The following is a 118,371-nucleotide window of genomic DNA, read 5'->3' as shown; positions in this document are numbered from 1 at the left end:
CGAAACCGAACAAATGCCTAGATGTCGTATGGTACTCTACAGGCCAAAAACAAAATTTGCTAAAGGTAAAGGTTTGGAATAAAAAAATGTACTCCGTTTGAATTTGGATTAAATCCTTCAGACATATTTATTAGAAACAAAATTTCCTATAATCAGAAATTACTTGCTCTTATTTAAAAATAATAATAATAATAATAACTGAGCAAAATGGAAGTCATTAATAGAGATGCATAATCCACGATTTTTTTAATAACAACGAATTTTGCTATTGTTATTTTTAAATATTTGTTCCAAATATTTGTTATTTTAATCATATTATTAATTAAAAATTAATTAGTATTAACTAGAAAATTAATTGTAATTAATACTTAATTTAAGTAACGTGTGTTTGAATTAATTTATCTATTTCAGCTTACTTCTTAAATTTGATTTTTTTCAAAACTATTTATTCAATTTCTTTATTAGAGTAAACCATTTTCTGAAAAATTTGAATTAAATATATATATGTCATTTCTTTAAAATGTTTACTTTAGTTCTCTATTCTACCAATAGATGGCACCAGCAAGAAATAGAATATATGCAATCGCAGTCGTGTCACAAGTGCACGAATTCGTAAAAAGAAATTAAAACTTTTGTGTACTGTAAAGTATACTAGTACAATTATTTGGTAGCACCATTTTGTACTTAATTATGTTACCTCATACTTGTTTTCGAATCATATAAACAAAATATTTTCTGATTTGGGAACTATTTGTTAAACACAAAGTTTGAGCCATTTTAGAGTAGATCACTTATATTTAAATGAATTTGCATTTAGTTCTTGGTAACAAGAGTTAAATGAAAATTCAGGGCAAGATTCTTTTGAATAAACAAAAATCTTTTACGAAAATTCTGTTTCTGTACGGAAAAAATACAGGCGGATGCCTAGTTTTCTTTTGAACATATTTAATTAAAAATTAGAAACAGATCTATAATTCTAGTAATAAATCTTAACGTTTAGTTTTGATTATTTGCCTTTTATTACCAGATTTATTTGAAATAACGAAAAGACAGACTTTTTATTGGAAAATTATGAGTAAAATATGATGAAAGCTAACAGAATTAGTAAAAATTCTCCATACCAAATTTCATATCTATAGCTCATTGAGGTTTTGAGCTATCTCCGCTTTCACAAACAGCGAAACAGATATAATTTTAAAAAATTCGCACAAAAGAGGATTTGAAATAGGGAGATTCATCTAAAACTAGAGATCGAATATTTGATTCACAGAGAAACAAAAATTATTTTTCTCTGACTTGACTGTTGCAAGTTTTTTTTTTTTTTTTTGTACACTTCGCACACTAGAAAGTACTTTCTTTAAAAAGGAGGAGGGGGAAGGGAATTAATAAATGATGCACTGGGTAATGTTGAAAAGAAAATAGAACAGCAAAGTGTCTAAAGTAATTTAATGCAGGTGGGATAGGGTTTAGTTGTAAAGGGATAAGTTGCACACGTTAAGAGGTAATTTTTAAAATTTTTGATCAGAAATTTTATTAAACATGATTCTTGTAATTGGATTTATAAAATCAAAGCAGTTAGGGCCCTGACAAGACGGCTAGTGACAAATTGTGCGTATAACCTCCATTGTAGCACGTTAAGAAAAATTTTTGGTAATTTTTTATGTAAGACTAGCCGCTTTTGGCGACCAGCCGGTTCGCCAATCTTAATGCTCGTTAAAATTTTAATAATTAACTATTTTATGTAATTCTTACATTAATAGCTTTTTCATTAAAATATTTTAAAACTTCAAATTTCAATTCACTCAGAATATTATAAAGGCCTTCAGTCATAACGTAATCTGTATCTCTCCAATTTTCTGTTAGATCCCGTAGAATTTATGCTTTAAATTAAAAAGTGGAAATGATTAATCTGCAATTAATATAATAATATTTTTTACTGAAACAAAGCATTTTTTTTAATATGATTACTGACAACAGAGCCACTGAGCATTTAAACCTTATGGGCACTAAAGAATATCTTTCTTAATTTATGTATTATCTCAAGAATTTGTCAACAAAATTTTTTCAGATTCATCTGGAGCAGGTATATTAATTAACAATGTTTAATTTTAAATGCCTCAAACACTAAGAAAATAAACAGAATCGTTTAAAATAATCGATGGAAAACAGGTTAAAAAATTACTTAAAAAACGATGAACTTAAACTAACAAAACTACAATTTAATTACAAAAGCATACAACTAACCTAAAATAATTTAAATCGAGTCCGCTTCCGTTGAAATGTAAATAATCAGAATACAATGCACATGCGTGAATTCTCAACGCCAGTTACGGTAACGCAAATGCGTGAATTTTTCTACGCCAGTTGGGGTAACGCTATGTAGATTAGAAATTTTTAATTTCCTTTAATCTGCTTTATTTTAATTCAAAAGTAATTCAGAATGAATCTGAAAGATCGATTAATTAACAATGTTTAATTTTAAATGCATAAAACATTAAGAAAATAAACAGAATCGTTTGAAATAATCGGTTGAAAAATATTAGCCCTAGCCTCATTACTGTTGGGAAAAAAAACTGAAGCCTTACTCATTTGGCGGTGGGGAAAATGAAAGGATTTTTTTGGCGGGAAAGTTAGTTTTTAATTAATAATTAAAATTCTAATTAAAATTTCAAAAAAAGGGATCCCAGGTGCACATTCCCGACCTCCAAGGTATACACGTACCAAATTTGGTAGCTGTAGGTCAAATGGTCTTTTCTGTAGAGCGCCAACATACACACACACATTGAGCTTTATATATAAGTATAGATATAGATAAAGTAATTATTATATGGGGTAGGTAAATGCCTTTATTTATTTTGTCTATGTATTAGACTATAAAATACAGCTTAAAAATTTTTAATAATGGCAAAATTTTTTATAAATCAATAAAAATATCAGAAATCATGCACTATGGAGTAAATTGTAACTCGTATTTCGATTTGTATAGTTAGACTTCGCTTTATATCACTGTGCCCATTATTTTATTCTTACTATAGTAATTCATGAAATAAAGAAAAAATTTATTTACCAAAAGATGATAAATTGGAAAGGAAACACACATATACATACGCGTCAAGCAAATATTATCCAATCATATTAAAACTCGAAACGAATTTATTTTGATATGAATGACCCATTTGAAATCAATAGTAAAGCTATTTTGTGGACGGACCTACTAATTTTCAAAGCTAGTCAAATGACGAGAGCGACTCCTGAGCTGGCACATCCTCTGTAAACTTCCGCACCACATCAACGTGTGAACGTTTGTCCATGACTTCAGGTCAAACGTGAATCGAGCAGGCATGCACGACAGATCTTTATTGTAATCGGATTTCAATTCTATAGCTCTCAGATTTCGAAACCAATACCTTACTAATAGGTCACAGAAGACCAAAATCCGAAACGAAATTAAATAATTACATCATATATCAAAGAAGCCAATAGAGGAAAGGAAGTTGATTATAGAACAATTTATAAATGTATTACAAGAACTGTTACAATTGTTCAAAATCCGGAAAGAATCATGGTTTCACGAGGCCAAAAATAAATTGGAGTTATTATATCCGCCGAAAGAGAAACCCTCTTGACTTTCACTTGCTCGGTAAATGCCGTGATCTACAACATTTCAACACTGCTCGTTTCCCAACATTCGATATACGGATATACATATATATACACGGATATATGTATTTGTTCGAACTGGCCCGACTGAGCTCATTGAAACAGGCAATTTTTCTGTTTGGATACCTGATAAATAATTATAATATTTATGAATCATTTTAACCAATATGTGCACACTACATTGAAACAGCCCATCTTTCTGCTGCTTGATAATCCAACTCACATATAAATATTAGAATTGCAAATAATGACAGGGATAATCACTTAATCATGTTTTCCTTTCCTTCTCATTGCTACCTACTTGCAGCCTTTAGATGGTGACTTGACACTTCCCAGTGAAGTCACCGCTCCGATAGATTTCAGTGATGTACGATGCAATGATACGATAATTCCAAGAATAACCTGTCCGTCCACTTTTCAACCCATTCACAGATTTCTCCTTTTCCTTTCATTCCCGTTAAGAGGATGGGACACAAAAGAAGAATGTTTGGTGTTTCTGGGATTTTCCTTTCTCTCCCTGGAAGGTCAAGGATCAGTCGATACCCCCTTCTTTATTTTCAGAAATGTCGGCTCATACCACTTAAATTTTGATAGCTTAATGCCAAAATGAGGAGTTGTTCCTTTGCGGTTTTAGGTTGAAGGGAAGCCGCGACTCTTTTTATTCCTTTTCCACTTACAAAATTTTTGCTTATTGCCGACTTTAAGATTTTATATTAATATCGTTCATAAAATTGAACTAGACTGATTTCTCCGATGTCTTTTTGGTACATTCATCTAATAATGACCGATCCTGTATTAATTTTTAAGCATTATGAATAAAATATTTTTTCAATACATTTTTTAGTATTTGAAAGTAAAAATACCAATACTGAGGAAACTTGAGAATCGTTTTACTTCAATTTTAATTGCAGTTTTTGATCATTCTATCTCATTTCTGCTGCTTTTGATAACGAAGCATTGTCTAGTGTTTATTATGAAGTTTGTTACATTACCTGAGAATTATTAATTTTGTATTAATAAAATGAAAAAAAAAATTCTTTTTTAAAAAAAGTTGATTATTTTCCACGTATTATACAAGAAAGAGGCCTTATATTCTTTTTTGTTAAATATATTTTGAAAAAAATGTTATCGTGTAAATATTTCTCATACAAAATACATACTTTTATGGATGTATTTTCATAGATCGTTATAAAAGAAACCCTTCATTTCTTCTATACAATTAGAAAGAATCATTAGATGAAAGGAATTATTCTAAGCATAACTAATTTTATATTCCTTTTATAGGCTTTTTGTATTCTTAAAAAAGTATTTTGGAAAAATATAAACTTTTTTTCTAAAATGTCAGTTTTAAATCTAATTTTTCAGGATGGATGACGTAATATATTTATGAAATTGCTCTGAAATGCGATTCTTTTAAAATTGAATTGTTCCGTTCCCTACACTGTTTAATATTTGCTACTTTGTCTACTACTTTTAAGTGTCAGAAATTGGGCAAAGATATTGCTTTCCCCTTCTGCAGATTTTCCGCTGAGTAGGAATGCTAATTAATTCCCAGCCACTCAAAAGCAGTGTCAAGTGTTGCTTATCGCGTCGGATTTTCGCTTTGTGAGAAGAATAGATCCTTTTTTTTTTTTAATTTCTGTGAAAATTAAAATTGCCTTGCAGTTTCAAAACGCACCAAATATGGGTGAGAATTGGTAATCGTTTTTCAATTGTTTCATATAAAACTGTGTAAAACTTACGTAAAAAACAAATATTTATAATTTTTGCTTTGATAAGGTTCAAGTTGTTATAAATTAAATGTGTCCGATCTCTTGAATTTTTTTAATGTTTAAATTTATTAAAACATTTTTATTACATTGAATTGTAAAATTATTTCTCGAAATTAGGGAAAAAGATTTAATTCCTGAAAAAAACAAAAAAAAAATGTATGCATTTGTATAATTTTTATATGGGGTGAATTTATTTCTTGTTCTGCTATTAAAATATTTGTATCTTTTGTGTGTGTGTGTGTGTGTGTGTGTGTGTGTGTGTGTATGTGTGCATTTTTTAAGAATAAGTAGAACTCATTTGATTTCATAGCATCGAAAAAATAGTATTGTTAGAATATTTTATAACCATTAATGAATTAAAATCTTAATTATTTACTCTGCATTTTTATTAATCTTTATTATACCACATTTGTTCATATTATTCACTAAAATGTTGTGAATACTATGTTTGCTTCTTGTAACCTCCAGAAAAATAAAATTTTTAATGTATTAAAATTTTTCAATTTCTTCATTAATAGTCTTATGCTACTACACTATTCTGTAAATCTACCGTAGAAGGATTTAGGCTTTGAACTTCTTTCACAATTTTTCTATGGGTTAATTTCCAGTTGCATTGCCAATAATATGAATGCATATATTCTTTTGTGTTCATAAAAATAAAGAAGGGACTAATTTGATTTTGCAATAAAATAATAATTAAATAAAAATCTTATACGACGTACAACTGTATTAAAATTAAAATTACATCAAATGCTATAATACAATAAGCGACAAATTTAATTAGCACTACTTAGGATGAAGTTTTCAAGCAAATAAAAAATTCCTAGTGTTCCATCGGAATGTCATTTAAACACATTTTTTCAGAATGCTTTATTAACTTTCTGTTTTGCATAAAATGGTGTAGTCTTCAGCGATCTTGCATTTTAGCTTTTTAAATTTTTTTTAACATTAAGTCAGCTAAATTATATTTTATGAACATTTTGAATTGAAATCTACAATAATGACAATCAAGATTAGTGAATCAAATATTAAGCGGTTTCCAAAAGAGATTCATAAACAATTATCAATTTAAAATTTGGTGAAAAATAAAATAAAATTATTCTGATTATAATTTTTTTTTATTTAAAACTAAAGCTTTTAAGCAAGAAGCCGAAAACAAAATAAAACTGCAAATATCAGAAAGAATGATGTAGAAAAAACATATTCAGGTCTCCACATGTGTTCAGTAATTGCCTATTTATATGAAAGATATTGATCATCTTTTTCAGATAGAGTTTTTTTCCCAGAATAAATATTTTTCTGTGGAGATTTGAGTGCGAAAGAAAACTTGTTTTCGTGCAATGAAACAAGCCACGTATAGCTTCCAGCGATAGTCATTATCAAGCGATGGGATAAGAAGAGCTTGGATCTGACTCTTTGTAAAATAGGAAGCTCTCTGCTTGTGATCAATAGGTCCCACCACCCGCCACAACTGTTTGTGGGAGATCTGTTCCTGGAAAGTGCATCAGTGGACAAGGGACTTTCCCTTTGCATGATTGAACTCTTGTTCCAGAGCTTCCATTCCAGAGTTACTTTCTATCGTGGTCCAAGACCTGTAATTGAAATATCACCAGTAAGATCGAATCAAGAATTTGAATCACACCTTACTTTGAAAAGTATTGATCACTGGTATTTATGACGTTTTGATATTGGTTGCGTAATAAACGCCCTTAAAATATTCGTCATCTCTAACATATGCAAGAATTTAGAGAAATATTAATAGTGCAATGATCTAATCGGCTTGGAGCTTTAGCAGCGAGTTAGAAATATTTTTCTAGAATTTAAGTTGATCTTTAGTAAATTCAAAACTGAGAGGAGTGTTATTATCTTTGCATATTTTTCAACTGCAATTTCGGAAAACGTATACATTTTTGCAGGAAAAATAGTTTTTCCGTCTAACATTTCAGAAAACTTCTCATTTCATGCTACACCTTTCATTAGCGCGCACCGCATACTGATAGCTGCCTTCTTATAAAGATCATATGACATTTTTATCTTATTATTTACTATATGAATTTTCAAAAATAAGATATTATTAACCACTTGTAGCGGTAATTTCGTTCAACAGAAAAACAGTTTAAAACAGCTGTGTTTCATTAAAATTAAATATCTTATGTATAACTTGATGTTCATGATTCCGTAGACAAAGAAGGAACTTGTTTAAGAAAGTCAATGGCATCAAAATGTCATTAAAACCTATAGTTAATCTATTTCAAATTGACATTGTGTTAAAGTAATTTCACTTCCTCATTCCTCTTATAAACTGCAAAGATAAATGGTGCAACATTTTTCCTTAGCTTTTAACAATAGGAAGAAAATAGCTGTGAAATATTTACGGAATGGTTTAAATTTTATGGCAGTAAGGCTATTGTTGAAAATCATGGTGAATTGAAAATTTCATTACAATGATTCAGTTGTTAAAAATCATACCAGATTTTTAAAAAGTATATCAAAATTCAAGAAAAAAAAATTGCCCAATAAACAAATATAAAAATAAAATTAGTTTCAATGAAAAAAAAAACATTTTTTTTTTTAAATTTTAAAATAATGCCAAAATAAAACACTTTTTTTTTTGCTGTAATATTTTGAATTATGGTGGGAAAACGTTAATATTTTGCTTAATTTTTAATTAACACATTTTTTTTTTAAATTTTCGACGTGCACATTTTTAACTATATTTGTGCAGGATTTGGTAAATTTAGCTTAAGAATATCGACACATACTTAATACCACATATATCTTTTCTGTGGGAGATATATTCTTTTTTCAAGTATGCATTTTATATCCCCGAACATTTAAAGGTGCAAGTAATAATACAAAAAAGGGCTAACATATTACGTTATAGTTGGTGTCGAGTAGAAAGCAGTTAATATTTGTAGGAAATTTTAAAGAAGAAGTAATAATAATAATTTATTTCTGAAGAAGTAATACGTTAGAAAAAATTACTAGACACAACAACACACGTCCGAAATTTTTGTGCTTTCGAATGGGTTTGATGGGTTTTAAATTTTGAAATTTTTATTTGAAAAATTTAAAAAAATGTGTTTTAATTTGTGCTGTTAGCAAAATGATAATTAGAAAAATGTCATTTAAATTCAATTTAGATTTTTTTAAAAATTGTATTATAGCTTAAATTCTGCTCAGTGCAGTAAAAAAATATCGTATGATACTTTATATTGACAATAGAAATAGATAGAGTTATGGAAATGTGATGTTTGATGATATACAGTGGCTCAAAAAATTGAGAGTGCACCTTACTTTTACTTGATAAATCCGACTTTCAATATAAATAACACATTACCGGGAAGTGCAAACATGTTTTCATTTTTACACATAATAAATGGTTTAATTTAGAGTAAAAATAAATTGAAATTGAAAAATTGAAATTTTTTTAAAGCAATTTAAATAAAATACGCAGAATTTGGCCTCAAAAAATTGAGAATACACCAATGAAATTCTTGTAATATCTCGCATAGAAAGAACGTGTCTATTTAGTTGCATCTCTTTTGGCTTTTATAATGGCCTCTAAACGTCGTGGTACCGATTCGACCAATTTTTCGTGGTATCTGAAGATCTTTTAATCCATTCTTCTTGCTTCACTTGTTTTAAATGGGTTTTATTTCTAATTTTATGTTTTTGGACCACTACTTCGAGTGTTGCCCACAGATATTCAATGGTATTGATGTCGGGGTACTGTGGTGGTGTGTGTAACTGCTGTTTACGATGAAAAAGACACTACATTTTGACGTTACGTGCATTCTGTTTGGAGTCATTGTCCTACTGGAAAAAGAAATTTCCATCCAAAACGAAATTTTTAGCACTTTTCTTTAGATTGCTGGGAAGTATATCCAAGTAAATCATATAGTTCATAATACCACGTATAAAAATTAAATTTCCTACCCCGGATGAAGCCATGCAACCTCAAATCATGACGGAGTCACCATCATGTTTAACTGTAGGACATAATTTTAATTTTTTTTTATCCAAAGCAGTATTAGGCTTTCTCCATACAGTACGAATGCTGTCACTGCCAAAATTGTTGAATTTTCTTTCTTTACTAAATACAGCTTTCTAATTCAAAGGTTATTGGTCTTGAATAGATGAGTTTTTGAAAACTTCAGATTCCTTTTATGAATTTACAAGCTGATGAACGGTTTCTCTCTAACAATGCTACTTTTATATCCAGGTTGTCTAATGGCATTTCGTACAGTTTCAGCACTTACACTTCTGCCGATGATTTGAAAAGTTTCTGCAACAAGTTGGATGAACAAAATGGTCGCAACAATCTAAAGGAAAATGTTAAAAATGTGGTTTTAGATGGAAATTCCATTTTTTAGCAGGACAACGACCCCAAACAGAATGCACGTAACGTCAAAATATGGTGCATTTTTCATTGTAAAGAGCAGTTACACACACCACCACAGTACCCCGACATCAATGTCAATTAATATTCCTGGGCCATACTCGAAAAAATGGTTCAAAAACACAAAATTAGAAACAAAACCCATTTATAACAAGTGGTGGAAAAAGAATTGGGTAAAATATATCAGATACCATCAAAAATTGGTCGAATCGGTACCGTGACGTTTAGAGGCCATTATAAGAGTCAAAAGAAATGCAACTTAATAATGACGCTTTTTTTCTATGCGTGATATTGCAAAAATTTCATTGGTGTATTCTCAATTTTTTGAGACAAAATACTGCGTATGTTTATTTAAAATGCTTCTGAAACTTTTCAATTTAGAAGTTTTTCGTTGATTTTTCTTTATTTTTACTCTAAATTAAACCATTTGTTATATGTAAAAATAAAAACATGTTTGCACTTTCCAGTAATGTTTATTTATATTGAAAGTCGGATTTATCAAGTAAAAGTAAGGTGTACTCTCAATTTTTTGAGCCACTGTACATGAAATGATCATCCGAAAATTCAGATGCGTTAGTTTAGAAAGAGTAGTACAAAAGGATAAAACTTTGGATTCATGAATCAAAGCATGAAAAGCATTCATCTTACAAAGAATAACTCATTAATTTCATACTTTATCGTTCACAATTAAAATGCAATCGAATCATTATATTTATTTGAGAAATAATCTATTAAAATTATCTTTTGTCAAAACAGTGTCACATATGTATTAAAAAAAAAATTTCTATTCCGAAGAGGAATTTTTTTAATAATATGGATAGAAGAGCAATTTTGCCATAACAAATTATTTGTTATTCGTTAGATTTTTAAGTGAAAATGATGATAGTAAGTTTATTAATAGTAATATGATAGTTTTATGAAAGTAAAAAATAAAATTTAAAAAAAAAGATATTTTCTTTTGATGTGATATGTTCAAGCTCTTGATTACGATAAAATGAAAATTGCAACAGTTTTTATTCAAAATTTTTGCAGATTAATATATTATTAAAAAACAAAAATTATCCTTGGTTTCACTTTCGCTGACCTCTGTGCTATCTCAGTGTTTGAAAAATAGTCTTTTACCTCTTCTCATTTAAGTTTCTGATATTTGAACATTTTATATTTCAAAACTAACTAAAAAAAATATTTTGATGCATTGTAATTGATTAACTTTTCAGATTTCAAACAGAAATTGAGATATCAAGACAATGAGAGAAATTAATTTTACTTATTTTCTTTCATTTTAAATTCGTTTCTTAATTTTTTTAAAAAAAATATTTTAAGAAACTGTTAGGTATTTTTAAGATTACTGCCTTAAATAATCAAAATAACAACCAGTTAATAATACAAAAAGAATGGCTGCTACAATAGTTTTTGTTTGTTTTTTCCAGACTATTCTGCCATTCTGAGCTTTGTAATTTGTAGCGCGTTTCCTCCAGTTCCATAGTAGCGTTAGAGCGGTTTGCATTTGTGGTCTAGAAAGTTCTTCGAGTTGCGATAATAGCATTAATTTTCCCGCAATTTTCTTGAGCATCTAAAACTAGATCGTAAGTGTATTTCTTTACTAATTTTTGATAAAAAAAACTTTTTTAAATATCTGATATGATTAATATTTTATATATTCTTTAATAATATTCGATGTCCATTAGTTTCTTTTATCGGCTTTGTTTCAATTTTGAATATGCCGGCATGATAGTTTTTACCCATTTGTAATGCATTCGCTACACATCGGGAAACATAAACAGTTTTAAAATTTATATGTTGATGAGAAGTTTGCATAATTGTTTTCTAAGAATTCTTTTAATATCGTTTTTTAAACTGGTAGTTATTATTTAAATCTCATGTCTTTGATATGTGTTTCCATGGCTCCAGTTGATTCCAGACATTTGTACGATGGTTATTTGGGAAAATATTTTTTCTCTCTCTTGCATTAAAAAAAATTGTCTGAAATCAAATTATTATTAGTAAAAATGATACAATTTTCGGCAAATGTAATGTCCAAATGCAAGAGAAGGTTTCAATTTGAAAATAAACTTATTTAATTCAAAATAATCAAAAATTAGAATTTTTTCTTATGTAAAATTTTCTAAATTGCAATGAAGAATATTTATTGTTTGTGTGGAACAAAAAAAAAACTTGTAAAAGCCATAAATTTTTCCCTCATATTAAAAATTGAAGACTGTTTTTTTTTAGATGTCTTTAAGCAAGATTCTTATTTCAGTATTGCTTTGATAAAACCTCTTAAACGTTTTAATCGGAAAATAATCGGCAGTCATTTTTTTCCCACTCTTGGATAACAGAATGAGTCTTAATTTATGAAATTTAAATTAAGTTTTGAATTAAATATATTTATTTTAAAAAAATTTGATTCCTCACCATTTTTGGATAAATTGTTTTACTTCAACCAATATTTTTTAAGAAAACATCCAAGATTTGTGATTTTTGTATCAGATTCTTTAGTTTTACTATCTAAATCAATACGAGTTTCTTGGGTTTTAATTTCTATGGATTTGTTTTGGATTTCTTTTATCATTTCCAATCACTTATTTTAAAGATATTTCCTTATTGAATTATTCACTTTCTCCTGGAGTATAAGCCTTAATTTGTTAATAGGATATTATAATCTTTCATTAAAGCAAAAAAAATTGAATTATTTAAAATTTATATGATATGCAATTTTTGTTTCTTGATTGATGCTTAAATTGTTTTCAAAGATTCTTCAAGGATTGAGTTGAATGAAAGACTACATTACATTTTCATTAAGATAAATTACTCCTTTAATGTTCAACAGCTTTTAAAGAATTTTTTTATATAAAGACTTGTTTAGTTGCTTAAATTTATTACATATAAAAAAAATTTTATTCACTTTTTATTTTATAGGTATATTTTACCATGAGTGCTGAAGTTGAAAAAATGGAAAGTCAGGAAACGTATACGCCTGGTCCAAATGCTGTAGATATCTCTCCTAATCAAGATAAAGGCGTACTGAAAGAAATAATTACTCCTGGAGAAGGTGATGAAACACCTTGCAAAGGAAACAAAGTCTCTGTACATTACACTGGAAGATTACTGGATGGAACTAAATTTGATTCTAGTGTTGATAGGGGAGAACAATTTGAATTTACTCTTGGAAAAGGTATCTGCATTTTATTTTCACTATTTTACCATAAAGAGATTTATAATCAGGCCAATATGATTTTAAAAAAAATATAATTTGGCACTGTAGAATTATTTCAGTTGTGATTGTTTGGAAAGCGGTTGGTGTGATGGTAAGTCTCAGTTTCAAGGCTAGAAAATTCTAGTTTTGAAATCAGATTTTATTTATGAACCACTATGGAGGGCTTATTAAATCCATTGGGGCCGAATGTCTTCCTGCAAATGTGTAGTGAAAGTTTGGAGAAAGGTTGCTTATTCATTTATCATCTGACATCAGTTCAAAACTAAGAAATCTATCCAAAAGTAACCTTACTGTTGCTTCCAAACAAGATAATATATTAATTGATTATTATATGTATCTGAGAGAAATAGTATAAAGGTTTGTGAATTAACTTATATCATCACATTAAATTTTTAGGTGTAAATGTCAGCAAAGGAAGGAACAATTGCAACCCTCTCTAATCAAAGTCAAAATTGAAAGAAGGCTATAGCTTTGTTGATTCTTTTGTTTATTTGGAAGCAAGATAGCTTATGAGTTTCAAAATGAGAATAGCTTATGAATATTCAGAATATAGGATGAAAATGCCTTTCACAAAAAAGATTTTAAAAGTTGGGTATGATGAGAAAATAAAAGGATTCATCACAATTACATACAGAATTTTTCCAAATATTATGCTTAGGTATCAAATGTGACTATTTGGATATAGCATGTTTTTTAATTATAAAATAGCAGAAAATTATTAATGAAGGTCGTACTGCAAAATTTTTTAAATGCCAAAGCTCTGCTCCTAATTTTTTTTTTATCATTGATTAAATATTCCATGACTGTTAGTTAATTTTTCATAAAAGGCAAAAGTTGTTTTTAAGATTACCCAAAATCAGAATTGATAATTTTTCCTTGATAAATATCCAAGTATTGTTATGAAACAATTAACTTGTTCTGAAGACTAAACATAAGTAGTATTAAAATTTTGAAGAATTGTTAGTCATCCAATAAGTAGTAGAACAAATAATGCAGTTGTAGACCTTGTTTTGACATTCAGATTCCGTAAACAAGGTGTCTTATGTCTGTTAGATTTACTATTGATTTTGAGATTATCTGCTGAATGAATGAAGTTAACAACTAGTTAGATTGTATTTGCCTTTTTGATGAATCTGTCTTGTGCATCTAAAGATTAATAAGCATGATATCCATTTCTGTTGATAAGACAATCTAAATATTGCTTTGGTGGCATAGATAGAATTCGTTATGTTCTTGGAACTTAAATGGGGCACTTGTTAAGACAATTTCTAAGCATGAAAATTATGAATTAATAAAATCAACACTATTAGAATTATAGGAAATGAATTACACTTCAGAACAGACTAATTCAAGTTTAAGACTAATTCTATTATTAAATTATTTCTAATTATTGTTTACACTGAAGTAGGTTTTTCGTTTTTGTAAAAGATTATATCAAAATATCTGTCTTAAAATTACAATTCTTGCCAGAGTATAATTTTTTACTTTATTGAATGTGATTTATCATATTTTTTAATATAATTTTTAGGAGAAGTTATCAAAGCATGGGATATAGGTGTTGCCACTATGAAGAAAGGAGAAAAGTGTATCTTATATTGTCATCCTGATTATGCCTACGGTAGTAAAGGAAGTCCTCCAAAAATTCCTGAAAATGCAACTTTAGTATTTGAAGTTGAGTTATTCAAATGGCAGATGGAAGATATCAGTTCTGATAAAGACAATGGAATTTTAAGATCCATTATTACTAATGGAGAAGGCGTTCTTACTCCTGGAGAAGGGTCGAATGTTGAAGGTAATTATTTAATCTTAAATAATATCAAACTTTCAGATTTGTTGAATTTAAAAAATATTTTTAATGAAATGTGTTTTCAGAGAAGATAAACTCTTAATAAAATAGATAGTATTATTTAAATTTTAATATATATATATTTAAATTTATATTGATTCTTAACTCTATTCAGTTCAGCTATATTTAATATTTTAATGCTATTGAATATAGTTACTGGTTAGTAAAAATGCGTGTATATATTTCAATCTTTATAATGGAAATTTGTTTCGCATAGCTTATTTTTAAATTTGATTGCACATATTAGAAAGTAAAAATTGATTTGATAAGTTGAGTTGAAAATTGAGATAAAGGTATATTATTACTTTTCAACTATTTTTAACACTTTAGTAAGGTTAAATATACTTTTTTTCTTTGTATAAAAAAAAATTCATTTAGGAAAATCTATATATTAAATTACTAAGGAAAGGTGGATAAATTAATAATTCAGATTTTATTTTTTATTAGGATAATTTATTCTAATAAAAAATATAATATTTATTTTAATAAACATTGAAAATTGCAGTATTGTAATTAGCTCAAATAATTTTTTTAAAAAATAGTCAATTTGAATTACATTTTGGAAGAAAGTACAATTATACTGTCAAAATTATAAAATTATTGTAATATACAAATATAATTAATTTTTTTTTCTATTTTTAATTGTGTAATTTTCTAATAAGTTAATATATTTTCCAGTTCATCTTGTTGGAAATTATAATGGTAAACAATTTGAAGAACGAGATATTAAGTTTGAATTGGGTGAAGGATGTGAAGTTGGCATTGTTGAAGGAATTGAAATAGCTTTAAAGAAATTCAAAAAAGGTGAAAAATCAAAAATTATTTTGGCTCCCAAATATGCTTGGGGCTCTACTGGGAATTCAGACTTTGATATACCACCTAATGCTACAGTAGAATATGAAGTCACTCTGAAATCATTTGAAAAGGTAATATAAATATCAAGATTATTTTAGTAAATTACTCCAGTTTGTTGAAGAAACTCATTATAGCTCTTTGAACTGTGTTACACCATCATATTCTGAAAATCAGTATGATTACTTGTTAATGGTTCTTTTTAAATTTTAATTTAAAGTTTTAAACTAAATTTTATTCAAGATGCTTTCAGATGTACTGTATTTAATAAAAATATATTAATTTGCCATTTTAATAATTACAAGTGAAAATTGCAACAAATCTTCATGTGGAGTATATATTTTTCTTCATAACATTATTTTTACCTTAATCATTCATGGTGCCAAGAAATTCACAGGTGCAAATGCCAAAATGGTTTTTGTAACTCGCAGTGATACCACACAAACTATCTGATAAGTTAAAAATGTTGGTAAAATGATTTATGTCTTGGAAATGGATGAAATTTTTTACCTAAGACTATGCTCCAGCGAACAGTCTATCAACTAGTTGTGAATGTCATACTAATTTCTGAGACAATGCTAGTGTAGGTAGCTCATTTTGGCGATTCTGTGACAAAGGTGAACATGCTAGGTACCTTTTTGTGTCGCAACTTGTTAAATATATTAATTTCATTAAAAATTTTATTTCGATAATTGGACTTTTAATTGGATGGTTTTAAAATGCTGAATTTCGGCAGGTATTTTATATAGTTTATGGTTCTTTAATGTGCATCAAGAATTTTTCCTCAGGAGTTTTCACATTGTATTTGTGTTTTAACTGCTTGGCATTGGAAAACGAATTCAATACATGATATCATTAGTAATTAATTGCTAGTTGCAATAAACATGATATTTTTGGTGATTAATTGTTGGCATGTAACTAATATACAAGTGCCATTCAAATATTTTTGTGAGCAATTTTTGGCAACTTGATTGTTGTAATAAAATATTTTTTTTTAATTTTCAAATTCACTTTTAAAAGTTTACAAATTTAAAAAATATTTATAATTTTCTAATTTTATTTGTTCTGAGAAATCTTAATTCTTTTATAGTGATGCCATGGCATCAAGAAAAATAGGGAAAGGCGCAAGGAATTTAAAAATGCTCTATCAAACAGGAAAAATGTAGTAAATTTTGAAATTATTACTTACAAACCAAAAAGGTACATAAAATTTTAGATCTTAGGTTTTTTTTTTTTTTTTCCCCTTCATCTTAAAGATGCTAATCCTTTTAAACATTGCAAAAATGAAAGATTTCCCCATTAAAAAACTCTATTCTTGGAATCTTGCCTCTTTTCTTCTGCCTAGATCATTCTTGTGGAAAAAATACCAATGTTAAAATAATAATTACAGCTATTTAAATACTGGTGGAGCTACTGAAATGGGCAAAGACACTTTTTAGCAGAATACAATGTATTTGTGATGAATACTATAAAAACATTATTCAGTGTGTGTCTAAAAATTTTGTTATTTTAAATGCCTACATCTTTATTTAAATCCACATTTATTAAAAACATTACAGTGTTATGTGAAAAATGAGTGGTTGATTTGCTTCTTTATTCCAAAGCACAAATTTTTGACATTTTCAAAAAGTACAAAATTCAAATTTGAAATTTTCCAGAAAAAAAACTAAAAAGAGAATAAAGAACAGTTTAATTCATTTAATGGAAAAGTTTGTTTACATGATTTTTTAATTTTTTTAAGACCAAAGAATTTTCTAATTTTTAGGAAGTTGTAAAAATGATTGTACTGCAACATGGCAATGTGATTGTGGAAAGTTTATTTAGTATTAACAAGGAAATATTTGTTGAAACTATGGAAAAAATTATTTAATTTATCCAAGAAATGTGTATGATACCATCAATATGGAGGTATCTTAAATATTCTGATCTTGTGAGATTTTTTATTGTATATAAAATTGGTGCATATGAGGTATTAAGAAATTTTAGAAAAGCAGAAAAAAAAAAATGTTTGGGGCGGAGGATGGAAAATTCAACATTAGAAAAAAAAAAAAATGCAAATTAAATAGTCACAAATGAAAATACAAGTGAAATCATTGATTGAAAAATCTACAGAATCTACAAAAATTAATGCTTAGATGTATTTATTCACATGAGTTTTTTCCTTGAATTTAAATTGGCGAGTATGAGCAAAATCTTTCTTTTCCATGAGGGAATTTCTCTTGCAAAATTTTAAGCAATAATAAAGAAATTATTTTTCTATTTAAGTATAAATATTCATTTAATGTACTATTATTTAGGGTAATGATGAATTGTTGCTTACTTCTCTTTTTTTCTCAGTGATAAAACTAAGACGATATTGTTATTCTATTGTAACTAGAACATAATTGCTATTCATGTGCTTCTTCTTTTATCACATATATACAGGGGACATGCAAGGATATTTTTTTTTTCCTTCCAGATTTGAGTGCCAACCCTTTTTATTTGATTTTCTTATTTATTTTCTTTAAACTATTTATTCCAATACTACGATTACAGTTTGAAAAGTGTTATTTAAAAGCCCATTCTCTAAAATGGAAGAAATTGAATGAATTCAATTGGTTGCTAGTTCTGTTACTTTTTTGAATTGATTAAATTAAAGGACATTGAAAGCTTATACTTCTGTAAACAGAGATTCTGTTTACCTAAACAAGTTTTACACATGTATTATATATAAGGATTATTATTTGGTATGCAATAATAAGTAATGATAATCAAATAATGCTTTTTTTTAAAGCATGATTGATAAACTGATAATGATTTAATTTTTAGGAAAAGGAAAGTTGGAATATGACAATAGAAGAAAGGCTTGAACACGCTTTAATATCCAAAAATAAAGGAACAAAGTATTTCCATGTAAGTAATTTTTTCTGATGTGGTATCCTTTGTTAATGAAAGTGATCTTGAAGACACTTCAAGATCACTTTCATTATCAAACTGGATAGCACCTGATGTAGAAATATAATTTTGCATAAATCTTTGAAGAGTATCTTCCTGGAATATTTGTAAGGCAAACTTGCCCACATTAGTTTTGTTTATACTCATTGCATTTGGAAAGGGGGGGGGGGGTATAATTAAAATGATTGTGACAAATAGTAGTTGTTAAAGTATATATGTCAGTATACCTTCTACTATATTTAATCCATCATTGGATTTTAACTATCCTATTATATAACTGTTCTTGCAGATATTGAAGGTCTTGAATTCAATGAATTTTCTTTTTATATAATAATATGGGATCTTTTAGTCAGCACTTTTGTAAAATTTAACTATCATATTGCTGAATTATTATTTTTTTCTCTCATTATTTATATTTGACATAAATTATTATTTTATGGAGTTCAGCTTTTTCTGTTCCAAGTCTGTCATGTCTTTTTCTAATATTTGAACTGTTTATTCCCTATTTAATTTATCAGTCATTTTATTTTGGTGTAGAAAATGTTCTTTGCGCATAATGTGCTATTTTAGTGTTTATTTATTTAAATAATTGGCTAATGTTAAATTAATTTTTATTATGAATGCAATAAATTTAACATTTGACACTGAATTTAAGAATTTAATTTTTAAAGTTATTTTAATATCTAAATTATTACTATTATTTGACCAAAAAATTTCTTATAAAAGGAAGCATACATTTTGTGATTTTGCTCCTGTTACATCACTGATGTGTTTGCTGTAACAATGCATATAAGAAACTGAATTATTAAAAAGTATATGCAAATTTTTGCAGCAAAGCATATCAAGCTACTGTTTATTAATATATCATTGGCCAATATAAATCTCTTGATAAATTAGGAACTTCATGCAAAATGTTTGGAAATAGTAGATCAAGTATTTATTTCTTATTCCAGAGCAACAAATTTGAAATGGCATTGAAACAATATCAAAAAATTCTTTCCTACCTCCAATATGACTCTGAAGCTGAAGGAGAAAATAAAGCAAAGAAAGATGCTCTTCTATGTGCAGGACATTTAAATATTGCTGCCTGTTACTTAAATTTAGAAAAATTTGGAGATGTTATTGAACATGCTGAAAAGGCAATAGAAATAGAGCCTAAGAATCCGAAAGGTCATTTCAGAAGAGGAAAGGTATTGTAATGCATTTGTTTTATTTTCCAGATAAAACAAATTATAAGTCCTATTTTACTTATTCATTTTCTTACCCCTTACCAGGCTTATATAGCTTTACAAGAATTTGAGAAAGCTAAAGAGAACTTCATGCGTGTTTTGGAATATGATCCATCTAATACTGCAGCCAAGAAAATTATTGCTGTGTGCAATGCAAATCTAAAGAAGCAACTTGAAAAGGAAAAGAAGATGTACCAAAATATATTTAAAAAGATGGCAGAAGAAAGGGAAAAGGTATGGTCGTGAATTTTCTGTTATTGGTATTTTTATTTAATGATTTTTAATTTATAATTAATAGATAAATAAATGAATAATATTTTGTATGTATTTATTCAGAAAATATTTGAAACAAATTTAAATGTTGTTTCAATTTACATTAGTGTGCATAAATTACATTATAGAAAATCTTATCAAACTATTGATTAGTATGCAAAGTAATTAAATGTATGTTAGATTATCAAGTAATTTAGTGTATTTTGCGGTTCAAAGCTGCCTATAAAGTAACATATATCTTTTTTTTTTTTAGACATTAATATTGAAGGTAATTAATGACTTCTGTGTGGATTTGTGTAATTAAAATAGTTTTGACAAAAAAAATTAATTTAGCTAGCATCGTTATTTTAATATTAAAAAAAGTGAAATTTTTAAATTATTACAAAATATTTAATTTCTAATATTTTAATTATTTGTTGAATTTTTGGCTACAAAAATTTGTTTGTTTTTTCTCCCTTAGAAAAGCATTTAAAAGAAAATCTAAATTACAAAAATATCAACTTTGTATATTCCTTAAAAAAATAACCAAAGTTGTCAGATCTAAATCTCTAATATAGAGACATATGTATGAAAATGTCTACAAAAAATTTTTAATATCTATCTTGTGCAGAAAAAAAAGCCTATGGAAAAAGGAAATACTTGCACCAACAAAAATAAGTTTGAAAAAAATGTATTTAAGGTTTAAAGAAAGTAACAAAAGTAATAAATTTTCTTTTAAAACCCAAAATTTTTAATGTTATTTTTTCTTACTTAAGGAATACATTTAAAACTACTTATGTTATTTAAACTCAGTCTGATTGAATATATTTTTTTTAATTCAAATTGTTGTGTTTTTACACAATACTAATCACATCGATAACAAAACATATTATTTAATTTAATTTTATAAAATTTCTGTAAACCAGTACTTTACTGATTTTATTTTCAATATCTACAATAATATAGTTTAATGCAACTGGGTTATCTTTCAATTTTTATCTGTAGCACTTATATTAACTTAAATTGTGAAATCTGACATTTGTGTCTGCCTAAGGTGGATTTTTATGAATATTGTTTTCTTTGTTAGTCTGCCATCTCATCAAAACATTGTTTCTTTTTAACTTGAGAATGATCAGCAGACGTGTGAATAAGAAACTACAAAACGTTCAAGTGAAAAAAAAAAGAAAAAAAAAAACTTTGTATAAGAATTAATATTGATCTTAAAAAAATATGCAAGTCGTAAAAAATTATGAATATTAGGTAGAATCAGAAGAATATAAAAAATAAATGATTTAAACAGTGAAAAATAATGTTCATTTCACCTAAAAAATTAGATTTAATTATACTAATATTAATATTTTATGGGGGTTGCTTTTTGTTACGTATATAATATTAAATGTCTCCAATTTAAAATTGATAACTTTATGAAACTTCATATATTTTTAAAACTATACAGATATGAAATTTAAAATTTGGAGTCTAGATTCCAAACGATATCTGCTTTGAAAAATGAAATACAACCCCCCCCCCCCTCCATTTTTAAGTTACCTTGTAACTTTAATAGTAATAAATCTTTTTTGTAAGATTTATTTCTATTATAACTTTATTGGAATAACTGACTTATCTTGCTGGAAAAAATTGCTTTTTCATATTTGGAAAAGTAAACTTTTTGTTATAGCTCTGGTGTTTGAAACCCAATTCTACTTGAAAATTTACTGAGTATAGGGGTATGATGTACATTAAATCTACAAATGACTGCATGTATAACAATATAGAAACTTAATGTTTTATGTGTTCATTTTATTTTTTGCTTTGTATAATAAATTTATTAATAGGTTAATTTATAATAAAAGTTATTTTATATGAAATCTAACTATACATATATTAAATAATTTAGTGTCGGTAATGTTTTAAAGTAACATTACTTCAAATATAGTATGCGATATAAAGTCATGTTAAAAAGTTAATATCTTGTGAATATGGTCAATCAGTTTATTCACATTAGGTATATATTTCATTAAATCATCAGTTCTAAATATGTATATAATTTGATGCAGCATAGTCAACACCATGGTTCTTGTGCCAATAATATCCAAATATATAAACTAATTATGTATAATGTTACAATGTATAAATGACTGTTTACATTACAATAATATACATGTTATAATATATAAATTGACTAGATCAATATCTAATTATGATTGAGTGATTATGTTCTATTTTAAGTTTTTATTCAGAATCTATTCATATCTTATTAAATATTTCTTTTTACAGGAAACTGCAGCTCCTTCATCATCAGAAAATCAAAATAATGATGTGAATGAAAAAATGGAGACAGATGATGAAAAGCAAGCTGCACAAGAAACTGTCTCAGTTTGAAATTTTCTAGCTAAATCAACTATGTGTTTCAGCATCTATCATACTAACCATTTCCATGTTATATGTATATTTGTCGTAAAGCTGGCTTTATTACATTAAACATAGAATAAAGTTTTGTGTACTCATAAATGACCACAAAAAAGAAAAATATGTTTTCAGTTGCTTTATTATGTTTTCAGCTGCTCTTTTCATTATTGTTTCATTATTCTTGATTACATCATCATATACCATTATGTGCTGCTGGTCCAGCTGTAAAATAAAAAGGGAGTTGTATATGAATTTTTACAATATATAGATTTTAAGGAAATCTACAAAGCATTCAAAATTCTACTTGGAAATAGGTTCTATTTTGAATCATTGCAATGGCCTTTTGTTACCAATGCACATGAATAATGTAGCAATCAATCAGTTCTAAATTTTCTTAAATTACATATTTGAAAATTAATAAATTGTTGACTTTTAAGAGATTTATGTGTGCATTATTCAAAAAGCCCAATTGATTAAATGAACTGTAATAATAAATACAAATTAAGATTAGTTTTGAACATTGAATTCAATAGATATTAGGCATAGTGAAAGAGCAAATAGAAAGGATATGAAAAATTTGTATGAATTGTATTCCAAGTTTATATTATAAAGTAAGCATTCTACTGTGTGTATGCAGTTAAATAGTTCTGAATATATTTAAATATATTTTCTCTGAATATATTTAAATATATTCTCTCTGAATATATTCTAATATATTATTAAATATATTCTCTAATATATTTAAAGAAAATTAAATCTTAATTACCAGGAATTAGAGTTCAGTAAGATCTCCCCCCCCCCCCCTCTAAATCTAGTTTATAGTTGAAACTTTATATATTGAACATGAAAAAAAAATATGTATGTGGAAGTACATATTATACATATTTCTTATTGAATGCAATTTTGCATAGTTAAGGTTTATTTTTAAAATTATTGGTATTGTTGTAGCTAGAAAACTTAGATGTACACCTTAAATTATCATTACGAGTGCCACTTATTTTATTAATTGACTTCTCTTTTACACTACAAGATCTCCACGAAGGTCCTTTTAAGTAATATAAAGCTAACGTAAATATCTCATTATTAATTAGGAAAGGGATTTGAAGAACAGAAAGTAATGACACACAACTCACGGGCAAGTGGTACTTTTTCATTATCTTATAGTTTTCTAAGTATTTCAGCTGAGTAACAATCAGTGAAACAGTTTTAAAAGCAAAGATTGTAACTATAACAACTATACAAGGTCTTTTTTTATAATACATTGATATACAGAAGTTTTCTATATAAAGTTAAATGCATAAAGAATTTTTAAAAAGTATGGAGGAGGGGTTCATTGTAGTTTAATTTTATGAAATTATTTATATATTTAAAATAATAAAAACCAGTTGCCTAGCTCCAACTATTAGATCAATTTCGAAAATTTTTGTTGCATATAAATTTAAATTTGCCCATTTTTGAGGGAAAAAATTGACAAATCTTTCCTTTAAAGTGCATTTTCTGTAGAGAATGATCATGACTAAATGCATTCATTTAAAAAAAAATTTGTTTTATTTGAATGCTCGACCTCCAGATTTGTCATGGTAGTTTTTTGCCTCACTATTTCTAGAAATGCTCCAAAGTAAAACTGATAGACCCCTCTATAAATCAACTTGACACTTATACTTTAAATTGGTAAAAGCTGTCAATCAGTATCTATCGTCAATATTATAAAAGTATTAACTAAAAATCTTTAAGTTTTATAATACAAACATAATTACAATAATATAATTTGCTATAATAAAATGTATGTAATGTATGAAAATTGATTGACATTTAGCGACTACATTAATGGTAATTGCAGTAATGCCAATCAATATAGTCATGTGAACCAACTTTAATTGAATAAAACCTTGTCAAAATAAAAGAATGCCATTTTAAATTATGATTGTAAAAAGATGGATTATTCTTTTTTTTACAGTAGTTGTTAATGTTGGTAATTCTATTTTATTTTGCAATATCCCTAAAATATAATGGCGGATGGGGTAGCCAGCCCTTATGACATATCTAGAGGTCAAGTGTTTTCATATGAAATCCATTTATTAGTTCATTTAATGGTTTTGATTTAAAAACTGTCAAGTTTTCCTCACAGAGAATATATAATAAAATAATACTTTTAAAATATTCGTCCAATGATGACACATATAGGTATTATTAATTTTTGTATAAAGTAAAATTTGGCAAAATGAGTACGGATATTAGGACCAGGGGATTGGTTTTACCAATTATTTTAAACATATAGATAATGGGTGAATAGCTGATTGCCAAAGGCAACTAGTAAAGCTTTAAGATATGAATAAATACATAACATTCACTATTGAAGTAGGAGCTTAATTTCAATTTTCTTTGTAATATAGGAAAAGCAGTTTTTTTTTTATTTATGAATATTATAAAAATAACAATTACTCTTGCCTATCACTGAATTTAAAATAAAAAAACTGACTTTTTAAAAAAATAGTTTACAATTAAAAGTACACTTTGATTATTTTGCAAATATTCAACTCTGAGGTTTTCTTTAATTTTCTAATTTACTTGAAATTGTGAAAATTTCTGCCAATCTTTAAATTTGAATGAATATATGAATACTATGAAAGCTACTTTTAGTGCCATTATAAAAACTGATTTAAGATGCAATAATATTTTTTTTTAATTGAGAAAGCACAATCATTAATTCATGAGATCTTGTGCTATATTGTCCTAAAAGAATACAGAGAAATCTATGTTTTATTTATAATATATATAATTAAATATATTCTCCATTATAACATATACTAAAAACTAACCAGCCTTATTTCGTAGAAATTAATTTTCTGTTGTTAAATTTTTGAGGTTATAAAAAAGATTAGCTGATGACCTACCTCAGGTCCATAAGTAATTAAAATACTGATAAGTAGTTTAGTAAATTTGACATTTTTCCTGCAATTTAAAGCCCAAAACTCAATTTTCAGTGTAAGATTCTCTAACAAGTTGCTTTCATGGTTAATCTGAAAAACAAAAATACAAGCAATTAACTTTAAAATGTTTAGTTGAATTCTCTTATTTTATTTCTAACCAAATTAATTTCAAAATTTCCTAAATAGTTTTTGTCACATACTAATGCTGCAATATTTATAATAATTTTTTCCAATAATTCAATTTTCATTTCTAAAATAAAGTTATAAATCAGGATTAAATACTTTTCAAAAATAAATGGTAGAATTTTTAATCAGGAAAGTAAGTAATTGCTGCAAATGATTATTTAATCACTTATATACTTTCTTTTGTTTTTCCATAAAAAGATTAATCCTGTTTGTGAAATAATGTAAAAGATAAATACAAAGTTTTTTTTAAAAATATATTTCTTAAGTTTATAAAGTCTTCTTCTTTTTAAGTATGTGGTGTTTGTAAATAATTTTTATATTACCATGGCCAGAAAGTATTAGCTTTTGCATCTATGAGTTAAAAATTGCTTCTTTTGTATTTCTGATATTCATTTTAAAAACAAACTGTATAGTTAGTATTTAAAAATAAAGATAATACAATACAGAGTCAAACAGTATACTCAATAGTGCTTTTTGCAATTAGAAGAGAGAAAAATGTAATTGGGGTGAAAGTACATTTGTAACTGATTAGGGAAAAAAGTGTCAATTCAACACTGAAATAAAAATAAATTGAAAATATATTTCATTTTTGCCCTTTTATTACATGAATAACATTTATAGTAAATTTGCTGTAGTAACAAGCAGATCAGTTGAAAAATTTTTATTAGTCTACTTTCCAAATAAGTAAATTAAGATTCTATGAATTATAAGATATTAGAATTAAAATATATGCTAATAATGAATTATTAAAATTATTTATAGGCAAATTAAACTATACTTACTTACTTTTTAACATATTTGAATGCTTACTATTCATTTAACTATTATATTCCATTTGACAGATTCTCTAAAATAATTTTTGAAATTGCATTTGAAGTTCATTTTTTTCTTTAAATTTATTGCAAAAACGAAATATTCTGATTTGTAAGTAAGGTACTTATTAATAATAAAAGTTAATTTGTTAAAAAATTTTATCATTTTAAACTTTTTCTGTATTTCAACATATTAAAAATACATAAAAACATATACATAAATTTACTAAATGAAATCAATAACATAATGATTTGTTAAAAATTTGTTGGAATGCAGAATTAAATTGAAAAGTTACTAATAGGTTGCCTCATAATATGCACTGCCAGGGGCAAATCTACCGCTAGCAGATCAGCAATCCACATAATGATGCTTTTATGTATATCAAGGTTCATTTTATTCAGAGTTTTTTAAAGCAGCATGCAATAAAACTCCAAAAGCAGTTATTTCCCTCAATTAATTAATTGTTTTAAGGAAATATATTTCATATGAAATCTAATATTTAAAAATATTTTCATAATCCTTATAATGAAAAACAAAATGCAGCTCTCAGTTTAAAGATTTCATGAAACTAAGAAGAAATTTCTTATTGTTATATTTGAAAGGAAAAAATTTAAATGTGTTTTAAAACTTGTGTCTTCAATTTTGACAATAATAATGTAAGTAATTCTGCAAAAATCTGCTGTCTCTGTTGTCATGAAACTAAAATAGACATCTTTCTTTTATCAATTTTTCAGTTAGAAGGAATTAAAAACAGCCTCTGTCCCACTTTTTAAAAGATTTTTAACTTATTAAACTTATAAAAAACTTTTTTTTTTCTCTCCACAAAAAGTGTTTTAACATATTTTTGAATGCTTCTTGTATTATCTTAAAAGATTCAATAATATTTCAAATTATCTGGAATGTTTAAAAAATAATTTTAAATTGATGCCTTTTCTGACCATAAAATTATTTATTTATAGTGAAAGAAAGCAGAAGCTTTAAGATTCAAGGAATATATTTAAAATAATATATTATTCTTCAAAAATGTAATTTTCTTATTAATTACTGAAATTGAAAAAAGTAGGATAAAATTGTTTCACTGCCACTCAGAGGTTTGTTGACCTGTAGCGGTAGAATATAAATTTGTGTATTAACTGTCTTTAGTTTCCATTGAATGTTATTATTCATTTATATTAATGTATTCATATAACTTTTTTAAAGGATTTTCTAAAAATTGCTATAAAAATATTTAATTAAAATTCTTAGTAAAAATTAACCATGACAAAACAACTTGTCACAAAAAGGTGCTAGTTTTAAATTAAAAGCTTCATGCAAAATACAAACACACAATAGTTTAATATTAATTAAAACATTATCAAAATTAGAAAAGTAAATAATAGAGATATTTTTCAAAATATAGACAAAAAAATTAATTTATATTCTCCATATATCCATTTATATTATCCATTATTCATTTATATTCTCCAAAGCATATTAATCTGTTCCATATCAGCAGGAATCAAACAGTTATATATTCATAAAAGTCACTAAATTTAGACCGTCATATTTGTATGTAATTATCATTGATTACATTTTAGAAATGAAAATAAGTTCAGTATGACATTTTTTACTTTTTTGAATGCAAAATATGGGTAAACTATTGTAATTGTACAAAGAATTTTAACTCTAGATTTTCAACGAATTCAATTTTCTACGAATTTGAAAAACACAACTTCGGTATTGTGTGTCTGTTTGTAAACACAATAAATCAAAAATGCTTTGAACAAGATGGATGAAATTTAGCACATGGACTAGAAAAAAATTGTACATTTCTATCAAGATTTTAAAGAAATCTATTTGGAAATTCGGTTTGTTCTAGTACCAATTAAATGAATAACTTTAAAACTTAAATAGCTAGATAGATCAAATTTGATATACAAATTTAGCATCTAAAATGTATATTCTTGTCAAATTTAAATCAAAACTATCAAAACAATGGGCATCTTTTGATCAGCACTTTTGTAATGCAATAACTCATAAATGTAGTGATTAAACTCAACAAAACTCTGTATGTGAACTTGTGATTCCAGGTGTACTTCCAGATCAAATTTTAGTAACAATTGGATAAAAAAAACATCCAAAACACAGATTCATTAAAATTGATAAATAACTCCAATGTTTTATTTAATTTTTATAGAGGTATGAGAGGTATTTTTTAACTATTGTTAGCCAATGCCATACAAGACATTTGCAACCTTACCCAAGATCCACAATTTTATGCAAGAGGAGAGAAATGAGATCTTTATGTGAGAATATGCAAGAAACTTTTTGTGGAAACTAGTCCCACTGGTTAATTAAGGAAATCATGTTTTATATGACTTTGTTTCTATTGATTGATAATTAAAGTGTTGTTAAAGCACAGGTATTGAATTACACATTTTTTTTACAAATATTTTACATTGAAGGATATTATCTTTCTTACATTATTCTTTATTTAGTTCTTTTTAACAATATATTGGCAATATGGTCATTATTAAAACAAGGGGAAAAAATGAAATTATTTTATATCAAATTTTATTTTTAGAAAAACTTGATCTTTTATAACCAAACTGTTTCATTCAGAAGCACCATTTAACGTATTATTCATAAAAAATTACTTTAAAGTATGTTGGCAAATAATGTTTATTGATGCAAGAAAATTAGATATATAATATGTAAAATAGCAAAGTGCAAAATAATAAAATTTGTTGCCATATCTAAGGTGGAATATTTTTAATGATTATTAACAAAAAAAGCACATAATTACCTTTCTTTCAATAAGATTCTGTAGAATAGAAAAAGTATTGTCGATTTGCATTGCATGCTCTAAAATATTCCTGAAACAAAATTATAATTATTACCAGAAGAAGAATGCACACAAATAAAATTAATCATTTAATTTATTACCAGTGAAAATTGTTGACAGCCTTTTAAGTATCTTTAAATTTAGTTGAAAACATTTAAATTCTAGCAATTATTTATTGATATCTCATGATGAATTACATATTATGTTTAATGTAGTTATGCATCTGATGTGCACATACATATGCAGTTTAAATCATTACAGCAGAATGTAGAAGAATTCTACAATTACATTAAAAAAATGTAATTCATGATGTAAATCATAAAACATATAGCAAATTTTTGTCATACATTAAAATTAATCCATTCATACATCTCAAATAAATAACTGAGAAGATTAATCTACCATTCAAAATGATTTAAACTTATACTAAAGTTATGTTTTCCTCAACTTTCTGTCAAGAATTCTAATCAAAGTGAAAGAGATGAACAGTTTTAGATGTTTGAAACTAAGAACAACCTATTAATTATAAATGTAAAAATGTATGCAATTTATTAATGAAATTCTTAATTGAATAAATGTTTATTAAAACAATGTATTGAACAGTTCATTTAATTAAAATTTAAATAATGCCTTCATTTTACTCTTCTTACTTTTGTGAATTTAAGTATTTTCAACAATGCATTAAAATAAATACTTAAAAACTGATCTCACTTAAATAAATTACAAGGAAAATATAAAATACTTCCCATTTGGACAAGTGTTAAAATAAAAAATGAACAGTAGACTTAATTTAAGAATTCTATAATTAATGCATGGAAGTATCCACATATAAGAAAACATGTTATGTTATTAAAAATATTTGTATACACACAGAAGAGGGATTACAGCTTATTTTTAAACCACTGTTTAAAAATTTAGTAAAATACATACTTTATACAGTAACTGACATATTCATTAGGAAGATTACTTTTCACCATTTTCAGCAATGTTTCCAATTGTAACGTTTCTAAATGGGGAGTAAAAAAAAAAAAAAAAAAAAAAATCATATTTTACGTAAAAAAATTTATAATTAATAAAATTTAATTAAAATAAAATTTAAACATAAACATGCTGTAATTTAACCACAGGAAAAAATACTTGTGTAGTAGAAAAAAACACAGCTGAGTTCATAAATTGCATATTTATAAACACAGTTGTTTCAATCATATTTTGTCAAATTCTTCATCAGAAAAAAGATTATAACAAAATACAAACAAAAATTATTACAAAAAATCTGAAATATATAAATCAAAGATTCAAAAGAAATTTTAAAAGAGGAAAATAAAAATATTTAAAGCATACCTTTCTAAAATATGAAAAATATAGCATCACTAATGATTGTTATTCATTTACACAAGTTTTGCAATTATTATTTGCTGCAGATATTTAAGATTGAAACATCTTTCACTGTATTTATTATGCATTTTTTAAAAATTATCTCAACAAATGTCATAGTAAAACTTTATGAAAATCTTTACTTTTAATATGTTCTACCATCTGCTTAAAATTATGAACATCTTTTCTGCTAACCACTGTATAATATGATGCAATGACCAAATTGCAAGATTTAAATAAAAAGAATTTATTCAAATTTTAAGGCAAAGAAAAATATTCTGAAAGTTTTTCTTTACCTAAAGAAGGCTTATTTAAACAAGGTAGTATTATTTCATCAATAACAGGTTTTGGATATGTTTCTGAAAATCGCAATACAGCAGCCCAGAGAGTTCGTGAGCTGTTTCGCATTACTTGGAAAACCTAAAATAAATTTTTCTGGAATTAAGAAAACAAAAAATACTTATATAAAAATAAAAGTACTCATAAACATGTATGTAATTTTGATGGATTTTTTTAATGCTAATCGAGCTAAACATATTGTTTTAAGGAACATTTTTTTTCCTAATGTAATGGGGTTTTTTTTGGTACTTTAAAAAATGGATTTTGGGTTAATATATTCTCTTCTCTCATTTCTGTTTAAAAAGAATTATCAAGTCTTTGATCATTCATGATACATAGTCAAATTTTACTTTAAAAAAGTAAATATTTTTCAGCACATTTTATGCATCTTTAGAGAAAAATAAGAATCAACATTAAGACAAGATTTTCATTAAAGAAACCACTTTAGAAAATGAAATAAGTGCCTAACAGTTATTAACTAAGTATGCAGAATATGTTTCAATAAAACTAAATTATTTAAAATGCCTTTTATGCAAGTTTTGTTTCAAGAATGTTATTAAAATACTTTTATTAAATATTTAAAATTATTTCATTATACTACAATCAATAGTGCAAGTAAAGTAATCACACCACTACTTCATTAACATTTCAATACTTTAAAAAAAGGTACACATTTATTAAAGGCACTTTAAATAAATAAACACAGCTTAAACACAAAAATCATGCAAATTTTATTAAATAGGTACATAAAAATTTGTTTCTTTTTAGAAATTCAATTATTCATTCAAAACTGCTTTAGTTTTCCCCAACTCATTAGACTCTGATAGGAATGAAAAGTTCCTGACTAGGGCATTTAATTAAGGTAAAAATATTTAATTAAGGTAATGCATTACTTTATATTTAATTTCAGCAATTTCCTATCCTAAATGAAATTTCATTTTCTGTAAGAGCACCAAGAAATAAAATTATTACTTTATTTATGTTATTGGCGATTATTTCTTTAGCCATCTGTACTTCAAAAAAATATGTGATATTTTGAATAGTATGAAGTTTATGGCGCTCTCAATTCTTTAGTAATATTTATTAAGAATGTGCACTGAGTATAAGTTACTAAAGACTGTTTTACATGGTCACACAATATACAATATGAATTAAGATTTTAAATTAAATTTCCCTTATCAATAATTTTATCAATGGCAAGTCCTCTTTTACCAGAAGTCTGTTCATAAAAAATAATGAAAATAATTTTCAAATCTTTCCACACATTTGTAAATTTATTGTCTTCAAATTAAAAAAAAAATATATATATACTTATTTAATTTCATTTTTCCGTCATAAAAATTCTTGAAATCAAGTAAAGATTATTCCAGTATCATCTATATACTCCATGAGAAAAGCATCAACTCATTTTATCATGAGTTGTAGAATGCATTAAGGCATTTCTTCAAATGTGTAAAAATGATGAACCACTTTGGCCTTTTTATGCATCTGATATTCTTGAGTTAGAAAACAATAACTGTATTTTTTAAATGTTTCAAAAGAACAATTTCTTAAAGCCGATTATTTCTTCACTAAATAGCAAATGTCAGTTTAATTTTTCTAATAATTAAATGCATCATTAATTTTTCTAATGTATCATATTCTGAAATTTATAAAGTGAATGCAGATGTTAGACAGAACAAATTATTGAAAGCTTTATATTTCAGAAAAGAAATATCTGATAAAATGATATGCTTTTCAAAAAAGATTGTCTGCAAAGAAAAATATCAAGTGAGCAATGTATAGATTTCCATTAAATTATGAATCATTAGAAAAATGTTGTTTCAGCAGAGAAAACTATTAAGCATGAAAAAATGAAACATGTTCTGTATTGCTGTTACATCAGAAATATGAAAATAAGTGTGTTGGGTTGCTTCTCCAAAACTTTCTTACATAATGCCTTATAAAACTATTATCACCCCTCCCTTATACATAAAAATTTAGGGAACAAGCAAAACCATGAAAGAAACAAGCATTCAAATTTTTATTTCCATAGTCTGCACATGATCTTTTTGTGCTTCACAGTACAGTAAAAGAAACCAAGTATACATTTTGTAAGCTTTCTGATCAAATAATGCAGAGAAACAATTTTAGTAACATCGATTATTTAACAAATTTCATTTTTTCTGTTGCATTTTTGTGCATGCATTGTACTCACCAACCAATAGGCAACTCGATGACTGATTTGGTTTAAAAGTTGATGTTGATATATATTTTATATTATAAAACTGTACACTAAATTTTATTGATACAGCTCTTGGCCTTTTGAACTTAACTCATTCTCTTGGATGAGGACAGACAAAAAAAAATCCTGTAAATGGATTTTTTTTCAAAATTTGACAGAAATTTAGAAATTTTGTTAAGCTACCAAATGCCATCCATTTAACTCAAGAAGTTTTTGAGTTACTACATTCATATACAGATACAGATTTTAAAACTTTGTCTTTTGGAGATTTAAATTGTGGAGATAGAACAAAATTTTGAGCACAAATTTTTTGATGTTTATTATTATTTCTCTTTCAATACTTTGTATACAAGAAAGTAAAAAAAGGAATTTTATTGCATTAATCTATTTTTGGTATCTTGGAAAAGAGTAACAAGTAACAGCCTACAAGTAATTTTGGAACACCATAAAACATTTGGTTAACTGTCATTTTTGGAACCCTGAAGCCATTCAGAACTTTGAAAGTCCACAATGAATTAAATACACATTTTCCCTACATATTATTAAAAAGTTCTAGAACTTTCTATGCACAACAATTTCTTGCAGTAAAAATATTTAAATAAAAGCAAGTGGTGATTTACAAATGATGCTGAAAAATAACTAACAAATGCTCAACACCAAAATAACTAGCATAGAAAAACACACAATGACTTGCTGAAGTCATTGCTATTATGTTTACTCCACATGTTAACTCGCGTAGTCTTACATGAATGCATAAAATTCTCACTAAAAATAAAATTTTGTCCCTATCTAAACAAGAAAAAAGTGAAACACAGTTAAGTAAATAAATGAAACAAATATATTTTCTTCTTATCATCAGTATTTCCCTAAAAAAAGCACATTAAGAGACTTCCAGATTTGTTGAGACACTTTCAGAAATGGAAGATCAGATATTACAAAAAATTGCAATTTTCTTTCAATTTTATGTTAAATTTTAGGATTTCATTGCAATGCATCATAAATTGATTCAGCCAATGCAAAAGATATCAATTCATACTAATAAGGTTAAACAGATTGTATTGTTATACATTAACCCTTTATACCACTGTGCATCATTCTGATGTTTTAGCTATTTATTTTTCAATTTTGATTGTTAAAAGTACCTACAGAGTGGTACAAAGATCTAAATTAATTTTTCACAGAAATTTATCTTTAAATAATTATACATATTTATTTTTCAGATAAATAAACAAGGTGACTAATTATGCATAAAATTATTTTTCTGAGTGGAAAGGTAGTTAATATGTTATAGTAGATTGTTAGTATATTCGCAAGAATATATACTTTTTACTAAGTTCTTGTTGAAGTATTAATTAAGTATATTTGTAAATGAATCTAAAAGTCAACATGGCTTGTAAAAAAGAGCAGAACACAACTGTATACATTCTAGCAGGAGCGAGGGAAGAGTAAAATCCTCCTGCAATACAATATTTATAAATAATAAAATTTTTCACTTTAATATATAAAAGCACACATTTTGCTAAAATAAAAATTTTGAAATATATTTCATTTATATTTCAAATTTTATATTTGTAAATTTTCATCCAATTCTAAACATTTGAACAGACAACAAAAATTTTAAAAAGCTCACAGTGAAATAATTTTAAAGAATTATTCGAATAATCTCAGGAACAAAATATACTACTATAAAGATATATTTTTACATGAATTAATTGGAATATTTTTAAAAGATTCTATTCATTTTTGGATTATGTAGAGTCATGTTAGTTAATATGATTTAAGTTAAAAGTAAATTTACAACAAAAATTTCTGAGTATATTCTGTATGTGGAAGGTTTAGACAGCTTTTGTGATGCTTATCTAATAATAACTTTCATGTTAATTGTTCTTGTTATTTGAATACTACATGGACAATAAAAGAATTACAATGCAATAAAAAAATCAACATGTTAATCATTCAGTCATATATTTTTCTTTAATACTCCATAAAAATAATTTTGAATTAAAACGATGAGAAATTACCTGTGGGTAGATAATATATTTAACTAAAGCACTTGCAATAGATAAGCTTAAGGATTTTTTGAGGTTCAAAATTGCATTCAAGAATGCTAGTACAATTGTTTCATTTGAAAATGCAGTTTGAATTGCACAGCAAAATTCAGGCATCTAAAAGAAATTCAAACATTTAATGCAACAATTTTTCAAGTACATTGTAAATATGTAAATTAATATTAAATATGCTTTACAGATTAAGGCAAGATCAAAGTAAAAATTTGCAAAATGCAAAATTCTATTTAAAATTAAACATCAAGAATTTATAAAGTAAATGGGCTTGGCATTTCCATTGATTAAATTAACTGCACATGCATCCATATTTATTTCTTTTCTGTCAGTGAAATAGATTGGATTATTCATGATTGAAGTATTTTCAGAATTGTCAAATACTATGATAAATGTTCAGACAAACAAACAATTAATACACTTAAGACTTGAAATTGTAAATTTAGAATATTAAAATTACTTAAGAAAGTATAGTAATTGCACAGAAACGGATAAATTGAATTTGTATTCATTTTGATGAAGTTTCTTTTTTTTCAGAAATTGTTTTGAACTAATTAAAATCGAATGAAAATCACTCATGAAAAATCTTATTTTTTAAAATCTTGCTTTCAAAATTGTCTTATCCTTAAAAATCTGCTTATAAAATAAAGATAATTATGTTACCTGAGATAAGCATATACTATTCAATAACTCGATTCCATTTAAATGCTCACTTGCTGGAGTTTTCTGAATATTCATTAATGATTCTTTAAGAAGTGACAACTGTATCTAAATATAAATACATCAAAACATAATAAATAACATTACAGAAACATAAATTTATATAATAATAAAAATTAGAAAATATCAAATAATACTTTAAATTATTCATGCATTGGTGCAAAAAAATGTATGTCTAATTTATATTTAATGGACACGACAACTTTTCATTAAATTCCCAATTATTCTTAAAATATCTTATAAAAGATAGCAAATGAATGGGAAAAAAGTGCTGATTTCATATGAGAAATAAAACTGTTAGTATTAATTTATAGTAGTTTATTTTTATGTGACTTAATGGGAAAATATTTTATCAGTTTTACAATATATTTGCAGCAAGCTTGAAAGTCGCAGCATTTGTTAAAAAATTTGTTTTTAGTTTATATATGGGTTTTCAATTTTGGATAAATTTTTGAAGAAACATTGCACCTTCAATTTGTGTTTGGGAATATTGATCAGATTTATTTCCGAAGATAAGAGGTAAGAATAGGAAATTCATGAGTGATAAATAGGGAAGATGGAAGAGATCTTTTCTTTATACAGTGTTTCAGTGAGAATTTCCAATTTAAAAGAGCATTTTCAGATTTCATCTAGATATAAATTAAAGGTTAATGAACTTATTTCATTATTTTAATCCACTATGTATGATTCAAAAGTATCATCTGTAGAAAAAATTATAGCATCCTGAGATAGAATAATTTAGAACACTATTAGAATTTTGCTAGAAATTTGATGGACCAAAGAAAAATATCTATCTAATCAAATAGAACACTAAAAAAATTATCTGATTTTTTATTAATGTCCCATGATTTTTAAACTATTGCTTTTCAAAATAAGATTTCTCAAATTATATTCTATTACTTCAAATTGCATACATGATTAATACTAATGATTGCACTGTAACATTAAAAAAATTTTTTAAAAATATTTTATTTAATAAGACAATATACTTAATATTAAAACTAATATAATAAAACAATTATTTGTAAATATATTTTTATATATTTAAAATAGTAATTAAATAAATTCATCAAAAAATCAATTAAGAAATTTTAGACATTCTTGAATTAACAGTACCTCTGGGCTACAATGCAATGTATAAGATAATCTTAATTAAATATAAATTTGGCTACAAAGCAGTAATCTCCAAATCTGAAAAATCGTCCATCTTTATAAATATTAAATCATTCAAATAAATGCCTTCTTTAAACAATGAACTTGAACAATGAAGCAACATTGTTATATATTTAATTTACATAAATAAATAAAAACTGGAAAAATAGAAAATATTTATTTTTAAAGATATCTTTTTTTAAAAATTGCTTGAAATTAAAAAAAAATCATTCATAAGTTATGTAAACAAAAGGTAACTAAAGAATTTAAATGACTAATTCACTTTGCTATAGTAAAAATTTTAAAACATTATTGATGATATGTGCTTCAGTTGAATCATATATGAGATAAATCTTTATTCACTTGCATTCGTGCAATTTATACAAAAATTTTGTATAAGCATATATAGTTGTGTTTATCATAGTGGAAAAAAAAAAAAATAGATTAGATTTTTTTTAATGGCTGATGCATGGATACAATTTTTATGTAAACAATCCTCAAAGAAATAAATACATCATTAAATTTCAGATAACTTATAATAAAAAATATTATTTCCTCTTAAAAATAATATATGGTCAGGTAAATTAAACAATAAAAATTTTTTCAATTAAAATTTAGAAATGAACATTAAAAAATAATTGCAAAATTAGCAAGCATTCATTTTGACTGCAACTTAGCTGATAGAAAAATGCCATTACATGGATGAACAAAATTGCATTATGAAATGGTCATTGTTACTTAAGAGTATTTCAAAGTATTCTAGAACTTTTTTAATGCATAAATTTCAGCTGAAAGAATTACTTCAAATTCTTTGGAAAAATTGTCTTTGCAATGAGTATCGTTATGAGGTTTATTTTCTGAGTATTCTTGGTTAGAATTACTGAATTCATTTATTTCCAAAAAATGCAGATCATGCACACCAAGGACGAATTCTGGAATTGTTTCTTCAAATTTTGGAAAACAATGTTTCCATGGTGACTCAAATGGATGCTTTTTCAATTTTTCACATATTTCCTGAAATTGTAGCTCATTGTCTTCACTCTCAAATGTCCCTTCGCAATTATCCATATTAAAAAAGAATAGGAATATTAATTTTCTAACATAAAACTATACATTTATTACATGCTTCTGATCGACTCTGAGTATGAGATTTTTCATCAACATAAAAATTAATTTCTAAAATTAATAGTTGCTAAAGAAAAAGAAGGGGATAAGTAAAGAAAAAATATTCATGTGAAGATTGTGAAGAGACTGTAATTCCCGCTTGAAGAATTGTAAGTTCCGATTTAAAAAAATGTTGAAGTAGTAGTGTTTTGAACTAAGGCGGAAATGAAGAAAGGTATAGCTGTGTCGTATTTGACAGTATTGTCGGAAAACCAAAACCAAATTTGTTTTGATGTTTCATTTGGTTTCTTTACACAGATTTCATGTTTTTCCCGTGTCTCAAGATGCGCACGTTCAGATATCAAAACTCATAGCTTGAAAAAAAAAAGTTGATATAAAAGTAAAATTTTGATAAGAAAGAAAAAAGCACTCATTACTGTTATGATTTTTTTTTCTTCTTTTTTTTCCTATCTCAAATACTAGAATCGTAAGATTTACTGTAAACAAGGTCACCTTAGCTTTCATTCAAGGTTTCAGAGCACGTGGTGTTTGAGTTTGCGTAGTAGCGAGAAAAAGTTTTATTTTTTTTTTTATCTACTGGATTGTATAGATGCTACTTGGTAAATTCGACGCTGAACCGAAATAAGTTGGTATCAAGATGACTTCGCGACTGTCCAAACGGTTTTATCGTCCTGAAGGCACAGAAGATTCTGTTTTAGACAGAGGAGCTACAGCAGAAGCCGAAAATCGTTGGGTTTTCGAAATTTCTTGGGAAGTTGTTAATAAAGGTAAAATTACTTTTTGTACAAAGTGAAGGTCAGTCTGATGATTTCCGTAATTTGTATATTTATTTATAGTTATCTGATAAACCGTTATATTTAAGTTTTATACACTAATTGAATAAGTTCCCGTTTTAGTAGTTTTGCGTAATTTATTATTACCGGCGTATGAATAGTTATAAGATCATTGTGATTACCTTGATCTGCTCATCTCTCTTAGATTATGATCTTCAGATAACTCAGACCTTGGCCCATGAAATGTAACAATGTACTAGCATTGAGCTTGCATGTTATTAATTCTATTTAGTAAGGATATTACTTCTTATAGTAATTGTAACTATACTTTTTCAAATTTTAATTAACGATGTCAAACCTAACAATAAGAAACCACCATAAAATGACATTTTTAATATGCACAATATTTCCCTTTAAATCTGTAATAATAAGTAGATACTTGTTCCTTAAAAGTATCATTTCTCATTTGCATACAATGCATTTTATCCTCCTTATCTGGTAACTTTTCTTTAAAGGAAATTGTGAACAATTTTCAACACATCTTGTAGATCTGATTTAAAATAGTGATTATGTTATTTGAAACTTTATAATTCAAATGAAAACTTTGAAATATTGTACTTTATAATTCAGATGAATGGTGGTCTTATGTTCCTACTTTATTTTTCCATTTCAATTTATTTATGATTGTCTATTCTATAATTCTATCATGGGCTATATTTTCAAATCCTTAAACAAAATGCATACTTAATCATAGCCACACCCCTTTGCATACATTTCAGAAGGCTGGCGAAGCAGATTAATTTAAGTACTAAAAAGCTTTTTGTATTTGTACTTTGTTTATCACTTAGTATATGGCGTTTCTTGCAATTTATTAATTTTTACTGCTTTTTCATTGAATTTATAGCATTAACAGAGGTATATCCTTATTTATAGTTCATAACATTTAAAAGAAAAATGGCTTACAAGATACTAATATTAGCTAGCATTGAAATTGTAAGCTTTTAAAAGATAACGTTATAAATTACTTTATCCTATATACTGAAACTTCTACATTAGCAATTTAAGTGCATACCATATTTCTTTCTATTATATTGATCTATAATAATGCAATAATTAAGAGAGAAGTTTAATTATACAATTTTCTAAAGCTGTTTCATGCAAAAAAAAAAAAAAAATCGCCTTAATCACTGAGAAAGATATTTAATATTAAAAGTAATGCTAAATGTATTTGAAAAAGACAGCAAAAGTATATTTAAGCAAAATTCTATGTTGGAACATTGGTGTATTATCTGAGAAAAATCTTTTACCCAGAGAAATGACCTACAAAGAGTAATGCAGCATTGTCTATGGGAATGGGTTTGTTACTTTTCAGTTTCATTTTTATGCAAAACTAGCTACATTTACTGCAGATACATTGAATGGATGTACAAAATGTAAGAAATTTTTATTTAACACATTTTATATCTGTAGGAAAATTGTTTCTTGTATGCATGATATCAATAATTTTTGCTGAAAATTTTCTTTCCGTCTTTTTTTGTGTTCATGAAAATAACTATATTTGTATGAAATGTTTTTCCTCAAAATTGTTTCTTGGACTTTATTTGTAATCTTCAGAAACCTTCTTTCTGTGGACTGCAAAATGTCATATTCTGATAAGATTAAATTTTAATTTATATTTTTCTTCCCCTAAATTCAAAAGTGATTCTGTTGTAGCTAGAAATTAACTCCATCTATTAAATGTCATCTTAAAAACTGTTGTGGATTTAACTCTATGAACCTGGCTAGCGTGAAAATTCCAGTGCCTCAAATTCCTGAAGTTTTTTTTCGTGAACGAAAACAAAATTGAATCATCTTTTCCTTCACAGAGATTACAGGAGGGGAGCACCTATTGAGCTATAAATGAAATGCATGGTCAGTTATTACCCCTATGTGATTGTCGTTTGTGGTTTGAAGGAAGGGTTTGTTTAATTTGTTGTTGCTGAATTTGCACTCGCACATATTTTGATTTTAGGTGCATTTTTTATGTTTCCATTTTATCATTGCTATAGAATTAAGAGGGAATTTAAAAAATAAAATAAGGATAAATTAAACATGAAACATTATTATTTTCAAATATCCTTTGGATATTTTTATTTCAAAAGTGTATTTTCTTACTTATGAAGTTGAGATTCTAAATTCGTATTTTATAATTAATGTTTTAAAGAAAAAAAATGTTTAAACCTTTACAGTAAGCATATGAAAATTATCATGAAGTCTTCAAAGAATTGGAAACTATTCTAGCAAAAAAAATCTTGAAAATTTAAGCTTGTTTTTATTTTATAATTATTAATAAAATAATTTAAATTTATTTACTAAAGTAAAGGACATGCTTTTATTTGCTTTTTAATTTACCCAAAATATTTTTACAAACTTTGTAGATATAGCACAATATTAAATAATGTGGTGGTGGCTTTAAAAACTGAAAGGAATTTAATGTAAAGGTTTAAAAAATGTATCGTTAAAATTTATTATTTTTCAAATATAAAATTTAAGACATCTCTAATTACCAAATATCTGCAATAATATAGAATACAGTTTGTAAAAATCTCTTCCTTTCTGCATTGTATATTTAATTCCCTGGAAAACTAATTCAGTAAAGATGATCGGGAAATATATATTAATACAATTCTGCCTTCTTTTACTTCAAAAAAAATCTATTTTCATATTAGTAGATAAAGTACATAATTGGGGAGGGGGGAGTGCTCTGGAGATATTTCAGAAAAAAATGTAACATTATCGATTCCTCATATGATCATTTATTCTCATGAAAAATTTCTATTACATAATCTTGTAGAATTTTTACAGCAATTCAAATTTGTCTCTGAATTAAAATGAATATTTTTTTATTTAATTTCATGATTAAAATATAATAAATTTTATTCCAAAAAGCAAGATTTTTGTATTTGTATAAAACTGAGAAGTTTTTAACAAATAAGGTAATAAATATGTTAAAATTATTTGTATTTTTCACATGCATGTAGGCAATTATCAACAGGTTCATAATTTTTCAATTATTTTCTCAAAAGTTGCTTCAAAATTGAAACTGAATGCATCAAATTTTACTTTATTTCTAAATTTTATACAGAAATTGATTTTAATTAACAGTCATCATATTTTTCTAAATATAATGTAAATTAATTATTAATTGTAAATAGGTGAGGAAAGAAACAGTAATTGCAAAATTTTTATTTGATATCTAATTGAGATTTTTTGGTAATGCATTAAATTTAGAAAAATCGATTTGTAATTAAATAAGATATCAAAAAAGTAGACACAAGGAAACAGATTTCGAAAAAATACTTGAATAATCAGTGTCCATAAAAATAAATAAAGGGGGAAGAAATAGATTTTTTTAGTTAATAAAAAATATTAAAAATTATGATATCTTATGCATAAAAAAAAACTGAAATCGTAATGAATCATATGGCAATCGTAATAAAATGTTTTTAAAAAATCCAATCATTGAATTTTGACTTCTTAACTGATGAATAATTTTCATCCCCTTAGTTACTATTGGACGTGTCCTTTTTCTTCACAAGCATAGCAGACTTAAAAAGCCACTCGTCAATCAAGGTTAGCGGACCCCACATAGCAAGCATATGGTTTGCTCTTCGCAAAATATCTTTCACCCCTTGAATTCACCTAAACGTCTCAAAGCACCCGAGTCAGACCCCTGTTGGATGGGACGATCTAAGGCGAGTGAGGGCTCATAGGGTTAATTCATTTCATTCCAAGGATGTCAGTTTTTTTTTACATGACTTAAGGTGTTTACACTGCCTTACATATTCTGATGGATTAAAATTTTGATTTTACAAAAATTGAGTGGAAAATAATATTTTTAATTGCATTATCTGTTCAAAATGTATGTGATGAATTTGATCATCTAAAGACCAATGCTGTCTATTATAATTGATAACAGAAAAACACATATATTCTTTTGTTGAAATCTTGAAATATATTTAAAAAATATGAAAATTATGTACCTGTTTTGATTATAAAAGAATTGTTTATGAATTGTTAAAAAAAGCTGATAAGTAATGTTAGATTAGTCAAATGTAGAAAGCACTGTATTTTACCAGTGCTTAACAATTCATTTGTAGAGCAACAAAATATTTTTAATTTTTAAATCACACTTAAATATTATACTCATCTCTCACTTAAATGTTAAACTTGCATAATTTAATCTTTTCTTATTGCTTAATTATTTTTTATTTGAAATGTACAAACAATTATTATAGTTTGTACATTTAAAAAAATCATTTCTGTAATAGAATGCATTACAAAGGTAGAGTTTTAGATAATAATAATAATAAAAAAATATTCAAAGAAATTATTCAGTATATTGCATTTTTGCTTTTAACCAAAATAATGTACTGCTATTAGAGCATCTGTTGGAAGTATAAAGTAATTATTGTATCATATTGATGGACAATAGGTTATTGGAATGTCTTATGGAATCCCAGTTGGAACTTCAATACCTGTAGTCATTCATTATTTGCACATATATATCTTTCTTATCCTAGAAATGCCTGCAAGCATATTGATTGTCATCTAATATTGTTATATATTTGATTTATTTGTGTAAATCAATAATTCAGTCAGTTTAATAGTCATTATTTGTTTATTGCTTTAGTCTTATGAATATCTCTTTTAATTTATTGCTTTAAATTAAAAATTGTGGCGTGCTTTTTGTCTCCATAGCTATTTAAATTTATCAGCTGTGTTATGCTTGAAAACATTTTTAAAATAATTCTCCTTCATATGCACTTGTAAGGATAGAAAGCTAAATTGTTAAGTATTTTAATTTGGTTTTATTTAGTATCATGATGAAAATTGGTCTTTCAAAAATAAAAATTGACACACTTTTATGACGGCCATTTAATACTACTATTTGGTAAAACTATTTTAAATGCAAAAATAAAGGATAATCCTATGTGCTGGGTAATGTTAAATTAAAAATTTGAGTTTTAAAGTAAACTTGTTAAGAAATAATATTTTTTATTGTGTTCTGAAATTATAATCTGATGAGATAGTAAAGCAAAAGTTGTCAGGAAAACCAAGATCTTGTAAATTAATAAATTTGATGTGTTAAAACTTCTGAAATTGCCAATAGCAAACTTATTTAAAAAATTTAAATTGCCAATGAAGATTTTAGCTGAAAGGAAAAGGAAAGTACACTGTGATTTTTTGAAATAAATATTTTATTCCAGTAAATAAATATTTTATTATTATTTTATAGTATAATTCATAAAAAAATAGAGGAGTATAGCAAAGGGTTTCTCTAAAAGTACTCTATGAAATTTGAACAAAAATGTGTGAAGGGGACAGATGAGAATAAAATGTAATTAATTTCTCTTGGCTGACAAGAAATTATTCAAAATTGCTAATCAAGATGCAATTGTGTGACTGCAAATTTAGATTATTCTTATCTACTGAATTGATACATCATAACTACTAACTAGCAAATTATGAGATAATTATCAAGAAAGATAGCTTGAATTTCTCTTGGATCATTTAAATGATATTTCACAATATATATATATTAGTCTAAACGTCAAAGAATGTTTATTTATGATTTTCTAGAATTTCCTTAAATGTGTCAATCAGAACTAAGCTTTTCTTCGGATTAGCTAAAATTATATTTGAAGCGTTTAAAAAATATCTCAGTCTATTATAGTTTTAAAAAAAAGATTTATTTTTAGTACTTGCTTTTTGTCTGTATTATAACTTTTTAAACTTAACTTTTGTTTTTATTATAACTTATCAAAAAGTATTTAGGTAAACTATACCATGTTGTATTATTCAAACATATTATTATCATCTTTCCTTCTCATTTCTTATAAATATTATTTTTCCTACCCATAGTTGGCGGAATTTATACTGTCATTCGTTCTAAAGCTGGTGTGAGTGTTGAAGAACTTGGAGATCAGTATTGTCTATTGGGACCATTCAATGATGCTCTTGTTAAAACAGAAGTGGAGGTTATGGAACCTCCTGAATCATTTTATAAAAATGCCATTCAATCAATGAAAAATTCTGGAATCAAGGTAAATATTTTCAGTATTTACATTTATAGCAACCTTAGAATTATGCTAGGATCAACAACCTCTATGATATATAATATAACTCTTTTGACAATATATCAAGACTATTGAATCTAGGGAATGGGGAGATCACTATAATATACAAGTACCATATTTTCATATATGAAATCTTTGTATAAATATGTGATTAAAAAAAATAATATAGCGAATTCAGTGAATTAATAGTGCATAAAAAAAAAAAAAATAATAAACTTTTTTTTTATTTGTAATGTTGTAACTTCCAATGAATGAGGTTTTTTTTTTTTTTTACCACCATTATTTTATCTCTGGTTTAGTATTTAAAAAATAGCCTAGAAATGAGATGAAAGAATTTTACATTGTTTTTTGTATAGTATTTATGGTGTTGTTACTTTTTCATTTTGGAGGGAGGGCTCTAAATGTTTAAGAGGGTGTTGTTTTATATTTCACTATTGCTATCTGCCTAGTTACAAGTAATTGACTATTCAGATAATATTTCTATTCAAATTAAAATTATTGATATAATTTTTGTACTTGAAGGAATTATATTTCCTATCAATATCCATCCATGTTTGAACACTTTTGCTCTTAATTGAATCATATTTCCTATTTAAATATTTCATATGAATAATTTCTTTTTTGAGTGAATATTTGAATATGAAGTTCAAATTAAATTTTAACTTCATATTCCAGGTCTATAACTAAATTTGTAATATCACTAGATTAAGTATTAATTTACTGTTAGATTTTTTTTTTAATGACAAAGAAAAAAATAAAAGAACTTTTGTGATTTTTTTTTTTTTGAAAAAAAAGAATTATTTTATTATATAATTGGATTGGAAATTTAATATTTAGTATTTGATTTTTAAATGCATGTAACTGACTAAAAAAATAGTATTTATTTTAAAGTATTCTGGAATAATGTTGTGATTTAAATGAAATCAGTAATTTGCTTAAGTAATTGCAACTATCATTGCTTGGATTTTTCCTATCTTAAAATTGTGATGAACATAAAATGGAACATTGTTAAATAAATAACAATGTTTAACACATCTGTCTTACTTACGTAATTTGTTAATAATCTGTCTATCTAATTTCTCATTTTTCTTTCCTTAAAATTAATAGTTTGATTTCATTGGATCAAGGGATCCATTATTCCTATTTCAGAATGTATTGTATAAAAATCCTATTTAGAAATAGTTGGGTGCATGTAAAACTAAGCCTGTTATTCTTTTATTGAGTATTAAATGTAATAATTAAATATGATGCTAATACATTATGTCTTTGATGCTAAATTTAAATTACAAAATATTACTGAAGAGAGGGGATTTTTTCATTCTAAAGGGTCTTTTGCCATGTGAGACAAATAATTATCAGTCTCCATTGCATTGTTTATGTCATAATGTCTAATTAATTATATAAGTGATATGACAAAATATTTTTTATATTGTTGTATAAACTTGATCATGAAATAAGGGAACAAAATCCAAAAATGCTCATCTAATTTTCTGTTTTTAATGAGCAGACATAGAGACTTATTTATCTTAATTTGCAAGAAGAAGTAAAAAAGAGAACTGCAATTGGGCAGAGAGAAATATTATTTTGTTTATGAAATTTTGAGAGTATGATTTTAAAATTAAACGCATAATATTTTTCTTCCTTTTGATCTTACAGCATTCTGCATTTTGTATTTTATAAAAATATTTTTGATAGGAAACGAATTAGCTTAAAAATTTCACACTAATTGACTCGTTTATTAAGTGCCTTTGTTTGATTCATCTAAGTTCAGCCTGACATATAAGAGTTCATATTATTTAATTATTTTATTTAAACATTTCAAAACATACTATGTGTCATCCTAATTAGTTCTTTAAAGAAGGTTTTATCTTTCCATAATATTAACTTAATAGATGGAAATATGTGAATGTGTGTATTTGCACAACTAAAGTCACCTTTTTCAGAAAGGGATCTTTAGGGTTGATAACTTTTTAATATTTTTATGCGTCCAGTTTTAATATTTTTAGAAGCTACTATATCAAGATCCTCAAAAATGTCTGGAAGAGAATTAGGGCAGCTTAAATATACATGTTGAATTTTGTATATTCATATTATTCTATTAACTTAAAGTCACAAAGCAAATAATTGGATATTTTATTTATTCCCAAAAATTTTTATGAAATATATATATATATATTATACATATGTGTAAACAAAAGATTCAATGATAAGTTCTTTAAATGAGCTTTTTTTTCTTCTTTTCATGATTATTAGTGACAGAGTTCAATTTTCAATAAAGATTAAGATTTCATTATTAGATCCATGATCAAGCAGTGATAATTTCTGACTAAGAAAACAGGAAAAGTAAAAGTTTTAACTTAAAAAGGGAATTTTTCCTTATAGCTGAAATGGCATGTATTTTAAGTGCATGTCAACTCTAGAGTGTTAGAATGCGTGCTACTCAAAAGCTATAGTGAAGCATTTCACTTAATTTCAAGAATGCAAATTAAATTATTACATATTCACACATTCATACTTACATATATATAAAGAGAGATATTTATAAATGCTATAAAATTTTCATTTTTGAAAGTACTTTATTTTTAATTTTTGTGTTAAGGTTCTACTTGCTTTTACTATTATTTTTATTCGTTTATTTTTAGTTATCTAAAATTAAAAAATTGGTTAAAATTTTATCTTTAAAAGTTTTAAATAATATTCCATGCTTGATATTGGAACTCTTTAGGCTTAACTCTAGATATTTTCAGTGTTTAGTACTTCCAGCTTATCTTTATATTTTTTATTACATTCTTTTAATAATTTTAAATTGTGGGATTCACCTTCCCAGAATAATGTTATTTATCCTGTATTTCTTGTTAGTAGCATTACCTTAATTTTAGATACATTAGTCTTGCTAAAAGCAGAAAAAGAATATATTTTTATCTTATTAGCATATAAATGATGCAATAAGTTGTTGAGTTCACCTGGCATTACACCAAATTACATCATTCTTGGCAGCATTTAACATTTTTCATTTTACATTTGAGGACTATTTTGATACTGTTGCCATTTATTGCTAATTGCTTTAAAAATAACTTCTGAATTTCCTGTTTATATATATCTTAACTTTTTTTAATCATCAAAGGATGAACTTTTGTCATTCATCTATTCCCCTCCCCCTCTCTTTAAATATTTTTAAACATTTTATAAAAATATTGTTAATAATTAATTTTTAAAAAATTGCAAGTTATTTTATTAAGCCTTTATGATTTTGGATAATTATACAGTAAACATATATTTGGAATATTTATGGAGGACTTTGGTAAATACCGAAACGGAATATTATACCAAAAAATTATTTGAGAATGGGAGATTAGTTTATCATAAAATAAAGCATTACATATAGATATGATTTACACAATCTATCTTCATTTTTTAAAAGCTTTTTAACTTCTGTGTTGCACAATGTTCCGGCTTTTCATTTAATCTCGGGTTCAAATTTCTGTAGCTAGGTATATTGTTTTTATTACTTGGTACTTTGTCTGATTTGAAACAATAATACAATGAGATAATAATTTTTAACTTTGTAAATGTTTTAAAAATGGTTTGCAATTTAGAACCATTAGTAAAATTAATCATGAATGATCCACAAATTCATCTAGTCAATAAGCAATTTTACCGCTTAAAAGACATATTGTCAGAGAACTGACTCTTTTAGAAAAAGCTGAAAAAAAATGCCAATTCAATATAAGTTCAATTCAAGAAAAGAAGTTAACATTTGTTTAATTCAAATTGAAACAGAGATCCTAAATCCATTGATACCTGAAAGCTATTTAAAACCATCATGATAATTTAAGTTTTGTTTATGACGTTAGTCAGCATTCAGTTAAAGATAGATCTAATTCATGGAGGGAGAGGGGATATTGTCAGAAGGATTACAGAATATGAATATTTTATTATGGAAGAAGATTTTGAATGGAACCAGATTAAAGTGGTTTTCTCATTTCAAGTACAATTGTTATGTCTGCTGCAATTGAAGAACCACTTTCAGTTGAATTTACATAAATAGTTTGACTTCTGAAAAAAAAGTTCAGCTCAAGTTTCAATCATATAACTGAAAACTTCTATTTTACAATGAAGCAATAAAATAAGATAGGGGGGGGGAGAAAAACTAAAAGAAGGAAGTACCACACAGGGAAACAATCCTACAAAAGAGCAGGAAAATATGCAGTCATTTAAAAGTGGAGAAGAATATAGCATCATTGACAAAGATAATTTGTGCAATTCCTTTGAAAATTCAAATACTGGGTCTGAATTTGATAAAGATAAATATTTCATAATAATGCTAAGAATTCATAAAGAATTATAAGTAATTGCATCTTACATTTTAGTTTCCATGGTTGGGATTTTACTCTTAAATCATTATTGCAATTAATCGTGCAATGTAATGAAAATATATACAGCATACAAATGGCTGTGTGACATATTTGAGCAAAATAGATTAATTCTTCAGAATATCCACTATAACAACTATGAATTTTTTATTGGGGTGGGGCTTGTAATATAATAAGATATGAAAAAATTCTGAATTTTAAGTTTATAAAAATTAGGGGGGAAAATGATGATAATTGCATCCTTTTAATTTCAGGTCATTTATGGAAGATGGCTTATAGATGGTTATCCAAGAGTTGTTCTTTTTGACATTGGTTCAGCAGCATGGAAACTAGATGAATGGAAGAGAGACTTATGGAATATTGCAAATATTGGTGTTCCATGGCATGACCGTGAATCAAATGATGCAATAATCTTTGGGTACTTGGTGGCTTGGTTTTTGGAGGAAGTAAGATTTTAAAAAAATTTTATTATGTTATTTATAATTATCTTTTATTAGGAGATATTTTTTTTTCTCTTTTCTTTACTGGCATAGTTTATCTAAACTTTTCTGTTTTATATTTTAATATCCTTAGTGTATAAAAATCGATAGCAAAGACAAATTGATATTTTTAAAAAAGCTAAAATAATAAGAAATGTTACAATATTGAATATTTTTGATTTTATTATTTGTAGAATAGATAAAGTACTCTTGTAGCTGTTTCTGAAATGTGTCTGTAAATTATTCTTCGATTTAATTTACTAACCTAATCACTAGTTCATTAAAATACAATGCCTACAATTTTTTACAGAGCAGTTGAACTCTCAACTTAATATTGTATCTTATCCTTACTACCTTTCCTGATCCTGAGCATGTCATCACATAACTGTAAAATACACAGATTCATTTCAAAATTCAATACAATTCCTTGTTTCTGCCTTGTGAATGATGCATTCTTTATATTAAGTATATTTCATTGCATATATGTTTTGTATATAAACTGTTTAGACATAAAAAAAATATTAATAATAACTGCAAAAAGCATTAAATGTAAAATATATTAATATGTCATAAGCCGTTTTAGCATAGTGTAATAATATAAATTTAAATTAAATTATTGTTCTTTCACTGCTAAAAATAGCTATTTTCATTTGAAATTATTTTCAAATATTCAAATAAAATAAAATAATATTAGTAATATTAATTTTTTTTTTCTGAAATATATAATACATAAGTGTGCTTTAATGTATAAAATATTTTAAAAATCTTTGACTTTATTTGCACATTCTAATTAATAAAGACATTTTTTTTTGTTTAAGAATTTGTCTATCTTATTTTAATTATATTACATTTTCTTTTAAGTATTTAGAACAAATATTTTTAAATTGATTGTTAATATTATTCTTCAGTTTTATAAACAAGTTGAAGAGGAACGGGATGCACCATTTGTCATAGCTCATTTTCATGAATGGCTGGCAGGTATTGGGCTCATCTTGTGTAGAACCCGTCACTTAGATGTAGCTACTGTTTTTACAACTCATGCAACATTGCTTGGACGATATCTCTGTGCTGCTAATTTAGATTTCTACAACAATTTAGATAAGGTATAATTGTTATTTTTAATGATTGTGTGTAAAAATTAAGGGAATGAAAATCAAAAAAAATAGAAAGAGATGTGTAGGATTCATTAAAAAAAATTTATTAAATGTTTTTGCTTTCTTTGTTTTGAAAAAAAAAATTAATTCATTTTGCTTGTGTTCAACAATGTTATTAAACTTAAGTCATTCCTTATTATGCATTTAAGATTTCTTTTCATTCTTTGCCATCAATGCAAATCAGAGTTATTTCAAATATATTTCAGATATTGCAGGGCAGAAAATTTTTAGTTATATATTTTGGAGTACTGAAAACTTGTTTTTCTCTCTAATGTTATTAGTTTGTTGCTTGTAATATTATAGAATCGGTTATAAATTGAAGAAGCATATTTTACTCCTATTTACTAATGTAATAGTGTAAAAGTTTATATTCTGGTCTTATTATTATTACTTTCTTCTTAATTTTTTTGTTAATTTACTGCTCATAAATGCAGATTTTCAATTTCAGTTCAATTTAGATAAAGAAGCAGGTGACAGAGGTATATATCATAGATATTGCATGGAAAGAGCTGCAGCTCACAGTTCACACATTTTTACTACTGTTTCTGAAATCACCTCCTGGGAATCTGAGCATTTGCTTAAGCGTAAACCAGGTTAGTATCAAGACTTAAATGTGCAAATAACAGTATATGATATCTTTTTTAGGACATGATTTTTAAAATAGAATCATTGTGGTGTTTAGTCTTACATTTATTATTATTAATATGTCTCCCTCTAAAATTGGAACTCTTTCATATTATTGTGTGGCTATATTAAGAGGAGTACTTTTTTATTACATTCTGTAATAGAGAAAAAATAAAACTAAATATTCAATAATCAAATAGCGTAAAAATTATCAAGTAAGGCTGTTAAATTATCAAGTAATGTTTTATTTATCTTGGTTATTAAAGATTTATTTCCCTTCATCTATTTTTAATAGTTTTAATTAAATCTATTTAAATATGTTTTATTTTTAATTATATTTTTAGTATTTATGCATAAATATTTTATATTTGTGTATTTAAATTTCTGATACCTCAACGAATTTATTTGTATTTTGATATATATTTTGTATTTTAATTATTATACCATTCTAAAATACAGTAAAAGGAATTATTAAAATTATATTTTGTTTGAGGAGATGAAGTAAATAATATATTTATAAACATATATTTTATGAATTGTAAAAATGTATTCAGTTGAAAGTGCCAGTAGAAATGATCAGGCAGGTGCGAAAACTGTTCGTGTATATGAAAATCATATGTATGACATGTTTGAAATTATAATAAATTCTATAATTTCAAAAAAATATTGGAACTCTAAATATTATTGCATTTGTATATTAATTTTTTAAAGAATTTTTTTACTAAATGAGAAAAAAAAATTGAATTTCTTGGAATCTATTATAAAGAATTAATAGAATCCATTGGTTTTCCTAAATGAACATGTTAAAAAAATTACATGTTCATGTTAATTTTTTCCTTAGGACTTTGAAATTTCTAAATTCTTTTAAGTGATAATTTATAATGTTCTGAAAGAGAAATAAACTGTTAATTCAACCAATATAAAGAGATGAAAATTTTTTTATTTGTTTCAAAGTTTAATACTTTATTTGTCTGTTTTCTCAGATATAAATGTATGAATGGTTATATGTTAATCATTCATACATTACATTTTGACTTTAAATTTTTAAAAAAGGAGAAAATAATAATAATAATACTCTCTTAATATTTAAAATTTTGCTAATGCTTGATTTTGTTTTTCGTAGATGTAATAACGCCTAATGGATTGAATGTTAAAAAATTTAGTGCTATTCATGAGTTTCAAAATCTTCATGCTCTTGCAAAGGAGAAGATTCATGACTTTGTTCGTGGTCACTTCTATGGGTACTTTTTTACGCATTTTTAAAGCATTGATTATTTCTATTAATTAAAAATTACTTCAATACTTATGTTACATGCCTTTACATTGAAATTATAAAGTGCCTTATATGGAAAATGTTTATGGATTGATATTTTAATAATAATTGTAGGTGAATTTTAATTTTTATGAAACAGGATACAATTTTTTCTATTCATATTGCTATTTTATATCATATAAATAAAGCATTTAATTATTACCTCAAAAGTAAGTGTGTTTGAGATGGAACACAGGAAAGAAGAATTTAATATTATCAGCTAATCTGTTACTTATCTTTTAAAATTCTTTTATTCTCAGATATAATTCAACATGATTCTGTAAATAATACAATTGTTTTAGTTTGTTATTCTGTAAAAGAAAAATAAATGGTAATTACAAAAGAACCTTGTACATCCATTTTATTTAGGAAAATATCTTTTACTCATGTAGTTCTTCAAAAGTATTTTTTTAAGATTTACCATTTTGTTACTTAAAGAATTAGGAGAGCATTTATAATGTCATTATTTAAAAATAGTTTTGTTTTACTATTTAAATAAGTGAATTGTTATACTAACTATATGAATGTATTATATAATGTATGAGAATGGGAGAAAGAAATATCTTGGTTGGTAACTTATATTCTTAAAGATTGGCTTTTTTTAATCTATTTTTATTCCCTCAATATCAAACAATTAGTTTTTACTAATATCATTGCTTTAAAAAAATCGCTATGGTTGACTTATAGTTTCTGTTAAAAAAGGATTGAAAATATGAGATTTTGTATTATCAAACATCATTTGTGTATGAGATATTGGGTATGTGTTAAATGTGTTGTTATGACTCGGATGTCTATTTGTTAGAGAAAAAATTAAAACAGTCAGGTGTGGATTCAGATTTTGGCTAACATGTTTCAAAATTGTATAGTCATCCAAAATAACCTTCATGCTACTTCGAAATAAAATATTAATCAAGTTAATCTTAATCACTGCTTTAGTTAAGATTTTTTTTTTCCAAAAATTTGTTTGAAATGCCCAAAGAACTATTAGATTTTCAGATTATTCATATAATCTATTATATTTAATTGTTACATTTAACTGTTGTATTAATATACTTAAAATAGTGTCATGTTGGATAAATAATAGTAAGCAATTTTCCCCCCAATTTTTCTTTATAAATATTTAAAAAATACCACAAAAAATCTTATTAGTTTTTTTCTCATTTTGTATGCATAATGTTAATAATTTTAACATTATATTACCAAGTTTTGTCCAAAGTAAATGCTTAAGAGTAATAAATATATTCTGTTGAAATTAAAGAATGGGCTTTAAAGCATTTTTAATACTTGGGGACAGAAAATCTGAGGATTTTTTTTTTTCATTTTTTAATTTAAACTTTATAAATTTATTTGCAAATCACTCTATGATATATTTGCTTCAAAATTATTTCATACATTTACAATTACAAAATATTAAGTATTTAATATGTTTGCAAAAAGTCATGGTATTTTATAACAGGATCTATTGTTTTTATTTTCATACCTGATTGTAATGTGTCTGAAATTTTTTTTCATCTTCTCTAGACATTATGATTTTGATCTTGACAAAACTTTATATCTATTCATTGCGGGGCGTTATGAATTTTCCAACAAGGGTGCAGATTTGTTCATAGAGTCCTTAGCTCGTTTGAATCATTTCCTGAAGGTATAAAATCTAATAATTTTTTTTTATTGTTAGAATATACTGTAATGATTTATATGGATTTGTTTTGTTATCTATATAGTGGCTCTGTAATAAAAGTCCAAATCGCTGCATCAAAGGAAATTTAACTTATTTATTGTCAAATGTAATTAGTAATCCTCTGCTGGTTTTATGTTTAATTAAATCCTCGGTCCCTAATAATTCATCAGCCAACTAATCCCTTTGTTGAAACCATAGAAGTGTGTGTTGTTAAGAAGATGTTATCTCTTCATAACCTGTAGTTATGAAAAGTAATCATGTGAAATTAAAATATTTGTTAACCAATTTTGCTAACAGTGTTTTTTTTAGTGATCTTTATTAGCAAAATGTATTGTGATTTTATCATTTAGAAGTTGTAATGAAGCTAGTATTCCTAACTATTGTGTATGCTGAGATTTTTACTTGTTTATTTTTATTCTACAGAATTTGTTATGTAGTCTAAATTGTGTCAAACATATAGTTGCACTTGGACTTTGTCCCAAAATCATATTTCAAAAGGAAGAAAAAATAAGATGTAAATAAATTTTTGATTGCACGAACACTACTCAAAAAATCATTTTTAAAAAAAATCGATTTTTTTTTATTAGCTTATATGATAAATTGAGTCTTTCTAAATGTGCTTGCAAAATTTTAAAGCTGTAGCTTAATTTTTTACTAAGTTATTGAAGACTTTGATGCATGAACAAGAGTAAACAACGTTGCTACATCCACTTTTCAGAATCAAACACCTGTAAAAGAAGCTCATTTAACAAAAGTATTGCAAATTTAACAAAGGCTTGCATCAAATGAGCTATTAGAGCAATGTATTTGGTGCATGACTCAAAATTCCAATGAGATTAATGAATGATTCTACAGTATCATTTGGAGTAAATGCTCAAAAGTTACAACTGCATCAATCAAGCAGAATAGCAGAAATAGTAAGAAGAATATAAGTAATAGCAAACAGCATAGGAGAAATATACATTTAATCAATTTTTATATGCATAATAATTTTTTATAGGCGTTATGATAAAGATTTCTGAAGTTTTGATCTTTCATTAATTTTTCTTTATATCTTCAATATACAAATATAATATTTTGTTTGAATGAATTTTTACATTTTTAGAATAACTTTAATCATATTTTATAAAAGTTACAGGCAAATTAAATAGACCTTATATTATTATTTAGAGGAATAAAAACTTTAAATGCATTTTTCTCCATGTGTTTTTGCTTATATGCTACATTTCGAAAGCCGAAGGCTTTCTTAAAAATGGAGGTTGGGGTGTGAAATTTTTTGTGAATGTTCAAAAAAAACTTAGTATAGAATTAGCTTTAAGGTCTGCAGTAATTTTTTTTAAAAATATCCAAAGTCAGAATTTCTGCATTTTCAGATTTTTGTTGTTGTTGTGTGTGTGTGTTCTACAATAAAAAATTTTAAAAAATTAAATATGGTTGGCAGGAGGAAATCCATATTAAGTTTTAAGTAGTATATTAATAGCTACCTGAAAAAAAAATGTGGAGAAAATCTTCATATTTAAAAAAACCTTAGGGTTTTTTAAAAACTCTAAAACTACTACTACTAACTACTAGGTTTAAAAAAAAAAATTTTTTTTTAATTATTTCAAAAACGTTTTAGTGTAGAGTTATAGAGTAATATTTTACATAAAATAAAAGTAAAATATAATTTTAAACATTAAATTATTTTTTTTGAGGTACTATGTCATCTTTTCCTAAATACTAAATATGCATTGCTTATAATATTTCTGGGATTTTTCCTACCAAAATATGGCAATAATATATGTTTTATTTGAGAAATGTCATTACATTCATTTATCATCTCTTCCTCCCAACTTGCTAGTAGTGTGTAATATGTGGGCCAGAATATTTCACAGCTATATGGAATATATGTGAAAAATAATATTGTAACTTATATGGAGAATATTGCATTTCTTGAAGTCTTTTCATTTGAAACTTTTGTACAAGTAAATGTTAATAACTTCATCAGGTGGTTGCTTCTTTGAAAGTGGTTCTTCTGATAAAGTGGCTTCTTTGAAGAAATTTTTGTTATAACTAAGCAGTGATATTTGCTGTTAAAAAAGCTGAGTTCTAATGCAGAAGAAAATGCATATAATTAAATGTCTAATTTCCTAGTCGCAATAAAAAAAAATAGTGTGTATGGAGAAAATTAAAATGATTCTGTGCATCTGAAAGTAAGGAACTCTCTGTAATAAAGAAATAAAAACTATTATTTGTGGTTTGGGTATTTTAACCACTTAATTCATCTATTTAAATTTTCTGTAGTGCAAATCTGAAAACTCAAATGAGTGCATAAAAGAATTAAAGTGAATTTATTTTTAATATAAATTATATGAAGAGTCCAAATCTATAATGTAGGAAGAATTTTTTTATGGTTTGAAATAGAAAAAATGGGGAAAATTGGTGTATTTTTAAATTTAATTACCTTTATTCATTTTTTTCTGTTATTTATATGATTTATATTTATTTTGTAGACTGCTCATAGTGAAATGACTGTCATGGCATTTTTAATTTTTCCTGCTCGTACAAACAATTTTAATGTTGATTCCCTCAGAGGTCAAGCAATTGCCAAACAGTTAAGAGATACTGTTCATGATGTTCAATCAAAAATTGGAAAGCGGATGTTTGAAATTTGCTTAGGGTAGGTATTTTAAGTTTCAGAATTAAGCAAGGATTTGGATTGTAATTTTCTTAACCTGTTAATTATTATAGCTTTATTGAATATTGAACAAACATTATAATTTATATTTGGTAATAAATATATATTTTTTTCATGATTTATTTTGTTATTTATTTATTTAATACACGTGTATGTGGAATCATTATTGTGCTTTCTTTCATTTAAAGTGGAAGACTACCTACCAGTGAAGAACTCTTAACTTCTGAAGATATAGTTAAGCTTAAACGCTGTATATATGCTTCGCAGGTAAATATTGTCAATAATTGTATCCATTTTTTAAAAATAATATATGGCAAAAAAAGCTGCAATATGCAGTTATAGTTTGTTTCATTTGTAAAACTTTTGAAATACCTTTGAGGAAGTTGAAAATGTTTCTAATGAACAGAATGTTTGATTTCTTAAAAAGTAAACTATTGACCCAACTGCTTCTTTTATAAAAGCATTGATTATGTGAGAAAATAATTTAAAGGGAAAAAAAATTTCTTTCTAATATATTTTCTTATCATCAAAATTTTTTAATATTATTATTATTATTATTTTTTTTTTTTTTTGTATGTGAATGGAAAAGAATAATAAAAAGTGCTCTTGTAATAATTGTTTTTTCTTAATTTGAAATTTATTCTCAACTCAAATTTATTTTATTACAGAGAACAAGTCTTCCCCCTATATGTTCGCATAATATGATAGATGATGCTAATGATCCAGTTCTTAGTCATTTACGAAGATGTCACTTATTCAATAATAGGGAAGATCGTGTTAAGGTATTTTTTTATCTTTAATATAGCATGAACTAAATATAGAAAAATATTTCCCTCCCCCTTCTGCATAATTGTCATCCATTGCTTGATTTGTCACTTTTTGGTTTGATTTAATCTAAAGGATTTGTTTCCAAATGTATTACTTATGACAAGTATTACTTATTTGATTCAGCAGTTAGCATCCGAGAAATTTACTTTACGCATAATATAAAATATTTGATTAATTTCTTAAATTATTGACTTAAGACGTTTACATTTTTTTATGAGTGTGCATCAAATGATAAATTATTTTTGCATGAATCATTTCTTAGTGTTACTGTAGTTGTAATGAATAATAAAAGCTCTTGTATAAAAGTAATTCCATGAGAATAAAATGTTTTTACTGCTATTAAAAATTGTTATTTTTCATATCTACTGAAAGCAATTTCAATTATATCTACATGTTTTAAAGCTTTATGGAAAAAAAGAACATTGTTCATTTAATATTCCTGTTTTAAAACATATCTACATGAAATAATCTTGTTAATTGTTTTTAAAAATTTTTTTAATTTCTTATCTAAAATTATCCTAATTAATTTAATTGTCCTAATATATAACATTATTTGAAGAAGCAGTCATGGATTTATTTTTCATAATTTTAAGGAAATAGCTAATTTTTTTTTTCTTTTGTCAAGATTTTGTTTTTAAAGCCATGATGAGCATAGCACAGCAAAAAGATTAAGAAGGCAGAATAGAGAAAAAACAATAGTGGAAAAATATTTGGAACTTACATAATTTCAGAAATGAATTTTCCAATTCCACATCTTGATTTGCAGGAAATCTCATATAACTCAGAAGTTAAAATTGGTGTGAATCAGGATTTGAATAATTAGGAAATTAGTTTTTGTATTTACATTAATTAATATATATATATATATATATAATTGATTCTATTTTGATATTCTGTTGTATCATGATAATGTAAAAATTTTAAAGGTATTGTTCCATCCTGAGTTTTTATCTTCTACCAATCCATTATTCAGCATGGATTATGAAGAATTTGTCAGAGGTTGTCATATAGGCGTTTTCCCATCTTATTATGAACCTTGGGGCTATACACCTGGTAAAAGTTTATTCCTCATTTTGAATAGAAAGCAGTAATTTTTTTTAAAAAAATTTTATTTTAATTTATTTAGTTGACCTAATTGTTTTTATTTTTTAGCTGAGTGTACTGTAATGGGTATTCCAAGCATAACTACTAATTTATCAGGCTTTGGATGCTTCATAGCTGAACATGTGGCTGATCCTATGTCATATGGTACATATATTGTTGATCGAAGATTCAAAAGTCCTGAAGAATCTGTTCAACAATTAGCACAGGTAAAAATAAGATATGCTGCAAATTGAATTTCTTTGGTCTAAGGTTGCCCTCCCCTTTTGTTATTGATATAAAATATTTAAATATATAAACAGTAAAATTTCTTCATAGCATTTTTATAAGGTGTGTTAAAAATATTTGAATTGCAATCTGTTTAGCTCATACAATTTTATACAGGATGAAATTAATAATATGCATACTTTTTCAGTATTTGTTTGATTTCACCTGTCTTTCAAGACGCCAGAGAATTATTCAACGTAATAGGACAGAAAGGTTAAGTGATCTACTAGACTGGAAAAACCTGGGTGTTGTAAGTTTTGTTAATTTTCTTTAGTCATAAATAGCATCCTAGTACTTTAGCATGTCACTAACTTTATAGACTCACTGTTTAATTTTATGTGAAATTAATTATATTATGATTTTTAATTAACCCTTTGGGTACAAATGTTTCTTTTTGTTTTGCATCTGGAGCACAATCTTTTTGGACATTTAAAAGCAGTAGGTTTTATGCACAAATTCATTTATTTCATATTTCATGGTATTGAGATAACTTAGAATATTTAGCATTACAAAAAAATGAAACAGATTTAAAAAAAAGGCATTACATTCTGATGCGTTTAATGTATACATAAAGGTTAATATCAATATATCCAGATAAAAAAAATAATAAAATATTTGTTTCTGTTTTAGTTGCATATATTAAATTTTTGTTGCAATTACATTAAAAGTATCAGTTTGTTTCTGGGTAATTAATTCTTAAATGGAGGTATATTTAGAGTTTTTTTAAAATATTTTTTTTTATTGTTTACTATAAATTAAATTATGGAGATGTAAATTATCTGTTAAATTTCGAAGAAAAGTCCAGAAAGTTCTAGGTTAGTTTCACTTTACTTTGTTTTTTAGTATAGAAATTACAATGTAAATAATAATATTTTATGAAATTTTTCTGTAATTTGTAGAAGATATATGTCAGTGCTTGTTAAGTAAATACAATTTAGAAGATTTTTTTCATTCAAGGAATTTTTTGAATTTCTTGAAAATAATTTCTTTTTATAGAATTGGATATAAATACATTTACTGATAAATTTAAGCATTAGAAATATTTTCATTCATTATATATTATAATTATTAATGCAACCTTTAATATTAGATTATTAGCTTATGATTATTTTTAAGTACGAGTAACTTATTTTGGTGGTAACATAAATTTGGTTATGGATATGAAGAATTATTAAATATGCTGTGATCCAGAAAGGCAAAAATAGCTGTAACTTATTCTAGCAATATATGTAGAAATCAGAAAAATATTTGTCTTTCAGTTATTATATTTTTCATGTTCATTTTTGAATGAATATGATCACTTGAATCTTTTCTAGTTCAACATATGTTTTATGTGTAGATCTTATCTGATTTTTATTTTGCCAACTTTCAATTTCTTTCTTTTGTAGTATTATAGACAAGCCCGACAAATGGCTTTACATAAAACTCATCCTGAATTCTTAGAAGATGAAACAGTGGTAAGTGTGCTAATATTATGAATAATTGTGTGTTAATGTGTATGAATATTATAAATATTTCTTTAATACACTGAAGGGGAGGAAAACTCCCAACACTAAGAATAAATTATTGTAGAGTAATGAAATTTGAACAATTCATTTGTCTAGTTAACATGTTTGATTGATTAAATTTTGAAGATCAAATGCTAATTCAAGCTCAAGAAAATGCATTTCAAATGTGAAATGCTGTTACATTAATAGCCGGTGTAACATCCAGAATTTTAAATGCAAGTCTGCATATGTGCATGCATTGTGTCATACAGGTGTCGAATGTCACTTTGTGGTATGGAATTCTTTGCTTGTTGTACTTGTTCTGTCAATACTGGGACAGTCAGTGCCGGCTATAGATAGTGCTGGAATTGTTGTCCAATGATATCCCATTCATGCTCAATATGAGACAGAACTGGTGATCTCGCAGGCTAAGGTAACATGTCAACACTCTGTAGAGCACGTTACATTACAACAGTAGTATGAGGGTGAGCGTTATCCTGTTCGAAAACTCCCCCTTGAATGCTGTTCATGAATGGCAGCACTACAGATTGAAATACCTGACTGACATACAAATTTGCAGTCAGTGTGTTTGGGATAACCACGAGAGTGCTCCTGTTGTCATAGGAAATTGCTCCCAGATCATGACACCAGGTGTAGGTCCAGTGTGTCTAGGCCACAAACAGTTGGTGGCAGGCATTCCTCTGCCCTCCTTCTAACCAACACACGGCCATCACTGGCTCCAAGGCAGAATCTGTTTTCATCAGAAAATGCAACAGATCTCCACTCCATCCTCCAGTGATCTCTGGCTTGATAGCACTGGTGTCGCAAACGGTAACGGCTTGTATTCTGTGGAATGCACACTACAGGTCACTCGTGAAGTAACAGATTTCTAACAGTTCGTTGTGTCATTGTGGACCAACTGCAGCTTGAATTTTTGCTACAGACCCAGTACGATGCGCCACAGCCGTACGCCAAATAGGGCGGTCTTCCCTCAGAGTAGTTCACATGGCCGCCCAGAACCCATTCTTCTTGAGGCAGGCCCATCCCTTGACCACTGCTCCCTACAGTCATGCACAATGGATACATTCCGGACAAGTCTTTCTGCAATATCGCGGAAAGAATATCCATCTTCTCATAGTCCTACTACACGACCTCGTTCAAACTCTGGTGAGCTGTTGATAATGGCTTCTTCGTCTTCTTAAAGCTATTCTTGGCTAACATAAACTCAACAAGTCAAATTTCAAAGATAAATAACGCTCACGAACTTTACAGCATGTATTTAAAGCAAACCTAATTTGCAAGTTCTGAATGGCGCTACCAGCGTCACACTTCTGCGTGAAGTGCGAAATTTGAATTGATGTTCTCTTAGATGTATAAACACGCCTATGAAATTTTGTTTATCTAACACAAGTCTTTCTTGCTGTTGGAATTTCTTTTTTCGTCAGTGTATTTGTGGGGGAAAAAAGATATTTTTAATATGTATGTGAAAAATAATGCGAAAATAAAAGTATTTTGCAAAATATTCATTTAAAATATCTTTTATTTTCTTGGCTGTAAATTTTTTATGTTTTGAAGTTTTTAATATTTATTCCAACAAGTAGCTGCAACCATTTTATTTATATAAAATATCTATTTTTATTAATATGGCACAACTCGTATAGCATTGTCAATTAAGTTTTTTAAAAAAATTTAAAAATGCATTAAAAAAACATTAGTATTAAAATTTTTAAAAAAAGTATATGTTATTGTGAAACTATTGATGGTGATCTCTTTGTTTTTTTAATTAAATAAGATTCATTGAGGATAAATAACAGTTAGTTGAAAGATCTTTGAAAAGTTTGTTCATGGAGCTATTTTACCAATTTTGAAGAAATTTTAATTGCAATGATATTTTTGAGATATTAAAAATTATGAACTGAATTAAAGGCCTGATTCTTTTAGTTGAATTCTGATATGCCAAGGAAGATTAAATCGTCTAGCAGATTTAAAAAACAATAATAAAATCATAAAATTCTAATGGCTGCATGTCTGCCAGTAATTCTATTTCATTAGAATTTGAATTAATGCAGAAAAATTAAAATGTCAAAAATATACTCTTTTTATCGGCATTTCATTAATCTAAATTGAATTAATGAAAAATACATGCCATAAGACTGCTAAAACTTTAATTTTTCATTTTAAGCTTAATCTTTATAAAGAGATTTATCCCCTATCACATCTCTCTTACAGTTGGTATATCTTTTATATGATAATTTTGATAAGAATAGTTTTTCTTTTTTGGTATATTTCAATTAAGATAAACCAAAATTTGTTTTCTTGTTCATCAGTTTTTTTTTTTTATTATATATATATATATATACAATAGACTAACATATTCTTTTTTAGTTATCTAAATTGTCCGCATTGTGTATTACCAAAAAAGATTACACAAAATAAGCGAATAATGAATTTTCTTTCACAGGTGAAATGGTATCCACTTTTTTTTTCAGTTCATCAAAATTTCTTTATTGGAATTAAATTTCTCTCTTACCTCATTCTGTATTATAAATTCAAACATTTTAAATATTTAGACAGTAGTGTTGAACTGAATTTGGAATCGGGACTGTCCGAGCAAAATTCAGATGTGTAGTATACCTAAAACTATTTCTGTTTTACAAAATATCATAATTGCAATAATTGTTTTTGTGATGTTTGGTTTTATTATGTTTTAAGAATTTTAGCATTTGATTGAGAATAATGTAAAGAAAGTGTTTCTTTTTTGTTATTGATTTTTAAAATTTCCTTTCTTATTTCTCAAGCGTAACAAGATGCAAATGAAGTATCCTAGACCTATGTCTGAACCTCCTTCACCTTTAAGTTCCCGAGCTTCCACTCCTGCACCTTCAGAGCATGGAAGTGATGAAGAAGATGAACTTTCAGATGGAAGTGAAAATGCTGGAGAAACGTGAATTTTATTTGAAATTTAGGTTTCAACAAATCAAAAAATATCAATCATGCATGCCCTGTGAAAAATACTCAGTTATGAAAAAAAAAAAAAAAAAATTCTAAGAAAATTAGCAGGTTTTTTTTTTAATGCAAATAATTGTGTAGGGTTTGGTTTATTGGATTCTTTTTATTTAATAAATTTTATAAAATGTTTTTAAATCTTTTCAGGAGTTTTTGAAAATGGTGCTATAAATGTTTTCATTTAAATTCATTTTTAAAGCTTCATTTGATTTTATACGTAGAAATGTTAGACAGCTATTTGAATCAATTCAACCAATGTTAAAAATGTCAATTCCTGTCAAGTGCAATGTTTAAAAGCTATATTGTTAAAAAAAATCGATTTATATGATTAAAATTTTTATTATTTCCTATGTTAACTAATTGTTTTGTTTAAACATATCAGATATATTTTCGAAAATTGAGAAATATATTAATGTCATTTTAATTTTTACAGTAGTGTGTCGATGATGCTTCTAATGAAAATGTGTTCCTTAATTATATTTTCCTTTGATCACAATGGATTTGTATATGTTTATGCAAATTCGTTAATAAATGTTTCACTGCCATTAGATGTTGAGACAAAGGTATTTTGTTTCATGTTCCTGTTGCCAAATGTATTATTTGTTTAAAGTAATATAAATTGTTTGTAATGCCTATGTTGAATCTTACTAATTCAAATGAAAAACAGGGTCAAAAATTATTTGTATTATCAGAAAGGTATTTAACTTGGTATGACACAATCTAAAATGTTATTTAAATATAAATTTGTGCATCATTACATACATATATTCTATTTTACTAATTAATATTTTAAAAGTTATATTTTTTAAATATATTTACTTTTTTGTAACATTCTAACTATATATATTCTAGAATTAAAAAAAAGTAATTGTATTTCTCCTTCAGTCATCACCATTAAAATTGCTTTATTTTTACTAAACGTATAACAAATAAAATTTCTCTTTTTGTGTCCAGTTCTAGCATCAAGAGGTGTTAAAAAAAATTCTGAAGTTTTTTTTTTCATAACTCTGAATGCTTCTTTTGGATCTTTTTAGTACTGAAGTATGATTCCTCTTTTTAATTGTTTTCATTAGTGAAACCAAGTGCCATTGACTGATATGTAAGTGTTGGCTTAGTGTAGAAAAACAACAAGAAAATTTATATTTGTCTTAATAATATTTTTGTTTCTTTGTCCTGTTTTTCTTTTGTTTAGTGTTGAACATTATAAGACTGTAAACTCTCAAAGTTAGCTCCTTTTGTTATAGAAAAATCATAAAGTTTTATTTTTATTCTTTTATTTTTGCCTTCTTTTTGTGCCATATTTGTTTGGGAAAAATGACTATTTTTAATAAAGTTATATTCTATGTAATTGATTTAAATAAAAATGTTAATGCTGATGCACTTCTATTTTCTCAAATGATCATTTGTAATTGAGTTATTTAGAATAATTATCTTGAAAATTTGCTCATTAAAAACTAGATTAAGAATAATATGATGAACTGTTAGGTTATATTTGGCTAACCTCATGGTAATAAAATTGAATGTTGAGTTCATAGCTTGTTGGTACTCTGTAATATTTATAACATTGAAAATCATCAACAATGACAAAGATGTCTCATTGCACATGGTGAGTCAGATTTATCACTACACTGTAAAGTTCAAAAACACTTAACTGCTCTGCAAACATTTTCCTTAAAGTAACTTGGGCCTCTCTCTCTTTCCATCCTCCTTCTATGAGTGACTGATGAAAATGAAAGAAGAAAAATTAAGATGAGTTGGATATCCAATCCATGTCATGTTATTTTTGAATATTTTTTGACATTAACAATCGATTTTAGAGCAAACGTGAATGCATAGATTTAGAAATATTAAAAACTTTCATTTTTACAAGCTATTTTAAGGATAAAAATTGAAATAGTTTTTCCTTCCTTATCTAGCAAGTGATTAAAAAGATTTCCTTGAAGTTAGGTATGTAAAACATTTTTAACATCAATTATGAACCCCCGATTTAGTCATAAAAGAAAGTTCTGTATTTTGACAAGTTTCATTAATTTAGATAATTCTTCCTGGTTCTTTAAACTTTTACATAAAAATATTTGCAAACTTGTATTGATTTTTATTAGTTTTAGATAAAATGATTAATTTAAAATTAATTTTAAGAAGCTAATGGAGAAGGAAATAAATGCAGGGGTACAGGAACTCTGAAATCTAGCTATAATGATATAAGCAATATAAGATTTTATTTTACTTATAAATATAATTGTTTTGTTAATAAATATTAATTGTATTCGATGACTAACTATTCGCAGTTATATTAATAATTCCAACTTTTAGTTTGTCATCCAATTTTGATAAACTGCAGGTTGATTATAATTAAAGTCACATTTTCAAATTGCTGTAAAAAGGAAGGGGGGGGGGGAACCACTGGTCAGAATGATTTCATATAACGGAAGAGGATTTGTCTATAAGTGATATTTTGAATCGAAATAGGACGGCTTGGACATGAATTATATATTTAACAAACTGTATTGTTGAATGTACATGATTATTTCGTGTTTCGTTTTTTATGGAAAAAATGATTTTTAAGTCATTTGAGTAGTGTCTCTTAGTGGAAAGTCCATCCACTATGGCAAAGTCGTCCCACATTGGATGGGAAAAAAATCCATTTTTTAATTATCCTTAGATCAAAAACCGCATAAAAAGTAACAATGGAAACGCTTGTAAATTATCATTAGGTTTGCGCAAGACAATTCAATATGCTGCCCATCCTTTTCCGCTTCAAATTGAAATCGATAAACAGCATGTTCCATGACAGACATTAGTGTCTTAGAGATCATGTTGTGAATGTGTTGCGTAATCCAGGCCTTCAGTTCAACTAAATTTGCAATCGGGCCACTAAACACAAAATTTTTAAGATGATTCTACAACTAGAAATCTCAAGGATTAAGGCCCGAGTATCTTGAAGGCCAGGCTGCTGGAGAATAACGGTTGATAATTTTATCAGTTCCGAAATGTCTCTTGAGTAGTTGCGTCACTGGCTTTGCAAGGTGTGGAGAAGCGTCATCTTGCATGAAAATGATTCTATCCAGGCATGCAGGTTGTTAAAGTATTAGAAACGCCTGGTTATGCAAAAGACTCGTAGAGTTTACCGTTGACGTTACAAGAAACGGGATCCATCTCCTCAAAAAAAAAAAAAAAATGGTCCTATAATAAACGATGCTATCAACCCGCACCACACAGTTACCTTTGCAGAATGAAGCTGTACTGGTGTATGTGCGAATGGATTTTCCGTTGTCCATATTCTGCAGTTTTGTGTATTGACAAAATCTTGAAGATAGACATGGGCTTCAACTGTCCAAAAAAAAAAAAAAAAATTGCCCCGTGGCTATTCATAGTCCATTTCCATGTGAGCAAGAAATTATAGAGAAAAGTGTATCTTACTGGCAGTTCAACAAGAAGCAACTCTTGAACTTGGGTAATTTTGTATGGATGACAATGCGGGATATTGCGGAAGATTTTATGAACCGGGCTCGCAGGCATATCTAAAGATCGGACAGTTACTCGTGCACTGCACGTTTGCACACCACTGATCGTCCTTTCCTCTAATACTATGGCCACATCTTCTACTGATACTACTATTATAGATGATACTATACTATAGATGTCCCAGATGTTAATCTTAGGTGGGTGATAGCGCGTTTATATCCCTTTTTCAAGCCTATTTGGCGAGAATACAAATTACAATATCACTTCCTGAGTGACTTTTATCTGTATAATGCATTAATAAGAATGTAGGCATAGAAACTCATGCTCAACTCCGGCTTCGTGTAACTCCCACCATATCTTTGAAATAGTTGTGAGTCTAGAAAGCTTATAACATCTAAAAGTTATTTTATACATTACACGGAAAAAAAAAAAGCTTAAAAAAATTCTTTCATCTGTAAAGATCTGAATTCAAATTAAAAGAAAAACAAAATATGACAGTAAATGTATTCAATGTTTATCAAGGTATCGGTGGAATAACATTTGACATTTTTTCGCAGTGTTTCAAAAATATAAAACACATAATTTTTAATGGTTTACAATCAGTAAATATATAAAGCTACTTGCGGTACACCAGGAGACTTTTTGTAGGCTGTTGAAATCCACAAGAACCTTTTACATCTTCACTCGTATACCGTTTCTTAAAAAGTGATGAATAAAAATTGTAGCAATTATTTAAAGCAATAAAGAATATTAGTATACGTACCAAACAGCTTTTTGATATTTTTTTGAGTCGTACTTTATATTTTATGTGAAACATCTCTCATTTAAATGGCATAATGGAAGTGAAACATCTCTCATTTAAATGGCATAATGGAACACAAATAAAAATTTAGAAATTATCATTTTAGCTCCAAGTAACGGAATTCAAGATGCTAAATTTTTGGAAATTACAGTATTTTTTTAATCAGAATAAATTATTAATTTTTTTTTTATTTAATGGTCATTTATCAACTTTTCAAACTAAAATTTTCTAAATTTAGTATCTAAAGTCTTATGGTCCTGTCAAAATTAAACTAGATAAATTTTTTGATATGATAGATTTATTATTAGTTACCTCCTGCTTACAAATGCAGTTTACTGAAAAATACGTATCAAATGCTTTTGCTACTTCAAAAATAATAATTTTAAACTTTAAAATATAAATAAGCTAACTAGGAGGTCAAGATATGGCTTACCACGCATGTGCTTTTTTTTAAAATGAAGACTTTTAAATATTATACAGGTTCTACTTCTGGCGGAGGCTTTGGAGCAGGAAGTCTTGCATAATTTGGAGAAACACCCCAAATATGAGCTGCGTATTCGGAAATAGTTCTGTCGCTGGAAAATTTTCCACAAGACGCTATATTCATTAGAGACATTTTCAACCATTCTTCTTTCGAGGCGAAAGTTGCACTAACACGCTCTTGGCAATGAATATAAGCTTCAAAATCAGCAAATACAAAGAACCTATCATAATTCATCAAAATGTCTACCAATCTTTTAAAAGCGTGTGGATCTTGAGGATAAAAGAATCCGTCTCTTATCTGGTCGATAGCTTCTTTTAACTCGGGAAATTTGTGATAATAATTCCACGCATTGTAACCTTGTATTTGCAGTTGTTCAACTTCATCCACATTCATTCCGAATATAAAGATATTTTCATCGCCCATTTCTTCTCTCATCTCTATATTTGCTCCATCTAGTGTGCCAATAGTTAGGGCACCATTCATCATGAATTTCATATTGCCTGTTCCAGAGGCCTCTGTGCCTGCAGTAGATATTTGCTCGCTAAGATCTGCAGCAGGAATAATCAATTCTGCAAGAGTCACTCGATAATTTTCTAGAAAAACGACCTTTAGCTTGTGTCCGATACTTGGATCATTGTTAACGGTGCTAGCAACAGCATTGATGAGTTTAATTATGTCTTTGGCAGTGAGATAGCCGGGAGCGGCCTTACCTCCAATCATAACAGTTCGCGGAACAAATGGTGCATCAGGATTTTTCTTTATTCTGTTATACATTACGATGATATGTAAACAGTTGAGCAATTGTCTCTTATATTCATGAATTCTTTTCACTTGTATATCAAACATTGACCTAGGGTTTATTCGGATGCTGTAGAATTGCATAACGTAATTTGTCAGTTTAATCTTATTTAATTCTTTCACTTTATCTAGAGCATCTAAAAATGTAGGATCATTCTTATATTTTTTTAATTGTTGAAGCTCTTCTAAATGCTTTATCCAAGTGTTGCCAATTCTTTCAGATATTACATCAGCTAAACCTGGATTGCAGAGTAGTAACCAACGCCGAGGAGTTATTCCATTTGTTTTATTTTGAAACTTTTGTGGTGTCATCTCGTAAAAATCTTTGAAAATTTCCTTTTTTATAATTTCGGAATGAATAGCAGCAACTCCATTTACAGCATGAGAGCCGACAATTGAAAGATGAGCCATGTTAATCCTTTTCTCTGGCTCTTCTTCAATCAGAGACATCCTACGAATTCTATCTGTATCGCCTGGATATCTCTTTGCAACTTCTTTTAAAAAACGGGCATTTATTTCATAAATTATTTGTAAATGGCGTGGCAAAAGGTTTGCCATTAAATCAACTGGCCAACGCTCTAAAGCTTCAGGCAACACTGTGTGATTTGTATAAGCAAATGTATGAACTGTAATGTGCCAGGCATCATCCCATGGTAAACGTTCCATATCAACAAGAATACGCATCAGTTCGGGAATTGCTAAAGACGGATGAGTATCATTCAGTTGTATGGCAACTTTGTCAGAAAATTGTTCGAATGTGGTTCTTACGGGCTCTCTTGTGCCGAATTTAGAACTTTTGTAACGACGAACAATATCCTGGAGCGTGGCTGCGACTAAAAAGTACTCCTGCTGCAGTCGGAGTTGTTTACCTCGAAAAAAATTATCTGTTGGATAAAGTACCTTAGTTATATTTTCAGCCAAGTTTTTATCTAAAACTGCTCGGATGTAATCTCCATCATTAAAGAATTTCAAATCAAAACTACTCGGAGATTTTGCAGACCAAAGGCGTAAAGTATTAACAACATTATTTTCATAACCAGGAATAGGGTAATCGTATGGCAATGCCAATACTGTTTGAGTGTCAACCCATCTACAACCTGAAGAATCAGTTAATACTCTTCCAAAAAAGTGAACTTCTTTCATATATTCAGGTCTTCCTTTCTCCCAAGGATTTCCCAAAGCAAGCCAATCATCGGCTTCCTCTACTTGCTCTCCGTTAGAAATTCGTTGAGAGAAAATCCCGTAATCATAGCGTAAGCCATATCCGTGAGCTGCTAAACCTAAAGTAGCCATCGAATCTAAAAAGCATGCTGCTAACCTTCCAAGCCCTCCATTGCCTAATCCAGCGTCTTCTTCTTCATCTGCTAATTCTTCAAGATCCAAACCTAGTTCGTATAACGCTTCATCACATATGTTTTTGATGCCAATGTTAAGCATAGTATTCGTTAAAGCTCTTCCCATGTAAAATTCCAGAGACAGATAATAAACTCTTTTAGGATCATTTTCATAATAGGATTGTTGAGTTCTAATCCAGCGTCCTACCAAATTATCTTTCACAGAATATGCCAAAGCAAAATAATAATCTTGGTTAGAAGCAACATTTCTATCTTTAACTAAAGTATAATGAATGTGTCTGTTGAATGTTCTCTTAATCTCGTCTACATTATCAACAGTAGCTAGAGATCTAACGCTTATTTGACGGCGCCGTTCTAGCATACTGTGAGTTCGCTTTCTAGACATTATATTGAAGGGTTATTTTAGGTTTGCTTTATCCTGATAGAAAAGAACTTAATTCAAATCACTTACTTTCAGTGAGTAGAAATATTTAAATAATATATCTTCGATTGTTTTATAACTAGAGAAGAAAAACGCAGCTCAAAATTTGAACTTTATTCACAAGACAAGTAAATACGAAATGTCTTCATATGCGATGCCACCGGATTGTAATAAATTATACAATTAATCATTTTTACTTCCTTGATTACGAAGTATAAAATTACAAATCAATGTAATCATCAAAAAAATTCAATCACGAGATTTTTAATAAATTTTCACATTTTATGTATACTAAAATTTGAAGAAAACATTTTTACTTTCTCGTACCAAAAGTATGCCAAGAAAGAATGTTGCAATCATCAGGAAGTTCGCACTCGAAATTTTGACGAATCTTCATGTTTCAGATCTACCTGAGTCTAAAAAACACTCTGTTTATCTGCCTGTCTTTCTTTGAACATGATAGTTCAAAAACAATTGAGCTAAGTGGATGAAATTTGGTAAGTAGATTCTACATTAAAATTGTTGATTTCTATAGAATTGTGGAAGTCTTATAGGAAATATATTTGTCCAGCTGCCGAGTACAAACAAATATAACTACAAAACTTAAAGTGCGGCTAAATCCTAGGGACGGGTACCGCCAAATTTGAAGAGATAAGTAGATTACTAATTTGATGCACGTTAAGCCTTTAAAATGATATACATTTTAAATACTTAACTTGTGTACCAAAATAAAATCCATCAAGGAGTTAACCGTCTGTATGTCTATCATTTTGCATGCATGCAAACGCAATAATTAAAAAAAATGTAATGATTTAGATAATTGAAATTTAGTTCATAGTTTTAGAATCTATATATGACGATCTTTATTAGATTTTTAATGAAATCTGACAAACAGTTAACCTTCTGGCGGTCTACTTTCTCATACATGTAAACGTAATAATATGAAAATGAAACTATTAACATAAATGTAATACATTGTGCGATCTTGTTGTTACAATAGTAATTCTATGTCGAATTTTTATTTTAATCAGTCGAGGAAAAGGATCTAACATACATTTTCGATTTTCTGGTACTTGCATATTTACTGCATGCCTATGACTAACTGCGAAAAAAAAATCGCCAAAGACTTTTTACCAATATGCTCTTTTATAACTATCTGTCGCCAGTGTCATGCGGTTCATTCGGAAATACTGGTTTTCTTTAAGAGCAGAATGCTTACGTACGGGACTCTGAAATTCAAAATCTGATATTCGTGGCGTTAATGCCTATGACCAAAGTCCAAAATTATATGCGGCGCGGGGGGGGGCACCTTTATTAGGGAGTATTCGAAAAATTTTGGGGAGATCCTGCCAATTATTTTCTCGCCAACGAAGAATACAAATACAAATTCAAGTAATTTTTAAAAATTCAATCACGAGATTTTAATGAACTTATGTTTAAATCTCTAAAAATATCTTAGAACGTTTAAAATCTCTTAGAAACTAGAGAAATAATTGTTGGAATTGAGTTTTTCTATCTGTGAGCACACTACAAGCTTCATTAAGGGAATTCTACATATAATAGCATCGAAATTCAATTTCTATATCAAATTTCCATGAAATTCAAAGAGAGATTGTCAGTATGTTCGTGTGTACAATTAAATAATTTAAATATGCAACAATCTAAATGTAACTTGAGAAATAAGAAGAAAAAAAAATGTCGATTGCTGCATTACATGTATAACCAACACCTCCTAAAGTACATTACTACTGTACTTTAGGAGGGGTTGGTATAACACTTCCCTGAAAAAATATCTTATAGTCTGTAGTCACTAATTCTGTAAACAGAATTCCTAGAAAAATACCGGAAATTTGGAAAACAACTTTTTAATTTCGTGATTAATCCTAAATTTAAAAATAAGTATACTTCTGCAAATTTTGTAGATAGAAATATGAAACAGTGTGAGTGCAAAGATGAATGTAAAAGAAACATTTCACTTACTGGCACTTTTACTCAATGAAAACATATAAAAATTTATTTATTTTCTAACTTTTTAATATAATCAGAGCAGCAACAACATATAATTGTTAATTTTATTTAATGAAAATTTGCAATCGGAAGCATTTTTCTACTTGCAGTATATCGGAAAGAAAAACGGCTGAACCGGAGTTTAACCCCCTTCTTCGCCAAGTTGCGATAACGCGCCAAAGCTGGCAATCTTTATTATGCACTATGATTGGACATCTCCTTTCTTGCTTTTGAACATTTCGCAAAACCGTTGTTGGCGAATTTTGAAATTTCGCCTAGCCGGGGGTTAAACTCCGGTCGTACCAGAAAAACTTGCTCCACTTTTTTGACACACACTGTATATGAAGCATTGTTTTCATCATATCTGAAAAATTTGTTTAGTTTATTTTTATTTTCTTGTATACGAAGAATAGAGAAAGTAATCGTCAAAAAAATTCGAACTCAATACTTTGACGAATCTTCACGTTTTAGACTTCCCTGAGTTCAATAAACCCATTTTTGAAAAATATTCGTCTATTTGTCTGTAACAAAGATAATTCAAAAACGTTTTCAGCTAGACGAATGAAATTAGCTGCATGGTCTTTGCACGAAATTTGAAAAATTTCTATAAAATTTTAAGTAAAATCCATTCAGTGGAAGTCCGTCTGTCCGGCTATTCGAATATAAGTTATCGCGATAAATATATAAAAAAAACTAGATAAATAAAATGCTAAAAAAATGAAATATGTGTACAGTTTTTTTTATTGCAAATAAAACACATCTTGAATTTATTACCTAATATATTTTAAAATGCTTCCATAAATGTTAGGAAATCAGTATTGAATAATGCATTTAAAATTACTGGATTCAATCCTTTTCGATTACCCAAACTGATTAATTAAGCTAATTATAAAAATGATTATTATAGTCCTTATAAAATGCAGCTACTATTAATAAAATGTAAATAACGTCTAATGGTTTTCAAATTTATGTTTTAAAACATAATGTCTGAAAAATCGAGGTCTGCATGTTTATAAATTACTAGCCGCCTTGGCGACCAGCCGGTTCGCCAATCTTAATGCTCGTTAAAATTTTAATAATTAAATATTTTATGCAATTCCTACTTTAATAGCTTCTTCATCAAAATATTTTAAAACTTCAAGTTTTGATTGTCATATAATTCACTCATAATTTATAAAGGCCTTCAGTCATAACGTAATATGTATCTCTCTAATTTTCTGTTAGCTCCCGTAGAATTTATGCTTTAAATTAAAGTGGAAAGGATTAATTTGCAATTGATATAATAATATTTTTTAGTGAAACAAATCATTTTTTAAAAAATATGATTACTGAAAACAGAGTCACTGAGCTTTTAAACTTTATGGGCACTAAAGAATATCTTTCTTAATTTATGTAATATCTCAAGAATTTGTCTACAAAATTTTCTCTACATCATGAGCAGATCGATTAATAAACAAATTAGAAATTTTTAATTTCCTTTATTCTGCTTTATGTTAATTCAAAAGTACTTCAGAATGAATCTGAAAGATAGATTAATTAACAATGTTTAGTTTTAAATGCATAAAACATTAAGAAAATAAACAGAATCATTTACCCCTAGACTTATTAGAGTGGGGAAAAAAACTGAAGCCTTACTCATTTGCTCATTTGGCGGTGGGGGAAATGGAAGACTTTTTGGCGGGAAAGTTAGTTTTTAATTAATAATTAAAATTCTAATTAAAAATTCAAAAAAAGGGACCCCAGGTGCATATTCTTTACCTCTAAGTTATACATGTACCAAATTTGGTAGCTGTGGGTCAAACGGTCTGGCCTGTAGAATGCCAACACACACACACACACACACACACACACATACATATTGAGCTTTATATAAGTTTATATAATGACTTCATTGGGCCCCAAGAGTATCAATACGGATGTTCCCAACAATCCAAAGCCTTAATTGTTCTCCTATGAACATTATTATGAGAATGTGAAAATTTATAATTCGGAATTATTCATAGCATTAGATTTTTTTTTTATGTAAATGAGTGATTTAGATATTAGAATGAGTTTTCTCATTTTCCAGATATATCAAGTTATGCATTTTATAAAATGATAATTTTGCTTAATTTCAGGATAAAAGACTTTGGATTTGGTATTCAGTGACTTATTATAATTTGTTTTTGTGTTTATTTTGTAACTAGCCGCCTTTGGCTACCAGCCGGTTCGCCAGTATTAATGATCGCTAAAATTTTCAATTAATGAATAGCTTTTTATGCGAAATATTTGTAGCTTCTGATTTTGATAGTTATATAATTCAGTTATACTATTATGTAGGCCTGAAACAATTCTGTTCATTGTACTACTTTTCTCTCTCTTTAATTTTCTGTCAGCGCCCATAAAATTTTAACTTTAAATTAGAGTGGAAATTTTAAACTGAAATTAATATAAAAATGTTTTTTACTGAAACCAACCATGTCTTTTTCAATGTGAATAATGAAAGCAGAGTCGTTCGGCATTGATAGCTGTATGTGCATTGCAGAATAATTTTCGTATATTAAAGAGTTATTCAATAAAAAATTTTCTCTGATTCATCGTAAAATTCAATTTTTAGTTTTACTTTCAAAATATTTAAATGATGCAAATAAAAATATTTTACTTTATTTCAGTCTTCACAGGAAGAATGGATTTCGTTCAAAATTCGATATAAATCTACAAATTTGGTTGTGTGAATTTCAACCGTTTAGCTTAAAACGATTTTGAGATATCTTGTTCACAGACAGACATAATGCCAAAAATGTGTTTTCCGAACTCAGAGAAATCTAAAACTTGGAGATTCGTTAAAATTTCGAGTTCGAATTTCTTAACGATTGCAATACTTTTTCTACACTTCATATACGTGAAAGTAATAAGTAATCACCACGTGCAAAAGACAACATCATGAAATTATATATTGTGCTTCACTGCTATTTTTCCATGTCACTGTGGCGTCACACATTCATTCGCAAAATGAGTGACAGAGAAGGTTACTAGAACAAATGTTCTAAATAACTATTATAATTTAAATATTTTATTAATAGAAAATGTTTTGAAACTAAACCAACTAATTTTCCTGACAAATAGGCCGAACACTGTAAGCGGCTCATCCTAAAATGAAATGAAAATTTATGTGTGCGCAATTTTAATTATGGATATAGTAATACTTATAAAATACCCTCGTTCTGAGTACAGTGTCATACCCTAGGATAGTGTATATCAAAACATTCGGTCTCGAGATTTTGATGAATCTGCATGTTTCATTGATATTTGAATAATTATAATAATAAATTACCTGTGAACACGATAGTTACAGCTGGGCGAGAGGAATCATATCGTTTATAAGCCAAAACTATACGCTTCCATCAAACTTTGACCAAAATTTTTTAAAAGGAAGCTTATTTATAGGCCCATGAACAACCTATTAGCTCAAGATATTGTGTAATATCTCCACGATGTGATACAACATACCGGCCAACATCTCTTGGATATCGTCACAATGTTGTCGGACATTTCGTGCTAATAGGGAATTACATGAGTATGATAAACGTATATGCATCGAAACGTAGCGAGCTAAATAGACGAAATCTAACATTTATTACTTGAATTCTAGATCTGTATCGAATTTCGGACCGCATTTTTCAAAAGATTGACTTTTTCTGTCTTTTAATTTATCGTTGAATATGCTAGATTTTAACACTAAAAGATAGTTCATTGAATTTAATTTTAGTATATAATCTATATTCTAAAATATTAAAAACATCTGTAATTGTTTTACTATATATTCATCAACTGGGCAGAATGCCCGATTGTCTGTGCACAATGACTCCCAAACAGAAAGAGACTGATAGAACAATTTTGATATGTGGTCTTGATATCAAAACCATAAATTTTTTAACTAAATGAAGCGATGAGAAGGCGTCAAAAATATATACTCGATTCTCATCTCTATTTGAGATTAAAAACGAAACATCTCAGATTGTTTAAACATCTAGAGAATCGATAGGAGAACAATCCTTTGTCTTCGACAGAAAAGTAATTCAACCTTTGTTGTTTAAGAAGCAGAACGTTATCCCCTAATCCAGGCTTTGAGAAATATCTTTTGCTGTACTGATGGATTTTGAGTTGACCAGCCGCCACCAAAAGTGGCATAACTCCTTTTTTATTTCTGGCTATTAAAAAGTGGTTCCTAGATCAAATTCATATTTATTAATGAAGGGAAATATCGATTAATATTTTCTAAAGCTTTGTGCTATTTGAAAAGTTAAGCACAACAGTTTGTAAAAAAAATTAAAGTTAACCCAAATAATGCATAAAAAAATGAATTTATCTTTAAAAAGTATCATCATTTTAAAATTAGTGCGATTTATAATTTAAAAAATATTCACAATAAGTTAATAGAAATAAAATTTTGTTGAAAAAGCGTCGGCTTCAGATAATTTCACGGAAAAGGTATAAAAATATTGTCAGAGAATGACATTACTCATGCCGCTTAATCCAAATTAAAGCATTTCTTTTTATTTCTGATGAAGATCAAAATTTTGATATAGATAAATATTCTATACTTCTGGTTTTCTAGAAATTCTAGTATTGAATATTGTACACTTCCAATTTATCTCATATACAATATCTGGAAGTATTTCCACACAAATATTTTTGTTTATCCTGGAAATGTTGTACTTTAGACGAGACCGAATGATTATATCTGCATTTTCGGCTTCATTTCGGAAAATAATGATCTGCTGCAAAAATATTCGTTATAAGTCGCTTCTTCCACTTGATACTCTAGATTCTTTCAAAATATTTTTCGAAGAAAAAATAATGAATGCATGGTTGAATTTTAAAGACTGATTCAACATTTGGGGAGTTATGAAATTTGAGAAATTAGTTTGACCCGTGTTCTTTATTTTAGAAGGAACTAATTATGTTCGTCCAGTCATAATTAATTAAATTTAAACTATCTTATATTATGAATTTTGATGATTTATTTTTTGTAATTTCTATAAGTGGGCATGGTGAAATTTTAGGCTGAAAAGGGAATCAAATTTCGCAATACAGCAGCCCACATTGTTAGCTCGATTTTATTTTTCTTTCGACACAGCCTTTCTGAATATCTCCTAGAACGTGTCACAGTTACAGTGTCATGGCGGTTTAGGTTTTAGTTTGTGAACGCCATTTGTATGTGGACTGTGTTGGGCAATTGTATGTAGCGTTGTGTACTTTTTATATAAATACAGTTTTAGTAATGAACCATGGTTTGCAACGAGGAGGTATATTCTTGGTTTCGGAACTTACGAGGATCCAAACGAATAGAAGCTATGTGTTGCTTTTTAAACATGTGTTATCCATTAGAACTGCGATTTTATGGAACGTGCCTGGAGGATTTAGGGAGGAAGGATTTCTATGTTTTAAAAGACGACGAAATCAAAGCAAATGATCTTACAGAAGTTTTAAAAATCAGGAACATTCATGATATGAATACTCGATGTAAACTCATCGTTACGCTAAGCCTACTTAATTCTACAAATACTATTTGTGCTAGGGAATTGTTCAAGGTTTTATCTGAAGAAATAAAAATTGAAATTTTAGCGTCAATGGGAGTTCTTTCCGATTTCAAGTTGTTGGAACATTATTTATTAGTATTAACTCTTGCTCAGCATCATCCTGCTTTTACCTTTGAGCAACAAACATTTCTAATTAATCTGAGTCAAGCTTTGGAAACTTACGTAACTGATTTGTGTTCGAAAGGAAAATATGAGGTAGGACTCATTATCTATGAAATAATATGAAACATGATTTCAGCATTGCATATTTTTATATTAATATACGTACCTAACAGTTTAACATAGCATGCATTCATTTCTCATTTTGTTAGTAATCTAATTATTATTATTATTATTATTTTTTTTTGAGAATGTCAGAAAATAATTATACTGATTTGGAATTTCCTTTTGTAGCTAAGTTTACTTTCATTTATACAAATCAATCTTTTAAACAATAATTTTTAAAAAAATGAAAATTTGTGTATAATGCAGCATATTAATATGCTATTCACATTTAAATATTATTAAAATAATATTATGTTCATTAATCAAAAAAATTTTGTGGGTTTTGTGAATTACTTATACACTTAATATATTTCTTATACATGTTCGATACTTCTAAATTGTTGGAATTATCTGGCGTGGAAAATTGGTATTCCATAATCAAGTTGGTTTGTATTTAGATCTTATGGCCACAAATGAATATATTTATATATAAATTGACCATAATAACTTTAAAATTGTGATTTGAAGGTATGTGTATCATATATATTCATGAAATAAATATATGCAATGTTATAAAAAAGATTTGTACTCTGAACCAGTAAGAGCTGTACTTTAAATGAACGGCAACATTTGAAAATTATTAGATTTTTTTGCAATAATAGTTGTAATTATATTCATTTAAATGAGAATGTACCGAGTATTTGCAAATTGGTTGTATTATACTCTTGATAATCTGACGGATATTAAACCAAGAAATTACTGGATTATTACAGCGTAAAAAAATAGTACAATTACATTGTGCATTAATGACCCTTACAAAAATTTATTTTAAAAATTTTGCCATGAGCTTTTTGCATACATCATGTCTTGTTCACGAATCTCTTGTATTCGGTAAATCAGGGAATTGAGTAACAGGCTCTTGCCAAGGTTGAAAAATTTCTAGCTAAGTCTATAAAAACTTGCCAAACTAATTTAATGTGTAATTAGAGAAAAGAAAGCTGGTAATTTATCATCTAATCCTTTCATTTTCACAGTCCGGTTTCTCGTATATGACCTGTCGTTCCTATTTATGCTCTCCTCTCACCCTTCTAAAAATATTAGATTGCCAAGAGTTTACTGTTTATCATATTCCATTTGTTTATCATAAAATTACTCGAGTATTGTGATTCAATAAATTTAAGGGCTTAACTTAAAAATACAGTACAAGCACCAAACTAAAATTATTTTTTTTATATGTAATGAATTGCGAGATTTGGTTCTTTAGGTATTTTTTTAGTCTGTTGGAAAATGTATCGCTGAGATTATTTTTTTTAACCATCTGACAGCAGTTCAAGCTTGAGGACTATCATAAATTAGCCATTGTGGAATTTTAAAATGAGGTGTAATTTACATGAACTAACTAGTGAAGAAGTTTTAAGTGTTACATTTATTTATTGTGTTGTTCCTTAGGAAAACAGTTTACTTGTATGAGTAAATTTACATGTACCATAGAGTAATAAGATATTTGGTCTACTTTTTATTAGGATTGGTAGGTTCAAATTGATTTGCTTTTAAAGAGTGAACTTTAGTAAATTTGCTATGCAGAAATATTCTATATAAAAAATAATATTGTGTACACCTTGTTATTAATCAAAACAGATGGTTAAAAAAGTGTTATATAAGGTGTTTGTAATTAATTTGAATCTATAAAGCCTTTTCTATTTCTTCTGGTAGACCTATTGATTAAAATTTGGTTTATTCATTATATAGGTTATATGGAAAAGAAATCTGCTAAAAAGAATAGTTTAAATCTTTATTTTGGTGCTTAACATAAATGGCAAGAAAAGTCATTATTTAAATATGCCATAAAATCATTCTTCACCGTGCCAGTAGAAGCTTTACCATTCAAGTTTTATAAAATCTGAACGGCAGTAATAATTTTCCACACTGCAAAAAAATCAATGCTTTAAGCTTGCATAAGACTTTGTCAAAGAAGAGAGTGAAAAGGATAATAACTAAATTTTATGAGTTTACAGAGTTGGGTGGCAGCCAGAATGAGGGCTAAAGCGGATTTTAAATGAAAGTGTGGAAGTCACTATTGCACTATCACCAGAATCTGCGATCCGTTTTAAGATAATTTTTGTTAAGGCCCATTTTTGTAATTTTGTCCAAGGTCTAAAAGGTTTTCTTAATGCAAATGCTTTTATAGCATTTTATATGGAAAGTTACTACGGTCTTCAAACAAGATGATGCTACCAACGATAATGATTAGCAAGTGAAGAAACTACGTCATTCCTACTTTGAAAATGTATTAAGTAATTTCATAACATTTTTTTTTTTTTTTGAATTGCCTGGCTTCCTTGTTTTCCAGACTTGATTCCCTGTGATAAATGGTTGTAGGAATTCTCAAAAAATTTTTCTTATGGAAGAAGCATGTGCCTGAATTGAAAGCAAGCATATCATATCATATTATTGCAGTTTCATTTTGCTATTGAATACATAATTGACATAAATGAAATGTACATTGAATAAATACATTTATAGTTTTATGTTTCAAATTTGTGTCTTTTTTTTTTTTTTACCTATCACCTTCCCACTTGATAGTCTGAATTTGCATTATTAATATTCATTGCAGATTTCTTTTTATCTTGGTCCAAATGACTTATATACCGACCTTCAACCAAATGTGTTGTGTTAACTTGAATGTTCTACTTAAATTTGAATAGGACCACTTTACTTGTAATCACCTTATATGTATATGTATGACAATATAGTTATCTAATATTATCCATGTTAGGTCATAGTAAAAATTTATATAAATCATCTGCATATTGTATTGGTAGGTGGGCAATACAGCACCAAATTATTCCTTGATATGTATCTTGTAAACATCAGATGAGGACATTCTAAAAAGAAAATATGTTTTGTGTGTGATTTTATTCTTGAACTCTAAATTTTTTCTAGCTAAATAATTTATGTGCACAAATCTTTTAGGAATCTTACCTGCCAAGTTCTTATGTGCCCGGAAGAGTACCTTCTCATGGCATTCCAGAAAAAGTATTTTCTAATGTGCCCTATTCATATCGCCATACAACACCCAGGTGTTCGGAATCTCAACACAATCAAGGTATGTTAATGATTATAAGGTTTACTATGTGATTGAAAAAAAATTTTATCTGGGAAAAAAAAAACTATTAAACTAGTAAAACGAATTTTATAGTTAATGGAGTATTAAAACTTTGCATATTTAAAAGTTGTTTTATATAATTTTGTTTTTAATTATTTTGAGAAATTGACCTTTATGTATATATATTATTGTATTGTATTTACCTTAATAATAATTTATGATGGTAATTGTATTAAAATTCTGAAACTAAAATTCTACATTTGGTTGAAATGTAGTTTAGTGCGTAGTCTGAATAAATAATGTAGTCTTAAATAAATTTAAAAAAAACATGATTATTTAATATTATTGAATTAAAAGTGGTTTAAAAAAAATTTTTTTTTTTCTTATTTTATTTTTTTTTTAAATAGAAAATTGAAGGAAAAAAAAATTTAAGTGAAATGCTGTGTTTTTGTAAAAAATGTTACTTCAAATTTTTGAAAATTGATTTGCTTATCTGTAATAAAGAAAAATAAGTGGAAGATTTCTTGGACATTTAAATAACTTCTGAGATTAGAGAGACTTTTGACAAAGACAATCCTCAAAAATGAAAATTGTTATTATGAAAGAAATACGTTGAATGAGAAACATTTTGAATTCTGTGTCATTTTTAAGGGATACAAATTTAACCAACACACACGTCTTAATTTGTTAATAATATGTTATATTTTTTAAATTTTATAGATTAATGCATACTTTTAAACTTAAATGAACCCTTTAAATAATTTATCACTGCATGTGTAGTGATAACTGATGTGTGATAATCTTAACAATAAATAAATAAAATTGCAAGCTTTTAGCCTTTCCTCAGTCCTATCAGTTTACCTACTTATTTTGGATTTTTTATTCTTTTTAAGTTTGTCATTTTAAGAAATCAAAAAAAGAAATGTGCTATATTATTTTAATGGCCAGATTAACTGGTCTAAAAAATAAATTCCTCAGTAACTATAATAGTTACTGAGGAATTTATATTTTAGGTCAGTTTGCTGTAATTTGAGAACAAAAGGCTGTGTATAGCATTTAATGATAATTTTCATCCATTCTTATGTAAATTATCAACTTTTAATATAATTTTAGCAACAATGTTATATTGATATTTCATGAATGTTCTGATATTTTAGTGAAAGAAAATTTTTATAACTTTTTCCACTTAAAACATCTTTTATATTGCTAATATTAAATTAAAATTCTTTATAGCTCAGATTACAAGTCTGAAAGTGAAGCCACCACATAAGAAGACTTGCTTACGAATTAGGGTAAATTTCAAATATTTTCCAGTCATTTTTTAAATGTCTTGGTATTGTATTTACATATCCCTTAACCAATATTATTATTTTTCTTCAAGGTTGCTTGGGGAAACAATAAAGTTACAGATGCCTTTAAAACGCCTCATGATCTGCTTGTCTTCCATCAAAAGGTCTGTTCTCTTTTATTTTTTTGTACTATTTTTTGGAAAGATATTCGTATCAAAATGCCATGCTAATTTATTGTTTTAAATGTTATTAAAGTACTTTTAAGTATTCACTTAATTATGTATTTAAAATTAATAACTTAATCAAAAGAGTGTTGAAAAAGTTTAATCTGTTGTGTAGTATGAATTATACTTAGATGATATTGATTCTCTTAAAAATGATTTATATTTGTTATACTTACCTTGAACAGAGATAACTTAAATATTTGTCCTGCTTCCTATTAAAAAATTAGTCTTTAGTTATAATGTATGTTTACTATGTCCTTTTAAATTCTGACATTAACAATGTGAAATCTAACTCGTACATACATAACATTTGATGAATTAAATTAGCCTTGTTAAGCTAATTAAATATGATTGCTAAATCTGAATATTGTTTTTAATATTCAGCTAGAGTAATCTGAAAACGTGTGTATGTTTGAAAAAGAAAAACTCAAGAAATACTGATATTTGTACCACTTTGTAAGGCATTTATTGGGGAAAGTTTTAGTGTATTGAAGTCATATCAAAATAAAAAAAAAAAAAAAAAGGACTTTTATAATTGCGATTTTAATTATTTTTACTATTATGATTCGCATATTTTTAAAACAGCAGTGTCAATGCTCTGCACTTAACCGTGCATGTGCGAAAACCTCAAACTACACAAATAGCATATGCAATACTTTTCTTTGTTTACATTTGATTTTAAACACCAATTCAAAATTCACTATGTCCAAAGAAGGGACGCGGCCAGAGCACATTAATTGCCAAAATGCTTCTTTCGTTGTGCGATAATGAAAATGTAGAGGAAAGAAACATTCGGTTTGCAAATAGTAGAGAATGAATGTTTACATTTAGGAAAGGAGTCTTCTGTTGAGCAAAGTAAACATCTCTCTTTAAATTGCGCTGCAACTGAATTACTGAGACAGAATGAATCTCTTGAGGAGCGAAGTAATCACTCAGTCAATATGGTTTACAAAGAAATATTATGAAGCAAGCTGAATTTTATTTTCATATCAGATTACACAGAGTTGATAACAGTGGGTATAATGACTTTTTTTTTATATTTTTACATTTTAAAACAGCTCTTCTATTGTATATTTTTTGTGAATTGTTTTGTCTATGAACATATCATATTTACTTTTTTAACAGTCTAAATATTTCGGAATGTGTACTGTAAAAATTGTTTGTAGGTATTTTTGATGATTTCTAAATATATTTTTATGTTTGATGTTGTGTGACATGTCCATGTCATATTGGGTGGAGGATAGACTTAAGTTTAAAGCTAACTTTTCCACTTAGATGTTATGCCATGGGTAACGCTTTGCGGGTACTGCTAGTTGGTTTTAAATAAAATTATTTTCTTTTAAATATCCTTCTTTTTATCTTCTTCTATGCTTTTAATGATTGTACTATCTATTAATTCTATATTATTGTATTCTTTTCTATTTCCATTATATGTAATAATGAAGAATATGCAATCTTTAATTGTAAAAAGGTACACGATTTATTTTTATCATTTTCATTGAGGGTTGCAGTCATTGTAGATAACGTAATGAGATGCTGTTTCCTTATGTCCGCATCTTAAGATATAACTATTAAATTTTTATCCTAACTTTATTTATAGGTTTTACGTTGATTCCTATTTTAATATATTATGTTTAAGTCAGATATGGAAAAAAAAAAAATTTCTGGTATATATCTGAAATAAAGTAAAATAATTCTGAAATAAAGTAAAATAAATAAAGAAACTCTGTTTTTATCCAAGTAGTATTATTGAAGTACTTAATTTTTATCTGAAAAATATTTAATTAATCTTCTGAAAAATAATTATTTTTAGTGTGATAATTGCAGAAACAATGATTAGAATCTAATGATTCTTAATGCTTTTTTATATGAAGAACAACAGAAATGCATGTTAATAAAATGAAATTATGTTAAAAAGTTCAGTGAACTTCAACATTCATAAGTATAGTGACTGATCATATTAAGTGCAATTATTGTATATTATTCCTTATTTTCTAAATGTATATAGCGTAATGGATAATATGCTATAAAAGCATTTAATATACTTAAAAAATTGAATATAATATATAAAATTTCTGATACATTAGTTTACTCTGTATATGTTAATTTTTATTTATTATTTAGTTAGTGCAGTTATTTCCAACTGAAGCAAAGAATAACAATCAAGAGAAATGTATTCCGCCCCTTCCCCGTAAGTCTTTTAACATTAGCATTTTTTAATATTTACCCAAAACTTATGATTTCCAGAAGTAACAAGAAAAATTAAATATATCACAAATTTGTAAATATATTTTGTATTTAATTGTGTTTCTTTAATTTGTGAATTTATTTTTGTTCTTCATTGCAGATGTAATTGGATCTTGGAATAAACAAAGTAATATTACAGATTGTGTTGCAAATGCTGCAAGTGAATACATTCAGTAAGTTGACTCACTTTTTATTAAGTATAAACATTTATATTTTCAATGTACTTGCAAACATTTATTGTTGAACTTAATGTAATACAAAAAAAGCCTATTTGGTCTATCTCTCTCTTGTATCTCTTTGACTCCTTTGTGGCTGATTTTAGAGTTACTTAATTCCTCAAATCCTCATGACCATCATAAAATAATAAAAAAGAATGAACAATTCCAAACTTCTGCATTAAGATAGATGAAGAATTTATATCTGCTCATTACATCTTTAATGCAAAAAATGTTTCTAGGTGGTGTTCATATCAGAAAAAAAGTGTAACTAAATGATGTGCATTATTGCTAGACATTAATATAAAGTTTCTGTGAATAAATTGGAAATAATTTTTCAGATTAAATGTTCATTTAACTTTTTCTGAATAATGAAGACATTGACTGCAAATAATCAAAGTCAAATATTCTATTTGCTAACATTTGGGTGCTTTAAATTCCAATATATTGTTCCAATAGTTGTATAAAATTTCCTTGTTTAGAAGGTGGCATGTGTCTTTATGAAGACATTTAAAAGAATTGGGACAAAATTAGGGAGACAAAAACAAGATGAATTCTGATACAGTTTCTATTAAGGTCTAAATGTGACTAAAAAAGTTATATCAAGAAACTAGAGATTTTTTAAACTTGTTTGATATTTATATAACAGTGGCAAGATATGGCACACAGATTTTGGAAGATTTTTATTGGACAATGAGTTAAAAGAATTAAACACCAGAACTCAGCACAGATAATGTGAGTTATCAACCATCTAGAAACATCTTGAATTATAAGCTTTGTAAAAGAAGACTGTTTGCAGTGTTGTTTCTCATTAATTCCAGCTATGAAATGCTCTCTAAGACAATATTCTCTTTGATGTGTCTGGATTTTATTTGGAGAGTAATATTTGGTTGGATTATCTTGCATTATGGTAAGTGCAAATTCCATGCAAAAAATGTGGAAATATTTTTGAAAATGATTTGGCATAAATGGAATAGATTGTAAAGTTGGTAGGCTTCATATGAATGGTAGTCGTAATTACCAGTGTTTTTATGACTGTTGAAATATTGTAGAGATGAGATTCTTGATCCTTAGATTAAGTTTTTAGGGATATAAATAGCAACAGCTAATAATAATCAATGCTGCATATCGTTTTGTCTGCACTATTAAACATTTATCTTGAAGGCGAAGGCACCATTGGATTGAATAGTCTTTGTATTCTCTGAATATAAATAATTTAGAACTTAAGTAGGATATTAGTTATATCTGTGTAGCTATGTCTTATACATTCATAGTATTAACCATTATTCAAGGCATATTCACTTTAATACTACAACCAGTAACAACAGTCTATTACTTAGCATGAGAAGTCACTGCAAATCTAGCATTTTAGTCGGTATGTTTCTAAATGTATACAAGAAATGTCAGTTTTCCCTACCTTCTCCCATATCAGATTACCTATGTTCTTGTTTCCATTTAGTTATTGCAGAAGTTGATAATTTGCTTTTTGAAAATATATCTGTCATGACAACTTAATTATTCTGTGAATATTTCTGGCTCTTAACAGCAAAAATATGTAATATACATGAGCATTTATGATCGTTTCTCCAATTTTTTTCCTACTATTATATAATTCCATATTATACTATTGGGAACAATCTAAAATATTTTAACATGATTAATCTTTTAATTTTAGGCAATTAAATTCTCGCCTACCAAGTTATGTTGTAGAAACTGACTTTTTTAGAAGCTTCTTCATGCCTTCATATCCAAATAGAGCTGCACTTAACAGAAACAGTAGAATTGTAGATAGTGGATCAATGGATGTGCCTCAAAGGAACTCTCGTTTGCGTTCTTTAACTATTTACAACTCTCGAATGTCTGATAATTCACCCAGGCACCATCCTGAAAATAGGCAAAAAATTTTGCCTATTTCTCAAAGAAAACAATACGAAAATGGGTAGGTATTTGTTTTATTTCATAGTTTTGCTATTGCAATTTGTGATATTTTTATTGTATTTGAGAAAGATAAATAGATATTTCTTTTTCTGTTAATATTTTACAGTCTTGAAATTCCCTTTTTTGATTCATCTAAAATCTTTATTCTTATTACAAGTATGCTAAATATATTTTTTCCCCCTCCTTTTTATTTGAATTAGTTTGAAACATAATACTTTTGCAGTATCATTTCTTTTATGCTATCTTGGATTTGAATATTGTAATATCTGAGGTGATGGTATTATGCTGAGACGAACTTATACTTTTAATATTTTTTTGAATGAATATAATTCTGGATTAATGAGATTTTAATTCTAGAATGTGTTATCAAAATATAACTTGTAGTGAAATATTTGTAATTTCATTTTTACTTATTCAGATTGGTATGCTTAGTTTTTATAATGTGCTATAAATGATAAAATAGAAATGAATATATCCCATACTCAAATAATTAGGATAGATTCAGTTTTTCTCTTTCAAATTTATGTGTATAATAACTACACATATATCAATTTATGTGTAGATATCTACTCATATTTTATGAATATGTATATAAATTTAGTGCTTCTATAAATTATAGTGATTTTATGATTTTATATAAATTTGTTTGATCTAAAATTAGCTAAATTAATTGGCTAAATAATTATATAATATTTTTACAAATTTAAGCTTTTGCAATTATGCTTACATTCAGTTTCTTAGATTTGATTGGAAAAATGCTCAAACTATATCTTCCCTTCATTGGTTATTACATTTTTAATAAATTTTATTGATTTAGATAAATTTAATGGTAAATTATTCAAATTTTTCCATACAAATTTATATGCAAGTAATTTAGTTGGTATAAGATAATGGGGAGCCAGATTTGATTATTTTTTTACTATTGTAAGATGTTTAGAAAGCTTCTAAAATATTTACTTCAAGCGATAAAAAATTAAGCAATACAATAACCATAATAAAATTGAAATTCTTAGCAAAAAGAACTGATTATTCATTCAAATAAGTCCTTATCCTCCTTGGGTGGGTGTAGATGCTCTAACATTTCCTATAATTGCTAGGATATTGGTTGAATTCTATATATTGCTAACAAATTGTTTTGTCCTTTCTTATTGATTTGATGGAAATTAATGAAGCTAAAACAATTTTTGATGATGTTGTTCTGGGCATATGGTTCGTAACTTGTATCTTATGTCATGATAGTCAATTTATATTATTAGCAAAAGTTAGATCAATTTTTTGTTTTAATGTTATTAAAACATGTTTAATTTCTTTATATCAAATAGTAAAAGCAAATCATTGTTTAAAATGTAAAAAGGTCAAGGTGAAGAATTTTTGGAAGGATATCTTTTTTTTTTTTTTTTTTTTTTTTTTTTTAGTGAGAGGAGAATAATAAAAGATGGTGAATGCATTGAAAATTATTATGTGGACACATTATTATCCTTAGGAACAAAGCTTTTTTAGACAAAAGAAATGAATATTTTAAGAGATAGAGTAGAGTGCCTTTCATTATATGGTCTATGATAATGATGACAAAACTTTATATAGTTTATTAATTCTTTTTGTTTCTCATTTGTCATCAGCCTTTCAATAAAGCCTGAATTGACCATGGTTATTGATGAATAAAATTGCTATTTAAATCCCCTCCCTTGGAAGCAGGTTTATTATTATTATTGTTTTTAGAAATGAATGTGGAAATTGATTGAAACCATTCTAAGTATAATAAGTATTTTATATATAATATTGAAAGTTGCAGACAGCTGGTGACAAGTATTGACATTTTTTTTTTTTATCAAACTTGAATGGTTTTAGAATATATAAAATTATATGTGACTATTATTCCATTAGTTTTTATAATTATATTGGAAATAAATAAAATATTCAGCTTTTTTATGTTATGCCCTTTTTTATTAGAAAACTTGATTTTAAAACTTTATTTAAAGTAATCTAAATAAAGAATTTTTTAGAAAAAGGCTTAATTTAATAAGGAAGATTGCCCCTCTTTTCCTCATAAATAAAATAAAATGACATGAAATGAAGATATATCTTTCTTTTGTCTCACTATTAAACAGTATTGGTCATATTGCATTGCTGGGAAAATTATAAATCATGATCATAATAATTGTCTCTTGTTTTATTTTTAAATAAAATATGTAATTTTCAATTGGAAAATATTAAAATTTTTATTGCAGAAGTAGTATGTGTTCGAGGCCATCCCCTTTGAACTCGCCTATTGAATCTCCACTTTCTTCACCATATGCTTCTCCTTTGAATTCGGAAACAAATTCCCGAGCTCCATCTCCGTGGAATATTCCGCCTCCAAATGTGGGCTATAGTGCAAGCAGTTCCTGTAATGCCTGTCCTGAATCACCAGGAATGGAAAAGATACAACCAAAAGAAATTGCAGATCAATGGGATTCATTTCAAAATTACAAATTTGAAGAGGTTAGTATTATTCTCTGCCTGTGTGATGTGAAAATTGTATATTAAATATAATTTTATTTGAAATATACTTATTATGAAATAGTAACTTTTTGGTCGTGAACGTGGTGAGTTTTAAATGTTACTCTGGACTTATATTGGAACCTAATTATTCGATGAAAAGAAAGGAAGAAACTAACATTACAATGGTATTCATACATATTTCTTTATATTTATAGCAGATCATAAAATATAATCTACTATATATCATGTTGAAAACATAGAAATCTAATACTGATAGTCTCTCCTATTTTTAGTTCAATAACTATTTTTATAATTTTCAAGATCAATGAAAATATTTATACAAAAGTAGCAATTACTTAGTGCTCTAATTTTATTCAAATACATCATATTCGTCTTTCACTTCAGTGTAATAGTCTGTATATTTAATTGGTCATAGTGAGTGAGTGAATGAATGACTGTTAACTGTTCTGTCTTTAGTAAAATCTTTAATGGTGAATTTGAGTAAATTGGATTCATTTATATTCTTCTTTTCATTACAGAAACTGTGGTTGCTTATTCATTATAAACATATTTCTACTTCCTATTACTTAAAAGCTCAGTTTTAAGTCCATCATACTTTAAACAGTTTGTACAAATATTTTAATAATAAAATGGAAATTTTTTATTGATATATATAACATTTCTAAACTGTTTTATAATAGTTTTTCTTGTACTTATTTGTCATTATTATGTCCCCTATATCTTTTCAATATTACGTTGCAATGGTCAGTTTTGTACATATTGTTGATAAAATAATACAAACTCCCATGAGATAAGAGAAAAGCTTTGTTTATAGAAAATTTGACTATCCGTTAACTTAATTACATATTGTATAGAACATGGGGTGGATGCAAGAGATCATAAACAACATTTAATGGAATATGAAACCATTCTTTCTGGAGAACAATCTGTAATTCCGAAAGCCTAGATAGTGTTTGAAATTTAGTGCAGAGTTTCGACTCTAAATATCCCCACAAATATTCAATAATGTTCATGGCAAGTGACTGAGGGGACCCGGCAAGATGTCATATTTCCATTTCGTGCTCTTCAAACCATTTTTGAACGATTTTAGCAGCGTGGGTAGAGGTGTTGTCATCTTAATAAAATGGGCGTTCTCCAGTAAATGAGGTGTGGTGGGGAAGGATGCACCTGATCTGCCAGACTATTGACATAGTGGGAAGCTTTTATCTTCCCATGCAGAGTAACAAGCAGCCAGACACCCCAAACCATAAGGAAACCACTTCATCCTTCACAGTCAGCAAGAGGCAGTCGAGAGAAAATGCTTCTGTGGGCCTCTTCATAAACTGCAACTCTTTCTTAAAGCATGAAGTTCCATTTGGACAGTGTTTACTAAAATGGGGTTCTGGAGATAACAATTTATCTCAATATTATCTGGAGTAAAGATTATTTTTGTTTTGGGGCTCTGTGCGAGCCAACCCTCTTTTTTTCTTCTCAGTAATCTTTTTCTTTGTCTACTATTGAGCTTTGCAGATGCCATATTTTGTATATGATGTCATAACGGCTGATACAGTACTCCTTGCTAGCCTTAAATAATTAGCTGTTTCTGTCATCGAGCAAACGAGCGCACCACATTACAGTTATCAGGCCTTTTTCGAACTTTTGACAAGTCAATCATTGTTCAGTTTCTCAGAAAGTACAGTAAACGCATGCAACTTCTATGGCTGATGTTGAACAACTGATACCTTACTTTTCTTAAGCAGACTTGAATGCAAAGTGACATGCACGTTCTGCTTCTTTGAAATGGGTTATACTTTTTTCGTGAGTGTTTGTATTATTTTGTCACCCATCTGTATGTGAAAGAGAGGTTTTTTCCTCTTTTATTAGGAATCGAATATTCATTTATAATTTTTCTATGAAATTATCTATTTTTTGCAATGTTGGACCAATAAAATTGTAATTAATATTTCTTTCAATCAAAAATCGAATTTTATGATATATCAATAGCTGTAATATATCATAATTGTGTGATATATCAATAGCTAGAATAGAAAAAGAGAATGGCAGATTATTTGCAAGTGAACTATTATGTAAAATTACAAAGTATATGCTGTCAAGTTTAAATTAATGCTTTGTTTTCACTATAAAATTGATTATACAACAGAAAAAAAGTTAAAAAATAAATGCTTTTTTAACAAACTTAAATAGATTAGGTTTCATTTTTTATTTCCCTGAAATAAGTTTGTGTATGTCATAAGTTCCCGCCGCCTATGATTAAGAGCATTTTTTCCCTTTAAATTAGTGTATAGGAAAGTTTAAGAATCAAGCAATTAACTGCTGTTGAATTTGCTTATTCCATTGGTATAAAAAAAAAGAGGGCGAGTTAAATAGATCTAAGGTGTAGAGATTTTTTCTTTCAACAAAATTAAAGGTTTTCTTTGAAATTTAACCTTTGTTTTTATATACATAATTTAAGCCTTTTATATTTTAAATAGTTGCAATATAAATAGTAGATATTTCCATGACTGGTTTTGGTTAACAGTGTATGTATTTCTTACCTTAAATTACATATTATTGCTTTGATTCCATATCATTTATTTAGTTTGAACAATTTTTAATTATTTGCTGTGTTTCCCCTCCTTTTTCTTTTCTGACACTTCAGAATACGACCAAAATTATAATATACCTAGACAGTGCAGCTGTTATTTTAACTGTTTGAATAGTCATCAAGATGATTGGCTTACTTCTCTTAGTTGTGAAATCGCAGAGTAATTTGTTGTTTTAAAACCAATATTTGTTTTTATAGCTTCAAGCCATGCCTGTTCAAGAACTGGAAGCCTTAGGCATTATCAAAGATACAGGAGTAAAATTAGCTAAAGATCCTGATTGTAAAAGGTATTATTTTTACATATATCCATCTATTTAATGGAATATTGCTGCTTCATTGATTATATATGTTTATCTCTCATTTTCACATTGAAGTGTATAAGTAATGAATTTGCTGTTTTGTATTTAATTTATCCATATCTAATTAGCATAAAATTATAAAATCCAATGTTATTTTCGATTCCGTTAATATTATAAGATATTGTACCTATAAAAACTATATTTAATTCCATTTTGCTCATTTTCTTGCTCCATTAATAATTGTCTATGTGGAAAAACAAGCAATTTTATTTATAATATTGTAGTTTTATTGAAGAAGGACATATATCTAAAATGGATCTTAACTAGTGTATTTTTGAACACATAAAGGAGAATATTTATTTTATTTATTATTGTAATTTTTAGCCCTCCCAATGGAATAATTGGCTGTTACATTCCCAAAAGTGCTCTCTATGTGAAATCTGGTCCACTCCTACATAATAGCAATGACAGCTCACCAGTATGCTCTGAGTATTCAAGTCCGCCACAGAGTCCTTCACCTGGTGAAACTTGTAATCAAAGTAGTTCTCTCAGTTCTGGCAATGAAGAAAACACAGAAAAAAGTACTGAAATTCTTTTCTGTTACAGAAAATAGCTAAAAATTTCGTTAATAATTATTAAGTGATTAATCATGACTAATTTTGAAAACAAAAGTATTCCTTTGTAATAATTTGATGAATCATCCTTTTTGATTCTAATATACTCATAAATATCAGTTTTTAAATAAAATAGATTGATTAATTAATTTGTATTATCTGTTATTTAAATAATTTTTAGATGAATTTTAACACTTTGTCTTATATTCAAATCTTTTTAATAAAATTTTAATTAGTGATATATTTTGCAAAACATTATAAAAATAGAAAATAATACATATATTTTTTTTCTTTTATTATTATTTAGGATCTCTGTCTAAAACTCTAAGTGAAATGTGCAAAGTAGATGAGACAGCAGCAACAGTTTCTGATTCACCTTTTAAACGAACAGATGACGATTCTGTCTGTATGAAAGGGAATCCAAATCGTTCTTCTGTATCTGTCATTCCTTTTGCTGTTCCTTATAGCTCTATTGTTACACCAATTCCTCCACCCCAAAGTATGAAGCCTGCATACTTACCTATTACATGCCGAACAAATAGTGGACCCCAGCATCTTAGCCCAGGTGCTGTAGTTTTTGATAATCAATTTTCAAGGGTTCCCTTGTGCCTCCCAAGTGCTCTTACTACATTTTTGCCAGGACCACAAAGAACTCATGCTGCAACTCCAGACAGAGTGTTATCTCCCTCTAGTCTGCCAATTTCAACGGTATCCCCATTTCCTGTTGTGACATCTGGGTGCACAACTGTTCCCAGTGCCAGTTGCAGCATCACTACTCATAGGAGTAGTAATGTGACTGCTGTGACTCACTCAGGAGCATCCAGCAATAGATATACGCCTAAGAATTCAAATGTAGCAAGGGACAGTGATATTGTCAGTAAACCTGTACAACAGACTGCCGATGGCCCTTATGCAACTGGTTATATTTTGAACACTTCTACACAGTTGACTGCTGTCTCATGTTCGTGCTTTACAACAAATTCTGCTCGGCCATCACCTGCTCCTTCACCATCTGTTATGTCTCCAGGAGCTACTCCTCAGCCTTCTGCTGTGCCAGTTTCCATGTCTTATCTTGGAATGCCAACTTGGAACTTGTTTCATTCCATACCATTCCTTCAGGCACAAACACCAGCAAATGGTTTTGTTCCACAAGCTGGAATGACAAATTCTGGACAAGGTTTTAGTTATACTTTGCCAAATGGAATGACTGCAATATCCCCAGAGCTTATATATCCAGGACAAACTTTTACGATACAGTCCCCATCCACTCAGAGTCCAGTTGCTGCTACTCCAGTAACACAATGTTATGGAGCATTTCCTCAGACTGCTGCACTACCTGTGAAATTGGGAACTTGCTATAATTGTGGAAAAGTAGGCCATCGTGGGCCAGAATGTAAAGAGCAAACAATGGATGATATGAACAAGTCAGGTACAGCAGAATTTTTTTTTATCTATACAGATATAAATTAATATTAATAATTTACTTTAAAAAATGGAAGATTAATTTATCTATATAAATAAAATGCTAGCATATTTGGCACAGAACTCACTTTTTATTACCTTATTGTTGAATGGTAGCATTCATATCACCTATGTATAATTTCAGTCTGCTTCAATGAACTTTACTACAATTATACTTCATTTAGTATTTTCCTTTGCTAATTTATGGAGCTGCAAAATATTATTAGAAATGCTCTGGGCAGAGCTTGCTTTATTACCAAAAACACTATTTAACATCACTTAGTGATTAGAAAATGTAAAAAAATACGATAATTTAAATAGGTGTGAAATATTAAGTTAAATATGAAATTAAGTAATTGTTTCTAATAGATAATTGTCATGCCTATCAAAATTAATGTTCACAACAACAATATTTTTGCATTAAAACTGAAAAAAATCTTTTTAATGGTAATTCATCCATCCGTCAAAACATTCAATAGCATACTTTCGTCAGTCATTAACTCTGAAGTAGGACTTTTGCTTTTATTTAGTGGTATGTACACTTTTTAATTTGTACTTAACAATAGTAATGGTAAGCTAATTCAATCAAATTCTTGTTTTTCAATCATTTGAATTAATAATGTAATTTTTTTTTTTAAAAAAAAATGCATTCTGTATTAAACATTTAACAGCCTAATAATTCAATAGTCTGACCAAATTATCTGGTGGCTATTTAATTCTTAAAAATTTTTCTTTGGCACTCATGTTTCAGTCAGTTCAGGTTGTCTTTTAAATTTCATATAGTAATAAAGAATAAGGTTTTATAATAATAAATAAAATAAGGTCTTTGCCTTCTAAATTGAAATAAATTCAAAATCATATATTCAAAATGTTTGCGTTGAAAATTTTTTTAATTAATTGTTGTACATTTGTCTCTTATATAATTTTTTTTCTTGCTACAAATTCATTCCCATAATCATAGCTTTCACAAACTTTAATATTTCCTGCTAAAATAATAATAATAATTTTGAAATTCAGTGGCAGTAAATTATATTACACAAGTTCCAAACTTCTTTCTTTTTTCTTATATATTTTCATTAAAAAGACTCGGTACGTTCCAATATAATTTGAATGGAGCATTGAAAGAATGTTAATAATTTGGTAACCAACAATGTGTAAAATTACTAGCATGATTTTAACTATTTTTTTTTGAATAAATAAAATGAGTTGAAGAAAATAATTTCACTTGTAGTTGCTTCTGTGCTTATATTGATGTGATGTACTTAATTTATTTATTCCATCTAAAGAAATAATAGATTCTTGGAGAATATCCCCCCCCCCCTTCCCAGATGCACTTACTATATTAGCTAGAAATCAAAACTACTTGAAATGCAACTTATATGAATGAAGATGTCATTATGATGCTATTAACTTTGAAGATTTTTAGCAGTCAGATTAAAAGTTAATGTCATTGAGTTGAGCCTTTTTTTTTTTTTTGTATAGCTTTGCTATTCATGTTTTAGCTTTGATGTTTCTTGATTATGCAGAGAGGGAGTATAGAATTATGACTAGACCCATTCTAAAAAGTCCATGATGTAAATGCAATATCTTTTGTTAGTGAGACTCACTTTACTCGCAATGACATTTTTTTAATGCTCAAATACTTCTTTAATCAGTTGCTTTTTTGTAGTATTATACAATAGTCCTGTGATTTATTGTTATTATTATTTTTTTCCTTTCTTATCTAACTTAAATATATGATTGTATTTATTAGGCGTTTTGCAATTTTTAGTGCCATTTTTTAATCATCCTATTCTTTTTTTAGGTAAATTCCAGTTAAATTACAATCCTGTACCAAAGATATCTGATTGTCATGAGTAGTTCTTGCAGACATTTCTCATGATGCTGGAAGAATAAAAGTTATGTGTTTTGTGTTTAAAATGCTTAGCTATTTTGGCAAGCTGGAAATTTATTTATTCTGCTTCTCTGTATTATAGTCATCAATAATTCTTGAAGCACTGTTAACTGTCTTGTTACGTTTCAAAATACCTGACAGATTTTTAAAATCTGCGGTTGTTTTGTGTGTCTTTATTAAATGAGCTAAATATATTATAAATAATAAAAGAAATCTAAAGTAAAAATGTAAATTTGTACATATATCTATCTATATATATTTGATTTTTTTTTTATTTTGTTTTGTTTTAATGCCTTCTTCCTTAATCTTTACTGAAATAAAGAACACATGCCTGTCTATAAATTGTAATATACCAAAAAAATAAGCTGATTGACATTGTTTCTAGTCTTTAAATAAAGTAAATTATCTCTTAATATCAATAATAAAAAAAAAAATTTTAAATTGCTAATAATATTGAGTATAATAATTGTAATCTCTTTATTAAAATTGTAGATTTACTGTATATAAATATTAATCTGTTATTTAATTGTATTATATGTATTTTATGCTTTTATGGTATTTTCTGTACATGTGTTAAGTTAGTCAAATGAATTGTGATTTTTTTTTTCCCATTTATTTTCTTATTAAGTTATATTTGACCTTAAAGTGGATGGATAGAAAAATAAAAATGGAATAGTTTGGTTTTACTTATTTTTTGTTGAATTTAGTGATGGAATTTTTAATTTTAGTTAACAAAGAAATTATTAAAATTTTAAAAATTCTTAATGTTTTTAAAATCAAGCTTTTATGTTTTTAGCAATCAAAATTGATTTGATTCACTACTTTAGAAATTTAAAAAATATTTAATATATTATTTTTTTATTATAAAAATGCAAAAAGCATTTTATTAATCTAGAATTTTTTTTAATAAAAAAAAATTATAAATATACAAACATTTTATGATTTGGAAATTATTTCTAATTCTGTAATTAATCCAGGTGAGATAGCTTATTTTGTAGGATTTGTTCCTCATCAACTCTTTATAATCTGCGTAAAGGTGTTGAAACTAATACATGCTTTTCTCTTTTCTTGCCTTAATTGCATTTTCTAATATGATGTAAAATAATTGCGCTTGATGCCCATCAAGAATAAATGAAATGTGAACTTAAGCAATAAAGGCAAGGTTGAGCAATAATTTACTCTCAGATTATTTTTCATGTTGTTGGTATAATGTGAACAGTTTATATAAAGTAGTTATTATAACTTCTTTTCCAAAACACTTCAAGATCTGTTAGAAGTGTTGTACATTAATTGTTATAATCAATTTTAAAGTTGATTTTAGTATCAGAAAGAGAGAAAAAATAGTTTTTGCAAATGGTTGGTGGAAAGTGAATTGCACGACTTTATGTGTATATAAATTGCTTTGAGGCAGTTTTAAATTATCAATTGTACATAAATTTTTCTGCATGTTTGAATGTTTGCATATGTTTTTTGAGGAGTGTGTCAGATATAACCTTTAGTTGCCAAATTTCAAATAGAATATATTTCAAGGATTGCCTGCTGATGTGTATGAGACTTTATATTATTTTATGAATTAGAGATATGAAGTGTTTATGTAATTATCAACTAATTATTGAAATAAACGATATTTGATTCAAGGTGTTGAATTTTATTTTCAGTTAATCTTTATGAATTCAGCAGTTGTTTCATTGGAAACATACTTTTCCAACTTATATTTTTTGTAGAAGTAGATTACTTTTATGATGATAGTGTTTATCATATGAATGAAAATTTTAAACTCCATAATTAATCATTTTCTCTGTTCATTATTTGATGTGATGATATCATCCCTCTTTCCCAAATGCTTTTTCTCTAAAAAATAAAGAAGCACTGCCATTACTTTGCATTTTATATCTGAAATAAAATTATTATAGAGGATTATATATGTAGTCTATTAAAAAAGATTTGTTGATATAATAAAGATATTTTTTAATTTTTTTGCCTGCAAGTGTTATTTTACCCATATTATTGAAATAATTCATTTATTTCAAATTCAATGAATACAAGCATTCTTGTCAGTAATTTCTATCAAATTGTGATTAACAGTCAAATTCAGGTGGATTTAATAGTGCTTATATTTTGATTGTTATATTACAAATAATTGGCTAGTAAACAGTTTAAATAAAAAAAAATGAAAAATTTATAAAATGATTAAAAGTAGAATTTATTCTTGTAATATCAATATAAAATATGATTTTAAAAAAATTAATAAACTACAATTCTAAAAAAAGAATTATCACTTTATTTAATTTAGTAAGGACTTTCTTTTTATTGAAAAGATATCTCCATTGAGGAATTCATTAAATAATCTTAAGAGCAGACGGGAAAAAGAATAAAAATTAATTACTTGATTTAATCTAGAATGTTAATATAGTATTGAATTGAAACCATGTACATATGTAAGACAGAGGAAAACATTCAAATAGTTATAATATCAAGTAACTTATTTTGTGTACTATCTCCCAAATCAAAAAAGTAAGTTCATCTATAAATGGTTGTTTTTTAATCTATAATTCAAATGAGATTACCTATCCTGCAATTTAAGAATGTAAATGTGTTGCTAATTTAAGTACAATATTTTGCAAATTTATTTAAATTTGATTATAAAAAGCTTGTAAGCTTCTGTTTGCATAGCAGTTGAGCTTTTTTCCATAAAACTTCATAGGTGAATGATTTTGGTGTCTTTTGACAATTATTCATGGCATTAAAAAAAATTGAGCAATTACATAGATCTGTCAAAATGAGCCTAAATTTTCTAAAAGGAAATGCTCTTCAAAAAGTATGTTAAGGAAATTCATGTACTTAAAATGCAGTTTATCTTGAAATCTGTGCCAATTAAATAATTTACATCTGTCTCTTCAAACATCTCATCCATTTTGCATTGCAAATAATGTATTACTAGTATTTCCTATTCTCATTGTAAAATACATTTTAGGTATAAAACAATTATTTCTGAACCAATAATTTATGTGCATGCAGATAAAATAAATACAAAAATTCCTCTTGAGATTTTTTTAACCTTTTTTTTTTTTTAGGTAGGAGCATGGTGAAATTACTTATCTTTAACGTCAAGTTAAATTTGAAATGATTTCTATTAAAAAGATTTTCTATGATTTTTTTTTTTCATTGAATAGAATTTTTGTAGCATCTATGAAAAAACTGATTGTTAATATACAATGTATTGAGCTAAAATTATCCATGGAAGCAAAATGAGACAGACTGGATTTTGAGATTTGGTAACATTTTTGTAAGTAATCTAAAATGTTTCTTAATCCATTGAATAGAAATGATGAGTTTATAATGAGCTTTCTTGGGCAAACTTATTACAATGAGTTTGCTCCTCAGAAATTACTGAGAGTTGATGCTTTTTATTAAAAGTTTTATTTATGAAGTTTTTAAGGGGGGGGGGATAAACAAGTTTTCACATCGGTCCTTTTTAAAACAGAAAATTTTATTGTTTACCTTCGCAATGTTTAGTGATAATAAATTGCAGTTCAAGTGGTTAATACTGTGGTAATCAGTTTCAGGTGCAATATTACTTCATAAAAGATTTTGCTGACAACCTTTTTTTTTTTTCAGAATTTCAATATTACCTGTTCAATGTTACCTTCTAAGATTTTGTTTGTGGTTGTCAATTCTCAAAGTGTTTTTCTTCCAGAAATAATTTTAAAATATATTTGCTGTAAAATAAATAAGCCAATCAATAATTTAACAAATATTTATTAAAACTTTTAAATGCACATTTGAGATTCTTAAATCAATTGTGAAATAAATTTGAATAATTTTGTGTGTCTTTGGATAATATAATTGCGCTAGAAGAGTAATGACTTGCAATAATAAATGCAAATTATATTTATTACTGAAATTTATTACACCTGAACGACAAAATTCCAATTTCTTTCTTTTAGTATATCATTTTTTAAATAAGTATTAATGTCATCAGATTCTTTTCTGTAGAGAATAGAAAAGGAAAAGTTTCTCTGTGATAAAGACTGTCACATAAAAAAGGCGTTCATTACCGAATTTTATTAAAAGAAAACAAACTTTTTGTAAAATTTAATTATGAAATTTCATAAAATCCGTTTATATAAATAAATACCAAAACTGTCGCCAAATATATTACGTCCCTGAAATCGAAAACATAAATGTATAATGTCGAAGCTGATGAAATGTTTCTTGAGCTGTTGGAGAAATATGCATCTTTTTTTCATTCCATGGTTGAGGAAGCACTTTGAACTTGCAATCAATTTCTTTCACTAATTTGAAATATGTCTGTAGAAATTTTAACTAAACATGTTCCTCATTACTTCCAAAAGAAAGTTTTTTTAAAAACTAATTTTATTTCTTCTATAAGATTTTTTTTTTTTTTTTTTTTTTACTTTTTTGTAAATGAAGCATAGAGAAATTAATGTAATTGTGAAAAAAAGTTAGAATTCGGAATTTTGACAAATCTATATTTTGGAGACAGCACATTTTTAGAAAAAATTGTCTGTCTGTCTCTGGCAAAGATGACGCAAAAAAGGTTGAGCTAGACAGGTGAAATTTAGTATATGTCTTTGCACCGAATTTATAGATTTCTATCAAATTTTGAGTAACATCCGTTTATAGAGGAAGTCTGTCTGTCTGGCTATCCGAATGTACCTTAGTATAATAATTACAAATCAATGAAAGCTAGATAGATAAAAACCGGAAAACAGATTTTACATCTATATTGTAGACACCTAAAAATTTTGAGTCAAATCTACAAGGGTTGACCATTTGTTGTCCTGTACTTTCAGAGACATGTAAACTCGATAGCTTCAAAATGCAATGATTTAAGTATTTCAAATGTGGTAAAGGATTTTATGACTACAAGTATAATTCTTTGTCAAATTTTTGTTTCAATATGTTGGATTTCTAAAACACAAACTCGGTTTTCGGATACAATTAATCCCGTGTCAGGAATTAATCGCCAAAAACCAAGCCAAGGACTACACGATAGTTTCAGTAAAAATATTAAATTCAGGTCAAATGTTAATGTTTTGTAACTATTGTACACCAATATCATGTAAAGTGTTCTCTGTTTTATAAAAGTTCCGATGTTTTTTGCGAGGATACGGTAAGGAGATTAGAATTTAGAACCTTTATTAGAGAATGTGAGAAAAGGTTCTGGGGAGACCACTTCCATTGTTTGGCTTTTTCTTTATCCCTTACTTGACTTACGGCCGTATTCACCAACCGTTGTTAAACATCAGCTGATGATTAAACACTGATCAGCAGTCAAATCGGTATTCAGCTGACCAAACTGATTGTCAGTTTCTCCCTGTTTTGCCCATTTTTTGATTCACGGACTTCCGATAATCAAATTTGATCAACGGTTTTCCGCATGCGCAGTTCTCAAGAAAGACAACTGTTACATTAGTTTTCAAACAAACATGGAGGATTGGAATTTTTGCAGTTGATATCAGATAGGAGGTGAATAATTTACATTGACAGAGTATCTGATTTGGATTTGTTAGATGAATATGATTTTGTTTCGAAGTACAGCAGACTTCCCCGTAATTCTGCTGAATGCATTTTATCTTTGAGAAGGAGAAATTAAGCACCAATGTTTTACGAAACAGTGCTGTAACTACTGAAGAGAAATTGTGTATTGCCTTACGTTTTTTTGCTTCAGGAAGTCATCAACAAATAATTGGTGATTTCAATCAAACTAGCCAGTCATCATGTTGCTGGGCTATAAATGAAGTATCTAGATGTATAGCTGAAATGAGGCCAAGATTCATTTACCTACCAAATAATGAATCTGAGCGACTTGAGGTATGTTTACATTAATCTCTTTTATATCCTTCATATGGGAATCCCTTTTTATTATTATTATTATATCCGAGTCGATTTTTGATTATTATTTTCTAGAATTAAAACTAGAATCTGTCATTTGTATAATTCCTTGAACATTCAATTTTTTGAACCAAATGAATTATAATTAAAAGAATTTGCTAAACTTATTATTACCTTTTAGATAACTCATTGTTTTGTATGATTATACTGTTTTTTGTCAAATGATTGTTCCTTAAAATGCTTCCATTAAAAACGTTTTATTGCATATTTTCTATCAGGTTAATATAATGACTTGCTAGTAAAATAAGTTGTTTTGTATCTATACATATTCATATCATTTGTGTAATCTTATAATTTTTTTTAATTATGTTATTATGGCGATATGAGTTATTAAAAAATGATAATGTATGTATGTAATATTTTTTCAAATCATTTTTATTTAACTTTTAATATTACTTTTATAACTAGAGTTCATCTTTAACAGTTTTTTGCATTTGTCATGCTATAAGAAAAGTTTCCCATTCTTTACTAAGACAATGTTACATGTTAATCAATTTTAACCTTGTTCCTTTTATTGTTCAATTTTGTAAATCTGTAAAAATATATTAAAGAATTCAAGTATTAAAGATTTTTTGCGATATAAACTGAAAATTTTCATTATGCTTTATTCCATATTGAAAAATTCTTATTTCTCCACCCCTACCGTTATACAGCTGTATATCAAAGATTATGGCTGATTTTTGTATGAATATTTAAAGCAAGAAGGGTTTTTGAAAAACGACCACTTAAATAATAAATATGTTTTCATTGAACTAGTAATATTTTAAGATTAGGTAAAAAAATATTCTTTCTGTAGAATATTTTCCAAAGTTATCTGAAATCACTTACACATTTTTTAGAATGCACATTTCTAATAATTGAGAATAGAATATCTTTTTTCTTTATAATAGGTGTACTGTATAAATGAATTCTAAATATTTATTCTAAATTTAGATTCAAAAAATGGTATTTTTGAATTATATCAAATATTTGTGTTTATACTAGTAATTTTTCAGTATGTCATGTAAGTATTATTGTTAAATTAGCAATTTTTTTTTCATTACAGTTATTTATAATATTGTAATTAATTCTTATTTCACATTTCTCAGATTAAAGACTTGCCAAGATATGGAAGAAATAAGGAACAGCTTTTTCCTTTTGAAAAAAAAAAAAGAAGAAAAGCAACAAACAAAGAAATCTTTTTCATCTGTCTGGTGATGATTATACAGGATTGCTTTTTGTATTTTTGAAACTTTCTTGTATGATTCATTTCCATGACTGTACACGGTTTTCACATGGATATATAAGTTTTTTTTAGTAAATTGATTTTTTATGTTATTATTTATATTATAGAAAAGGAATTATTGCAGTTTTTATTATGATTAATAATTAGAAATTTAAAGAAATTACTTTTGTTACTTATAAATTGTGTGATATAATAATGTGCTTAGTCGCTCAATAAAGCTAATCTCTTTTACAATATCAGTTTACTTCATCTTTAATCTTCAACAGTGTGTATAAAATTAACATTTTTTAAAGAGATCAAATCATGACCTTCGTATCTGCTGAAAATTATTCCCAATTTTTGTTAATGTTTTCCTTCTCATTATACAACAAATTTTAACATTACTTCTAATGACTCTACCTAACTATTTTTTGAAAGATGTTATTTTATAATTTATCTGTATAGAAATGACTAAATAATTCCATATTCAAATCTTTGAAAATCAAATATATTTTTAATTTGATGTTCTTTTTATGATTTATAGAAAATGACATACATTTATGGCTCATATCAGTGTAGTTCTTTCCTAGTGGTTTTATGTGCTCATTATCTTATTACAATATGTATATATATTAGAAAAATAAAAAGACACATATAGAAGAATTTTGTATTAAGAATCAGCATTAATGTTGCATTTTAAAGCACCTTTATTGACACTTCCTTGTAATTCTTGTAGAATTTTGAATTAACAATCAGCATAAATATTACATTTTAAAGTGCCTTTAATGGCATTTTGTTTTAATGCTTGTAGAAGCTGTAACTTCTCCATCAGAATTTTCTTTTTCAATTCATATAATATGTTACTTTTCGAGTCAGATTTGAATAAAGCAGATTTTTGTATACAGAAGTCCTTTTTCAATTTTGCATATTTTAAGATATTATGAGAAGTGTGTAAAAAACAAAGAAAATAGATTAATTGGGATTTGAAAATTTTTGAATTTTAAAAACAAGTATAGATAATAACTTATCCGAGTTACTTCAAATTTCTACAAATTATAATGCAAATATAAAATTTAAAAAAAAAGTTTTTATTTAAAAAATTCATTAACTTAACTGACAGTTTAATGTAACCTATTAGAATAATATTTAAGTTTATTTCAAGAAAAAATTTTTTGTGAAAAATTCTTTTACGTTCTTGAAACATTTCAATTCGGATAATCTTTCATCATATTTTAAATATAGAAAGAGATTCCTTGTTTAAATACACAAGATTCTGAGTTGAAAAATTTGACAATTAAATAAAGGAAATTATGCTGACTTAACAGTATTTAGTTAGATAGTTGTGCTCATAGGTTTATGATTTCTGGAAGTAACGATTGTCATGAAGATATGAATAATTAAAAACATCATTGGAAATTAATATAATAAAGTGACAGATATTATTCAAGTATTAGTAGAAACTTAACAATAAAATATCAAAAAATTAATAACTTATTTGGTACAAAATTCTGGGAAAAAGAAAAAAAAAAAAGCAAGAGCTTGTTGAAACAAATGAAAAATATCAAATTTTCTTGAAAGAATTAAAATATCATAACTAGTTTCTGACAGGCTAATCAAGTTAACATTTGTTGCTTTTTGATTGTTTGAATCATCAAGCAGAAAGTGTTAAAAAAATTTATTGTTAGTTGTTGATGTTTTTCCACTCAATTTATTTATACAAAAGTGAATGGTGAGTGCTTATGATGTGCAAATTAATCATTTCTTTTATTCAAGGATAGCAATTCTAAAATAAGTATGGTTGTCATCAATATTTATATTATTTTTATGCAGATTTGTAATGGCAAGATTGTGAAGTACATGTTGTCAAACTGACAATTAACTCATTCAAATTTAAAGAGTTGTTAAATTCATTGTTTATAAAAAGTTTTAGATATTAGATACAAATGAGCTAATTCACTTCCACAATAATAAAATATTATAAATATTTATTGCATGAATATTTATTTTGGCAAAAAAGGCTCTTGTTTTTCATAAGAATTCTTCAATATTCATATACAATTTTCACTGACTTTTGTTTATAATTTGAATTTTCTGATTTGCAGCATATATTCTGAATATATATATTCTTCTTATATGTATATATTCTGGCATTTATAACTATAAATTTATATCTTTTTTAACAATTATATATGTAAAAATTTAATATTCTGATAGTTAATAAAAGAAAATTTTTCCATATTTGCTTTTCGATAGAAATAAAAGCATACCACAGAATAAGTATTTTTTACTTTTATTCAGCTTTGAGGGAAAAAAATTATCTCAAAAACTACTGAATATGTAGACAACTAATACATATTTAAATATTGACACCATAAACAATCTTAGTATTTTTTTTAAATATAATATATTGTGGAAGTTTAAAACCTATTTGTTTAAAAATAAATGCTGAAAGTCTAATAACAATCTTAAAGAGAAGTTTGCAATATATGCTATAAACTTCATGCAAACAATTATATGGGATTGCCAGAGATATCATTGCTTTTCATTACAATTTAAATAACCTTTGGAAATTGAAATATTTTGTGTAAATGAAAATTATTTACTAATATGAAAGTCATAATACTTGTAAGCAAGATTTTATACACTACATTTCCTCCTCTTTTATTATATTAAAAATACAGGATACTACAATTTTTGTTAAATTCATTGTTTAGAAGAAGCTTCAATGAACTCCTCACTTGCGAAATCAGTTTGCAGCAGTTTGTTATTTCTATTGTTTATGTATATACTCTATAATTATATAAAAAATGTTTAAATATTTCCATAAGTAAATGAACTAATTTAAGGTTAATATGCATTTTTTTCAAAAATTTAATTCAGATAGGCCTTTTGTAAAAGTTTAATTCATTGGAAAACTATTCAAAGCACAGCTAATATGCATATTCTCAATTCAAAAGACAGCAAATGCTCAAATGTTTTATTATATAATAAAACAGTGGAAATTTAAAATATACTTGGTTAATAATGTATAGTCAGAGAAACAATCCTACGAAAAGCTATAATATCATGTAAGCAAATCGGTGAGATTATCACTACAGGGGTGTTTGTGGGACCCCAAAAAATCCCCTGAAACTTTTATGGACTTACTACCGACATTTTGAAGGGGGGGGGGAGAAATGAAAAATTACAATTATGAAGTATTGAATGACCTAATTATAAAAGTTCAACGAATTACTTTTTTTGCAAAATTAATAACCATTAATTTTGCAAAATTAAGACCTTTGAACCCAGGTCACGTGATCGCACATCTGGTCGAACGAAGTCTCTCCCTTTTTTTTCTGCGGCGCCTACTTGCCGAAAAGAATCCAGAAGAGAATGTCCGAGAACCGGGGGAATGAGTCATAACTCGCAATAAGAACAAAAAAGAAGTTTTTCCCCCCTTTTCACGCATTATCACTGCCTTTGGAGAAAGAAAGGAAAAGTTTTCACCACACACACTGACCTTGCGTTTTCTGCTTTCAAAGCAAACAAAATTACCCAGATCAAAATAAATAATTCATTATTATTCCTACTTCCTTTTGAATGACCATCCCCGGAATTTCCGGGTATCGAAGTTCAAAATCCCCGGAATTCCGGGGTTTCCCCGGAGCACAAACACCCCTGTCACTAGGCAATATCTCCTTTATTTTCTCGTTTGATCTTACCACATTCCTTGTACACATCTCGGAAAGAAACAAAATAACAACAAAAACACGAAACAGCGCCACCCATCAGCTGATAATCATGTGATATATATAGACCAATGAAGATCCATTTCCGGTTGAAAAAAGCAGAAAAAGCTGCTTGTCGTAACCTTGATGCTTAGTCGTAAAATTAACGTTCGTGAATACCAATGATCATTGGTTGATGATTTGTCATTGATCATGGGTTGAACGATCCGATGTTTAGCAACCGGTTTGGTGAATACGGCCGTTAATAATCATGTATTCGATCTCAAACTAAATAATTTGTACATTTAATTTTCAGAATGTCGTTCATATAAATGCGTCTTTTCATCAAACTTTCTTGATGTTAAATTTTATACAATTATTTTATATCGTATGAAAAATTGTTTTGCCCTCACATAGTTTTTTTTTTTTTTTTTCCTCAGAAACTGAAAAATATATTTTCAATCGGAAATTCTCTTTAAGTCAATTGGCAACATTGCAAAAGAAAAGAAAAACAAAACAAGTTAAATTTTCGTCGACCGGCATATTCCCAGTGTACCAAGAAAATATTGAATATTGCTTTAATTAAATGAAGAATTTGAAATTTTTTTAAAGTGGAAGTAATAACAATAATAGCCCATAGCTTTCAATATATTTGTCTTCTTAATTTAACGAAAACTGATCACATTGGTGAATATATACTCTTCGACCTTAACCTAAAATTAAATATTGGTTACTTTCAAATATAACAAAGATTCAAATAATATCGTAATTCACTTTTGATTAGCTATGACTTCATTCATGCGTTGCAGATTTATTGGGGTAATATTTTATTTCTATCTGACTATAGTTAATTTTGTGAATTTTTAATTTTTTCTTATGCGATTAAAATTTTCATATAGTAATAATTTTGAAACAGATCTGCAAATTATTATTTTATTATGACACTTGTCATGAATTAAACTCTTGAGAAATCACGTATTAAAAAAATATGTGGCTATCAGTATTCTTTTATTTTTGCTTATTGACCATAGTGTGGGATATAGACTATTCATTAATAAAACTATTGATATAAACTTAATTTATGCTTAACTCTTTTTTAAAATTTAAAGTAATTGTCTGATTAATATTTTTCATTCATTTCAATCTAATTTATTAGATATACAACCTGCTTGTTAAATAAGTAGTTTTGCTTTTCATTATGAGCATTTTAGGATGTGCTGTTAAAAAAAAAAAAAAAAAAAAACTCTTACAAATTTGTATAATTTAATTACTTTTTGATTATATAATAATAAAAAACACATATTTAGTATATTTTTAAATATGTTGTTACTGCTTGACTGATATAATCTTGTCAATGAATGTTATAATATATACATGTAATGATATCTCTTAATTTAATTTAAATCCTAATTTTTATCTTAAATTAGCCCATATTCCATTAACATGGCCCCCATAATAAACTATATTAAAGTTATATTTTCTCACCAATTATGAAATAAAGGTTGCATTTTTTTTTCACTATTTTTGGAAAGGTTTTGATGCTATTAGACTGTTTAGATCCTTTACTTCACTGTTAAAAAAATCATTGAATACACTATTAAATTAAGAAAAAGTAAAAAATGTTGATCACAATCTACTAGTGCAAATTTTATTTGATGCATTTATATCAAATTGATATAAATAAAATGCAATTTATTGATGGAAAATATTTGCCAGTTATTATGCATTTACTTAGAAGTGTTAATAAAAGATACTCTTCAAAAGTAACAGTTCAACAAGTTGATGGTATGATTCTTTAAAGCTTGAAAGGTATTTGTACCCTTAACACGTTACTATTTTTGTATTAACTGCATTTCATTAGTTACAAAAGAGCCTATAAGATCCATTCTTTGTTAATTAATTGCTGGCATGAGGTTAATACATAAATACATTTAAAAACAGCAGTAAGGATTAAAAAGCATTTTAGATAAATGAAATTTTATTATTTGGAAATAAACTTATCTTTGTAAACTTTGCTTTGTTAAAATTTTGACTCTGAATTTAAAAAAAATTAATTAATATTTAAAAAAACTTTTTTAGATAAATTGAATAAATTCATCAAATCAAAACTACTATCAATTTTGAAATTCAATTCAGCAGGAGGATAGTGATATAAAATTAATTATAGATTCATTGTTATTAGCAATGAAGCTGTTAATGAACAAATGTTCTAATAGTTGAGCCAGTGATTGACATTTTTTAAAATTTGCTAATAGAAAGGTGGTATGTTGTTTTAAATTGGTAAAATGATCAAATGCCATTCACTTTGTAATCTATTAATTTATTTACATTTATTTCCTGATTATATATAAGTGAGAAAGTTGATGGCATATATTTTACTGTATAGTAGAATTCAAATTAAAGAAAATTTATTCGAAGAAACAGTATTTAACCTTTAGGTTACAGGAACAAAATTCTAAAAAATTTCTCTTGCTGCAATCCTTATCAAGAAGAACTTAAAAAATGCCTTCCCCTTCTTTTAACCACATTTGTTGGAAATGATCCCTTTGATTTCGACCACCTGTACCATTAATGGTTATCTCAGCCCTTTGCAGTAAACAGGTTGCTTTTTTGTGATTTTATCCTTGTCTGTATCCTAGATGAGACCTCATATCACAGTTTTATTTCATTTCCCCCCCTAAAACGGCAATTTATGGAAAGGCATTATCATTATGATGCTGAATAAATTATATAAAGTTTTCTGCTGAATAATTATTTGGCATATTAAACAAAACATCACTAATTTTATAATTATTTATTTATACACATAATATGAATAGAAACTGTCACTGTGTTTATTTTGAATTGTAAAAAATAAATAAAATTTATTTAGTTATTGCTGAAACTATGAACTTCTTTTAAAGCTTGAACATTGCAATGCAAACTTAATTTTATTTTTATATTTATTTTTATATTATAAGACTAGTAGCTTGTATTTTCTATTTAAAAGTGCTAATTTCTTTCTTTGTGTATCACTCAGGTTACACTGTTCTTCTGTCCTGTTGATTAAAAACATAGTGAAACATTTTAATATGCTATGTATAATAAAATTGATTATATTTTTTACTTAACATAGTTTGAAACTTTTTTAATATAAATTAATAGTAGCATTTCTCATTACATTTTTAATGCTTAGCCCGCACATTGAAAATTTAATTTTTTGTTGAAAATGTCAACTTTTATAGCATATAGGGCTTTCTGAAAAATTCACTTAGAGTTTAACATAGTCAGTAATTGAATTAAAAAATATATTTTTCTATCCAAAAAATTTCTGAAATGCAAATAATTATTAAATTTTAAAAATATAATTCAATAAATTAAAATTTTATATGGTTTACTTAGAATTTGATATATAGTCATTGATTATCACTTATATGTTAATTCATGTGTGTAAGTTTGTACAGTTGGTAATTTGTTCATAAATTACTACTTTTCAATGTGTTATTAAGTTATGACCGTATTATGATAGAAAGTAGTTTTATTTCTGAAATGTTTTCGATTCTTTTTCTGAAAACATCTTCATAAAGCTTTAATATGCATACATTCTTGATCTAGATCAGCATTCACTATTAAAAATTGGTACTATTAATATGAGAAAAGCGATAACACAAAATTATGGAATGGGTAAAAAAACAATTCAGTTCATTCTAAAATAATTCATAAATGAAATTAACTCTACTCATTTCATAATCTTAAGACAGCTTCTTTTTTGAAAAAAAGTCTGCAAAACATGGCTTGCAGAATTCATCAGCACCCAAACTGATTATGAGCTACTACTGGCAGAAATTTCCTGACCCCATGATGTGCTACACAGTAGGCAAATGGTTTTATGGGGCAGTTAGAGTACTACTGAAAAGTTTACTAGAGGGAAGGATATCGTAACTTGTCTCTTATACAACAGTTGTACTGGCCTGTGAGCAAAGGTAAAAAAAAAAAAAAAAAAAAATGGTGTAGCAGCTGTACCATCCATAAGCAAAAGGTTAATAACTGTTCTAGCAATGCTGATATCGAATAAATTTATATTCTTTGAATGCCTCAACATTTTCCATGCAAATAATAAACTGTTCAAAAAATATATTGATGATGTTTTGTTCAAAAATGACATCTTTTAGAGATTTAAGTGTTTTGAACTACTTTAAAAAAAATGGTATTTATGTAATGAACATCAAGTAATTTAGTTGATTAAATTTCTTTTATAGTCAGTATTTTGAGAGTTTAAAAATAAGATGATTCTCTGCATATGTTTGAAAAAGTTATGTATGAATTATGTTGTAACACTCTGCATATGTTATCTAATGTGAGATATTTAAAAAAATAAATAATTGTTTTGCAATATCTGAACTTGCTATTTTCAATTCCATAATTTAAATAAAAGTCATACAGTATATTTTATACAAAAGAAATTTAAGATTATTTTGTTTCATATTTTCTAATAAATTTAATTTTGCCAAAAAATCAATATTGGGTAAAAAATTTCTCTAATTCTCAGTTTTGTCTTAATATGAGCTTATAATACTACCTTCTTAAATTTTAGTTGAGAAACTTCATTTAAAATTATTTCTATTTCATAAAACATTTAAAATTTCTTTTCAGGCTTTATTTCGACAACGAGGTCATAATGGATTCAACCATTGGAACAGCCAGAATAGAAATTTATCAGTTCCACCTTTGCACACACCTCATAAAATAACAGATGTTGATGGGCTGAATTTAAGCAATAAAGAATCACAAAAAATCTTTGAAATTAGAACTTACACTGTGCGCCCTAAAGATTACAAAGAATATATAAAATTTACTGAAGATAATTTTCACCTTCGCATTAAGCACTCAAAGCTGTTTGGTTTCTGGATTACAGAATTAGGAGGTCTGAATGAAATTATCCACATTTGGGAATATGGTTAGTGCATATTGCTTTTCCCTTTCCCAATTGTATATGTTTATAATGCACTTCTTATGTATTAATGTTCTATATTTTTATATGTATTTAAATATTCCTTTTATTATATTTTATCTTCTTTTCTATTAGATAATCATGAACATAGAGCTAAAGTTCGAGATGCACTTGCAAAGGACATGGAATGGCAAACAAATTACAAAAATAAAGTGTCAGCTATGTGGATAAGTCAAACAAATGCAACAATGACATTGTTACCATGGAGTTTAATTACTTTACCAAGCAAATCTGGTAATATTTGTTCACTTTTAAATTTTCTTATAAGATATTTTCTAAATTGTATCAGATTTTTATTTAATCTTAGAATGATTTGCATGATTAAATGCAAACAAATTAGTATTGATTTTTTTTTTCACTTTTTGAAGGTGTTTATGAATTGCAAATATTCAATATGAATAGTCACACCGATATTTGGGATGGAAGATTAAAAGCTGCTATGGAATTAAGCTCATTAAAATTGAAGAGCACTAATTCAGTTCTTGTTGCTTGCTTTACATCAATTTTTGGTCCTCATAATACAGGTATCTTTCTTTTCATATCTTCTTCTAAAGTATTTGTAAATGTTTTTAATCTGTTTAAAAATTTGTCTTAAATAAAATCTTTTTTTATCTTTGTAAAATAAAATCTTTTTAGGTTTAATTTAACAAAATAAGCTAAAAAGGTTTTTTTTTAAAAAAATAAAAATCATTTTAAAAAATAGGCAATTTTTTTTGTAAATGTTTAATATTTGAAAAGGAAATAAATGGAAAACTAGTATAAAAGAGTTTTGTCTGTTTATTTGTTAATGGAATTCGGTATAATCTTTTTACATTTAAACTCTTCTTCTTTTGTTCTATTTTTTTAAAAGACTTCTTGTGTGCCAACTTTATATTCTTTCTTTTCAACCCAAAAATATTTCTACAAACAATTCATTATGACAATGTTAGGTTGATAGTTTAACGATATCATATATGAAAAGCTAAAAACATGTTTTTTGGAGTATTAGATTGCATTACATTAAACCTTCTAGATGCTAAATTGTTAAATAATATCTGATCATTCAAGGTATGAAGAGTTTAAATTTAAAAATGTATTATTAGGGATTTGTAATATAGATACATCTTAATAAAATATCAAAGCTACATATATTTTAATTTTTTTGAATTATTAATAAGTATCATTAAAAATTCTAATTATCTTTATTAATATACTTGAAACTTCAATTGCTTCAGTTTTTATTTATTTATTTTTCCTTTTTTTCTAGTGTATGCACTATGGCAGCATGAAAGCTTTGATAAATTTGCATTTTCAAGACTCCAGTTACTTAGTGAGCCTAATAAATCTGTTTGTAAGTTTATTTTTATTATTATAATTATTATATCTCTTTTGTATTAATTGTAGTTTAAGGGAACTCATACAAACTTTGATAGGATTGAGCCATGAAGTTGAGGGAAGTAATGAATTGAAACTGAACAAAAAAATATTTCTAAACAAATCTAGATTTGTTCAATAATAAAATTTTAAATTGACTTTAATTTTCTGAAATGGTAAAGCATTTTGCTTTTATTTTAGCATATGAACATTGGACATTATATGTATTAAGAATATTATTTCCATGTTTTACTTCTGAATTTCATTTCCATTGCCTAACATTTTTTATGTATTGCATATAAAGGGGGAGGGGAGTAGATTTGGCTTTCAAGATTTTCTTTCATTTATGGCTACATTTTTGAGAAATTATGATTTTTATTCTGTAGTTCATTTTTATGATGAAATTTTGAAATGCACTATGCACTTATATGTATATATATATAAATATATATAACCAATCTAAAGTAAGAAATATTTTGAAAATGAAAAGGAAACAAAACGAAATAGTTTCGGAATTGCAACTAAAAATTATTTCTTATTGAAACTAAAAACAAAACAGGAAAAACTTCATAGTATTTAGAGAGCGCAAATGCAGCTACTTCTAAAACACAGATGAATTGAGACAAAAGTAATAAAATCAAGTTAATAGGCAAATCAAAGTAAACCAAATAAAAAAGAATCCAGCCTGATGACTTTTCCAAGGGTCACCCTCAGGCAGGGATTCAAAAAAAGGAATGCAGACTAGATAGTCTAATAATGATTCCTCATGGAAGAATGGAATGGTTTAATTGAAAGAGGAACTAAATTTAGATTAAGAGAAAAATAAACCATAATAAAATTTTAATTTCTATTGGTAAAGATTTGGATATTTTTATTGCCAAATTATCTAGAAAATACCATTGGCCTGCGGAAGATTTTTGAGGATGGAAAGTGAGAATTTTAGAGGAAATTAAAATATAGATGAATACTGATATTGACAAATCTAATTTAGCAAAACATTAAAAAACGAAAAAAAAAAAAAAAAATTAAAGAAAAATTTGTTATTACAGTAATAGATAAATCAACAAATAATTTCTGATTAATTTGTTAATATTATTATAAAGTACTTTTAATTAATGAATATAACTCTAACACAACTTATATGTTAAAGTACACCGGGAAAAAGGAATTAGATAAAAGAATGCTGGCTTTCGCAAAAAAAAACCCCAAAATTAAGACTTGCTCTCTAAACTATCCTTATTTATTCCCAACAGTTAAATTTCATAAAAATCCATTAAAATTCAGATTTGTGACTTGTACCACTGGCAGCTATAATTATTATATGGGAAAACATTTCTTTAAATACTTAAAAATTATCCTGGACAAAATCAAAGATGAAGACAACTTTATAATTTCTGGTAACAAAGAAGTACTGGATTTTCTTAAAGATAACAACATTAATAAAATTAATACTTATGATTTCGATTATTTATACACCAATCTACCTCATGAAAAATTAATAAAGGTCTGTACTTTTATATACATGACTAATATTTAAATGAAAATGTTATTTCTAAAAATAACTGGCTAGAGTTATGTAATTTTAATATTACTGAAAATTACGTTTTTAATGGAATTAATTTTTATAAACAAGTTAAGGGCATTCCAATGGGAACAGCTTTCTCAAGTGCTTTAGCTAATATTTTCCTACATTACTATGAGAAAAAATAATTAAATATAATTTAATAAACGGGTGCAGGTATATTGATGACCTGCTTTTGATAAACTTAGACAATACTAATATTGTTACTAATTGCTATCCAAAAGATTTAATTCTAACAGAAACAAATAAAAATCAACTTGAGGCTACCTTTCTGGATTTAAAAATCGAAATTGCTAATGATAAAACAATAGTTGGTATCTACAATAAAAGGGATCAATTGAACTTTAAAATAACAAAACTTTGTAATTATCATTCCAATCTAAGTTCTAAAATTTTCAAAAATCTAATTTTCTCACAAGTTAACAGGATCAAAAGGGTTTGCAATAATAAAAATTCCTATATTGAAATTTCAAACAACTACATTAAAAATTTAATTAATAATGAATTTCCTAGAAATTACTGTAATGTCTACTTTTTGATTAAACAAGGTATGGTTTGGATTTAATCCTTTTCCTAAAATTAAAATAGAACTTTCCTTGCATATTAGATCACTCAATAGATGGCGCTGGGACCCTACAATTGTTTTTTGCCTTAAGTACGTTAGTCTTAAAAAGCAAGAATCACAATCAATAGCTTAAAATTTATTTGCCTGCTGCAAAAGTATCTTTCCTTTTTGTTTGCAATACTGGTTTGAGTGTTATTATATAGTATTTTTGTTATTTTTGTATTTTTACTTATTTGTGGATTTCTTCTAATTTGTTGTTTCGTATTTTGCTTTCTGTTAAAATGGTATATCTTTTGGGCCTAATTTCAGGGGATTTTCGGCTCACGAGAAATCATTATTAGACTATCTAGTCTGCATTCCTTCACAGAAAAAATCCCTTTTTTTGAATCCCTGCCTGAGGGTGACCCTTGAAAAAGTCTTCAGGCCGGATTCTTTTTTATTTGGTTTAATTTGATTTGCCTATTAACTTGATTTTATTACTTTTGTGTATATATTATACTTTTTGTGTATATATATATAATTTTTATCTATCTATATTGTATCTTCTAAAATCATAATTGATTTTAAAATTAACTTTTTATTTTATTTTCAGTACATGCTTTTTATCATGAAGTTCTCACTGGTTACAGCAAAGGTTTACTGCCACATAAAGCTTCTCCTTTGCAGTGAGGTTATGAAATATATATTTAAAAGTGAAATATATTAAAGTTTCAATATTGATTTAATTATCTATTAATTTTTACAGTATTATTTAATGTATTTCCTTAATGAATCTTGAATTGAATTCATCCTTATTTCCCCACTAAATTTCTTTAAATTCCCAATTTTGAAAAAAAAAAAAATACTTGCAAAAATGTTTATTTTTATCGACGATAGTTATTATGATTACTGTTCCTGTCATTTTTAGAATCAATCAATTATTGATTGTCTTGCAACAAATATTTCTCATATATACAAATGAATGAGAAACTTTTAACTAGTCATAGGTATCATGTAATGCATCATATAAAATATTTTGTTTTCTCATATTATAAAGCATTAGAAAAACCTACAATATTAAAAGTATTTTTGCTGAAATATATTATATTATTAAAGTCTTTTTCTATTGATTACATTGATTTTGAAAATCAGGATTAAATTAAAAAAAATTTTTTTTTTAATTTCATAACATATGCTCATATTCTGTTACGTATTTATAAAATGTTTCATTTCCGTTATCAGTAATTTGGATTTTTAATTTTTTTTATGTGTGAATGTAACTGACAGATGTATTTTAACTAATGTAAATAATCTTAAATTTTTTTTAAAGAAAAATTTGTTTCATTTTCAAAGTTATTTAAACTTAAAAATTTTGTTCAT

The 118,371-nt window shown here is 26.9% G+C and overlaps 6 protein-coding genes across 7 annotated transcripts; 4 read left to right on the top strand and 2 right to left on the bottom strand.

The window, feature by feature from the left end:
- Positions 1-11,253: 11,253 nt before the first annotated feature.
- Positions 11,254-22,713, top strand: LOC129985150 (peptidyl-prolyl cis-trans isomerase FKBP4-like). Its single transcript, XM_056095071.1, has 8 exons — positions 11,254-11,420; positions 12,754-13,009; positions 14,580-14,843; positions 15,576-15,823; positions 18,558-18,641; positions 19,637-19,873; positions 19,958-20,146; positions 22,442-22,713. The coding sequence occupies exons 2-8, from the start codon at positions 12,766-12,768 to the stop codon at positions 22,544-22,546; spliced, it is 1,371 nt and encodes a 456-aa protein (XP_055951046.1). The 5' UTR covers positions 11,254-11,420; positions 12,754-12,765; the 3' UTR covers positions 22,547-22,713.
- LOC129985151 (uncharacterized) lies at positions 22,637-38,708 on the bottom strand. 2 transcript variants are annotated; one of them, XM_056095072.1, is made up of 8 exons: positions 37,997-38,705; positions 35,987-36,091; positions 35,285-35,428; positions 30,997-31,120; positions 30,257-30,332; positions 29,288-29,357; positions 25,468-25,593; positions 22,637-22,795 (listed from the first exon to the last, which is right to left on the bottom strand). In XM_056095072.1, the coding sequence occupies exons 1-8, from the start codon at positions 38,261-38,263 to the stop codon at positions 22,637-22,639; spliced, it is 1,071 nt and encodes a 356-aa protein (XP_055951047.1). In that variant the 5' UTR covers positions 38,264-38,705. The 2 variants fall into 2 exon arrangements, with proteins under 2 accessions (XP_055951047.1, XP_055951048.1); XM_056095073.1 differs by lacking the exon at positions 35,285-35,428 and having other exon boundaries at positions 37,997-38,708.
- Positions 38,709-38,931: 223 nt separating this feature from the next.
- Positions 38,932-65,574, top strand: LOC129985149 (glycogen [starch] synthase-like). The gene is made up of 15 exons (XM_056095070.1): positions 38,932-39,087; positions 44,998-45,179; positions 49,840-50,031; positions 50,973-51,167; positions 51,667-51,811; positions 52,966-53,083; positions 54,676-54,796; positions 57,325-57,491; positions 57,698-57,776; positions 58,178-58,291; positions 59,264-59,390; positions 59,490-59,647; positions 59,854-59,955; positions 61,094-61,162; positions 63,991-65,574. Exons 1-15 carry the CDS (start codon positions 38,958-38,960, stop codon positions 64,138-64,140), a joined length of 2,049 nt encoding a protein of 682 aa, XP_055951045.1. The 5' UTR covers positions 38,932-38,957; the 3' UTR covers positions 64,141-65,574.
- A 3,363-nt stretch (positions 65,575-68,937) lies between these two features.
- LOC129984954 (glycogen phosphorylase-like) lies at positions 68,938-71,487 on the bottom strand. Its single transcript, XM_056094894.1, has one exon. The coding sequence runs from the start codon at positions 71,485-71,487 to the stop codon at positions 68,938-68,940; it is 2,550 nt and encodes an 849-aa protein (XP_055950869.1).
- Positions 71,488-78,668: 7,181 nt separating this feature from the next.
- Positions 78,669-99,665, top strand: LOC129984076 (zinc finger CCHC domain-containing protein 2-like). Its single transcript, XM_056093850.1, has 12 exons — positions 78,669-79,307; positions 82,290-82,422; positions 83,656-83,714; positions 83,804-83,875; positions 86,060-86,126; positions 86,283-86,355; positions 88,073-88,336; positions 90,564-90,816; positions 93,620-93,708; positions 94,105-94,301; positions 94,642-95,763; positions 97,600-99,665. The coding sequence occupies exons 1-12, from the start codon at positions 78,801-78,803 to the stop codon at positions 97,653-97,655; spliced, it is 2,892 nt and encodes a 963-aa protein (XP_055949825.1). The 5' UTR covers positions 78,669-78,800; the 3' UTR covers positions 97,656-99,665.
- A 9,376-nt stretch (positions 99,666-109,041) lies between these two features.
- Positions 109,042-117,987, top strand: LOC129984569 (protein NipSnap homolog 3A-like). Its single transcript, XM_056094484.1, has 6 exons — positions 109,042-109,341; positions 113,155-113,458; positions 113,588-113,746; positions 113,881-114,036; positions 114,759-114,842; positions 117,605-117,987. Exons 1-6 carry the CDS (start codon positions 109,309-109,311, stop codon positions 117,679-117,681), a joined length of 813 nt encoding a protein of 270 aa, XP_055950459.1. The 5' UTR covers positions 109,042-109,308; the 3' UTR covers positions 117,682-117,987.
- Positions 117,988-118,371: the final 384 nt, after the last annotated feature.

This window comes from Argiope bruennichi, chromosome 9, assembly GCF_947563725.1.
Source record: "Argiope bruennichi chromosome 9, qqArgBrue1.1, whole genome shotgun sequence".
NCBI classification, from domain to species: domain Eukaryota; kingdom Metazoa; phylum Arthropoda; class Arachnida; order Araneae; family Araneidae; genus Argiope; species Argiope bruennichi.
Note: the sequence above shows the minus strand (reverse complement) of the source record. Positions and strands in the feature narration are given on the sequence as shown.

Coding starts and splice junctions, on each gene's coding strand:
- LOC129984954 (XM_056094894.1), bottom strand. CDS start 71,487: ATGTCTAGAAAGCGAACTCACAGTATGCTAGAACGGCGCCGTCAAATA.
- LOC129985150 (XM_056095071.1), top strand. CDS start 12,766: ATGAGTGCTGAAGTTGAAAAAATGGAAAGTCAGGAAACGTATACGCCT. Junction 14,844..15,575: donor AGAAGGGTCGAATGTTGAAG/GTAATTATTTAA, acceptor TATATTTTCCAG/TTCATCTTGTTGGAAATTAT. Junction 20,147..22,441: donor TGGCAGAAGAAAGGGAAAAG/GTATGGTCGTGA, acceptor TTCTTTTTACAG/GAAACTGCAGCTCCTTCATC.
- LOC129984569 (XM_056094484.1), top strand. CDS start 109,309: ATGACTTCATTCATGCGTTGCAGATTTATTGGG. Junction 114,037..114,758: donor TTTTGGTCCTCATAATACAG/GTATCTTTCTTT, acceptor CTTTTTTTCTAG/TGTATGCACTATGGCAGCAT. Junction 114,843..117,604: donor TGAGCCTAATAAATCTGTTT/GTAAGTTTATTT, acceptor TTTTATTTTCAG/TACATGCTTTTTATCATGAA.
- LOC129985149 (XM_056095070.1), top strand. CDS start 38,958: ATGACTTCGCGACTGTCCAAACGGTTTTATCGTCCTGAAGGCACAGAA. Junction 53,084..54,675: donor GTTCGTGGTCACTTCTATGG/GTACTTTTTTAC, acceptor CATCTTCTCTAG/ACATTATGATTTTGATCTTG. Junction 54,797..57,324: donor GTTTGAATCATTTCCTGAAG/GTATAAAATCTA, acceptor TTTATTTTGTAG/ACTGCTCATAGTGAAATGAC.
- LOC129985151 (XM_056095072.1), bottom strand. CDS start 38,263: ATGGATAATTGCGAAGGGACATTTGAGAGTGAAGACAATGAGCTACAA. Junction 35,429..35,986: donor ATAGTATATGCTTATCTCAG/GTAACATAATTA, acceptor AATTTCTTTTAG/ATGCCTGAATTTTGCTGTGC. Junction 30,333..30,996: donor TTTAAATAAGCCTTCTTTAG/GTAAAGAAAAAC, acceptor CTCCCCATTTAG/AAACGTTACAATTGGAAACA.
- LOC129984076 (XM_056093850.1), top strand. CDS start 78,801: ATGGTTTGCAACGAGGAGGTATATTCTTGGTTTCGGAACTTACGAGGA. Junction 82,423..83,655: donor GGAATCTCAACACAATCAAG/GTATGTTAATGA, acceptor AATTCTTTATAG/CTCAGATTACAAGTCTGAAA. Junction 88,337..90,563: donor AGAAAACAATACGAAAATGG/GTAGGTATTTGT, acceptor TTTTTATTGCAG/AAGTAGTATGTGTTCGAGGC.